This window comes from Grampus griseus, assembly GCF_964374135.1.
Source record: "Grampus griseus genome assembly, chromosome: 17".
Classification (NCBI taxonomy): Eukaryota; Metazoa; Chordata; class Mammalia; order Artiodactyla; family Delphinidae; genus Grampus; species Grampus griseus.
The window spans coordinates 7890732-8033221 of NC_139011.1; the positions used below are offsets into that span (position 1 = coordinate 7890732).

The 142490-nt window shown below is 51.3% G+C and overlaps 1 protein-coding gene across 2 annotated transcripts; it reads left to right on the forward strand.

Moving 5' to 3' along the window:
• The first annotated feature begins 4126 nt into the window (after positions 1-4126).
• On the forward strand, positions 4127-92508 carry ST3GAL1 (ST3 beta-galactoside alpha-2,3-sialyltransferase 1). Of its 2 annotated transcripts, none has more exons than XM_082674583.1 (8): positions 4127-4356; positions 49553-49607; positions 75366-76273; positions 82073-82269; positions 83428-83607; positions 84889-84934; positions 86056-86175; positions 88062-92508. In XM_082674583.1, the coding sequence occupies exons 3-8, from the start codon at positions 75962-75964 to the stop codon at positions 88233-88235; spliced, it is 1029 nt and encodes a 342-aa protein (XP_082530709.1). In that variant the 5' UTR covers positions 4127-4356; positions 49553-49607; positions 75366-75961; the 3' UTR covers positions 88236-92508. The 2 variants fall into 2 exon arrangements, with proteins under 2 accessions (XP_082530709.1, XP_082530710.1); XM_082674584.1 differs by lacking the exon at positions 4127-4356 and adding an exon at positions 4947-5037.
• Positions 92509-142490: the final 49982 nt, after the last annotated feature.

Here is a 142490-nt window from a genome sequence, read left to right on the forward strand (position 1 = left end):
GTCTCCATCCACGTATTTATTATTGACGTGGGTACATGCTGCCTGAGCAGCCTGTTCACAGTTGGATTGTTGACCTATAACGGAATGAGATCTGTCAGTCAGATTCCTCTCCTGGAAAAACTAGAACTTGGAGCGGATGAACAGTTGCCACGATGTAGAGGGGCTGGGGCTACAAGCATACAGGAAACTTTTAGGGCGACCCCAGGACTTAACAGGGAATGCCTATAGGCGAGGAGAGAGCAGAGAGACAAGGAAGGGAGAGAAAGAGAAAGACAGAGAGGGCCACAGAGACAGGCTGTCATTCTCCTTCTGGGTCCCCACTTTTAGTCAGTCTGTATATCCCTACATCACTTTTTTTTTAATCTTTTTTTAAGGAAAGTTGGGCCAGGTCCTCACAGCCTCAAGAACCCAAAGTAAAACACTGCCCAAAACCAAACAACAAGTACCCAGCAGCTCTGAACTCATCTTTGACAAGCAAGGCAGCTCTTTCCTTTTCTGCACCATCACCCAGATGGCATCAGAACCCATTAGGATTGTTCCACTCTGATGAACCAAGAAAGGGGATGGGGAAAGGATGAAATCAATTTCTTTAACCATCATTACTAAGAGCTTTGCTGTTGCTCTGAAGACATTGTGGGGCTGGGTGGGGTGACGGTGAGCATTAAATCAACATCAGGGCTCCCAGGGAACTCACTGTGCAGACACTCCAGTCATGACTGTTACTGGCTGGCCATGTTGGGAGACACAGTGCGGGTGAGAAGCAGGAATGTTCACAGACACACAATCCTGACACATAGCCCCAGATCCGGGCTCCTGGAAACTGGCGAGGGTATCAGAAGTGCTTTCATAACATGTCATAACTCTAGGAAAGAGGCCTTCTGTGCTACCTGGTAAGAAGTACATTGTAAAAATAAAGGAAGTGGGGCTAGAAAAAGCCTCCCAGGTTAACCCACCAGAGACTGGGAAAAGATGTGTCTGATGTACATCTTTTTAGATGGATAAGCTGATGATTTATGCATGTTTCACCAGAGTTGCTTAATAAGAAATTTCCATCTCACTGTACAGTCATCTAGGGGAACTGCCAAGAACGCAGGGGGGAAACCCAGAGCCGACTCTGATTCTGGGCTGCAAAGCAGAAGAGCTGGATGGTCTGGGGCCGCTCACTTGCCCCATCTGACCTCCCTCCTGCTAGGATATAATAGGATAGTCTTAACGACGGAAGCATTTTCTATTTTGCAAAGCGCTTTTCTGTACATTATCCTATTTGATCCTTGCCATAAACAACATTTCTTTACTAATTCATCCAGGAAGTCTTTATTGAGCATCTAGCATGTAACTGGTATGAGATGGGCACTGCAGTCAGCCGGGAGCAAAACCCGACGCATTCCCTCCCCACAGCAAGCTGAATCAGATCAGATCAGAAGGCAAACGCCGCCGATTATACAATCAGGAAAATCCACAGGGCGCCGGAGGCAGTTGTCCCCGTGAAGACAGCAAGAGGACCACGCTTACATTTGGATACTTGGACCTGGTTGATGTTCCGAGCCAGGCCCCCAGGTGCTGAGTCTGAGAGGTCCATGTCCGAAGGTTCCCACGGCTGGAAGACGCTGCCGCTGCAGAGAACAGAAGTTGATGTTCCTGGGAACCCTCTCTGCTCCCCTCGTCCCAAACACTAAAGCATTTTGGGGAATGCCAAGTGCGGTGGATGCCCTGACTCACATCTCAGAAAGAGCAAAGCCCACACGATGCTTCCAGGCAGGCCAGAAGGTTCACCTCCACCCCCCTCTAGAACTGAAACAAAAACCAATACGTTCAGGCAAGAGGTCTCGGGTCACGAAATACCCAAAACTTTTCTCGCAGACTCCCGGAGGGCAGGAAACTTAGACAGGCAGCAGGGCCCGGGTGCAGCTTGGCAGGGTTCCTGCTCCTTGAAGAACTCTTGCAGATCCGCATGCTTTTTGTTTCGGCTTCCCCCCCACCCCACCCCACCTTGCCCTATTCTCTTTATTCCTCTTTTCCTTCCCCTTCTAGTAGGGAATTTTCTCACTCTCTCCTCTGCCCCTTTTAATCGTTATCTCTTCTGCTCTGAATATCTCTTTTTTTCCTTCAACTCCCAGAAGTCTTCTGCATACCACCACCCCATTCTCTAGGGCAGGCCTCCCCCAGCTGTGGGCAGGGAACCTGGTGCCGGAGAAATCCACCATTCACACAACACGCTTTTATTGAGCATTTACTATATGCTAAGTAGAGGTTTTAATGTTGGACATACATGAATTCACTTAATCATCACAGCAACCTTGTGAGATGGACAGTATTAAGCCCATTTACACAAATGAAGAAACTGAGGCACAGAGTTAGTAGGCTTAGGGATTCTGAAACTAGCCTAATTTTGTTGCAGGAAGGGGGACCCCTCGCAGGGCCCGAGAGTAGGCTCTTAGTCTAACACCCGGAAATGAACTGTCCGAGGAGACACACGTGCTGACGAAGCAAGAGACTTTATTGGGAAGGGGAACCCGGGTGGAGAGCAGGAGGGTGAGGGAACCCAGGAGGACGGCTCTGCTACATGGCTCGCAGTCTCAGGTTTTATGGTGATCGGGTTAGCTTCCGGATTGCCTCTGGCCAATCATTCTGATTCAGGGTCCTTTCTGGTGGCACGGGCATAGCTCAGCCAAGATGGATTCCAGCGAGGAGGATTCTGGGAGGTTGGTAGGCCATGTGGACTGGCATCTCCTTTAGACCTTTCCCGGATTCCGGTTGTTGGTGGCTTGTTAGTTCTGTGATCCTTACCAGGACCTCCTGTGATAGAATAACTCATGCAAACTGTTACTGTCTTTGCCTGGCCAGGGCTGGTGCTTTCAGTCAGTGTTTCCCCCAACGATTTCACACATCCAGGGAGTGGCAGGTTTGAACCAAGAAGTCGGGTCCAGCTGGTCCTGGTCTGAAGCACACACTACACATTCCTCTGATGAAGAGCTAAGGAGCTCTCTGACTCCACTGCAGAAGGCTGACCTCTCCGACTGGGGCAAGGGAAGCTGAAAGAATTAACTGACCCCGAGGCCAAGCTATGCCTTTTTCCTCTTAGCATTCCTCAGGAAAACTGTGAAAGAGGACAAACCCCAATAAGGGGATAAGAACTGTAAAACCAGATTTTTTGGTAATGCCTCTTAAATCCTGTGTCCTGCACGTACGTAGCCTTAGGACTGGCATTCTGCCATTGAGCAAGACGCCTCCAGCGCGCACACTTCCCTGTAAAGAAGGAAGGGCAAAAACCGCGCAAACCTGACCCTGAAAGGGGGCCCGGTCCTCGAAGCCCCAGCCCCAGGAAACCTTTGGGGTTGGCTCCTGCCTGGGGTCCGGCTGCCCAGAGCTTGACCTGCTCTGGATCACGCTGCAGCCTCCGCATCTGGGAGGAAAAAAACAGCGGCGGTCAGGAGGGCCAGGGCGGGGGCCGGGCCTAGGTGGCGCCTCCGCGGCTCTTATCTGGGCCCCCGCCCGAGCCTCACCGGCTGCTCCCTAGCCCCACTCCTCCCCTCCCTCTCCCTAAATCCCACCGCGAGTCCCGCGCCCTTAGAGGAAGGGGGTGGCTTTGCCCAGCCGCCAGCAGGGGGGATCGGCCCCTTCTCGCTACCATGCACCCGACTCGGGCTCTTCGGAGCCCGTCCTCTCGCAGGGCGCCGTCACCTCCTCCGCGGGGCTGATCCCCCGGCCCCCCTGGCCTCTCTTCCCCAGCCTTCCCACCCTGAAGGCGGCGGCCCCGGCGCGAAGTGTCGCCGAGACGTCCCCGCAGAGCCCCTCTCGGGGAGGCGATCCGGTCCCCGCGCCCGAGCCGACAGCAGTCCACGTGGCTCGGAGCTCTATATTCGGCTCGCAGGCAGCCCAGAGCGTGTGGAAACCCGACCGCGTCCGGGTGGAGGGAGTGACGCGAGGAGAGCGCCGGGCGGCGAGGGGCGGGCGCTGGGCGGAGGAAGGGGAGGGCCGCGCGCAGGAGAGGCGCCCGCCCGGCTCCGGCGCGCGCCCCGGCTCCTGGCCGCGGCCGGCCCCTCCCCGGCCCGCCCGCCTCCCCCTTCCGTTACACCCGGGGGAAGGTGTTCCCGAGACCGCTCCCATCCTCACCCCGCCTCCCCGCTTCCCCGGCTCCAGCCTCCGCCGGCGGAGCTCCACTATGCCACACAGTTTCGACACTTTGCAAAGACAAAGACCAGAGGAAGGAGAACGAAGAGGAAGAGGAGGAGAGAGAGGAGAAAGGGGCGATGTGAGCTGGGAACGGGGCGAGTGTTCGGGACACCCCCTTTTGATTCTCCTCCGAATCCCCTCATCCCCCGAAGCCCAGGAAACTTTCGCGTGTCTCCGGCCGCGGTGAGTGAGCGCGCGGAGCCGGGGGTGCGCGGGGGGCTGCATCCACCGGAGTTGGGGTCCGGCAGTTTCGCTTGTGTTCTCCGAGTGGAGGGGCGATTGTCCGCACCCGGGGACAGAAGTGGTGGGGAAGGATCCAGGAGGGTGTGACAGGAGGGTGGAAGTGGGTTGAAGACCTCAGGTGCCGGGAGGGAGGAAGGCAAATGTAGGAAGACCCCTTCCTTAGCAGCGGTGTCGCCGGGGTCTTTGGGAGAGGAAGGAGGTCGCAGAAGAGGGTCGGGCTCAGAGGTTTACAGCCGTTTCAAAAGCAGCTGTTGGGTGCTCAACGGGGAGCCTACACCGGGTCTGGGGCAGCGGTCCCCGGGGTGGCCCCAGTGACATTGCACTCGGCGCCGGGCTGGCATCTCCCCGGTGGGGGCCGCCGAAAGGCGGAGTGGCCAACGGGGTCGCCCTCCGGCGCTTTAGAGCGGAACCAGGGGTGCTGGGGCGCGCGGAGGCCGCCCAGTGATCCGGTCGGGCGGCCGAGGGATGGTATCCGGATGGTGCTTCCAAATCCGCTGCGAGCAGGCGCAGATCGAGGAGGTGGCCATCGCCCCCGGGGACACCGCAGGCCCGCATTGCTCCGGATACGGTGGAGAGGTTGGCACCCGGGACAGGACGGCTGGACGTGGCGTGGTGGACAGGGTGGGCGAAGGGGAGCGTGGCGGGGGTGGTGCCCGTGGCGACTTGAAACTCTGGGTCCGCCCCAGTCCCGGTAGGCGCCGCAGCTGCCGCGAAATAATCTGACAAAAGTTAGCAACTTGTCTGCGTCTCGGGTGTGTGACCCGCGCGGCGTAGGGGCCGCTCCTTGGGAGAGCGCAGGAGCGGTGAGCGGTGCCACCGGGGCATAGCGCCCTGATGGGGGTACAACCTGATTCGGAATCGGGACAGGGGCGCAATTTCTAGCTCCTCCTTTCACTAAGCGAGAGTGTGTTTGAACTTGACCTTGCGGGAGGAAGCGCGGCTGAACTTGACGTGGGGATTGAGGCTGCTCCCCAGCTGGGCGCCTTCGCTGTATCCCGAGGCCTGGTCTCCTGGGAAGGGTGTTGGGATTATCTGGGCTCTGCTCTTCCGCCGGAGACCTGAGTCTCTCCTCCCTCCTACGCGAGGGTCCCAAACCGCACCTTCACGCTCGGGGCTTGGTGGGGTCGCTGGGCGAGCGGACACGTGCCCGCTCAGAAGTCTGCGAGTGGTTGGGGGCTGGGCGGGTTCTGCGTGTCCCACAGAGGGAGACAGCCTTGACCCTGAGGGCAGTGACCTCCTCACTGCGTCGTCGCCGCATCAGGCATCCGCCGGGCTTTCACGTGCCCACGTCCGGGGACCTCTCGCCTCTTCCGGCTCATCCCCCTCCCAGGTCCCACGCCACGCGGATTTGTGCAGAGATGGTTCCCCAGGGAGACAGCGAGCACCCGCTCCCGCTCTGCGGCTGTGTGCCTGTGAGCGCGTGTGTGCGTGTGCGTGTGCGTGTGCGTGTGTGTGTGTGTGTTGAGGTGGCGGGGGGCGGTACTCGCCAGCGGGGAAAATGAGGTCGGCGGGGAACGAGGTTGTACAGCCGTCGCGCCTGGCACACAGTAGGTACGTATGAAGGCTGTCTGAAAAGGCCTCTTCGAGGGAAGGCGCTGGCAGAGGCCGGGACGTCCCTTCCCTCTTTCTCCCCACGTTTACTATTCATTTCGCATCTATCTACCCAGCCCAGCGCTTTTGGCTTCTAGACGTACCTTGCGCACCCACTACGTGCTGGGCTCAGAGATGCGCTCTTCTTAGACGCTGGGGCGAAGCCGCCAGGTTTTCTTTCCCGGGAGCTGCGGGAGAGCGTTCCCGACGTTCGGAAAAGGCAAGGTGCACTGCCGCCTGCCGACTACTCTAGACATTGCATCTTGGTTCCGAGGCTGGAAGGGGCGCGGAGGCAGGGTGCCTTGGGTCGCGCCCTGCACCTCCGGTTCCTACCTCCAAACACCATGGCCCGGCCTTTTTCTGAAATCCTGCGGTTAGCTGAAAAGACCGACCCGAGAGTTCAACATAACATGCCCCGATCTGGGTGCGGAGTGGGGGTAAAACGGGGTCATTGCTCTTACCTTACAAATACGTTATGCAAGATAAACATTACGTGTAATTGAGTGTGTGTGTATAAGTAGATATACATACGTATGTTCACATACTACATATGTGTATGTATATATTCACATGCCTCGATTTCAAGTTTGGGGGAAAGGAATTTCATCATAAGAAAAATTTATTTTGCTGAATACGTGACCGAATAAGTAGGGGGTCCTTTCCCGACCTTTGAACTATCCCACAGGCGTGGGAATATGCTGCCCCTGTGTTGTGCTAGGCCTGCATTTGCTGTCCAGGTCTGCGCTGGGGCAAGGCCAGGGCCTGGGCCCCAGCAGAGTCTTACCTTCACTTCCCTCCGCTGACGGGGGGGTTAGCAGCCCCCTGGAGCACTGGGTTTAGAGAAAAAAAACCAGGAAGTGTTGCCAGAAGTGATGGCGGAGGAATTTCTCTAAGGGCTGAAGATTACGCTCCTGCAAGCTCTATCAGCAGCCGGAAGCTGGCTCTTAAGCAGCCCCCTGCTGACCTTAGGACTGTTTCCACTTTGGCGGTACAGGCCGGACACGCCCCGGCTGGGCTCACCAGCACCTGAAGTCCTGAAGTCGGGGACCTGCCTAGTACTGGTCGTCAGAGCCTTCTGGTGCCCCAGCTTTGGTGGGCTGGATCCACCGGTGGGCCGAGTGGCGAGCGTTCCTCGGAGGTCCTGGGGCCTCGCGGGTGCGTGGGACTCTGTGCCAGGTGGGTGTCCCTCTCCTCTCTCCACCACCAGCCCCGGGAACCTCACCTGGAGACAAGCTGTCTGCAGCCCCGTAGGAAGGGGCCCCTTAATCTTCTGGTCAGTTAACTCTGTCTGAATCCGTTGTTGACTCAAAGGCATTATATTTGGACAGGGCTTTTGCCTTGCAGAATCGAAACCTTAACCCTCTCCTAGGTCCCCTCCCATACCACAAAAAGCAGCCAAGAAAGCAAAAAATAAAATCAACCAGTTATCTTGTCCATACACGGCTTCCCTGTGAGTTCTCCGTATGCATCTGAACACACACACCGCGGGCCGGAGGAAGAGCTGGCCTGGTCACAAAGAATTACTCTAGAATAACGCTTCCATACACTTTGGTCAGTTATGGAACCCTGTGGAACCTCCAGCACTGCCAATCCCCTTGCAGAGCGGAGGATCTGGGCGCTCTCTTCTGCTCAGTTTGGTCCCAGGAACCCAGCCTTGGGCCCCAGCAAGACCCTGCGTTCTAGCCCCAGGGCCAGCACTCAATTATGTGACTACTTAAAACCCAGACTGTTTCAGGCTCTGGGTCTGTGTCACTCTGGGCAATGAGCGGTGTGGAGCTCTGCTGACATTACCTCGGGGGCATTAGGGCCTTTCTTTGCGAAAACAGTGCCCCCCTCCCATGTGCTTTTGCCTCCAGCTCCATCCTCAGAATGCTCCAGGCATCCCTGGCATCACAGACAACCTAGCCCACCCCATGCCAACTGTGTACCCCCTTTCACTCCTGGAGCCTTGAGAAGCCCACCCTCACTTGGCAAAGTTACTCTCCAGCGATTCGCAGCATTGGGTATGGAGACAAGGCCCAGAAGCTTCCGGCTCTGGGGTGACATCTGTAAGGACTCTCCAATGATGCATGTTGCAAATAGGGACCACAGGGACCTCTCCAGGACCTAGGTGGTTCCCACGATAAGAGCTGAGATGTTCTTAGAAATCATTTTGTTCAACTAACTCTTTCATTTTATGCAAAAATACTGAGGCCCCGTGGAGAGGTCACGGGGACCTGCAGTGACAGAGCTGATCTAGACTGCTGGCTGGTCTCAAACTTTAAATAGATTAGCTGTCTGGGCTCCCCCTTCCCCAAGCCCACTCATTTCCATACACTTATGTCTCTTTTTCATTGTTGGAGACAAATAAATCCTTGGAGATGAAGCCCAATCCGGCCTCTGTACCCTGACACTGAATTAACTCTCGGAGACAGAGTTTTGGGTGAAGTAGAAAAGAATAGCTTTATTGCTTTGCCAGGCAAAGGGGGCCACAGTGGGCTAATGCCCTCAGAACTATGTGTCCCAACCTGGAGGGGGTAGTGAGAAGTTTTATGGTAATGGTTCAGAGAGGGCGTGATCAGCTGGTGGCCATTCTTCTGACTGGTTGGTGGGGAGGTACGTGGGAGTCGGCATCATCAACCTTCTGGTTCCACCTGGTTGGATTGTTTCGGTTGAACCAACATTTATTAGGAACTTATTGTCTCCCAGGCACCATGCAAGGTGCTAGAACTATAGAGATGGAGGGACATGTGGTCAGTCCTTGTTCCCTCCATCCCCACCCCGCCAGAGGTCACGGTGTCGTGGGGAGGTGCATGGGGACGTGAAGTTACTCTACAGTGGGGGTTTGCACTAGAGCAGAAATACGTACTGGCCGAGGCAGGGTTTCGACAGAGAAGAAAAGGAATTCCTCTACCTGGGGGACCCATGGAAAGATTCATTGAGGAGACAACCCGCGGGTACCTTGGGGAATTCTTCCAGGCACAAGTCAGACTGCAGGAGAGCAAGAGTGTTTTCTTGAATGCATAGAACTGGTATCGAGTCAAAGTGGCATGTGCCCTGTGTGCGCAAGAAAAATAAAGTAAAATGACAATAACAAGAGGTCTTTTATGCATGGTTCAGCAGAGGGGAGGGAACTGGGGATTTTAGGGGTTCGGTGCTTTGGTCCCCGGTTCCCGTGCTGATCTCCGGTTTGCTTCTGTGGGATTCATCCTTGCTACTCAGCCAGGGTGCAGGTCCCTGGACCCTGCAGTCCTCCAAGGGCTCTGGGCTTCAGAGGGATGGTGTGTAAGAATGCCAGTGGCTGCGTTGGCTTAAAAAATACAATTCGATGCTTTCTCTCTAATGCTCGGTTGGAGGAGCTGATTTGGGAGAGTGCAGTGAAATGGCACAGCGGCAGCGTGGGGGCGGAAAGCGCCCAGGTTTTCAGGATCACGCCGCCCAGGTCGAGCTGGGTGAGCTCGGGCAAGCCCTGCACCTCCGTTGGCCAAATCTGAGTTGCAGGTGGGCGATTATCCCCCCAGGAAGTGGGCCACTATGAGGATGAAGCAAGGTCATGCGTGAGAGGATATTGCCTGTGGGGCTGGGCTCCCAGAGCCCCCCGGGACCCAGTTAATAACAGTCTGGTTCCAGAGGGTTCTAAGAGGAAGTGCTGCTGGCTGGAGATACTGCCTCGGGACAGAGCACGTGGGAATAGAAGAGGTGACTGGAGGTGGAACGTTTTGGGAAGCTCATGGAAGAACACTTGAAACCCGAGGCTGGCTTTAATGTTCAGTGGTGGGTAAAAAACCCACCCTGGAAGCAGCGAGGCAGAATAGCTGGGTTGGGGTAGTAGCATTCTTTTCTCATTCCTGCAGGTTGCCTAAGCGTTTAAAGTTTTCTTTTTCCCTTGGGCATGATCTGGAGGGTTCCCGGGAGCGGTGGCACCTGGGTTGGGGGAGAGGGATGCTCTGCGCCCGGAGCCTGTCCTGGCTCAGGTGGCCTGGCTGGTCAGCAGGCCGTGTGGCACGTGTCAAAGTTGAAGGCACCTGGAGTGGACTCTGTAGTGTCAACCCAGGGACAAGCGTTAGAGGGACGGCCCTGCTGTCAGGATATTTCCTCCCGTTAGGGGCACCGCTGGCCCAGGGTTCAGAAGCGCCCCACCCGAGTACCGACCCTATTCTACTTGCTGCCGCCCGTGACCTTGGGGACATCATTTGTCAATGGAAAAAAAGGCACAACCTAGAAGTCGAGGTTGATAATTATGGGTTTTTTTGGTGGACTTTCTGAGGAATTCAAGCCGGGGAGACAGCTTCTCAGATCGCTCTGAGGGACTGCCCCAAGTAGGTCAGGGAGGAACCAGGATGTAGAGGGGTTTTTGCCACAAAGACCAGGTAGTTCGAACATCAAAAGATTACCACTAATGAGAGAAAACCAGACATCTCAAGTGAATGAATTTGGCACTTTTCTGTGTATGGGAAGATGCATGTCTGGGCTCATTGAGATCATTCCTTTGATGTGCATCTCAGCTCTCTAGGGCAAGTATCCTGTCCTTTCCCCTCCTGAGTCCCCTCAGGATGTACCTTTAGGGGTGGCTGCAGGGTCTGAGGGTTTGTTGCCATCCTGAGCTCCCTCAGGGGTGACTGGAGTGTCTTGACGGCTGCAGCATCCTTTATTTGCTGATACGGCAGCAGCATTTTTCATCCACACACTTAAGCTCTGAATCTCCATTTCCTCAAGTAGTAGAGGGTGATATAAATCCCCCAAGACAGGATGAGGCCGATGAACAGGCCTTCTTGATTATAAATGGAGTAACATCTACTTCTTATTAAATGTTCAGTGTGTGCCCAGCGCAGCGGCAAGTCTTCTAAACTTCAGATCGTTTTGTGTCCAGTAGAAAGGATGTGCACTCACACTGAGTGGAGAGTTCTAGTAAAGAGTGTTTCACAGAGCTGGGAGCAGTATTTAGGGAAATCAGTAAGGGGTGTAGCAGTACCTGGGCCCAGTGACCACGCGCCACCATTCCCATCCCCCCCAGAGGAGGCAGAGGGAGGGATGGGGGAGAGGAACCAGGAGAGCACGGCAGTAGGAGCTGATCGAAGCTTGTGGAAGAGCCTCCCCCTTCCCCCTGGCGGGGAGGGGACAGGAGGATGCACTCTGCCACCCGGCTCTGTCCTGCCTGCCCCCACAATCCCTGTGTCACCGAGAGACGAGCCCTCCCAGCAGCCAGAGGCCACGGGCCTCCTTGTTGGAGCTTCTCAAGGACATGACGGGATGAAGACGGGTCACCCCCGCACTCACAGCCGTTGGCATCTGACCCTGTTTGGACCTCTGTTCGTCTCTTCTGTGTGCTCCACTGGGATCAGGGCCCTCCGCATTTTGCAGACGTACCCAAGGTCACATGGTCTTGCCCACACCCGGATCTTCCGTGTGCCTGGAATTACCCTCCTGGGAAGTAGGTGACTCCTGGGGAAGGAATAAGCCCATATTTCCAGCTGCCTTGAAGCCCCATCACACACCTTCCTCCGCTCACCCTTTGGAGCTCCCACCACCCACCCTTCCCACCTTGAACTATACAGGTGAGGAAGTTGAAGGTCAGTCAGGTGAGCAGGTCCGCATGGGCTTAAGATACGGCCTCTGGCCGTGGTGGGGCCGCCTCCCTGCATCCCGGCCCCTCGGGGCCTTGCTGTCTCTACCTCACCCCCTTCTCCCTCCATCCACTTGGCCGAGTCTGAGAACAGGGGCAAAAAATCCCATAAACTAAGTCTCAGCATCTCCACTAGATCCTAGAGTCAACTTAGGGAACCAAAACTTTATCATCGTAACAACGCAATACAACACAGCACAACATAACACAACACAGCAGCACATAACAACCACAGGTGCCAGTTACAGTTCATGCAAAGTAAGTGTGGATGAACCTGACCGGAAACAGACTTGGCCGAGAACTAGCTTTTAGCATTATTAGGAAGCCAGAGAGCGCCGCCCCAGGGGAGGCTTAGAGCATCAAGGTGGGGTTCTGCTGGTGAGACTCAGGTAGGCACATAACAGTGGAACCTCCAGAAGGGAGCTGTCAGCCAATAACTCAGACACTTTGCTAGATAATTTCCCTGCTATTTAATTATTTTGCCTGTCAATGATTTTCTTCCAGGGGAGGGAGTCAGCTAGTACATGGAGTTAAAAGTCATAGAACAACTGCATGAATAGAGTTTAGGAGAAAGCAAAGAGGAGAGGAGAAAACTGCAGGCAGTCTTGGAACAGGGAAGCTTGCCTGTATATTTTTGGGGGTAAAGTGATGAACTGTCAGCAGAGAGGTTACTGTGTGTGTTCTGTCCTTGAGAAGGATTTCAAAGACTACAGTTTCACTTGTTGGATTTTCTAGAAAACCCCGAGAGTTCAACCTTGGAGCCTAGCGATAGGGGGTCTCTGGGTTCCCCTGTGCTCAGGGCCTGCCGTCAGCACTTCTACCTCCACTGAGCTGAGATGTACACGTTCCCTCCTCAGTTAGAGCTGATATTTCTTGAATACTAGATCCCTAGTCTTTATAACAGCCCTGTAAATCACTGTTTTGTACTTTTTTCCTAACCTATTTTACTGATGTGGAAACAGGCTCACAGAAGTGAAGCCACTTGCCCAAGGTCACATAGCTAGAAAGTGGCAGAGCCAGAATTCATGATGGTTCCGTATCTGCCCGAAGCCCAAGATCTCAGGCAGCATATGCTGTGCGATTGCCAGGATCGTCCTGTGTCTCTAGATCAGGGGAACCAGGAAGGGGGGCAGCTGCCCCGGGAGGTGCAGCTATGAAACACATCATACCAGGTATCTGTTCCCAACCGTAGCCCAAGACGTGCGCCATCCCACCCGACAGGCATGACATATGGACCCAGGTTCTGTGACATCCTTTTTGGAATGAGGTTCTAATTTTTCTCCACGTGCTCTTTGCCGAGGCCTGGGGCTCCAGGCCTTTTCCCCGATTCACCCATTTGGGGCTGGTTGGATGGGTTTATTTAGCCCTCGATAGTCTGGCTGGATTCTCAGATCTCCACAGGATCCCTGCGTTGCTGATTGCAAGCACTCATCCTTTGACTTGTCCACATAAGTTGAATTCAGAGAGCCCCACGGTGCCTGGGGATTGAGGAAGGACTGAGCAGGAAGGCTTGGTATAAAGTTTGTCATCAGGGGGTGGAAACCTACCCAGGTCCCTAGACAGGTGTCTCTTGGCAATCTGCTTCAAGCAAAATGAACAGTAAACGTTGCTGTTGCAACACTGAAAACTTGCCTTTGAATAACATCTTCACAGTGGAGAGAAGTGTTTGTTGTTCCGGTTACTTGAAAACGCTGTTAATCCTACCACCTGGTGGAGAGTTTGATGGATAAAAACTGTTGCTTGGGAAACATGTTAGTTGCCACCAACAAGAATGTTTTAGTGGGGGGTATTCCTGGGTGTTTCTGAAGCGTATCCTTAAATTTTAAACTTCAGTCTTTTGGCAAAAAGGAAATTAAAATGAAAAGGAGAGATTAGAAGGTAGCGCGGCTGTGTACCACACTTGAGGGAAATTTCAAATGAAAAACACACCTTTCAGAATGGTCTGAAGAATTGGTTCCAACATAAGAGCCGCTTCTGTTTCTCTGTCTGTAACCTATGGAAGGGAAGAGACTGAGGTAAGTGAAAATCATTTGTGAACTGCAGGATTATAGAAATGAAACTGATGTCTCTACAATGCCAAACATCCAAACAAGGAGAAAAAAATGTACTGGCCCTGGGGACAGTTTGGAATATCAGAATACCCCTGCATCGTTGGGAACCTGCCCCTGGGATGGAGTAAACGGGTTTTCTCTTTTTCTCTGAACATAAGCTGTAACCGTTGTAGGAGAGGTTGGAAGGAAGTTGTGTGTGAGTCAGTTGAATGACAGCAAGTTACAAAGGTTGCACATTTAAAGAGCGTGAAATCAGAAGGAATTGTAAAATCCAAGCATTTGCAAAGATCCTTAGCAGCGCCCTTGTTCAGCCTTCCTCTTCCAGACTTCAGTTATTTATCGGCCGAGTCATTCACTGATTCACTCAGTAGAAGTACTGGCTCTGCCACTTCCTTGCTGTGTGACCTTCAGTGTGTTTCATAACCTCTCTGTGCCTCCATTGCCTCATCTATAAAATATGGATAATAATAGTACCTACATCTTGGTGGGTACTAAATACTTGGAAAGTGTTTAGAACAGGGCCCTGCAGCGTGCCTACTTTAAAGTGCCTGCTGAGTACATGCTATGATCATCATCTTTCGAGTTAGGAAATCCCTTGCTCAGCTTCCCACTGAAGTTTCCTCACTTCAACTCCACTATGTGGTTATCCCTCCTCTGCTTGAATGCTGCCAGTGATAGCCAGATCACTGCCCCACACAGTGGCCCTCTGACCTCTGGACACCTCTGTGGATTAGAAAGCTCTTCCTCATACAGAGCTTCCAACCATGGAGGACTTCCTGGAGGAGGTGGTAGGGTGGGGGTCTCCGGAGCTGTATAAATTTAAGGCTGGGAAAGTTGGCTGGGCTGAAGAAGCTATGGTGTGGCCCCTGGACACTAATGGTAGACGAGGTCCACCTGAGACTTTGGACATGACATTTTAGCCATTCCCTGCCTTGTATTTCGCTGCTAAGACAGGTCAGACGGAGGCCTGACCCGTGTGATTCCTCAGCCCGTTAGCAGGTAGAGCCAGGGTGAGAAGCCAGCCCTTCGTTCAAGGCTGCCACGGCCGACTTTCACCGCTGGCTTTTCCGCCCGACTTGGGCAGCTCAGGGTCGTCCTAGAGCTTCTGGTGCCCATGTGCACGCCAGAGCAGGGGACACGGCAGCAGGCACGGACCCGGGTGCCGGGACTCCTAGATGACCCCACTGGGCGGGCCCCCTCCTCTAGGGACCCCTGTCGTGTCTACACCTCAGCCTCCCAGACCACCCCCTGACCCCCAGTCTCCCTGACCTCCCTCTCAGCAGGTCAGGGTTGGCTTTTGTGAATTCTGCCATCCCTCTGCCCTTGTATCCTTCCTGAGTTTCTGCCCAGGAAATGCTGGACATTCTGGACTCGTGTAACCTTCTAAACAGGGCTTTTCGGTCCTTCTTGTTAACAGTATTTCGACAGTTGAGGACACTGAGGCTCATGGAAGTGGCCCCCCGGGTGGGGACCGGCCCCCTCCAGCCACCCCCGCCCTGCCAGTGTCTGACCTCACGCCACCCATGTTCCTCCCACCCTCCCTTCGCATTGTTCTGAGAATCAGATAAGAGGCTCCTTCACTAAACCCTATTTCGGGGGCTATAAATAGGACACTTAATGGTGGCACTCGGGTCACATCCACCAGGGACAGAATCTGTGTGATGCCAGCATGTCCTCCAGCCCAGGGTTTTCACGGTCAGCACAGGATTCTTCCCTCCCTCCCTGCCTTCCTTCCTTCCCTCCCTCTCACTCTCCCTTCTTTCTTTTTCTTCCTTCCTTCTTTCCCCTCATCCACAAAATCTTGTCCCAAAGTACATAGTTAAGCCTCCTTAATTAGGCCGTGGTTGCCTAGAAGACAAACACATGCGTATTTCACGATTCTTCTCAGTTATGGCAGACACGGAACAGTGCCCATCAGGAGGCCCCGGGGGAGGCTGCCCAGCCTGTCAGCATGTCCTTCCTCTGAAGGCAAAGTCAGTGTAGCCCACAGGAAGGCCACGAGGGCACCGCTCACCTGGAGGCCAAGGGGGCAGAGGGATCAGCAAGGACCAGGGGGAGGTCAGGGCCACTGTTTGTTAGGTCTGGGGCAAGTGCCTTCTGTGTCCAAGCCACGTCAGTTTCCCCACTAGTGCTCTGGGGACACCACCACCCATCTTTCCGGCTGAGAGCTGAGATAACTCAAGCAGGAGAGGGTTGGGGAGAAAGCCCCAGAGAACAGATGGTCTTCAAGCTGGAAGATGGGTGGGAGCTGCTGACAGTAGCAGTGAGGGTGGGAGAGCCATTGGACGGGGGACCCTGGGGAGCAACCCACAGATGGAGTCGGGGCACCTCCCCAGTTGTGTGGTTGATGGAAGGAGGAAGAGAGGAAAACAAGGTGCCCGCCTGGGGGGTCCTAACCGTCCTGCCTTCCTCCAGTCTTGAGGAGCGATCAAGGTGTCTCTTCCTGCATGCAGAAGGAGATTTCGCCAGACGAGGCACACAGTGATGCTAGAACGTTCTTGAAATTCATATCTGTCTAAGTGACGATGAAGAGTCACCCTGACCCGCTGTCAATTCCACCACCCACCACATTTATTTAACCGTGGATCGGGTCCTGTTCCAGACCCTTTCCTTGCCGTTACTGCTCACAAAATCCCACTGGCGGGCTTCCCTGGTGGCGCAGTGGTTGAGAATCTGCCTGCTAATGCAGGGGACACAGGTTCGAGCCCTGGTCTGGGAGGATCCCACATGCCGCGGAGCAGCTAGGCCCGTGAGCCACAACTACTGAGCCTGCGCGTCTGGAGCCTGTGCTCCGCAACAAGAGAGGCCGTGATAGTGAGAGGCCTGCGCACCGCGATGAAGAGTGGGCCCCACTTGCCACAACTAGAGAAAGCCCTTGCACAGAAACGAAGACCCAACACGGCAAAAATAAATAAATTAATTAAAAGCAAAAGTACCAATGCCACCGTGGATGTGAGGATTAAATTAGTCAATGCTTTAAAAAAAAAAAAAAATCCCACTGGCCCAGGTTCAGAGGAGGAAGCAAGATTCTGAAAACCTCATTAACTGGTACAGAGTGTTGCAGCTAGTGAACAGGGCAAGCTTGCAGAGAGTGCCTGTCTGCGGGGTGACATTTGATCAGATGGCCGTGGGAGACAGTCCTGTCCCAGAACAAAAAAAACAGCAAAAGGTAGGGGAGCGTTTGTCCCCACAGACCTGGACCTGGGGTCTCTGGCCCTCCAGCAGCAAGAAAGGCAAAATACGTGTGTGGACGGCTACCTCCTTCACACCCAGGGAGCTGTGCTTACGGTCTGCATCACTGATGGAATCACGTAACGTACAACAGGGTGTGCAGAGATGCATGTGGTGGAAATGTGCATCTGTGTGCGATGCCTGGTGTGTGTGTGTGTTTCTGTAGGGGGTGGCATGTGACCGCTGTCCAGTGCTTGCAGAGACCTTGATCAGGTTGAGGGTGTGATTACGGAACTGGGGAGAGGGCATTTCCTCTCTTGCAGTGGGGTTTTCCCCGGGCGAGGGACTTACGCACAGAGGCGTTAACGTGAACATGTTTGTAGCCCCAGCACCCAGCAGAGCGTATGCAGAATGTGTGGTGGGTAAATGCTAGTGTCATTTGTGCGTCAACAAATATCTCTGAGATCTCTTATGTGCCAGGCACTGTTCTAGGCAGACAAAGACCCAGGGAGTTCACATCCTAGCAAACAGCGGGGAAGGGAAGGGATTGGCCGTGAGCAGGAAAAAATAGCAGGATGGGGGGGCCAGCAGGGGGAGATCACAGTGTAGGTGTGGTGGTCCAGGAAGCTCACTCTGAGGAGATGTTTATGGAACCACGTCCCACTGCTGATAGGAGAGAACAGACGGTGAGGGTGGGGAGAGCAGGGGCTGCCGATCACAGCACAGGCAGAGGACTCATTTACTCTCCTCCAGGGGCTGTGGCCTGCCCCCTGCAGAGCCAGGCCTGTCTTCTCCAGTGCGTCCTTTCCGGCCTGAAGAGTCACATGCGTGGGCTCTCTCCCTCAGAACTCAAGCATTTCCTCCCCCCAAATAAATGTTATCAGCTGGACCACAGACAGACCGCAGGCCAAGGCATTCTGCGTAGATAAGAGCACAGCTTGGCAGTCTTTAGATATGAAAATGGACAGCAGTGGAAAGCCTGGTGGAATTTCTGTTGCTGATAACCTTTAAGAAAAGAGCACTAGTTACAGGAGGGTTGTTTTCCTGAAAGAGAGGAGCCATCTTTGAATATCTGAGAGGCTGTCAGGTGAAAAAGGATTAACCCGTTCTGGGCGATTCTGAGGAGGGAATCCAAGTGGAATGTGTGAAATTAACAGATTTCAGTTCACGGAATCCAAGTGGAATGAGTGAAATTAACAGATTTCAGTTCACCGAGTGTTTTCCTTCTCATCCCCTCATTCATTCATTCATTCACTCAGCAAACACACCTAGGTGCCCGGCACTGTGCCGACACTGGAGGTGTGACAGAATAAGGTAAGGGCTATGTCTTCAAGATGTTAATAATTTAATGGGAGAAACAGACGGATTAACAAATCAGTGGTACGTCGAGATGCAGTTCCGAGTTCTGTGACGCCTGAAGCTAATACAATTTGGGAGTTCTCTTTAAGAAGAAGAATACAAGTTTAGGAATTTAAAATGCAAGCCCTAGATTAATGGGGAGCCACTGAGGGCCCCTGGTGCTTACCTTCCTTGGCCTGGCCCAGGCCTCCTCTGGGAGAGGTGAGAGGGCGCGAGGGTTTGCTTCCTGCGAGGCTGGATGAACGCTTGGCAGAAAGGCTGGCAGTGGGAATTCTGGAGTTCTGGTGGTAGGGCAGCCTCACCTTCTGGGTCCCCCGAACCCTTGTTCTTGGGCTAAAGACACTTTTTCTCTTAGCACTGCTGCGATTTTCAAAGGTGTTTTCCTTGAAGTTCTGCAGGCTGACCTTGTCATCCCACTTCCGGGACGGTGTTCTGTGGAATCGCCTGGCCTTCAGGAGCGTAAGTGCTGGTGGAGTGGCTGTGAGCACTTTACACAGGGCTCACCGGGGCTCATACACTCTCCTGACAGCCCCCAATATTGACACCTTTAACCCTACAGCCACTCTGCATGCCAGCTGCTGACATTCTCCCTGTTTTACTGATGATGGAACCAAGGCACAGAGTGGTCAGGTACCTCACTCACAGATGCACAGCTAATAAGTGGAGGAGCCAGGCTTTCAAGCTACCTAGCCTGCCTCCAGGGCTCCATGCCCTTGCTGCATTGCCTCTCCAGGGTCCTCGCTGTTTAACTCTTTTCTAGCAACATTCTGGAAACATCCGGAGGGGCCAGCGTGGGAGAGTGGCTATTAGTACACCCGTAGAATGGGCTGATAAGTGTTTGATCCGTACAAAGAGTTCTTACCAGCATGCTGAAATGCTTTGATTAGGTGTGAAGGTGGGATACATAAGAAATAACACTGTCAACAGTGTTAGCAGTGCTTGAACGCCCTCTCAGCCTTTGTACCCTCGCCTGGACAGCGGTTATAATGGCTCATTTCGTTCATGCATCCATTCAATAGGTTTTAACTGAGACCCTGTCACGCGCCTGGTACTGGGAATATGGTGGTGACAAACTCAAGCATGGCTTCTGCTCTCCTGGTGATTACTTTTGGTCCAGCTTCTGATTGCACAGTCTGTCTGTGCTTTCTCCCTCTTTGTTGCCCTACGCGTACCTTCCCGAGGCCCTGATTGGCCCCCGGCCCCAGATCCAGCCCCGTCCAACACCTGTTGCCTCATTTGTAAAATGAACCAGGGACCCACAGACCTCCTGGACTTCAGAGTGGCTCTCCACAGTTGTCAGCAGGCATCCCTCACACCATTACCATCTTCTAGAAAAGGTCAGGCTCCTGACAGCTGCAGGGAGTGCCCTCCTCCCTGGACGTTCAAAGATCCAGCCCCGGTGGACAGCCGGGCTGGAAGGGAGGAAGCCAGGGCCCTGGAGTCCAAAGAAGAAGCTTCGGGACAGCTCTGCGATTGCCAGCTCTGCGTCCTTAACCTGCTGATCTTTGTTCTCTTGATAAATGGGGCCAGTCCCACCCACCAGGGGAGATGGACCCCACGGGGACATGCAAGCTGTAGCAAGTTCAAGGCCCTGGAGTGGGATCCCCTGGCAGGCACCGGCGTCTGTCCCTCTCCAGCCTTCGGGCAGGCATTTTGCTACTCTGTGGCTCAGATTCCTGGTCTGTAAGAAAGGAGACAATCACAGTACCCCACCTACGAGGGGCTGTGAGAATTAAATGAGACGATGATTCTAAGAGCTGGGCACGGTGCCTGGCCCATAGCCAATGCTGGATAAGTTACAGCCGTGTTATTATTATTATTACATTAGAGCTGAGCCGCACTGGTGGGACGTGGGTGAGCTGTGAGGGTAGGAGGGAAAGGTGTCCAGCTACAGCAAAGACATCTCTTCCGTGAAAGGATGGACATCCCAGGGGTAGCTGCTGCGAACAGGCCTGGAGGCCTTGACAACACTAGGGTCACAGGAAGAGGGCATCCACCCAATGCATGGAAGTTTACTGCGTCCTTTTAGGAGCCAAACCCATAGACTGAGTCATCCTCAAAAGATTAATTTCTGTTCTAATCAGGCCCAACTGATAAGCATTTGGGCATTTACAATAGCCTTTGTTCCTGAAGGGTATTCAGTTGTGCCCTTCCAGCCTGCAGTGACCATTTCCCTTATGGCCTTGGGACCTAGTCCAAATTCCATAGCAGGACAGACAAGGCCACCACCACCGGAGACCCCGCCCACGTCCCTGGCCTTCTCACTGCTTTCTGGTTCTCGTGGTTCTTACAATTGCAAGATGTACCTCGGCAAAGACCATCAGGGAACTTCGAAAGAAACCCAAGGTTTATTGGCCCGGGCCACGCAGGGAGGTGGAGGTGTGCACAGACCTGGGCTTCTGCCTTTACTGGGGCTAAGGTCGGGGGCCTGGTGTTTTGCAGGGTCACTCTTTACTGGCAGATTTAAAACAGAAGAGCGAGAATTAAAGCGTGGGAAGGGAGAAGCAAGGCCACTCAAAAGGTCAGTTATCTAGGCTACGCAGGGCTTTCTAGAAAGAGGGTCTTCACGGGTAGGGCCACCTGGCCATTTATTTAGTTGTGTAGCTGTGGCAGTACGTTTATTCGAGATGGGCGCCTTTCGAATATTAGATCCTTGGCAACTAAAGCTTAACGTCAGGCACTTACATTACCGTCAAAAAAGCTAGCTTCCAGACATTTACACTACAGATGCATAGGTGTGGCTGCAGATACGGCCTTAGATACAGACGCATCCTGTGTTCTCATCACCCGAAGTAACGTTCGCGCTTAACGAAGTAGCTTTCCTGTCTCCAGGACTTGGACTATGCGGTCTGCCTCTGCTCTGCTCCTCCACTAAGAACACCCTTCTTTTACTTTCCTGCTTCAATCTTCTCTCCTTCAAAACTCAGTTCCAGCATTGTCTCTTCCAGGAGTCCTTCCCCGCTCTGCCCTCTACGTGTGTGTGTGTGTGTGTGTGTGTGTGTGTGTGTGTGTGTGTGTGTGTGAGTGTGTGGCTAGCTTTCATCCCACTGACCCCACTGCTTGTGGTGCATGGCCTGTGTGCGTGTCTGTTTTCCCTGTTGGCCGGGGAGCTCCATGGGGAACAGGAATGTGTGATTCATCCTTCGTGGGGACTTACTGAGAAGCCACCTGGGCCGGGTGCATCTCTGCATCTTGAGGGCCAAGAATGGGCATTTGAAAGCGGGCATGGTTTGTCCACTTGTCTCAGCCACAGAGAGCCAGGCCCGGCTGTTGGTTTGGTCAACATGATGTCCAGCGAGCTGACCTCTCTGCTGAGCTGGACACAGGCCTGCGCCTCCTTGGGGATCATTTCTCTCTCCTTGGGCCCCCCTCGGGCCTCACTCAGCCTGCCACACTTCCTCTGCCTCCAGCTTTTGGAGAACTGGAGATGGGGGATCCCATGTCTGGAGGCTCATGGCTCTTTAACGTTGGGACTGGCCAGCATCTCTGTGTTGCTCACAGCTCGGCCTGCCTGCTTGCAGAACACCTGCTATTTATAGATCTGCCTGCCTCCGCCTAAGTTAAGCAAGCATGTCCTGCCAGGATAGCCCACTGCCCTTTTGGACCTGGACCAGGAGAAAGAGGAGGAAGGACATGGGAGGGACCCAAAGCCAGCCAGTCTGAAATCCATTTGGCCAGCATGTCCTGTACACTGTGCAGGGAAGAGACACGTCACCATGTGGCTCAGTGGCCTTCATGTAAACACTTTGTCACAGGCGCTAAAAATATCCTCATTGCTGGGGGATTGGCCATCAGAAAAAGAGAAGGATGGACGGGAAGGCCTTTGGGGGCAGGGGAGATGGATTTCTTCCTTCTAGTCGTTGGATGTATGGAATTGGCTCCCTGTACCAACCACAGGGAGCCACAGCATGTGGACAGTCGCTTAACTGGGATCTCCTTGAGGGCAGGGGCCATCTCCTTCCCCACTGAGTCTCCGGTACCCCAGCCCAGGAGGTGGCACTCAGCGAGTGTTTCTGGAGTTGTCCTGAACAACTGTCATACTGTGTGGCTGTGTAGTGACCCATCAAGTAGCAGTACCACATGACTTACCTGCTTCTGTGACTGCATGTTTCTGTGTGATGTGTCAGCGTAGATCATCATCATCATCATTATTGTAAACAACGCTGCACTGAACATCTTCCTGCTTTTAGCATTTTCCTTCATTTGGACTATGTCCTTGGGATGAATTCCCAGGAAAGAGGTCCTTGCCACCTATTACCTATTGTGACTTTGTCATGAAACAAAGAGGGGAAGTCAGACGGGGGACAGGAACTGGAAGAGACTTTCTGCTGGGACTGGGAGAAGAACCAGTGCAAAGGCCAGAGGCAGCAGCAGTGGGATCTTGTGAGGGCAAGCGCATGTGCTCTCAGCTGGGTCCAGTGTCCACCCACCTCCCCAATACACACACACACAGACACTCACATGCACTCACACACACAGGGAGAGGCATGTTGGCTGTCACAGCACCTGTGGAGTCTTCTGGCGTTAGGTAGATAGCAGTCAGGGATGCTATACATCTTGCAACATGGCCAGTCCTTCCCTGGGCAGGAAGAATAGTCTTCTCCAAATTGCCAAGATGCCCTCTTCAAGAACCCCAAGGGAGGACTTCCCTGGCGGTCCAGTGGTTAGGGCTCTGCGCTTCCACTGCAGGGGGCGCAGGTTCAATCCCTGATTGGGGAACTAGGATCATGCCTGTGCGGCACAGCCAAAAACAAAAAAACAAAAAAACAAACCCAAAAAACCCAAGGGAGATTTGGTATCGAGTAGCGTAGCAGCAGTTCTTAAACTTTTTTATTTTCAAGGCCTCTTTACACTCTTAAACATTACTGATGGTCCCAAATAGCTTTTGTGTCTTATATCTTTTAACGTGTATTGTGTTATTAAAATTGAGAAATTCTTTACATATTTATTACTTTAAAAATAACGATAGGGACTTCCCTGCTGGTGCGGTGGTTAATAATCTGCCTGCCAGTGCAGGGGACACGAGTTCGAGCCCTGGTCCGGGAAGATCCCACATGCCGCGGAGCAACTAAGCCCGTGCACCACAACTACTGAGCCTGCGCTCTAGAGCCCGCGAGCCACAACTACTGAGCCTGTGTGCCACAACTACTGAAGCCCGCGCGCCTAGAGCCTGTGCTCTGCAACAAGAGAGTCCACCGCAATGAGAAACCCGCGGACCGCAATGGAGAGTAGCCCCTGCTCGCCGCAACTAGAGAAAGCCTGCACACAGCAACAAAGACCCAATGCAGCCCCCCCACAAAAAAAACACAATAGAGAGGGTCAATGAAAAAGGTTCAAATTATCCAGAAGTTGTAATAAATCTAAATACATATAAAAAAACAACAAAAAAAAAGATAATAAGTCCATCACACGGTAACATAAGTGTGATGAAAACCAGCTACTTTCCCAAACAAAAAAGAAAATTAGTGAGAAAAGTAGTGTTGTCTTACAGATCTCCTCCATGTCTGTCTTAAAGGAAGTCAGTTGGGTCCTCAGTCGGCTGTTGCCTCGGCCTTCGGTGAAATCCCACGCCACTTGCCTCTGGGAAACCCCTGAGACTGAAAAAGCAAATGATGTCTTATTATCACTATGAAAATCGATTTGATATCATGGACTCCCTGGAAGGGCTTATTGACCCCCTGGGGTCCCTGGAACATAATTTACAATGCACAAGTACAAGAATATGGCTTTGCAAGCAGGCTGCTGTGGGAGGAGGGGAGGTCATGTCTCAGGCAGAGCCGTATCCCTATCCCAGGAATAGAGTCACGTGTATTCACCCACATCCTGCTAAATAAGCTTGGCGGTTCTCATACAATGAGTTAATGCAAAATTCCACAAACAATGTGAATATTCATTTATTGGACAGTGGTACCAACATCATTTTAAGATGTCAGTATTGTCCAGTACTGTTACCAAGGCAACAGCTCTAAGCCTTCTAATTTCTCCATATTTTGGGGAAAAACCCACAAAAAGAAGGCAGGTAAACTCAATAATTAACTAGTTTCTAAACAAAATGTTTGCCATTCCAGTGTCAGCAATCTTGTGCCCTGTTCCAATTTAATCATTAATCTCTACCACAGTTTTTCACCCTTTTATTGGTTCGGTGCCCTTGAGCAAAAGCCCAAGAGAGTGAGACTGAAAAAGCTAATGATGTCTTATTATCACTATGAAAATGGTTTTGCTGCCATGGACTCCCTGGAAGGGCTTATTGACCCCCTGGGGTTCCTGGTACATAATTTACAAAGCACAAGTACAAGGTTAAAAGTATGGCTTTGCAAGCAGGCTGCTGTGGGGTGAGGAGAGGTCACATCTCAGGCTCATCTGCATCCAGTTGGGTGACCTTAGGCAAGATACGTAGCTTTTCTGTGCTTCACTTCCATCCCCTATAAAATGGGATAATAGTACCTATTTCTCAGGGTTATTATGAGAATTAAATGAGCTGCTAGGTATGATGCTCTTAGAGAACAGTGACTGGTACTTATTAAATGCTATGTATCCATACATACATATGCACATACATGCTATATGAGTATGCATATGTGTGTACATATGTCCTATACGTACGCTATACGTATGTATATGTATACACGTCATCCTATATATACACTATATATGCGCATATGTGTATGTATACATATCATACTCTATACATATACTATATATATACTGAAGCCAATAAGAAACAATTTTAAGTCACTACAGCAGAAGTTACCCATTTCACTTCATTGCTAAGAATCTGAATCTTAAACAGAGACACATCTTTTTTTTTTTTTTTTTTTTTTTGCGGTACGCGGGCCGCTCACTGTTGTGGCCTCTCCCCTTGTGGAGCACAGGCTCCGGACGTGCAGGCTCAGTGGCCACGGCTCACGGGCCCAGCCGCTCCGCGGCATGTGGGATCTTCCCGGACCGGGGCACGAACCCGCGTCCCCTGCATCGGCAGGCGGACTCTCAACCACTGCGCCACCGTGAGGGAAGCCCGAGCCACATCTTAAGGCGGCATTTCTGTCCCCTCACGCCGGTGGGCTCACTGAGGGACAGTCACATGGTGCCTCGTAGAGCATGACCATCACGGCGGGACCCCAACGAGAGCTCAGCTGTGGGGTGCAGGGGCCGCGTGTCTGTCCCAGCTCGTGCTCCCTGGAGCCCCGATGAAGGGCTTGGTGACAGCTCCCAACTGCCCTCCTCATTTTCCCTCCCTTTGCTGGTGAAGTGACTGTCTTCGTTTAGCCCCTGATTGAGGACATCTTGCCGCTGGGGCAGGAATCAAAGCAGGAGCCCCCGGTGCCTGGCCCCAGGGATTCCCCGGAAACCCCAGGCTGCTCCTGACGGCTCACGGGATGCTCTGTCGGTGGCGTGGTGGCTCACACTGGGAGTGTTTTCCTGAAATGCTTTTTGTCTGGAAGCTCTCAGTGTGAGCTTTACAGAGGCATATGCATTCCCTTAGGCTTTGAAAATACACATCGGTTCAAAAAGAAAAAAACGATAAAAGGTCGGTGTGGATTATCCAGCCACAGCTTTTGAGCGTGTGAAGAAGGAATCGGCAGGGCGGGGGGAGGGGGGTCTCTTAATAAAGTGCTGGGTCCTTCTCTTGTGCCCGCTTTATTCATTGATTCTACTAACAAATATCGATTGGATGCCCCCTTGTTCCAGGCAGGGTGCAGAAAGCTGAGGCTGCCTCAGTCAACTGACTGAAATGTACGTCTCGGTGGGGATGACTTCTGATAAATGACCAAGTGAGCAGGTGGATCCAGGGATCTGTAGGAAGATGGGAAGTGCTGTGAGAGAGAGCGAGAAGCTAGGACAGGACTTGGGAGTGCTGCCGGTGGAGGTGTTGGGCTGGCCACACTGAGAGCAGAAAGGTGAGCAGAGACCTAGAGGCAGTGAGGACCTGATCCAGGTGGGCAGCTGGGGGGACAGCCATGGCCAAGCCCCAGACTGGGAGGAGTGCGCCTGGCGAATCCGACCGGCCCTGCAGAGTGAGTGAGGTGCCGGTAGGTGGTCAGGGGGGAAAGGGGAGGGCCGATTGTAGGGGCCGCCTTGACCTTTGGGTGATACTTGTCTCCAAGGGTGACCCTGTGTGTCCTGATGGACTTCAGTGATTTCCTGTGGCTAATTCCCTATGCTCCTCCAATTATTCAGCCTCCCCCCTCCTCTGGGAAACCAGCCCCGAACCCCTGCCTGGGCCTGGAGCCCCTCCGCCGGGCTCCCGTGACAGCCCACGTTGGCCCCTAGCCTCGCGTCCTCAACCTCAGACGGAAATTAATCCGCCTGCCAGATTAAGACCCATTAGCTGGGTCTTTCAATATTCTATCTGCCAGGTGGGCTGCAGCTGGGCCTGGGTTTCATGACCTCTAACCCTTGTTCAGAAGCACCACTCCCAGCCTGTAAGAGACCCTAGGGCCTTTCTCAAATTCCAACTCTCCTGTAGGACCCTTTTCATCTTGTCCCCAAACGGACTGACCTCTGTCCTTCATCAGAACCTGCTCAAATTCTCTCATGCCTCTCCCAGGCACTCAGCACATTCTGCGTGGCATTTGCCGGTCACATTCCCCCACTAGATGCTAAATTCCACAAGGCAAGGAATGGCATGTGTGTCATCTTTGCTGTGGCTGGAGAGAGCTGGGGATGAGTACCCACCGCTACAAGGTTTGCCCCCGAAGCCTTCAACGCCAGGCTGTGCGGTGCTTCTGCGCACCCTCACCCTGCATGCGCCCATCTACTCGCTCAATACCTACAGTGACCATGTGTCCTTGCAAGGCTATCCCTCTGCCAGGAGTGTGCTTGCCCTATTTCTCCACCCAGCAGGTCACCTGCCGGCCATTACTACCTCAACGAAAGGGCCACCTCCTCAGGAAACTGTCCCTGTTGACCCCTCCCCTTTAGCGCCAGCCCTTCCCCATCTTGGTGGCTGTTTTCATCTCCCTACAATGGACGAAGAGGCTCTGATGTGCCAGAAGGATTCACGTGGCCCTGCCGTCGGAGCCCTTGCGGTCTAGAACGGGGTAGTGAACTCTTTCTGTAAACGGCCGGAGATAGTAAATATTTGCGTTTTTGTGGGCCAGATCGTCTGTGTTGTGTCTGCTCTGATCTCCCATGGCAGCGCAAAAGCAGCCACAGGCAATACATAAATGAACAGGCGTCATTGTGTCCCAAGAAAACTGCATTTGCCCGAACAGGCGGCCGGCCAGATTGGGCCCACGGGTGGTCATTCGCTGAATCCTGGTCTTAGCCTTGGCTGTAGAGGAAAACAGCTTGACTAGCACATGTATGCATTGTTTGCTAATGCCTTGCGTTCCCCTCGCTGGACAGGGGCTCTCCCTGAGCAGAGAGTGTCTGCACTCAGCACCGCACCCTCAGGGACTGGCACGTGCCTGACACAGGGCTGGCCGCTGGCACGTGGGACCAGTCAGTGGGGACCAGTCAGTGAGTGACGGAATGACGTTCCTGCAGGTCCTGAGCCTAGCAATCTGGGCTGGACCCTGCCTCTTCCCTGCCAGCACCAATGCTGAGGAGGGGCTGGGCGTGGGCTCTGGGGCCCCTGGGCAGGAAAGCAAATCCCCTCCTCCAGGTGCACCGTTCCTGCACTGATTTTAATGCGGTGAGGATGGGTGCTATCTGCTCGAGGTGGCCCTGGAAGGATTCCGCTCAGCCCTCCAGACTCCCGACATCCTAGGAATGCCTCCTTCCTGGCCGTAGCCCACAGACTTCTAAGCCACCCGACCTTAACCACAGAGCTGAGAGCGGGCTGGGGGCACCTGGAACTTCCTGTCTGCTGTTAGTCCCTGGAAAGGAGGCATTGAGGTGCGAGACCCATCTGGAGGCAAGCTGTCCCCTTCCTGCACGGGGACGGTCCCGGGCTCTGCGTGGCCTTGGCTTGAGTCCCGACATGCACTTAGGCAGCGCCTTGTATGCTCCAAGTACGACTCACTCATGTTATTTAATTGTCATAACTGCCTATGCTGGGGATGTTATGATCCTGATGTGTCACAGGGGTTACACCACATGGGGGCGAAGCTGGGATTTGAACCCAGCAATCTGCCACAGAACCTTAGCTCATAACCTCCATGCCAAGCTGACAGGCAGTAGAAAGGACAGAGAGCTTGAGGGAGCCAGAGTGGATCAGACTCACCCACCACCCCAACGCCCTTTCTCCAGCTGGGACACCGTTGCACAGAGAGCTGAAGTAGTCTGCCCCCAAGATCACAGAGCATTGGTAGTGGAGGCAAGACTTGAAGCAGGGTTTCGGTTTCCAGTCCAATGTGTTTTATCCACAAGCCCAAACCCCTCCTTTGGCCTGGGACCTGCAGAAAAACAGAGGCGAGCTCTCTCCTCCCACCCAGAGTAATCTAGCCTCTCACCTTGCCCTTTGTTAAAAAGCAGCCCCTTCTCCAGGAGGTGGCAATACAGATGCACACCTTCGTTAACATGGATGGGTTTCTGGGCCCGGAATTAGCCAGATCTGGGCTCAAGAATCAGTACTCTGATGGGCTGGGGCAAATCTCTGACCCTCTGGTTTCTCATCTGGCAACTGGGGCTACAGGCCCCACTTGGCTGAGTTGTTCTGAGAACCAAGTACACTGATGTATCTGGGTGTCCAGCCATCACAGAGCCCACAGCCTTCAGCAAGCATGGCCTCCGGTCCCCCCTTCCTCATTCACTGCCTGCAGTTCCCCCACCCCCTCTGCACCAGGGAACTGCGGGCACCCCTCCCACTGCGCTCAGCTGCAGAACTTCGTGCCATGATTCCTCTTGGACGCTCTGACCTCATCTTGGGCAGTATTGCAAATCAGGAAACCACGCTGGGCTATTTCTACCCCAGGAGCCGGGGCAGCTCACTTTTTTGTTTTTGCCCCGTAATTGCAAGGTTTTACAGTGGTTTCTGTGTTGCCCGAAAGTCCCAGTATTCGCTCTGTTTCTCTCTGACACGTAATTGTATCTCAGGAACCCACAGCAATTAGGCCCCTGGCCCCTCGGTGGATGCCTTTTTTTCTGTGGAGACAGATGTCTGGATGAAAAGAAAGATATTAGCTGGTTGAAGCAAACGGTGATTAGACAACCCTTTACTGAAGCCTCTGCATGGATTTGCTGGCTCTGAATGTTTGGGGAGCCTTGAAGTCTTCATCAGCTCTTTCTAGCTTCCTTCCTCTTGATCTAGAACAATCTGTAGGAACCCAGACCCTGGATACTGGCTGGGGAATGAGTGATGGAAGAGGGAACGGCAGAAGGTGAGGGTCTCTGACGCCCAGGGCTGGGGAGTTGTCAGGTCTGCAAAGGTGGGAGAATCTTCAGCTTAGGAGTTTGTCAAAATGTAGGCTGCCTAGGGTCCAGGCCTGCCTTCCAGTGCAAGGCTACCTTTGGGAGAACTAAAGGAAGTGCCAGGGTCCACTTACCTGCAAAACGGTGATGTCAGCTGGAGGTGGCAGTGTTGCCTGGTGGTTAAAGCTCTGTCCTGGGAACACTGCCTGGGTTTGTGTCCTGGTTCTACCACTTACAGGCTGGGTGACCTTGGACAAGTTCTTAACCTCTCTGCGTTTCAGATTTTCATTTGAAAATTTAGGGTGATAATAACTTGCTCAACCTTCATTAAAAACATATATATATATATTTTACCAGTCATAAATATTACCCTGGAAGAGCACTGACCCCAGTGCAGACCTTAGGGAATTCCTGGGAATCCCATGAGAGTTGACTGTGCATTTGACACAGAGCGGGAAACATGGCTGGTCTCCGTCGATGGCATGACTCTTCTCAGTCTTTACATAAACTCCCGATCCATCCTTGCAGGGCCCCGTTGAGGTAGGTGCTAGTTTTAACATCACAATCTCTGCTTTACAGAGAAAGGAGAAAAAGGCACAGAGAGGTTAAGAGACTTGCCCAGGGGTGCCCAGCAAAGATTTGGCAGAGCCAGATTCAGACTCAGGCCACGTGGCCCCAGAGTCTATGTGCTTAACCACTAGGCTTTCCTGCCTCTCAGCGTGGAGGGAGCAACAGCTGCGCACAGGCGGCGTGGTTGTTGCCCTGTGACACGTGCTGTGACAGAGGCGCGCCCAGGGGCAGGGCGGGCCTGTCTGTCCTTTGGCTTATGTGGGCCTGGACCTCTCAGTCTCCGCCTCTGTGGTGTTCGGAGGACTGAGCAACACCCCCAGGAAGGGCTGTGCCCCACCCTCCTCAGGAGGCCGGGCAGCACCCCTCTGGTCTGGTCCGAAGGCGGGAGGCCCGTGGAGGAGGTGGGGAGAGACTGAGCAGGGTGAGGGCGGGGCACAGACCCATCTGTTTGGAATTAGACACGAATTGAGCACAGTTGGCCAGAAAGCAGCCACGTGAAGCCAAAAAGCAGAGTTTGGAAATGCTCCGCAAATGTCTCAGCAGAGCTGACCCTCCTCTCGTGATTCTGTCCTGGTCTCGGTCTCTTTACTCCATTGCTCGTTTGCCCAGCACGTTCTCCACGCTGGTCTGGGGATGGAGCTGGGAAGGCCCTTTCCTCGGCCTGGGAGGGTGGAAGGAGGGGGGCAGTGCGCTGGGGCACACCAGGAGGCCAGAGAGGGACCTAACTCCAGGGAGGACAAAAGTGACAAACAACAACAATAATAGTATTGATTATGTGCTTACAGGGTACCAGCGGCTTAGCATTTGACCCCTAGGGTCAGTATTAGGTTTGTTTCCCGTTCATGGATGGAACCTGGGCTCCTAGGGGTTAGCTAGCAAGACTCCCACAGAGGCTGAGCGACTCTGCTGGGATTTGAACCCAGGCTTCCAGATGCCATTGCTGGGCTCCTGGGCCAGCTGTGGTGTGGGGTAAAGTCCTCCGGGGGTCAGAGCAGAAGCCTGAGTCCCATGCCTTGCTTTGTCTCTTACCAGCTGTGTGGCCTCGGGCAAGTCGGTTGACCTCTCTGAGCCTCAGACCTTCTGCTGTGGCGTATAATACATGACCCTGTAATACATTTCCACAAGGATAGTGCAAGGAGCTTCGCCCATATTGAGCCAGGGACGGTGCTTTGAAAGGCGAGGAAGGACCTCTCTGCGCTCCAGGGTGAAAGTGAGGCAGTCCCTACAGGCTTTTAGCTGGGGTTGGAGAGGGGAATGGGGGCTGGGCGGGGCCCTAGGGAGCCTCTGAATCCAGGGACAGTGTTCCCAAGCCCTCTTTCCTGGGAGCCAGGTCCACCCTGGCTGGCTCTGCATTCTGACACACCCTTGCTGACATCCTATATTGCTTTCTATTTTTCCTTCTCTTCTTTGCGTCTGAGCTTCTGGAAATGAAATCCCAAATCCTAGGAGGCTTTCTCATTAAATACAGCCTTGGGAGATTGCTAGGTAAAGGTCCTGGTGCGCGTCCGGTGGCTAGAGAACGTTTTGAAGGTACCACCATTTTTTAGGGTTGGGGAGTGTTGGTAGTTTTATTTCACGATCATAAAAGTAGCCATGATCACTGAAGAAAATGCTGAAAAGAGAGAAGAGTGTGAAGATAAAAAATCCTACAGAACCACTTCTCCCAGAAAGTGCCTATCTTAGTATTTTAGAGAATTTCCTTTCACTGTATGTTTTTCGGTTCCTCTATTGTTAAAACTGTCATTCTGATTCTGATATTGTTTCCTTTGTCTTTTAACAATTTAACGGTATAGCAGATGTTTTCTCCTGTTCAAATTCTGCATGAGCATTATTAAAGATGCAGACTTTTCCATGGTGTAACAGATGCTCGCTCGTACCATGATGCACTTAGTAATCTCCTTACGGTGGAGCGTGTTGGAGCTCTGTGGCATTTTGCTATTAAAAATAACATGATGGGGCTTCCCTGGTGGTGCGGTGGTTGGGAGTCCGCCTGCCGATGCAGGGGACACGGGTTCGTGCCCCGGTCCGGGAAGATCCCACATGCCGCGGAGCGGCTAGACCTGTGAGCCATGGCCTCTGGGCCTGCGCGTCCGGAGCCTGTGCTCCGCAACGGGAGAGGCCACAACAGTGAGAGGCCTGCGTACCGCAAAAAAATAAATAAATAAAATAACATGATAAAGATAAAGAAGATGTGGGGTGTGTGTGTGTATATATATATATATATATATATATATATATATATAATGACGTGATATTTTATTTATATAAGTAAATAAATAAAAATTAATAAATATATATATAAATATCTATATATAAATAACATGATAAAGATAAAGAAGATGTGGTATATATATATATATATATAAATATATATACACACACAATGGGATATTACTCAGCCATAAAAAAAGAATGAAATCTTGCCATTTACAATAATACTTAGAGGGTATTATTTAAATGAAATGAGTCAGACAGAGAAAGACAAATACTGTATGGTTTCACATATATGTGGAATCTAGAAAACAAAACAAACAAACAAATATAGCAAAACAGAAACAGAGTTATAGATACAGAGAACGAACAGGTGGCTGCCACAGGAGAAGGAGGGGAAGAGAGGAAAGAAATAGGTGAGGGAGAGTAAGAGGTAGAAACTTCCAGCTGCAAAATGAATGAGTCACAGGTATGAAATATTCAGTGTGGGGAATACAGTCAGTAACGATAGAATATCTTTGCATGGTGACATATCATAACTAGACTTACTGTGGTGATCATTTGAAATATATGGAAAAAAATCACTAGGTTGTGCATCGGGAACTAACATAGTGCCGTAGGTCAATTACACTTCAAAAATAGTCAAACATACAAACAAACCCATAAAAAAGAGATGAGATTTGTGGTTACCAGAGGGGAAGGTGAGGGAGGGAGAATTGGATATAGGTGGTCAAAAGGTACAAACTTCCGGTTATAAGATGAATAAGTACTAGGGATGGAACGTACAACACGGTTAATATAATTAACTGCTGTATGTTATATATAAAAATTGTTAAGAGACTAAATCCTGAGTTCTCATCACAAAATGTTTTCTGTTTCTTTAATTTTTTATCTGCGTGAGAGGATGGATGTTCACGAAACTTATAATCATTTCATGATGTATGCAAGTCAAACCATGATGCTGTACACCTTAAACTTATACAGTGCTCTATGTCAATTCCATCTCAATAAGACTGGAAGAAAAAAAAAATAACACGATGATAAACCTCTTTGGGCACAAAACTCTGTCCACACATTGAGCCATTTCCGGGAATAGATCCCTAGAAGGGGACTCCAGGGCGGAAGCTGAGTACTTGTTTAGGCTTTTGATGCCGAACATGAATGTCCTCTTGTTGGAGACTGTGGTGAGCAGAGCTGTCAGGGACGGTGCCTCTGCTGCAGGGGGCTCATGCTTCTGCTGAAAAAGGATCTGAAACCATGTGTTCCTGACTCAGAGGAAAGGTACCAGATGGACCAGACTCAGTGTCTCTTCTCGATGACTTCGAAGCAGCTCAAGTCCTCAGGAGCTAAATGAAGTTTCACCTGAAGCTGGTACGACTAGGAGCCCTAGGAGAGCAGACGTGGCAGGACACAGAAGCTTTGGTGCTGCTGGCGTAGGAGGCTGCCTTTAGCGAGACGGGGTTCCCTGCAGAGTACACAGAACCGTCCACTGCGTGTGCACACTCCCACTCTCTGCACTCTCTGCCCACGCCCCGTCCTCTATTCTCCATCACTGGTCTCTGGACATCTGACGTGTTACGCATCTACTTCTTTGTTGATTCTCTCTTGCGCCTAAAACTTAAGCTCCCTTCATCCATTTTGTTCCCTCTTGACACATTACCTGACATTTAACAGGTGTTTAGTAAATAAATATTGAACGAATGAATGGATGAATGAATGAATGGGGGAAAATGTAAAGATCAGATCAAAGCTCCCCAGAACATGACTGTCAGAGGTAACAGGACCTGAGCACATTGATTTATTGAATTAAATATGCCTGGCATGTGATCCCGGACACTTCCCGGGTTACCCTACAAGGTGGCTCTGTTCTCAGCTCATGTATTTCCCGCCTCCTGCCTCCTTGGCCTTACAACAGAAACATTTCCCCATGTCTTTAAAAATTCTTTGTGAACCAGAATTTATCTTCCTTTAACATACATAAGAACATTCCAAAATTTGCTTGATAGCTTCCTTAACACTTCGGATAGGTGGGAGTGGAATTGCTGGGGCATAGAGGTTGCCTATGTGTAACTTGCCCCGGTACTGCCAGGTGGTGTCCTAGGACGGCTGCCGAGTCCACCTTCCTATCAGCAGGGCGTGAGTTCTCACGTCTGCAGCCACCCGCCGACAGTTGGCATCGCAGTGCCTGATGATTTTTGCCAAGCTAATAGGTGTCAAGTGATGTCTCATCCTGTTTTTATTGGCATTTCTCTGATTACTAATGAGGCCCCAGACCTCTGCACCGGCCCAGCCCTCAGCCTGGCCCTTCGTCCACCTCGGGCTTACTCTGTCTTCTGCGTGTCCTTCAGGATTCAGGACAGACTTTTGTCCCCTCAGCAGGCGCTGCTCCCCAGTCTCTCCTCTCTGCTCCCCAGGCTGCCCTTCAGAATAGCAGACTGAGGTTGTGTTTACAAACCCAGTTCTGGAGTCTCAGATCGCTGGGATCAAAGCCTGCTCCAACACCTATAGGCTGTGCAACCTTGACCAAGGGCCTTAACCTCTCTGAGCCTCAGAGTCCTCACCTGCAAACGAGAGGTTAAGGATAGCACCTCCTGAATAAGTACTTGAAATTCATCACTTTGTTATTGCTTTAGTACATATGAGTAATATCTATGCTACTGGGTTACTTAGGTCTGTTTTACCGTCTGTGTAAGCGCTATATAAGGTTGTCTACTGTATATCTCTGCCCAATTCCCTGTAGCTTGAAATCGGCTGTAATGGGAATATTTTCATATGGAAACTGACAAACCTATGCGAATCATAGTTTGATTTTTGTTTTGTTGATTGTCTAGGCTTAAGAACGTGATGGAGAAAATGTCAGTGTGTGGTGCGTGTTGTAGTTATATCGTGAGTAAAACAAAAAGTTGAGGAAATAAAAAAAGAATAGCACCTCCTGGGAGAGTTTTCTTGAGAAGTAGCTGAGATTATTTATGCAGAGTGTTTGACAAATAGTATGGCCGAGTTCCCGGTAGCTGCTGGGTGTGAAAGCCCGTGCCATCCTGCGTCCTCATTGTCCGTTTGCCAGACTGGCCTCCACAGCCTGGGAGGACTCGCAGTTGAGGCTGCATTTGCTGCTTTTTTTATATTTTCAGCTCCTGACAGTGCCGGGCAAATAGTAAGACCCGGAATGAATCTTGTCAGCCTCTCTGGAGGAGATTTAAGCATCAGATGGTGGGTCTAGATGCTTTTTTAAAGTCGCTTGCAACCCTGAAATTCTGTGATCAGGAACTTATCCAGGAAACAGTTCTCCTTGTGGGGTCCTTTCTCAGGTTCCTAAATGGGGCTTTATTACACACTGCAGGTAATTATAGGAGGCTGCAGTGGCCGCAGGGAGCTCCACATGGCCTGATTGATGGCTGGTAGGTGCGTCCCAGAGGCTATCATCTTTCCGCTGACCCGGGTGTCGGAATCCTAGCAGAGGCAGGGCCTCTCCCTTCAGCCAGGCAGTGGGAGGAAGCCCTGGAGGTCTCAGCCTCCAGCTGGGCAGCCCTCCACTCCCTACCCCAGGGTATGGCAGGAGCAGGAGCAGCGGAGACCTTTAGGACCTCCAGTCTAGGAGTCACAGTCCCCTAGGTTCATAGGGACCAGGTGGGTGATATGAACAGATAAAGAGACCTAGGAAGACAATAGGGAATAGTGGGGCCTGCAACAAACTAGAAAACCGACCAGGTTCTGACCAAAGGGGATGGCTGCTGCTCCGCCGTGGGGATTGGGGAATGGGAGCCCCGGGTTCCTGGCTTTCCCCCTTCTTTAGCAAAAGAAGCTTGAGGTCCAGATTTTTATGTAAAGCTTTCTGATTTTTGACAATTATAGCTAATTCAGAGTTTTGTGAATGGCTGTATGGCACAGACAGAATCGGTTTGTAAAACAGCTGTTGCCGTATCTTCTGATTTAGTACAACGTTTGACTGATTGGGAAACTGAGGTTCAGAGTTTGGGAACTTGCCAAAGGTTCCTGGGGAGGTAGTGACCCCGAGGGACGTAAAGCGAGGTCCAACATCCCAGTGGTCTCCTAACCCCACCTTTTGCCAAGGCAGGAACCAAAGCCCAGGGAAGGAAAGGGACCAGCTCCAAGTCACACAGCTGGTAATGGCAGAGTCTGGGGTAGGGCCGGGCTTCTGGGCCCTCCTCCATGGGATTGTCCAGCGACTGTGTTGCCAAAAACAACCCTGGAATGGTTTCGGTGAAAGCCTGACCAAGAGTGTGGCACAGGGCAAATTCTGACTTGTCATTCGGCAGGAAACGGTTGGCACGCAGTGGGGCACGAATGCCAGGGCGCCCCCTGCTGGCAGGAGAGCTGTTTGTGCATTTGCTGAACTAACACTTTCAGCTGTGAGGGTGCAGAGATCAGCTCTGGCCTCTTTGTAAAGGGTCTTTTCGACTGAATGCCTGGAGTCTGACTGCCCTTGAACTGGCATCCTTAGAGTCTGCCTGTGAAGTCTCAGGTGGAGTGGGGATGTCTTCTCTCGTTTCTGGTCAGACACATGGCTTAGGGAAATGAACCCGAGCTTGGAGGTGAGAGTGAATAGCAGTCCAGTTCACGATGACCCAGCTCTGACACTGGGCTGCCTGTGTTCATCACTGTGGCCCTGCCGCTGTCACAGAGCTGTTATGAGAGTGTAATCAAGTGGATGGATCTAAATTGCCAATGAAAAGGCTAGAGAAACGTGAACTACTTTTTCCCTTCTATTCCTTCTCCCCAAAGGGTGGCATTTGAGCTGGGAAAGGAAGGAGGAGAAGGAGTCAGTACAGTCAGCAAGTGCAAAGGCCCGGAGGCAGAATGAACTTGGAGAGTTCAAGCACAGATATTGGGTTAGCAGGATGGGAACAGAGAGGGCAGGGGTGAACACGTGAGGGTGAAGCAGAGAGAGGTGGCCGAGGACTCCAGGAGTGGGTGTGGGTCTCTGGAGGGAGGGCGAGCTGCCTGCCCTTTCATGACGGGTGTTCTCCCCCAAGGTGGTGGCAAGGAGCTCACTCTCTGAGACAGGCCCTGCTAGTGAGGCCAGGACTGTGGGTGGGGGAACGAGAGGTCCAGAAAATGAAGAGGACTGTGGGGAGGAAGAGGCTGGATCACCCCGAAAAACGTTAAGGAAGGGAGGGTAGGTCATCTGGGCTGTGAGGCGTGAGTAGGGTTGGCTGCATAGTGAGAGGGAGATGGATTTTGCCAGTAGGGCTTTGGATTGGCGGAGGGGCCCGTGTGGAAATGAGCAGCGTGGCCTCCCTCTCTCTATGAAACTGTGGGCGAGCCGCAGGATTGAAGAGAAGGCCCTGAGCCCTGGACTAGAAAGGCAGGGTCTTAGCAGGCAAACCCACGTGAGGTCTGGACCCCATGTCTCCACCTAGTGCCCCAGGAATTCAGAACCTTGCCCCCGCATTCCTTCCAGCCTCGCTCACGTGCTCAGAGGTCAGGGCCCCAGGAGCGAATCTCACTGCCCGAGAATGCAGAAGCCTGAGGAGTCTCCAGGGACCCCTGTACTCATGTCGTGGTGTTGACCATCCCATGGAGGGCTCGCGGAGGAGAGGGACTCACCAGAAGGAGACTGGGCAGCAGCTGGAAGGGAGGAAAGCGACCAGGTGGCTCTTACACCTCCTGATGCTGCCCCTTCATTCCTCTCCCACAGCTCGGAGGGCGCCTCTACTCTGTGCATCGTGCTCCCAGGGTGAGGCTGAGCTAGTGCAGGCAGCGCTGGTCCACGCTGAGCGTGTGTGTGAGTCAACTGTGGGTTGCCTGGGAGTGTGCTGTGCAGGGCAGGAGGGGTCATGCAAAGAGGGAACTAGGGGTCAGGGGTCGGCATCCTTGAGATTCTGATATGTAAGAAATGGCATCTCTTTGCTGATTGAATGACTTCGGTTAGTAGTGAAGTTGAAATGTTCTGATAGTTGATGGGTCACCTGCCTTCCTTTTGTGCTGATTTGCCTTTTATGTCCTTTCCCCTTTAAAAAAAAAAAAAAATTAGTTCAAGGCATTTGGTCCCATAGGTCAGGGACCAAAAAAAAAAAAAAAAAAAGCCATCTTTTTATATAAAGGGACAGGTAGTAAACATTTTAGGCTTTGAGAGCCATACAGTCTCTGTTACAACTACTCAACTCTCTGCCCTTGGAGCACAAAAGCAGCCATCGACGATACAGAAATGAATGTGCACAATGGTGTTCCAATAAAACTTTATTTATAAAAGCAGGTGGCCAGCCTGCAGGCTGTAGTTTACCAACCCTTGCCTTAGAGAAGTTTACATTTCTTGTGTGTTCAGCCTTTTCCTTGATGTAAATATGGAGTTTTACACTAAGCATGGACCTTCTCCATTCCAAGATAAAATGCAAAAACAAACCAAAAAAAGAAGAAAAAAGTACTCAAAAGTGGTATAAACGGGTGGTTCTGGATGAGGCATCCTGGACGTGCTGGCATCGACCTGCATCTTGGTCAGTCTTAGGTCCCCAGCAGGAGAGGTGGGCGGGGCACTGATGCAGGCAGAGGCAAAGCCAGAGCCTGGGGGCCTGGTGGGACCTCCGAGCAGGGGTGACTGACGTGGGGACAGCGCTGTCCTCATTCTGTGCTTCTCCCTGACCTTGAAAACTGTGTTCTCAGGGGTTACTGGGCCCGTCATGTCCTGAGAGACCTGTCCAGTCCACCAGCCAGTCCTTGGCAATAGGACCCCAAGTGAGGACCCCCTACTTCACAGAAGCCACCAGTCCCTTCCCCACAGTCTGGACCCTTCCATGGACTGGGTTGTCAGCCTGATCTTAAAGAATCACGTGCGACTTTTATACTAAGCGAAAGGAGAGTCCTCCAGCCTTTTCTTCTGGTCCTGTTTAAGATGTCCTCATACCCAGTGCTGTGCCTAAGATAGAGATTTCCTGTTAAGAATCTTAATTATTCACTTGAAAACCCAAACTGGTTTGGCAAAGGGCAAATAGGGAGATGCATTTGGTTCTCTGAATTTGAAGAGGCCAAATGGCTTTGTCTTCCTTTCCTCCCAGCTCACTTCCCACCCACCCCTGACTTGGTTAGCCTCGGGACACACTGCAGAAATGAGGCTTGGGACCTGGACTGTCCCTGAGTTGACTCATATCTGGCCTGTGACCTGGGAAAAGCCCTTCTCCTTCTGCAACTTGATGGACTTCCCTTAAGAATGGAAATGATGATATGTCACTGTCAAGGTCTGCAGCTAAGAGGAGGGGAGACACCTTAGGACAGTTTGTCACTGTTGGCGTCAGCTCCGGAGCCCGGCAATCTGGATTCTGGTACCGACTCTACCATCTACTCGCTGTGTGACCTTTGCATGAGTGACTTCACCTCTCTGTGCTAGCCTAAACATGGGGTGACAATAAGGTACCTAATACTAGGCTGTTCGGAAGATTGAATGGCTTTATCCACATAAACTGTTTGAAACAGTGCACATCGAAGTAGTTAGTGAATGTTCTGTTGTCTGTAAAGTGCCGGGCAGATAGTAGGTGCTCATTAAAGACAGTCACGCTTCTGTGTTATTAGACGCTCCAGAACAATTCCATATGTTAATCTTGCACAGGGACTGCAGATTTCATGCGTATCTACGTCTCCATACACTCTTAACGAACGTTCTAAGCCCAGATAACCTTGCTTTTCCGTCCTTAGCAAGCTTCGGCTTGATGAGAATTTTCACAATGTGTTTGTCGATCTTTTAAAACCCCTGAGATGAGTATTTACTGCCAAAATGTACAAGTATATCAGAGGGATTTAATTCAGGCGTTGGATAATAAGGCTGGAGACTTAAAGAGGGAAATGACAAGGATTTCCTTTCTTTGCCCTCTATCTGCTGTGGCAACAAGCACTTCCGTTTATCCCTTAAAGTCTTGTTTGAAAAGGTCAGCGGTTATTTGCGTGAATCACGCGGTGTGAGGACTCAGGAAGGATGCACTGGAGACAGGCGTCCTCAGATTTCTACTCCATGCCCTGTCCTTCCCCCATGATGGACATTTCCCCGTGTCCCCGTGCTGCTCCCAGCTGGGGTGGGCGCCCTGGGCAGAGGAGGACCTGAGTGCAGTCACGTGACTGTCAGTGCTGAAGACCGGTCACCTGTCCTCAGCGTGTGCCCAGCACGTGAGCCGCCTTCAGTCCACTCTGTCACGGTTCTCAGCACTCTTATTTTCCAGAGGAGGACACGGAAGCGCCGGATGCTTTCAGCACTGGCTGCAGGTTGCCCAGCAAGCGAGCAGCAGGAAGGACATGCAGCTGCCCCCACTCCAAAAGCCCATCCATGCTCTGCCCTGACTCATCTCTCCAGCAGGTCCTCCCCACGCCTTCCGCCGCCCCTTCATTTGATGTGAGAGGAAATGAAGGACGATGAAATATTTATCAGTCTCGTGTCTGCTGGGCGCCTTCACATGAAAGCCCAGAGAAACACTTTGGAAAGTGGAGGTGATGTTCCAAAGGCCGCTAATTGGCTTACTCACGAGTCTTAATCTCTGGTTTTGAAATATTCGACGTGAAAGACGGGCTCGGCCTGGGGAACCCCAGTGGGACTGGTATGCCGCCGGTTTCCAAGGACAGAGCTCACCCAGAGGGGGTGACTAGGAAGGGGGTCGTGAAGAGTGTCTTGCCTTTGCTAATTTGCTGGGTGACAGGCCACTGCCCTCCCGGGGCCACATGATCAGGCCCTGCTTCCCTCTCTGACCCCATCCTGTAAAATTATCCCTTAGCCAGTGTGCTTGCACCACGCTGGCCTTTGGGCTGGATATGCATAGCTCGTTTCTGCTGTACCACCTTACACGGACTCTCCCCTCCGCCTGAACTCTGGTCTCCTCGCCCCTGCCTTTGCACGGCCGACTCGTTCAGGAGCTCAGCTTGGAGTTTACCCCAGTGGCACCTTCCTTGTCATCCACTGTCACGCCACCCCCTCGACTTTGCTGCTGAAGTGTTTCCCGTGATCTGCTCTGTTGGATTTGATGCCTAACCTTCCAGAGGAGAAGGCTGTTTCCTTGTTCACCGTGGTGTCACCAGCACCCAGAACAGAGCCCAGCACATTCTGGGCCCCAGTCAGTCTTTGCTAAGTGACCGATGGCTTCTGCTGCTTGGTATAAAGCCAAGAGTCTGGACCAGACGGTGGTCGGGGAGCCTCCGTACTCTGGAAAAAGCTCTCTGAACTGGAGAGCGAGTGCTTCACTTTGAGGCTTTCTCTTCCTGACGGTCACTGCTCAGACCAGCCTCATGCAGGGGGCCCAGTTCCCTCCCCGCAGAGCCCGAGGCAGGGGTTTGGTGCCTGTGGCTTCCAGAAGGTGGTGAGAGAGGCTGGACAGGGCAGGGGGAGGAGAGAGGCTGGGTAAGGAGGTATCTCAGCTGGAGTCAGCCTGACCCCACGGGACCCTGGAGTGTACAGGGCACCCACCACAGGGCTGGTTCCATGTGGAGGCAAAGGGGGTCAGCTTCGTGCAGCCCCGATTCCCTCCGTCATAGTCTGGGGGCAGCCCAGGGTGGCGGGGGCCAGAGGGGGTCACCTCTTGGGCGAGGCAGCTCCTGTCTGGCCAGGGCAGTCCTCTGGAGGAAGGGGCAGCTGCTAGCAGCCAAGAGACACAACAGCTGAGGGGTGTTAGCGGCTCAGAAAAGGCTCTCTGCACTGGGCGCCAAGAGCGGCCACTCTCCAGGGACCTGGCGGCCCCTTCCACGTAGCCTGACCCCAGCTGAGGGAATTCAAACCTGCGACCTGCCTTTCCAGGTGAGGTGTCTCTGAGGGTCACTGCGAGTAATCTGCTACCCGAGGAAAGGCCAGCAGCTCCTGGTTACCACCCCCTGCCCCTCCAGGCCACTCAGGTTTCCTGCCTGTCCTCTCGGCCAGCCCAGAGAAGAAAGCAATGGATTTTCCTTTCTTAGTGTGCCTGCTATGCGCCAGGATCTTTCTAGAAGCTTTAAGTGTATTATCTCATTTACCTCTCCCACCAACCCCACGAGGTGGGGCTTACAGTGCCAGCGTCTGCAAGGTGAAAGCCACGCCTCTTGAGATAAAATACCTGCCCAGGGCCTCCCAGCTCGAGAGGGACAGTGTCAGAATCCCAGCCATGTCTTCTAGACCAAAGCCTGTGGCCTTTCCCCTCCCACACTGCCTCCATGAGCTTGGGTGGGCAGAGACGAGGCCTCCCTCTGCCTACAATCTTCTGAGGCTCCCACTTGCCCTCAGGCTAAACCTTTGGACTTGACTTCCTAGGCCTGTCTATGTTTGTCACCTTGCTTCCTGTTCATTCGCACCACTCAGTGTTGCCTGCCACTGTAGTGTGAAGGGGAAGTGGCATTTGCTCAATATCTAAATTATTAGTTCCTGTTTAGGGACCCCCTCAGCAGGCTGGACTGCACCCTTTTTATGTGCTGTCTTGCGGAATCCTCATAAGAACCCTTAGGTCAGCCCTGTTTTTCTTGCCTTACAGACAAGGAAAGGGAACTCAGCTGAAATAACTTGCTGAAAGTCTCAGAGCCAGAAATTGCAGAAGCAAGGATTGAACCCAAGCTGGTCCGGCCCCATACCCTGTGCCCTTATGTCTTAGATCAGTGCTCTTCATAGAGCTTTCCCAGTGATGGGAATGGCCCCCATCTGTCCTGTCCGGTCCCTGCTAACCATACGAGGCTATTAAGTGCTTGAAATATGGTTGTCGCAACTGAAGAACTGTATTTTACATTTTATTTCATTTTAATTAAAAATAGCCACGTGTGGCCAGTGGCTGTGAAGAACTGAAAATCTTGAGATGTTATTCTAGTTGTAAGCTAACAAATCAGCCTGTTGGGAGATGCTGGCAGAAGACGTGCGCTTCCTGGATCAGACACGAAGGACTGTATTACTCATAGCACACACAGAAGGCAGTCTGAGCTTTAGTTTGTATCATTTACTTGCTTCCCAAGTCCCATGGCTTTGCTTTGTAGATGAGATCCATGATCTTTCATAATGGTCTGCAAGCAAACCTACCCAACTTTATTACTAATAAAAAATAGTCTTTATTATGATACTGGATGGTAAGCAGACCTGGGCTCTGCTCCAGAGGGACACACTACCTCTATCTTCCATCCCCTCTGCATCCTTGAAAAGATAGTCCAGAACAGAAGCTGTCATTGCTTCTGCCCCAAAGACACATAGACGTGCAGAAGACCCATGAAGAATTGCCTTTCAACAGTGACTGCTGTGCTGGGCAGTGTAACTTTAGACCACTTGCAGGGCCTCCTCTGGGATGTCCCACGTGGGTTTCATCCTTCTCTACCCTCCAGAAGCCTATACAGTTGGCTGCAGTTTCCCCATTTTGCAGATGGATAAACTGAGGCACGCTCCAGTGATGCTCCCTGAATGTTCAGATCATGGATTCTACCGATTACTCATTATCAGCTCTGCCCCCGGCCCTGTGAAGAAAAACAAAAACACAAAAGTGGGATGTTTGTCCTCCTTGCTCTCTTTCAAAACTTTACCCCACAAGACTCTGGAATTCTTTTTCTCCTCTACCTTGTCTTATTCTCCCCGTCTTTCTAGAACCAGTGCCAGGCTCACCTCTTCCCTGAAGCCCTCCCTGTCTAGCACAGCCTGTGCTCACCTTTCCTGTCTCTTCTCTAACGTACAGCATCCTGTCTCACGTACTCTGGACCAGCAGCTCTGAAGAGCGGATTCTGTACCTTCCCGCACCCACTCTCCCCCTACTGCCAATCGCAAGGCTTGGGGGAAAGCAGACCAACAAACAAAGACCCCAAACCAGATCCAGTGCCCACCAACTCCTCCTTTATGCCCTGCGTTGAGTTCACAGTTGACCACCCCACTTCCCATTCCAGGATCCATGGAGCATGTGAATGAGATCGACTCTCCCTGAAAGACAAGGGAGATGTTTTGAAGTGACTCAGAGAAAAGCTTGTTGAGTTATGTTGAGTTTTGGTAAATCCACCCACAGAGATAGAGAAACTTGACATTTGCCTTCCGAGCCAGCGGAAGGAATGAGCCACGTTTCCTCGTAGAAGAGCAGGAGGCGGAGGAGTGACGCTCATCTCAGGAGACCAAGGTTCTATTCCAAGTTCCGAAGCTAAGTGGCTGTGTGACCCTGGGGAAGACACTCCCCCTTCCCAGGTTCAGTTTCTCATCTGTGAAGTGGGACTGGAGGGGGGAGAAGAGGAGCCAGACCCTCAAAGTGCTTTCCCAGCCTTCCTTCCTGTCCAGGCTTTCTTGACTCTGGGCTGGGGAGAGCCCAGCTTTGCCTTTGCGAGAACCAAGTGCCTCCCGGTTCCTCGCGCAGCCTGCTTCCTGCTGCCTTCTTGAGTGGGACCGGCCCCGCCCCCTCCTGTAGAATGCAGACTTCCACCCGATCGACATGGAGGGAGGCCTTGCTGTAAGGATGTGCTGAAAAGAGGACCACTTGATTCGAATCCAGTCCCGTCCACCTTCCGACTTAATACATCACACCACCATCCCGCTTACCAACCGTACGAGCACCTACTATGTCAGACGCTGTGCTGAGAACTTTCTATCATCTCTCACTGAGTCCCTGCAACAACCCCAGGATCGGGGTCGGGGTGGGGGGGGGGTGCTGTTATTATGCCCATTATGCAGATGAGAAAACAGAGGCTCGGAGAAGTGAAGTGGCTTATCCAAAGCCACAAAGCTGGTGAATGGCAGAGCCTGGGTTGGAAGTCTCCAGACCACCTACTCAGTCCTTCCGAACGGAATGTTTGTTGGAAGGAGTCTGGATAATTGCAAAAGGAACCGTGTATGGTGCTGCCTAACAAAGAGTCCCCGAATCTCAGTGCCGTACAACACATGCTTATTTCCTGTTCACATCACAGGCAGACTGTGCTCAACGGCAGGGTGACTGCGGCTCAGCCGTGTTCCTTGAGTTCTCTCGGTCAGAGGCCTGGGCTGAAGGTGGTCACCGTCTAGGACACGCTGTGCTCACGCCAGAACGGAGCGAGCCACACAATCAAATTTAAACCTTCTGCTTAGAGGTGGCACACAGAGCACGTCTGCTCACACTCTATTGGCCAAAGCAAGGGACATGGCCAAACCCAGCATCGGTGGAGCAGGGAGTTAGAGTCCCCCACGGTGAGGGGTTGGGGGCAAAGAGAGGGGAACGATGTTTGCATAATACAATTGGCCGTCAACCATTGGGCTCTGCAGCCAGATGCGTGGGTCTGACTCTACCTCTTAGTAGTTGTGTGGCCTTCAGTGTGGTCCGTCACCTCCTTGTGCCTCAACTTCCTCATCTGCAAAATGGGGATGACAGTTATAGCCCTGGATTAGCCTCCAAGGGCTGCCGTGACAGAGTATCACAAACCGGGTGGCTTAGAGGAAAGAAATGTATTTTTTTGCACAGTTTTGGAGGCTCAGAGTCCAAGATCAAGGTGCTGCCAGGGTTGGTTTCTGGCGAGGCCTCTCTTTCTGGCCACCTTCTCATGGTGTTCTCACACAGCCTTCCTTCTGTGTGTGCACGTCTTATAAGGACACCAGTCCTGTCAGCTTAGGGTCCCACCTTTATGACCTCACTTAACCTTAATTCCCTCTCTAAAGGCCCTGTCTCTAAATTCAGTCACATTGGAGGTTAGGGCTTTAGCATATGTGTTTGGTGGGGAGATACCACTCAGTGCCTTATTCTGTAGGGCTGTTGTGAATGTGATGGGCCAGGCACTTAGGGTGTCTGGCTTGGGAGCACTGAATAGGTGCAAGGCTGCTGGGACTACTTGGTGGTAGTTTGTCCCACGTTTTGGGTATTCCCCTGTGTAGGTATCTCTCATTCCATTTATCTTTAAATCCTTGGCCTCTGTTCCAATTCCTGGCACACACGAGGTGCTCAGAAAATATATTTTGGGGATCCTACCGTGAAGCCTGAGGCAGCTGACAGGAGCCACCCAGGGTTAGGAGGCCCTGGGCTGTGCTCCTGGCTGTACTGTGAGCCTGCTGTGTGGACAAGTGATGGTCTCAGGCCAACCAGGATCCCTCACATTAGACAGAGTGGGTTTGTCAGCAAAATCTCAGCAGATTTCTCGTGGCCTTTGTGCTTATACCAAGGTAGTTAGGCAATGTTCAGAGCCAGGGTAGACTCAGAGAGATCCTTTTCTACGACGATGTTGTTATAAACTCCAAGGTGGCCATAATTCTCTAAACTCCCTCCCACAGATACTGCCCCCACCAGCAAAGCACCATAATGTGACAGGGCTGGGCATGGGTGGGCATCAGGAGAACTTATTCTCACTGCTTTGGGTCCGGGGAAGTTTCTGACACAGAACCACGAGCTTGGAATGACCTCTTGGGGTTCCATGGCAACACTCAAAACCCCCGTGTTCATTTCTCTTCCCTCATTCATGTTACCTTGCCCACTTCTGGCCTTGCTGAGGAAGGACCGTGTCCGAGGATGTTTATTTAGCAGATGGCGCTGTTGCCTGGGGATGAAAAGGTTAAAGGACATGGGGACAGCCGGCCTTTCCAAGCCTTCTGCCTGATGTGCTCAGGCCAGCAGTGTCATGGAGAAGAGAGTACCATGTGAAAGTTCTGGGCCTCCTCCCAGCTCATTGCTAATTAATTATTGGCATGATGAATAATTCAGTGTGTGCTATCTTATCTCAGGCTCAGTTTCCTCATCTGGGAGATGGGAGCAGTGACACTTCTCATGTGATGTGCAGCATCTGGCCAAGAGCAGACGATGATGATGATGAGATGATGATGATGATGAGATGATGATGATGATGGTGATGATGATGATATGATGATGATGATGATGATGATGAGATGATGATGGTGACGATGATGATGATGGTGATGATGAGATGATGATAAGTGATGATGATGATATGTGATGATGATGATGATGATGGTGATGATGATGGTGATGATGATGATGATGATGATGATGATGGTGGTGATGATGATGATGATGATGGTGATGATGATGGTGATGATGATGATGATGGTGATGGTGATGATGATGATGATGGTGATGATGATGATGATGATGATGGTGATGATGATGATGGTGATGATGATGATGATGATGATGATGGTGATGATGGTGATGATGATGGTGATGTTGGTGATGGTGATGTTGATGGTGATGATGACATGATGATGATGAGATGATAAGTGATGATGATGATATGTGATGATGATGATGGTGATGATGATGATGACAGTAATGATGATGATATAATTATGATGATGATATGGTGATGATGACATCATGGTGATGATGATGGTAGTTTGGTCCTTAGAGAGCACTTTCTCCTTGTCACTGTATATACATTGACCTTCTTAATCTTCTCAGCAACCCTAGGAGGTAGGCAGTCTCAATGTTCCTAGTTTACAGATGAGGAAACTGAGGGTAGGTGACTCACTGAAGGAGGCACAGCCAGCAGTGACAGGGCTGGCAGTCTGGCTTCACAGCCCGTGCCCCTTGCCACTGCATGTATGGCCTTGAGGCTCACCTGACGTTAATTATGGACTGTGTCTCCCGTAGCTCCCTGCATGTGGTGGGAGAAGGGAACAAGCAATACGTGCTGCTTGTTCTGGAAAGTAATTACTTTTAATTAAACTATTTGATGATTTTTAAAAATTCCTCCTTTCTGGATGAATATCCAGAGAAAATTGTAATATTTGAAAAAATACATGCACCCCAAAGTTCATAGCAGCCCTATTGACAATACAAGACACGGAAGCAACCTAAATGTCCATCGACAGGTGAATGGATAAAGAAGATGTTATTTTTACATGTTATTTTCTCACACACACACACACACACACACACACACACACACACAGTGGAGTATTACTCAGCCATGAAAAAGAATAAAATAATGCCATTTGCAGCAACATGGATGGACTTAGAGATTATCATCACACTAAGTGAAGTAAGTCAGAAAGAGAAAGACAAATACCATATGATATCGCTTACATGCGGAATCTAGAAAAAAAAGATACAAATGAACTTATTTGCAAAACAGAAATAGACCCACAGACCTAGAAAGCAAATTTATGGTTACCAAAAGGGAAAGGAGGAGGGATAAATTAGGAGTTTGGGATTAACATATATGCACTAATATATATAAAATAGATATCCAACAAGGACCTAGTGTATAGCACAGGGGACTATACTCAGTATTTTGTAATAATCTATAAGGGAAAAGAAGCTGAAAAAGAATATGTATATATCACTGAATCACTGTGCTGTACACCTGAAACTAACACAACACTGTAAATCAGATATACTTCAATAAAAAACCAAAAAAAAATCCTCCTTTCCTGTTGTTTCCATGGAGAGTCAGAGGCAGGTTGGGCACATCCTGGGCAGCGGCTCCCTCCTGCTGGCCGGGGCGGGTGCTATGTGATACTGATGTCCACAGGTCATCCATTATTGACGGGCAGAGGTCAGCCAGCTCAGGTCCACGGTCGCGGGTGTGCTCAGATGAGGGGGAGAGAAAGAGGACCCGGAGGTCTTGACCATTCAGAAAGTCGTTTTCATCGCCACCCCCAGGGGCAGGAGCATTTTGCACACCTTGCAGGGGACAAGAGCTAAGACAGCATGTGGCTGAAGCAGCTGCAAGCCCGCAGGCTTATTAATAATAATAATACCATAGCATGTCGTCCTTATTGTTTACGGAGGGCCCTTCCCCTACTCCACGTTTAGGGAAAAGTGCTAAAATAGCAATGACACCTCCTAATTCTCAGATTCAAGTTCTCTCTCCCTTCGCAGATGCAAAACGCACAGCTGTTGGCTACCAGTTAGAATATTTCTGAGTCAGACCCCCTCCCACCCCACATGTGATCTGGGACTTGCCACGAATTCAGTTGCAGGTGCCACCTGCTCCTGTCTGCCCTCTGTCCTCTGGGTAGAGAAGGGCTTCAACCCGACAGACAGGTTTCCAGCCCCTCTCGGACCCCACTGGGCTCCACCTGATGGGCCCCAGTTTCCTCCTCTGTCCTGTCAGAGGCTGGGAGGTTAAACCACGTGTGAAGAATCTTAGCTCAGTGTGGGGCACACAGCGGTCTCAGGATCGGAATACGCCCTCCTCTGTCTTCTGTTTAGAGCAGGAAGCGGTCATGGTGATCAGGCGGCACGGAGATTTCATTTACAGTTTGGAGCAGAGAGCCTGCACATTCAGGTCCCCTGACTCCCCGCAGGGCTCTGTAGGTGACCGCTGTTCCCTCCCCACACCGCGGCATGCCTCTTCTCATCAGCAGTCGATATTTACTCTGTGTCTGAGCTGAGTAGAAGGCAGGCGCTCTCGTTAGATCTTCACTCCCTCTCCTTAAGACTGAGTATTTTCTTCTATTTTTCAGATGCAGAAACTGAGGCTCAGAGAGGTTAAGGAACTCCCCAGAGGTCACACAGCCGGTAAGTTGCAGAGCTGGGATTTGAACCCTGCTCTCTTTGACGCCAGAATCTGTACTCTTAATCGCCTTGTTTTCTGTGCCTTAAACCATGCTGAAATGACCGTCCTCCTCCACCCAAGCGTGGGAGGCCTGTGACTTGGTTATTGTCATATTTCTTCCGATGCCTTCTACAGCATCCAGAGCACAATAGGCTCTCCGTACCTACAGGGTGATTAGAAGGCAGTCCTTTCTAATCTCACGCGGTCGTGCAATGTTCAGGGATAGGGATGTGTGTCTAATCATAGAAAAGTTTTGGTTAACTAAGCGTTTCCCCTTTTTGCCACATTCAAATGCATCAGCAAGGAGCCAACACGTGCAAATAAGAAATGCGTTATAACCCCGTTATAAAGAGCAGATACTCTATGCACAGACTGTATCTATAGACTATTTTGGAGATGAATGGGTCTTTCTTTGTGATTCCAAAAGCAGGACCCTTGACTTGGTGGTGGGAAGGAAGGCAGGGCAGGCGTGGAGGTGGGTCCAGCCTGGAGGCCCCCAGCACCTCCACCCCACATGCAGATAGGCACCCACTGAGTGCTAATGCTCTCCACCAGCGTCTCTCCTGCATCCTCACTGTGGCTCCGACCATAACCACTTTCTCCTCGTCCTGCTGCTTCTCACATCCCCTTTCTTCCATCTCCTCTTTCTCATCCTTGAAACCTTCTCTCTTCCTTTTCAGAAGATTTCCTAGAACTCAGTTTTGAAAAACCTTTGAGAATGAACAAGCCCCATTTAGTAACATGACCGCAAATAAACTACCTGATTTGGTCTCCAAAGTCCTCCAAGAAAACCCTGGAGTCGGGGTGGAAGTGAGCGTGTCATTCACAGGCTACTAGAGTGGACAGTGGGTGTGGTCTGTGAAGGGCTCTGGTTTTAAAACCCCCTTAGGGGTGGGGAGGCGGCCCAGCCGCTGGGCCAGGAGTCCCCACCCTTGGATCAACCGGAAAACTGAGTTTCAGTAGCTACTTGTTGCCTGGGTGAGATTCAGTTTAAAGAAGATATGAAAAACACAATCTAACGGCCATTGTCCTTGTCCAGGAGTCCGGAAAGCTGGTTCTAGGTCTGGTTCTGCCACATCACACTGTGTGGACTTTGCCAAGGCCCTCCTCTTCACGGGGCCTCAGTTTGCCCATCTGTACAGTGGGTTATGGACCAAGTGCAGCCAAGGCTGACCCTTGGCCGTGGTTTCCCAGCTGGGGCATCAGTGAGCCTTTGATGATGCTCATGCAGATTCCTTGTTGACGGGGAAGAGCCATGGGGGCAGAGGACTGAGAAGGGGGTGGCATTTGATAAAAACCACCCTATCCTCCATGCATACCCTGGTCAGGACAAACCCAGAGCCAGATGCACACGTGGGTTCAGGAATGAGCCTCCCGTGGCCGACAGAGGCCATCCTACTGTTCCAGGGAGGTCAGACGGAGGCTCCAGGATCTTGGGAACCAGACCCGTGGACCCCACAGCGGGGCCAGGCGCCTGCTCATGAGCTATGTGCTCTGCGTTCTGTTCCTGCCACAGAGGAGCCCAGCAGGCAGGACTCACACCTGCTGGCCACGGCTCTGAGCCCTGTACAGATACACAGTGTGGTTTTGTAGTATTTTTGGTTTTGCTGTTTTTGCAGAAGCCAAAGGAAATCTGTAGGCTGGGCCCTGACTTCCTCTCCCTGAGGATGGCTGATCTGCTCGGGCGGGGACAAGCAGAGCTCAGCTAGGAGAGGAAACCTCGAGACACAAGGTCCAGAGTTCAGAGGGCACCTGCTCTGAGCAGGGTACTGTGGCCGGCCGTTCATGGGCCAGGCTGGTTGAGGTTGTCATTGGAATCATCCCATTCACCATATGAGAACACTGAGGCCCGGAAATGACCAAGTTCCCTCATTTTCACTGTGCCCACACCAGAATGAACCTCTGCTCCCTGAGCTTGGAGCACTTTTCACTCTGCCGTCAGTCCACACATATTTGTTGAGATCCTAACGCTGTTCTCAGCAGGGGGGAACACAGCAGTGAGGGACACAGGTGAAGTTCCTGCCCTCCTGGTGGGGAGGAGACAGACAAAGAAGGAATTCAGTATACAATGGAGTGTCATTTTTCTGATTAAGGCTGTGAAGGAAAATGCAGCCGAGCAAAGGGATAGTGACAGCGAGACTGTCTTGGGGTGATCAGGGAAGGCCTCTCCTAGGAGGGCAGCTGGGCAGAAGAATGAATGCAGTGAAGGAGCAAGCCCTGTGGGTTCCACCTTGAGAACATGTTCTAGGTAGAGGGAGAGGCACGTGCAAAGGCCCTGGGGCAGGGCATGTGCTTATTGTACCTTTGCACCCTTGGATTCTGATTCTCTATGTGCTTGCCTCCCCACCTTCCAGCAACACAGTTCCTAATCGTCTCCATTGTTCCCTCCATCTGTCACCTCCAAGTGTCTAGGGGTGTGGCAGGGAGTAGCAGTTGTGTAGCAAGAAAAATCAAACAGAATTGAATGGGGCAGAGAGAAGGTATATCTCTAACAGGAAACCGCTTGTCTCATTTCTTCATCCTCTTTGCACAGTTCACTGCTGGGTGACATTTGAAATGGTTTCACATTCTTGCTTTGCATTTATTCTCAAAATGTGTGTTTAAACCAAGACTGTGGGTTTTCCGTGCACTGTAATGTACCATTTCAGACCCATGCTTCCAAGCAGGGCAGGAATCTGTGGCAGGAATCTGTATTCCAAAATCACAGAAACAGAGCAGGAAAGTAGGTTGGAGCTGCACTGCTGACCTCAAGCTGAGCGCAGGAGAAGGGGCTCCAGCCCACAGAGCCTGGGGTGGGGACGGGGGTGTGGCCGTTAGCAGGCTGTGATCTCGGGCGGGCCCGTCCCATCTGGGGCTCCGTCTGCTCTGTATCTATGTTGGTGCTGATGTAGTCCAGCTCTTGCTGGAGAAGCTCATAGGCCAGGTGGGCCAGAAGGGACATACTTTGGGGGTGAGGGACCCCAGCTTCGAATCTTGCTGCCACCACGTTCTCATTTACAACTTTGGACAAGTCACATCCTCTCCCCCCCACCCCGGAGCCTTAGTTTCTGCACCTGGAAAAAAAAAAAAAAAAGCAGAAATGTGTGATGCTTCCCATGACCCTCTGCGATCCTGAAATGCCACGAGCCTTTGCCTCAAAGCAGGCAGTAGTCAGGCCCAGGGATGGAGAGTTTCGGCAGCTTCCCTTCGATTCTGTAGACATGGGGCTCTTGGCAGGGAGGGGCCGAATGAAGGGGGCACGGCCTTGGCCGTCCTGCCTCAGGCATTCATGTAAAGGGCTTCAAATAGTCCTCACCTCTCTCTGATCTGAGACCTGGGTCTGCAGAGCCAGAAACTCATTTCCGGTAGCAAAGGAATATGTATCTTTCCTCAGGGCCCAAAAGGACTTATTAAGTCTTCTGTGAACTTAATCTCATTCAACTGGAAAAATAATAATCAGAAAGCAGTTCTGCCTGGTTACCATGAGTTCCTTGAAAGTTTCCCATGAGAAAGGGGCAAAAAGCTCATGTACCGTGAGGCTCAACCCTCCCTGCTTCCTCCCCAAGGAGCAGGGAGCAGGTGGTCGACCAGCAAGCCCATCAGCATCATTGGGCTATCCACCTGTCCATCTGCCCATTAACAGAACCCCCCATGAGGGCCCAGGGCCAAGGGCCCAGCACCAGAGACACAGAACTAAATAAGACACAGTCTGTGCTCTCAAGGGCAGTTCAGGCTCAACCTGACCGTTTTCTACATTTGGTCAAACTCTAGAGACTCCATGACTGAGCTCGCTCTCAAGGTCACAAAAATATAAATGTTCAGAAAACTTTCACTTCTCTACGTTTTCTGTTTTCCACAACGTCTGCCCCAAATTCATTGGCGAAACACGTTCTATGTTTACTAACTAAAGCTAATGTCTCTCTTTGCTTTAATCAAATCAAATTTTCTTCTGGTCTGTTCCATCCAATACATCCCAGTCTCATATGAATTCTGGGGAAAAGGGGAAGAGAGGGAACCAGGGAAATTCGGGGGAAGATGATGCTGGAGACATGAAATTCACCTGCTGGGAGGCGACAGGAGACAGAAAGCCACTCACTCCATCACCAAGGACGTTTGGTTGATAACAGGATACTTTAAGATATGGAAAGTAGAAAAGCATGGGTGTAAGGTCTGGGGTTTGATTTTATTCCACTAACAAGCTAATAAGCTAGCTTGTTAGTGTTTCAGGGATGCTGGCAGAAGACCGGCGAGTCCTGGGTCAGAGAAGAGAGACTGGTATGAGGTGGGAGAGACCCCACTCCTTTCATGCCTGGAGCCTGAGCTCAGGGTGAATTCTTCTAAATTTTAGGGACGATTTTAGCTCAGTCAGTGCTTTCAGAGGCTGAGCTCAGGAAACAGAAGGGAGTGAACGTTCTTGGGACAAATTGCAGGTCATGGCTTGTCAGAAGGCACTTATTCTCTAACCTGCTTATCTACCGATAAAATAGGAAGGAAATTGGCATCTGGGCATATTGTAGAGGCCTCGTGAATATAAGTTGAATCTGAAGACCATGTACTTATTATTTGCATTAATATGAGGATGCAAACTCATTCTAATAGTTCAGTCTTCTAGGTTTTAGATGATTCCTTTTTTTAACTGAGATTGAAACTATTTGACGTGCAGCTCTAGTTCACAGCACACACGCAGACACCCATGTAGAATTCACCTGCCAGTATCTTCCTTGATAAAGATGTTGGTCATTCACTGGGAGAGGGAAGGATGTGAAGGTGAAAAGGGTCAGGTTCCCAGAGGGCAAAAGAATAGAGCCAGAGAAAAGAGCTGGGGCAGCCCCTCTTCAGATCATGTTCTTATGGATGAAAAAAACGAATCAATAGTCCATCTAAGAAAGAAATGGAAAATCTTATTCGAGCTAACCTGACGATTATAACCCAGGAGACAGTCTTTTAGAAAGCTCTGAGGACTGTTCCTCCCGTTAAAGATCAGAGCACAGGTATACAAGTTTTTGAGACAAAGGGTTGGACATCAAATGACGTATTATGGGCAGTTTACACAATCCAGGTCTACACGTCCAGAGCAAGTAACGGGTCATGGGTCATCGTGACCCCTTACCAGATTAAGAGGAAAGGTTATCTCCTAAGGAATTGTGGCCCTTTATGAGATTAAGGAGGAATGTTATCTTCCAAGGAGGTCTGGATGCACATGCACAGCACACACTAAAGGGAAGGAGGAGGTCCAAATGGGCAAAGAGAACTTTTGTGTTTAAATTTTTCTTGAGTTGCCATAAAATATGAATTTGATTTCATCGTCCCTCACTCCCACCCTGTGCTGTACATCTGGAGAGAGCTGTAGTTACCCCCATGTCCCTCCCTCAAACTCCAGCAGTCCCTGTGTCAACCCGGGATGCCGCCCCGTGGCTGGGCGAGGTCACCTAGCTGGCAAGATAGAAGCTCTGGGACTCTCAGGTGGAGACCCTGACTGGTGTCAGGTGCTCCGCCAGACCCTGAGACATGCCTGGACTTGCCACCCTGGCCAGCCTCTGAGACCCCAGGAGAGCAGCCAGCCTCTTCAAAGCCCGCCTCTCACCACAGGCATTTTAGGAGAAGATGAAAGGACGCCTGTGTGTTTTAAAGCAAATTAGGCAGAACGAGAGATTTTGAAAGTGCTGTGTTCCCCAAGTTGGAGGCCCTTTGATGGGCAGCAGGGGACAAACCCTGAAGTCTCCTGCCCGCAGCCCTCGGGAGCTGGGGCAGAACAGCTCCGTCCCTGGGGCACACCTGACCACAAGGGGGGCATTCGCCATCTGGGGGTCAGCGTAGCTCGCTCATTCCCTCTCTCCTGCTTGACTTGCCTCTTCCATTGCATAGAGGATAAGTAGTGGCTGTGAGTACTTTGCGGGGAGAGGCGGGGGTGGGAATAGTCCTGAGTGGGGTCTAGCTGGCAGGGATGCGCCCGCAGGGGAGATGATGGGTTCCAGCCAGGACTCCAGCTGTGGAAGCAGGTCAGGCTGCAGGGCACTTTGGTGCAGAGCTCAGGCACTTGGGTCCAGATGGCTTGGCTCACCTTTTAGTGTCATTCTACAAAATGTACAGCCCTGGGCCAAATGGCTTAACCTCCCTGAGCCTCCATTTTTTCATCTGTAAAATAGGTGTATTAATAGATTCAACAAGTTCGCAGGAATAAAGCTCTTAGACCAGCTCTAAGAGCTGCACTCAGCCCAAAGTCAGGGCACAGGATACGTCTGCTCTTAATCGGATTAATACAGAGGACGGATCAGATAGGCTACTGGCCTGTATGGAGGCCAAAGCTTGTCCTTGTCTCATTCCTTTCCTTCAGGACTCCTAAGGCATGGTCTTTACTGTTTCAGTTTTGCACACAAGGGCTGGGTACGGCTCAGTGTGGTCAGGTGGCTCGTCCAAGGTCACACAGCTAATCAGGCTTTGGAACTGCAGCCCCCGTCCTCTTTCCACTTCCCCCACAGGAAACGGATGCTGTCCTGAGTTGTGTCTCCATCCACTGCTTGCCCCGATGGGTGACCGTGAGCAGGTCCTTTAACCTGCCTGAGCCCCTTTGGTCAAATAAATGCTTAAATGATGAGCACTTATGAGCACTTACTAGATAATATTCGTTAGTTACAGATGTGAGAAGGGAGACCGAGGGGCCGGAGCTCCAGCAGCGGGAGAGGGTCATCTGGGTATTGCCCAGAGTCCCTAACATCTCCCAACTGGGAATAAGATACACATACCTGCAGGTCAGGGCCTCCCAGTAGGCACAGTGGCTGCAGTGCAGCTTTGACTCTGGGTTGAATCTCACGCCCATCCCTGGCCATGTGCCCTTGCACAAGTGCCCTCAGCGTTGGCTGTGACAGAGGCAGCATCACCCCCTTATGCCCTGGGAGAAGCGCCCAGCTCTGTGCCCGGCGCACAGTTGTCGATGTTAGGGACAGGTCCCCGACACACAGTAGCACAGATTTCTTCAAGACTCTCCAGCTGTGGGTGCAAACGGAGAGATAGCAACCCGGGCATCTCCCTTTCTTCTGTGGCTCCGAGACCTCCTGCCCCCCTTAGCTACGCTGGGCTCTGGGGACATCTGCCACATCCTCCCACCGTGTGCCAGGTCATCCCTGGCCTCTGCTCTTACCCTGCTCGCTGGGATCCTGCTGCCCCAGCCTGGCCCGTGTTCTCTCAAACTTCCTGCCCTAGGCTTTCCCGGGCTTCCTGGTCTCAGCTGCCCTGGAAACTCCCTGGCCCCCATGACACCATCCTCGCGCACCTGCTCCAGGCACCTTTATTCTTGGTCCTCCCACTGGACTGCCGCATCATCCCTTGTCAAGGGGGCAAGGTCTCCCTCCTCTGGTCTCCCTCCTTGCCCAAGTTCCGGGCTCGGGAGGGAGCCCCATGCAGGTGGCTTGGGCCCCGAGTGCTGTGGTGTTGAATGGGCTGAGCTGCCCTTCCTTTCCTCCCGAGTGGGGCTTGGCTGGGGGATGGGGAGGGAAGCTGGGCCCGGGCAGTTTTTGGGTTTTTTTAAGTTTTTTTTTTTTGATGTGGACCATTTTTAAAGTCTTTATTGAATTTGTTACAATATTGTTTCTGTTTTATGTGGTTTTTGCCCACGGGGCATGTGGGATCTTAGCTCCCCGACCAGGGATCGAACCCGCACCCCCTGCATTGGAGGCAAAGTCGTAACCACCGGACCGCCAGGGGTGTCCCCTGGGCTAGGGTAGTTTTATCCCAGCGGCCCCAACGGACACTATGATACCCCTCTCACCCTTGTTTTCCGGGGATGGTTTGTGCCAGACACGTGCTTGTCTGGGGTCCCCGCCCATCCCAGAACACGGGGGGCGGGAGGTGCCGGGCTCCTCGCCACTTTGGCTGCTGGGTTTATCAGGCACTCCAAATCCCCGTTCTGGGCATCACCAGAGATCGACCCCCAACCCCTTCAGGAGCCTTCTGGAAGCCCCTTGTTAATCATTAGAGTGCAAATCTCCCCATGAAGTTAGGGGGCCTGGGAGGAAGTTATCTCTTTAAGACCAGTCAGGACTCCAGCCATTCACTTCTGCAAAGCTCTTTGGAGTCAGGGGCCAACCCCGGAGGCGGGGCCTGGGGTGGGGATTCAGAGTTCCCAATTGGCTTTCCTTTGTCATGACTTTTGTGCCACCCAAATCAGGGAAACCCCTCTTTCTTCTGGGGACCAATGTCCTCCCGATGTGCTGCCTATACAGGGCAACTCCTTAAATTCCTGACCACGTTACACGCTTTGGATGTTGTGCGGATGTCTTTGGACTCCGAATTGAGCACCCTTCAGTCTACACACATAAGAAGATTTGTGGATTTAAATTCCTTTTGTGCAGCTCACAATAGGAAAATTTATCCAGCTCCTTCTCATATGACCCTAATCCTGGTTAATCATGTTTCTCGGGAGCGCTTCTCCAAAGCACCTGCTCTGAAGCACTGCTTGTGCTTCCGGGAACCTCTGCTTTTTCCTCCAGCGCTCCTCAGCAAAGCAGCAGGCAAGAGGTACTAGGGTGAGGGGAGGAGGATTTGCAAGCCCTGGGGAGGGTTCTCCCAGCCTGCCGCACTTCTTGGGTGTGGGGGAAATGGGCAAATTGTCAAGTTAGTGCAGGAGTGGGGAGACAGCCCTCCCAAACAGGCTTCCCAAGGCGCCGAGACGGAGGCAGGGCTGCTCTCCAGACTCTAGGGGGCGCTGTGTGCACCCTCTCCAGTCCAGACTCCATATGCTAATTGTGTCACTACTGTCTGCTGCTCACAAAGCATCATTGGCTCCCCATTTCCTTCATCCCAAAGTCCATATTTCTTAAGACTTCCATGACCAGGCCCCTGCCCACCAAAGTCACCCCTAAGAGCACCCTGTTTTCCATAACTGTGCCAATTGCCCCCATCACCGCTGCCTCCACCGTGCACTTTTTGGGAGCTGCCTGGTTTACCCCACCCTCTCCGTTCTCCTCCATCAGTGCTAGAGGCCCCCTGTGTTCAAAGCTGGGCTCCATGGCCACCTCCTCCACAGAGGTTGTCTCCCTTCTCCCTTCGGTTATCACCAACACGCCACTCCCGCATCCCTGGGGCCCTTGGCGTTCCCTCCTTGGAAACGCTGGTCCCTCACGAGCAGAAAGTTATATGTACGAGCTGCCGTGCACATGATCCTGGAGCGGCCCAGGCTGGCTTTACCATCTAGCGGTGAGGAGAGGCGTGGCCAGTGTGCTCAGTGAGGTGTTACGGGGTCCTCGCGTGCCCAGGTGAGAAGCCAGGCAGGCTGGCACTGAAGAGCAGGCCTGGGAATCCACCCCAGCCCTCGGTAGTTGTGTGACCCCAGCTCCCTCTCTGTAAGATAACAGTACCTTCCCCACACGACCTGCAACTGTCTCGTTCCCATCCTGGCTGGTCCCTAGGAAGCTACATAGCCTTGAAGGGTACCTTCCCTGGAGATCCTCTGGGTGCCTTGCCAGATGTCCGGCACATAAAGAGTCAGATGCTGACACTGCCAGATGGACGGATTGCATGGATAAATGGGGAGACGGTGGCAGCTGCCTCATCAATCCAGAGACAGGATGAAGGAGACACTACCAGTGGCCACCAGACCTGGTTAGAGATGTTCTAGGGGCCTTAGTCTGCAGGAAAAACAATGAGGATTCTCTCTGATATCTGGATATTTAACTCCAGCAGAAGTCAGAGAGTTGACAAGTGGGAGAGAGCAGGTGAAACGGTCACAGAGCGGGGCTCAGGAGTGGGTGGGGTTCAAGCTCCAGTCACTGCCCAGAGCGGCCAAGGGCTAAAGGGGCCTTGCCCTGTGATTCCCCTGCGATCCAGTGGGAGGCAGTGTTGGGAGGTGGCTGGTGGGTGTCCCCAGGGAGCCTGGAGGCGGGGCTTGTTAGCACGCCCCCTAGTGGGAACTGGAATGTGGTGAGCCTGGAACTTGAGCGGTGCCCACAGGGAGCCTCCCTGCCCCCAGTTCTCTCCCTGCCCCAGACTCCATGGCATGAGGAGGACAAGCAGGCCTCCCGATGGGTGAGTCCCAGGCAGTGTTGGGAGCAGCATGGTTGGGAGGATTCCAGAAAGTGCAGGAGGAGGGAGGGGAGCCGGGGCACAGGGGGATCCAGCTGGCCTGCGCCAGCTCTTCCTGCACATCCTCTGAGCTGCCAGGGCTGTTCTCAGAGCAGCTTATTTCTCTGGGGAGAGGAGTGGTGGGGAGGCAGGGCTCCCTGTGGGCCAAACCTCCAGGTGGTACTGCTTGCAGGATGCAGATGAGGAACTCAGAGTGGGCCACCGAGGGCAGGTTAATGCCAGGGTGATTCTCAAGGGCGTGGTCTGGGATAGGGAAACACCAGGACAGTGTGGTCCCTGGGAGTGAAAACATTGGGGTGTTTCTAACCTTGGGGCTGAAGAGGCAAGAGGACAAGGACAGAGACCCCCAAACAGAGCCATTGCGTGGAGAGGGCCGCTTGACAGGAGCCAGCGGCCACCAGGTCCTGGCTGCCCCCCAGGGAGGGGGCCAGGGCCCTAAGCACCTGCCCTCAGCCCCCTTTCTCCCTCCAGTCTCCTTTCTGCGTCCCCATGGCCCAAAGCCCCCAGGGAGCCCGCCAGCGTGGGAACCCGTGCGTGCAGCCCTTGGGCACAGAGCAGGGTGCGAGAGGCGGAGAGACCATCTGGAAGAGAAGTCAGGGTGCCCGGCTCACCTCCCGAGACCCCGGAAGGCCTGGCTGCACACATTCGGCCCTCCCTGGCAGGCAGGGCAGGGACAAGGGGTGGCACTGCAGGAGGTGCTGTGCTGTCACTCCTGGTTTTCCTCCAACTGGTGTGACTTAGGCAAGTCTCGACCTCCCTGAGCCTGATCAGGAGACCCCACGGCTTCAAACCCTGCAGGGGCTTCCCATGGTGCCTGGGATGTGGCTGCAGCCCTTAGGGGGCCGCCAGACCTCGCCTGCCCGCCCCCAGCCCCATCCTGCATCTTCCTCTCTGGGTTTCCGCTTGACTTGACCTCTCTTTCAGTTCCTTCGGCCTCACCTGCTCTCCTGACAGGCCTTTGCACCTGCAGGTTCCTTTGCCTGGGGACCCTTGCTCTCTGCCTAGTTACCGGCCCATCCTGCAGTCCTCCGGCCACTACCGCTTTCTCGGGATGCCCGCTGGCTCATCCCACGCTCTATCCCCCATCGCCCTGAAGGAGGCCGTGTCATTTGGTTCTCCATGGGAACATGTAGGACAATAGCTGTATGTGTATACGCAGAGATGAATTTTTAGGAATCGGCTCACGCTTTGCTGGTGGGGCTCGCAAAGTCAAGATCTGGATGGCAGACCTGCAGGCCGGAGCCTAGGCAAGAGCTGATGTCTTGGCCTTAAGTGTGTGAGATCTGTAGGGCAAGCCGGGGGGCTGGAAAGTGGGGCGGGATTTCTGTGTTACTTTGTGTCACGGCCCGTTTGCCTCTGCCTGGCTGGGGCCATCTCTCAGGCCTCACCACACCAGGCCGGGCTTCTGTTGGATGACGTTTTCTGGAGGGACCTGGGTCTGACTGCAGCCAAGGCTGGTCCTTCCTGAGCGGGGCCAGGAGACGGCACAGGAGCTGGCCCAGGACGGGCCAGGGGTGAGGGGGGGCCTGGCTGCCAATTTCGTGTGTGACTCAGAGGGTGGGGATGGGCTGGAGGAGCTGACCAGGGAGAAAACAAAACCGGGAAGGGAGGGTTCACATCCGCTGCCTGCCAGGCCCTGAACTGGCCGCACGCAAACCCTGTTCAGTGCTCGGGCTGCCACCATGGAGTGCAGATGGTCACTGGCCCTCTCTCTCAGCTCAGACGTCTCAGGGCTCAGGGCTGGGCCACCACCCGCTGGGCTTTCCCTTGCCCAGAATCCCGGCTCCTTGGGCAAGTCGACTGACAGCTGTGGGCCTCTGTTCCCACCTCTGAAAGAATGGAGCTGGTACCAGTGCCGTGTGACTGTCCAGTACCGTGGTTAAAACAGGGTCTGCAAGGAGAGACCCTCCATGAATGGAAGGTGGCCCCTGATAATAGATTAATTCGTGCCCCGTGCGGCCCCCTCAGAGGCAGGGATGGTTCTTAACCCCATTTTCTACATTAGGCACTCGAAGCTCAGGCAGCGCCTGTAATGCCCCTGGGTTACACCGCAAAGGGCTCGGTGCTTTTAGGATTTCCCGGCAGCGTCCCACCCCTGGCTGCAGCAGCTAGACTAACTCCTGACCTCTGACCTCTCCACCTCAACCCCTGATGGCTCCATCTGGGCCCATGACGCCCTCTGAGCTCCTGCCCTGGGAGGTGTAGAAACAGCCACGCTAGGGCAGCTGCGTGAATACAGCCGGTTCCTTATAAGGGGCCACGCCCGTCTTGGAGTTGGGAGCCTGGTTCCCCTCTGAGCTCTGGACTTTGCTGTGTGTCATTGGATGAGTCACTTGCCCTTTCTGAGCTGAGCCTCCACAGCTGTTAAATGAAGTGGGGCAGAAGTGAGAGGGGGCAGGTGGGAGTGTCAGCTGGCGTTCCCCGCAGGAAACCGCAGGAGGAACGCCAGTAATCAAACCTAACGTTCAGGGAGCAGTCGCTGTGTGCCATGCACAGACCTATGAGCTTTCCCTGCACTGACTCGAGTCTTTCTCGGCCCCACCCTGTGAGCTGGACACTACCTTATCCCCATGTGATGGATGACGCTTCACTGAGGCAGAGGCTTCATGCAAAAGGATTTGGTTCAGGGGATCTGGTGCTTATAAAGTTGTGGGAAAGGTGATGGGGGGCATATTGGTCCTGATGCTGCAGGCTGGGGCCCAGAGGCCAGGAAGCCAGCACAGAATCGGAGGCTGCCCTGCAGACTCGGGGGTAGAGGGAGGCAGAGGGCCTGGGTCCAACGCTCAGGCCACACAGCAGCCTCCGCCCCTGCGGGAGGGAGGACAACCTGCAGTGTTTATCCTTCTCTTATTGGCCGATTCTCAACTGCATCCAGAGCCCTCTGGTCACGGAAGCTGGGAAATAGAGTTTTTAGACATCCAGCCCCTGCGGCACAGGGCCGAGAGCACAGAGGGAGGAAAGAATCCCCAGTCCCATAGACACTAACCAGCAGGGGGACCCTGCAAACAGAAGGAATCAGGATGCCCCAAAAGCCCTCACAGGCACACGGGTTGATGCGCTGAGAATTAACCCTCTGAAGAGAGAATCTGGGCCATGTGAATTACAGATACCCCTTATGCCTCTAGCCCATTGACTGCTTTGGGACCCCCTTCACTGCAGGTTCTCAGAGGTAGAGCAGAGAGCAATGAAGTACTGGTTGTCCCGTCCCTTGAGGAATGGAAGCAACTAATGAAGCGAGTCGGAATCATAATTTTCGTAATTCCCCCGGTTGGTTCTTTCATGCCTGATTTTGTTTGGTCTTTTATGTAACCCTGTCAGTAGGGCAAGCCAGGGACTCTGTTGGACTTTTTACAAATGAGGAACCTGAAACTTAGGGAGGGAAGAGAACTGACATTTATAATGTATCCTCTCTGTGTCCCGAAACAAGGCTGGTCACTTTTGTGCAAATAATTTTTATCCTACAGCAACCCTCCATTTGGGCATTATTCGTCCCACCTTGTGGATTCAGAAACCGAGTATTAGAGAGAGGCAGTGCTTTGCCCATGAGAACAAAACTGGGAATGGGAAGAGTTGGGATTCGAACCCAGGTATGTCTGGGCCATCTTTTATTCCAACAACCATTGGCCATGACCCACTGGCACAGAACCAGAACAGATGGATTCCTAGTGTCCAGTGACCAGGGGCTGCAGAACAGTGCAGGAAAGATTGTTCTTCTTTTTTTAGTTTATGTTTTATTGGTCATTTGGAGCTCTTTGGAGGTTTTTTCTTCCAGTTTTATTGAGATATAATTGACATACAGCACTGTTTAAGGTGTACAGCATAATGATTAGACTTAACATACATCGTGAAATGATGAGCACAGTAGGTTTAGTGAACATCCAACATCTCGTATAGGTACAAAATAAAAGTAGGAAAAAATGTTTCTTGTGGTGAAAACGCTTAGGGTTTGCTCTCTTCACAACTTTCCTATGTAACACACAACAGTGTTCATTGTCTTTACTGTGTAGTACATCACATCCCTAGCACGTCTTTATCTTATAACCGGAAGTTTGTACCTTTTGACCTCCTACATCCTGTTCGCGCTCCTCTGACCAGAGAGGGTGGGAGGAGCGGGAACTGGTAACCACAACTCTGATCTCTTTTTTTTTTTTTGCGGTACGCGGGCCTCTCACCGTTGTGGCCTCTCCCATTGTGGAGCACAGGCTCCGGACGCGCAGGCTCAGCGGCCATGGCTCACGGGCCCAGCCGCTCCGTGGCATGTGGAATCTTCCCGGACCGGGGCACGAACCCGTGTCCCCTGCATCGGCAGGCGGACTCTCAACCACTGCGCCACCAGGGAAGCCCACAAATCTGATCTCTTTTTCTGTGAGTTTGTTCGTTTTGAACTATAATTGACCTACAGCACTATGTTAGTTCCTGTTACACAACATAGTGATTCCATATTTCTATACATTTCAAAGGGATCAGCATAATAATTCTAGTTGTGATATGTCACCGTACAAAGATATTACAAAGTTATTGACTGTATTCCCCACACTGTATATTCCCCACACTGTATGTTTTCTCTCCCCTGACTCATTTATTTTGCAACTGGAAGTTTATACCTCTTAATCTGCTTTCCGTATTTCTTCTTTCTTTTCTTCCCTCACTCCCCTACCCTCTGGCAACCACCTGTTTGCTCTCTGTGTCTGTGACTATTTCTGTTTTATGTTTGTTCATTTGTTGTTTTTTAGATTCCACATGGAATCGATACCATACAGTGTTTGTCTTTCTCTTTCTAACTTCACGAAGCATGATACCCTCCATGTCCATCCATGCTACTGCAAATCTGCTTTATGGCAGAGTTATTTATGCACATCTTCCTTATCCACTCGTCTGTTGATGGGCACTCAGATTGCTTCTGTATCTTGGCTGTTGTAAATTATGCTGCAGTGAACATAGGGCTGCGTATATATTTTGTAATTAATTTTTTGTTTTCTTTGGATAAATACCCAGAAGTGGAATTGCTGGATCGTACAGTAGTTCTATTTTAAATTTTTTTAGGAATCTCCATATTATTTTCGATCGTGACTGCACCAATTTACATTCTCACTGGCAGTGCACAGTGGTTCCCTTTTCTCCACATCCTCACCCACACTTGTTATTTGTGATACTTTTTTTAAAAATGTATTTACTTTAGTTATTTATTTTTGGCTGCGTTGGGTCTTCGTTCCTGCGTGGGCTTTCTCTAGTTGCGGTGAGAGGGGCTACTCATTTGTTGCGGTGCGTGGGCTTCTTACTGCAGTGGCTTGTCTTGTTGCGGAGCACGGGCTCTAGGTGCACAGGCTTCAGTAGTTGTGGCGTGTGGGCTCAGTAGTTGTGGTGCACGGGCTCTAGAGCGCAGGCTCATTAGTTGTGGCGCATGGGCTTGGTTGCTCCGCGGCATGTGGGGTCCTCCCGCACCAGGGCTCGAACCCGTGTCCCCTGCATTGGCAACTGGATTCCCAACCACTGTGCCCCCAAGGAAGCCCTGTGGTACTTTTTTGATAATAGCTTTTCTGACAAGCATGAGGTGATATCATTGTGGTTTTGATTTGCATTTGCCTGATGACTAGTGATGTTAAGCATCTTTTCATGTGCCTGTCAGCCATCTGTATGTCGTTGTTGGAAGAACATATATTCAGGTCTTCTGCCCATTTTTTAATTGGGTTATATGTTTTTGATGTTGAGTTTTATGAGTTCTTTGTATGTTTTGGATATTAATCCCTTATCAGCTATATCATTTGTAAATATCTTCTCTCATTCAGTAGGCAGCCTTTTTGTTTCATTGATAATTTCAATTATAGGTCTTTTACCTCCTTAGTTAGATTTATACGTAGGTATTTTATTCTTTTTGAAGTAATTGTAAGTGAGATTGTTTTCTTAATTTCTATTTCTGATAGTTTGCTGTTAGTGTATGGATATGAAACAGATTTCTGTATATTAATTTTGTATCCTGCAACTTTACTGAGTTCATTATGAATTGATTTAGGTTTCTGGAGGTGTCTTTAGAATTTTCTATGTATAGTATCATGTCCTCTGCAAACAGTGAGTTTTACTTCTTCCTTCCTAATAAAGGAATTTTTATTCCTTTTATTATTTTTTTTTCTTTTTCTTGTCTGAGTGCTGTGGCTAAGACCTCCAGCACTATGTTGAATAAAGCTGGTGAGAGTGGGCATCCTTGTATTTTTCCTGATCTTAGAGGAAATGCTTTTATCTTTTCACCATTGAGTATGGCGTTAGCTGTGGGTTTGTCATATATGGTGTTTATTATGTTGAGATATGTTCTCTCTGTACCCACGTTGTGGAGAGTTTTTGTCATAAATGGATGTTGAATTTTGTCAAAAGCTTTTTCTGCATCTATTGAGATGATCATGTGATTTGTACTCTTCAGTTTGCTATTGATTGCTTTGTGGATATTGAACTATCCTTCCATTTTTGGGAGAAATCCCGCTTGATCATGGTATATGTTCTTTTAATGTATTGTTGAATTGTTTACTAATATTTTGTTGAGGATTTTAAAATTAATTTGTTTATTTATTTTCGGCTTTGTTGGGTCTTTGTTGCTGTGTGCGGGCTTTCTCTAGTTGCAGTGAACGGGGGCTCCTCTTCGTTGCGGAGTGCAGGCTCCTCATTGCAGTGGCTTCTCTTGTTGCAGAGCTTGGGCTCTAGGTGCGTGGGCTTCAGTAGTTGTGGCGCGTGGGCTTCGTAGTTGTGGCGCGTGGGCTTCAGTAGTTGTGGCGCGTGGGCTTCGTAGTTGTGGCGCATGGGCTTCAGTAGTTGTGGCGCGTGGGCTTCAGTAGTTGTGGCGCGTGGGCTTCAGTAGTTGTGGCTCATGGGCTCTAGAGCGCAGGCTCGGTAGTCGTGGCACACGGGCTTAGTTGCTTCGCAGCATGTGGGATCTTCCCAGACCAAGGCTTGAACCCGTGTCCCCTGCATTGGCAGGCGGATTCTTAACCACTGGGCCACCAGGGAAGTCCCGAGGATTTTTACATCTATGTTCATCAGTGATATTTGGCCTGTAATATTTTTGTGTGTGATATCTTTGTCTGGTTTTGGTATCATGCTGGCCTCATGGAATGGGCTCAGAAGTGTTCCTTCCTCTGCAATATTTTGGTATAGTTTGAGAAGGAAGGGTGTTAACTCTTTTCAGAATGTTTGGTAGAGTTTATCTGTGAAGCAATCTGATCCTAGACTTTTGATTGTTGGGAGGTTTTTGTTTGTTTGTTTGTTTTCTTACTGATTCAATTTCATTACTGGTCATTGTTCTCTTCATATTTTATATTTATTCCTGATTTAGTCTTGGGAGATGGAACATTTCTAAGAATTTATCCATTTCTTCTAGGTTGTCTATTTTATTGGTGTATAATTATTCATAGTAATCTCTTACGATCCTTTGTATTTTTGTTGTGTTGGTTGTAACTTCTCCTTTTTCATTTCTGATTTTATTGATTAGATTTCTATTACTATTACAATTTCTTCCTTTACTTTTGTTAAGATTTGTTTTGTGTATTTAGGTGTGCCTATGTGGGTGCATATATATTTACAATTGATATATTTTCTTCTTGGATTGAGTCATTGATCATTATGTAATGTCCTTCTTTGTCTCTTGTTACATTCTTTATTTTAAAGATTAGTTTGTCTGATATAAGTATTGCAAACCTGGCTTTCTTTTCATTTCCACTTGCATGGAGTACCTTCTTTCATCCCCTCACTTTCAGTGTGTGTGCCTTTAGATCTGAAGTGAGTCTCTTGTAGGCAGCATATATATTTGTTATTATTCCTGTTCAGCTTCAGTGATTTCCACAACTCCATCTTCCAGCGCGCTGATCCTTTCCTCTGTATAATCTAATCTGCAGTTGATTCCTTCTAGTGTTTTTTTTTTTTTAATCACTTATTGTATCTTCATCTCTGTTTGGTTCTTCTTTATATTTTCTATCTCTTTGTTAAAAAACTTCTAAAGGCTCACTTTGTACATCCAATCTTCTCTCAAGTTCTTTGACCATCTTTATGATCATTACCCAGAACTTTTTATCAGGTAGATTGTTTATCTCTGCTTCACTTAGTTCTTCTTCTGGGGTTTTGTCTTGTTCCTTTGTTTGGAATATATTCCTCTGCTGCCTCATTTTGCCTAATGTGCTCATTTTATTTCTATCTATTTGGTAGGTTGGTTGTTCTTCCTGACCTTGGAAAAGGGGCCATATGTAGGAGACATCCGATGGGTCCTAGCAGCACACTCCCCTCTCATCACCAGAGCTGTATGTTCTAGGAGTGCCCCCTATGTGGGCTGTGTGGGACTCTCTGTTGTGGCAGGCTGACTACTATGGGTGGCCTGGTAGGTGTGGCTGGCCCCCAGTCTGGGGGATTGCCAGGCCCTGCACTGTATGGAGTGTGCCAGCCACTGGTGGGAGTGGTTGGGTAATGAGGCCCCTAGCCATGGGTCCCTAGGGGACCCCAGGGCTAGTGCTGGCCCACTGGTAGATGGAGCTGGGTTCCAGGGTGAGTGGTTGCAGGTCCGAGGTTCCTGGATCTAGTGTTATCCTGCTGTGGCCAGGGTCAGATCCTGACATGGCTAGCTGCAGGGTCCAGGGTGTCCCAAAGCTGGTGTCAGCCAGCTGGTAAGTGGGGCTGGATCCCAGGGTAGCTAGCTGAGGTGTCTAACGTGTCTTGGAGCTGGTGTTAGCCTGCCTACTGGTGAGTAGGGCTGGGGCTCGGTAGTGGGTGGGAGGAAGGTTCCTGGGTCTGGTGTTGGCCTGCTGGTGGGCTGGGCTGGGGCCCAAGGCCCCCTGGGGCTAGTGTCAGTCTGCTGATGTGCAGAGCTGAGTTCCAGGGTCTCTGGCTGCAGGGCCCTGGGGGTCTCAGAGTTAGTGTGTTGGCCTGCTGGTGGGTGGGGCTGTGACCTTGCCCCGTTAGTTGTTTGGCCGGAGGCATCCCAGTGCTGGTGCCCAAAGACTGTTGAGCAGGGCTGGGTCCTGGTGCTAATAAGCTATAGAGAGGATTCCAAAATGGTGCTGCCAGCACCAGCATCCTCGTGGTAGGACGAGCTTCCCAAAAAGGCTGTCTCTAGTGTCTGTGCCCCCAGGGTGAGCTCCAGTTGCCTCCTGCCTCTCTGGGAGCCTCTCCGAGATCAGCATTAGGGTCTGACCCAGGCTCCTTTCAAGTCACTGCTTCCGCCCTGGGTCCCGGAGGGTATGAGGTTTTGTATGTGCCCTTCAAGAGCGGAGGCTCTATTTTCTACAGTCCTCTGACTCTCCCCAAAGCAAGCCCTGCTGGCCTTCGAAGCCAGACGTTTTGAGGGCTCGTCTTCCTGTTTCAGGACCCCCAGGCTGGGGAGGCCAGTGTGGTCTCAGACCTCTCACTCCTTGGGGAGGATCTCTGCAGCTGTAATAACCCTCCCATTTGTGGGTTGCCTACCTGAGGTCCTGAATATAACGTAAGTCTGCCCCACCTATCCATCTCATTGTGGTTCCTTCTTTATGTCTTTAGTTGTAGAAGATCTTTTCTGCTAGATTCTGGTCTTTCTCATCAATAGTTATTCTGTTGTAATTTTATTCGGCCCATGGGAGGAGGTGGACTTAAGGGCTTCCTACTCCACCATCTTGGCCACTCCCCCAGAGCTGTTCTTCTCTGATGGAAGGTTTGGGGGCCCTTCACCAGTCAGTTCTGATTTCACGCCACCCTGTGCCTTCACGTAAAGCCAGCCAGGACCCCAAAGGCTGGGACGTGGTGGGATCCAGTTTTCCGTGATCAGCAGCTTCACAGATGCTAATTCCCCACCACTGCTCCTCACGTTCTCAGGATGGTTGAGCCAGCCAGTCACCTCGCTGTGTGTCCCAAAGCTGCTGTGTGAGGAAGCAGAGTGAAAGCAGATGGGGCTGGGCCCCTTCCAGGACAGGGAAGTGGTGGCAGATGAGAGGCTGCAGCTGCAGCCCTCTGCTTGTTGGTTTTCCTTCCCTCCCACGGTCCGCTCACTCAGCTGGTGCAAGGAGCTTTGCCCTGGCACCTCTGGGGACTCTCTGCCCCTCCCCCTTCTCCGGTTCACCGAGCCCTCATCATGTGCAGGGCGCCACGCCAGGCACACAGAGTGGCAGAGAAAAGATTCCATGCCTTCCACGTCTGGCTGTGGCTGAAGCTTGTGTCAGACCACTTATCCCACCAAGGACTGTAAGAGCTGGGTAAGATAGAAATTCAGCTCTTCGAAGGTTTTAGAGAACAACCAGGCAGCCAGGACTTGAGGAACGAAGACCCCTGGAAGGAGAGAAAGGGGCGGGGGTGAGCCTGATGCTTCCTGCCGCCTGCCTGCCCAAGGGATGCACTGGCTCGTGGGAGGCTCCAGAGGACAGACGGAGAGAAGCAGCTCAGTGTCGAGCAGTCCCACGAGGCTGGACATAAAAAATAACAGTAAAGAAATGAAATAAAAGTGTAGTGCGGGACTACCAAGTCAGCTAAAATTAAGGGGCCAAGAACCTAGGGCAACAGAAACCACAGGCAGAGAGTCATTATTCCTCACCTCTTTTTCCTTTCGAGGCATTTGCCGGAATTTCAGTGACGTGGGACCAGAGCCTAAGGAAACAGGCTGGAAGCTGAGAGGTTGAGAAGCTAGACTGAGCCTTTGACAATCTCACAGTGTAGGGGAGGCAGGAATTGGGAGTGAGAATGTGCAAGGAAGAGGTCTCTTGGTAGACCTCCTAGCTTTCCTTTAAGAAGGGCTATGCCCTGTAAGTAAGGGCAAGCCAGAAATAACTAGTCATCAGGAAGACAAAGTGCGGCCCCAATCATCCTGGTCACCAATTGGAACAAGGTAATGTGCCCGTGCTCTACCTAGCTCCAGGAGCAAACAAATTCCTCCCTGAATAAGGACAGCCTTATCCTCAACTGCTACACTTCCAGCGCATGCGGTATCCACCGTCGCCAGGCATGCCAGGAGACAGCCAAATGACCAAAGAGAGATAAGGAGAGAATATCGACAGCAGAAATAGACCCACATCTCCTCCAAACGTCATGAGGGTGAGACGGTCTTTAAATAACTGAATAACTCTGATGGATCATTGGAGGAAGATAGATGACAAGGTGCAGATTTTCACCTGAAAACTAGAACTTATTTTTAAAAATTACTCAGATGGAAATTCTAGAACTGAAAAATACAACTGAAATGAATATAGTATATAATTTAAACAGATTAGACACAGCAGAAGAGAGGATGGACAAGGTAGTATCCATCTCAGGAAGCTGAAAAGATGACAGGTTACAAACCCAAAGAAATGACAAGAAAGGAAATGAAAATGAGAGCAAGTCCTGATGAAGTAGAACAATTAGCTGTGTCTACAGAGGACAGCCCAGGAGGAGGCAGGAGCCTGGAGCAAAGTGCTGGCTTTGCCACCATCTCGCTGTGTGACCTTGGACAAGTCTCTTGCCTTCTCTGAACCTCAGTTTCTCCTCTCAGGGAAATAAGCATGATGGCTCACTTCACCCAGATGACGTAAGGACCCCGTGGAGGACGGTCATGGCAGCTCTATATTAGAAGTGCTGATATTACCGTTCACTCGGTCATTTCACCAACAGTCATAGGGCAGGAGGCTAGGCAGAGAGCTAGGAGGGCATCCCAGCCTTGTTAGAACTACTGTGCAGTTCAGCAGGCATTAAATAAACATTCACAAACCCATACTGTCCGTTCATTTGGTTTTCCAAGTATTGGAAGCAACTCTTCTCTCAGTGGCTGGTAATTGCTGCTCTCTCCTTGTTGATGGGGTGGGGGGGGGTATATCTTCATTAGGGACCCTCCTTCGGGGAATCCTCACTTTCTGAGTTCTTAAAAGGGCACCAACTTGCGTCAGCTTTTTGCAGTGACCCCGTTAGCCCGTCACATCCATGTCCGCTGTGCCTCTCCCAGAACTCCCGTGTGTGGCCGTGAGACGACTGTCTCTCTGCAGACAGGACAGGGAGCTGTGTCCTCCTCCCCCTCCCTCTCCTCGTCCTCTTTGTTTTGGGAGGCTTGGCCAGCCTCCGTCCCTGGCCGCACTCTTGGCATGCGGAGATCTGTGGCCCATGGTGTATTGGCCTCAGTTCCACCTCCGGGTGCCAGGGCTGGCGCTCCCCGTGTGTAGCAGGCTGCCTCACATCACACAGTGCAGAAAGTCACGCATTCCTCCTTTCTTCCCTGGGGCTGGGGGGAAGGGGAAGGTGGAGGGCTGTTCTTGCTTTTCCACTGCAGTTTTCCAGGGCTTTCAAAAGTGCTAATTGATACCAGCCTGGAAGTGTCTGCTGGTAGGTGGGTTCAGAACAAGCACCCTGGCCTCAGAGATGCAGCTACCAAGACGTCCCAGCTGGGTGGGAGGAGGATATCACAATCTGTACCTCGGCAGCTCGGCCTTGCCCTCTGTCCCAACTCTCACCACACCTTCCCCCGGCCTCCGCCAGCGCTAGTGTAGAACATTAATATCTCTCGTGGAGCTGGGACGTTGTAGGGAACCTAACCTCTCATTCAGAATTTTATTCGATCAACATGGTTCAGTAATCATCTATTTCAGTGAACTTGTCTCTGCCCTTGGCATCAGGATACAGAGTCAATAAGAGCATCATGGGCCCTGCTCATGACAAAGACAGATGTAATGAGACCATGTGAGCCCTCTGCTTAGACCCTCCAGTGGGTCTCCATGTCCCTCAGAGATATCATGGCTTCTGAGTCCCGCACACCCTCGAACCCACCCACATACATGCCACATACATGCTCCTCTCTGATCCAAGGACACCAGCCTCCTTTCTCCCAAAGGCACTGGAGCCTTGCAGATGCCTGGGAAGCTCCCACCTTAGAATCTTTCATGATGGGTCCCCCACCACCCAGCCCAGAGCCTGGCACAGCTCAGGGCCCCAGCAGATATGCAGCGAGTGAATCACGTGAATGGATAGATCTTGCTTGGTTAATAGCCTCGAGAAGCGGGCAGAATCTGTGTTGTCAGCCCCATGTTCCTGTTGAAGGGATGGTTCAGAGAGGTTAGGTAACTTGTTCACAGTCACACAGCAAATGGGTCGTGCAACCTGATGAGAATCAGAATCTTCCGACTCTTAGTCTGTGCTTTCTTGCTCAGGTCTCCACTCTGAGTTGGTGGCTGTTTCCCTTCATTCACCTCTGCATTCCTTCATGCCATGTGTGTTCCCGGTTTCCGGGCCACAACAGTGAGTGGGACTGAGTTTCTATCCTCCTGGAGCTCCCAGCTCAGGGAGGAGACAGATTAAGTACACAGCACAGGCAGAGTGGAGCCAGGATGCTGTGGAGGCCAGGAGAGGCCCCTATTCAGGCCGGCAGTGGGCAGGCCTCCCTCCAGGATCAGTGCCAGCTGAGCCCTGAAGAATGAATCAGAGCCAGGTGGGGTGGGGTGGATTTTCCGGACGGCGGGGACAGTCTGGGTAGGTGCCCAGAGGCAGGAGCAACTGTGACCTGTGGGTCAGTCATGTTGCTTCAAGTTAGGGGATTTATTCTCTCAGGCCCCTGAAAAGTCAAGGCATAGGGTGGGCTGCAGGGCTGGATCGACGGGATTCAACACTGTTCGCCTCTTCCAGTGAACTAGCAAAATGTCCAGTACGACCCTGACCTCGCATCCAAACAGCAGACTGGCTAGAGCAAAAGAATGTTTCTTTGCCCCCCACTGCAAAGAGTCAGGAGTTTCACTCCAGATGAATTAGGCTACACGTCCATCCCTGGAGCAAAGACTGCGGAAAGAGGGGTGGGAACCCTCTGCCTGCCAAGTTAGACCAGAGCCCGCCCTTGAGGACAAGCAGGCTAATCTAACTCAGATGACAGAGCTGGTGCTTGATGGAGAAGCAGGGGACAGCTGGAAGGGACAGCTCTGGACACCATTAGGTTCTACATACAAATCCCATGGTCACGACAAGTAGAAGGTGGAGCAGTAGGCAAATGGAGAGACGTTGCCACCCGGGCTGAGGTGTTGAGGGAGCAGTGGAGGCAACACATCTTGAGCCCTGGCTGCCTCCAGGAAGGCACTGTGGATTTAATCTGATTTTTGAGCTGCCCCTCTTTCTACCAAAAAGGTAAATCAGTCTCCCTTCCACTGTTGCTTTCCTGGAAAAAATATATCCTGCTTGTTGATAGTCTATACCTTGAGGATGGGGAAGGAATTGATCAGACAGATAGAGATAGGGGCACGTTCCAGGCAAGTACCAAAGGGAATCATGTTCAAGTGCAGAGGTGTGACCACAGCTGCACTCTGCAGAAGCCCGGAAAGTCAGTGACGTGTGGGAACTTGTGTTACAAGCGTTTGAGGAGTCCTGGTTTGCTTTCTTTGATTAAATAACTCCCAGCTTTCTCTGTATCCCTCCAACTATGGTCATCTGGAGCCCAGTTAACAGACAGGGTGTCCCGTCCAGGGCAGAACTCCTGCTCGTGTTTCTGGTACCCTGGCCCCTCCAGGTGCATGGAGTCAGAGGGGTGTGGGTCTGGATTCAGATCCTGCTTCTTACTTTCCCCATGACCTTGGGAAAGTCATTTAATCTCTTTGAATCTCCGTTTCTTCTTAGGACAACCTGGGAAACCCCTATCTAGCTGATGGTATACTTTGTCAATCATCTGAGGAAATAGATATGTGTGACTGTACCATCCTGTTTGGCTGTTAGTGGCTCATCCAAGAACACTCATTCGTACATTGAAAACGGAAAATGAAAGTTTAGCAGTTACTTAATGAACACCAGAAACTCAGCATTTTTTAAAATTAATTAATTTATTTATTGTTGGCCGCATTGGGTCTTTGTTGCTGCACGCGGGCTTTCTCTAGTTGCGGCTAGTGGGGGCTACTCTTCGTTGTGGTGCACGTGCTTCTCATTGCGGTGGCTTCTCTTGCTGTGGAGCACGGGCTCTAGGCGTGTGAGCTTCAGTAGTTGTAGCACGTGGGCTCAGTAGTTGTGGCACGTGGGCTCTAGAGCACAGGCTCAGTAGTTGTGGCACACAGGCTTAGTTGCTCCGCGGCACGTGGGATCTTCCTGGACCAGGGCTTGAACCTGTGTCCCCTGCATTGGCAGGCAGATTCTCATCCGCTGCGCTGCCAGGGAAGTCCCAGCATATAGCATTTTGTCTTATCTTCATAACCATTCTATAAGTGGAGCTATTACTATCCCATTTTACAGAAGGGAAAATTGAGGGTCAGGAAGGCTGAATAACTTTCCCAAAGCCATACAACTGGTAAACCAGTACTTGAACCTGGGCCAGGTGGAAGCCTGGGCCACCCCCTAAGCATACCATTTTGATTGTGGTTGAACTTTAGAATCTGAGAGACAGAGAGTGAAGGAGAGAGAAAGTAGCATGTCCTTGGCAGTCTCTGTGTACCTGGCACTGTACGTGCATTATTAACTCATTTCACAAACTTAGGTCTGATTCTTAAAGGTACTAGGTTCTGGTTGCAGGAAAGATGGGTGGGCCACCTTCCGTGTCTCTTAGCAACCCTGAAGGATAGGCGTTAACATCCCACTGTACACATGCACACACTGAGGCTCAAAAGGGTAAAATATCGTCTGTAGCCACTTGCCACATGGGCTTGACAACAGAACGGAAGACGATGGGAGGAAGTGGAGAGAGAGAAATGGTTTTTATAAAAAAGTAATAGAAGTTCATCCTGTTTTCTTCCTCCTTTTCTGTGCAGATGACAGACAACCCCCAGTGCCTTTGTCAAGTCGGCTGCTTCACCGCCACGTCTCTGGTGACAGCATGGGCAAGACCAAGTTCTAATTAAGGATTGCCACACACCGTCTTCTCTGGAGGGCGGTAACAAAGACAGCTTGACCCTGTCCTGTACCGCGACCCTTCCTTCGAGGCCCTCACCTCCGAGGGACCCTGGCCTGTCACAAGGATTAATTACCCCTCAACCCCCTTGGATGGGAAAGGAAATCACTGTTGTCAAGTTTCGATTAAAGCTTCATCAGGAGACATTATCGGCTGTTTAAGGATTGCTGAGGAAGCAGGCCGCTTCATTTCCTGAAAAGACAAATTATACGCCAGCAGAGGCACCCCGCCACAAGTGGTCCGCTTAGCCTTTGAGTGTCGCGGGTGATGTCGGGCACAGCCGGGTGGCCGTTGCCCAGCAGCAGTGGCCATAGGAGGCTTTGAGGCTCCCTGGGGCTCCCCGCCTTGCCTTGCAGTCGATCCTCTGTCTCTGGGATCTTTCGTGGAAGTTCCTCCTCAATTAGGCGCGATTTCCTGCAGCCCATCCCTGGGAGGCCCCGCGTCAGGAGAGCAGAAATGGCGACCGCGAGGAAAAGAATTCTCAAAGTGCTCACTTTCCTCACCCTCTTCATCTTCCTCACCTCCTTCTTCCTGAACTACTCCCACACCATGGTGGCCACCGCGTGGTTCCCCAGGCAGATGGTCCTCGAGCTCTCGGACAACTTCAGGAGGCTCGTGAATTACCCCCACAGGCCCTGCACCTGCGCCCGCTGCATCGGAGAGCGCAAGGTGTCCTCCTGGTTCGACGAGAGATTCAACCGGTCCCTGCAGCCGCTGCTGACGGCCAAGAATGCGCTCCTGGAGGAAGACACCTACAGCTGGTGGCTGGTGAGAGCCGGGGCTGAGTGTGGGTCTGGGGGTGAGATGTGGGCGGCCCCTGCCTGCCAGACGCTCACACCCAAGTGTGCACCAGGGGCCCTGCCAGGCGCTTGGCGGGATTCAGAATGCTGGTCATCCGTACGTTCGTTGGTTCACGCATTCAGCCTCTGTTATTGAGGCTCTCCTGTATATATTATAAATCAGAGCAGAGGGCTCTGTAACAGTTCCCTGTGTCTGCCGTAACAGGTGACCGCACGCTTGTGGCTTACGGCAACAGAAACGCATTCTCTCGCGACTCCGGAGGCAGAAGCCTGAGCTCAAGGTGCAGGTTCCAGGGGTTAGGACTTGGGCATATCTGTTTAGAGGCCACTACTTAACCCACTCTGGGTATGGAGAAGCCAGAAAAAAGAACCAGATCGTTATTCTCATGGAATTATATTCCGGCAGAGAGAGACAGATAAGAAACAAATAAACAAGATAGACTCAGATAGAAGTGCTTGGAGGAGGATAAAAGGGGTTTGGGAGAAACTTGGGGCAGGGGCCTCTGTAAATGGTCTCGTCGGGAAGGTCTCTGAGTAGCCGGGAATTGAGCTGAGGCCCAAAGGCGGAGAGGGCGCCGGCTGCGGGAGGATCTGGGGAAAGTGCCGCTGGTCACGGGGACAGCGAGTGCGAGAGCACTGGGGCAGCATCCGCTTGGTGTGTTGGAGGAGCTGGAGCTGTGTGTGGCCGTGAGCGCGGGCGTCTGGGAGTGGTCAGGACCCACAGCCAGGAGCCTGGGGTTTGTTCTAAGTGCAACAGGAAACCACTGTAGAATTTTAACTAGGGGAGGTCCATGATCTGATCTAGTTGTTGAGCGCAAAGTGGATTGAAGGGGAGTGAGAAATATCCATTCATTGAAGACTTATTGAGCATCTATTAGATGCCAAGATACTGAGATGGAAAGAAACAGCCTTGCCTTTTTAGCTTGCAGGGATGGTTGGAGGAGAAGGGAAAGCAGACCAGCACAAGGCAGGGTGATAGGTGATAGGCACCCAGGGTCCCTGGGTTTTGCTCCTGACTTTCTATATTTTATCAAGGGTGATGTTGAGGAAGCTCTTCATCTCAGATTCTCAGACTGAGGTAGTAATAGTCGCCTCACCAGGTTTCTCTATAGCACCGCAAACATTAGGTTTTAACATTTTTATTTATTTTTGCTGTTTTAACGGGCAAAGGAAAATGAATTTGCATTCTTTCAGCACTTAGGAAGGCTGAATGTTTTCCCATGTGGCTCTTACCGTTTCATCAAATTGTCCTCCCATGTCCCCACCCCAGCCCTTATGTGCAGTCCTTCTTTGCTGGAGTTTAGCCTCTTGGAAGGGATTTTGCAGGGTAGGAAGGAAGGGGAGAAGGTTCCTCATGAATAGAAATCAACAGAAAGGAGCAGGGCTTTAGAGCTTCTGGGTTCCTTGACAACACACAGACCACATGTTTTGAGTAAAGAATCAGGACACCACATCTGACAAGCGCTCCTGTCCCTCCAGACGGAGACTTAGAATATTGAAATAAAAACCACCCTGGGGGCTTCCCTGGTGTCGCAGTGGTTGGGGGTCCGCCTGCCGATGCAGGGGATGCGGGTTCGTGCCCCGGTCCGGGAAGATCCCACATGCCGCGGAGCGCCTGGGCCCGTGAGCCGTGGCCGCTGGGCCTGTGCGTCCAGAGCCTGTGCTCCGCAACGGGAGAGGCCACGACAGTGAGAGGCCCGCGTACCGCAAAAAAAACAAAAACAAACAAACAAAACACCCTGGGAGTTCCAGCAGGCACCGTAGCTCTGCATAAAGGCCCCCAGACAGCCAGGACAATGTCTGACAGATCCAGATTTAGGACCCCAAACACAGAGCCCTGCTTCTAAAGTATGACGTGCCTGGTGGGAAACGCCCTGGAGGATGCTTGGCTGGCCGGGAGCCCGCAGAAGGTGATCGATGCCCGGTGTCAGAGGGGCTGGCCCTAGACATGCTGTTCCCCAGACCTATTCGGGGCCTGGTTTGGAGCAGACCCCTCGTGTCTGCTCCCTCTTCTACTTTGTCTCCGGGATGAGGGGAAGGACTTGACTGAGGTCACTCAGCCATCCATAGAGAGCCAGGCCTGGGACCCGGCCGCCCGCCCCAAGGCACCCTTGCTTTCCCGTCCTCTTGCCCACCGCTGCTTCTCCAGACCCACATGGGAGGGAGGGCAGGCGTGGGGGAATCAGGAAGAAGCCTTCAGGAGCTGGGGGCTGACAGCTCAGGTGCCTTGGGTATCACGAAGTCCCCCATGTCCTGCGGCAGTGGGGTGATGCTGGCTGTCTCAGCCTCTGCCTCCAGGCTCTGCCTTAAGACTTGGTGCTTCCTCGGGGAGCCTCTGACAACAGCAGCAGCCACTGCCTGAGCGCTGATTGTAGACCGAGAAATACACTGCTTGGAAACTAGGCAGGAAGAGTGAGAGGGGAGAAGGGCGTCTTGGAACTTCTGCCCTTTCTCTCCTGCGTGCATGTCAGCAGCCCTCTGGAACTTCCGTTGTCATTTACAAAAGGCAGAGAAGTCAGAGAGTTCCTTCCCAAGGAAGACGGGGACATAGCGGTACTGACCTGCCTCATCTACCCCAGCTGGTGAGTGGATGCTTTAGGGCTCTAATCCCCAGAAACACAGCTCGATTCCAGCCCGCTGTCCCCGAGTTCTACTCAGCTCTGTACTCACCCCGTGGCCTAGATCTTTCCCTCTCTGGGCCTCAATCTCCGTTCCTGCCAATGAGTGTCTGAAACAGAGCCAGGGTTCCTGAAGTGTGAGCCGGTGGGGCAGCGTGATTCCTGGTGATACAGGGGCAGGGCCTTTAAGAGCATCGCATCACGCTCAGGGCGAGGATGTCATTCGGCTTTAATTCTCTTTCCATCTTTGAAGTTGCGAGGATTAAATGTCGCTCCTTGTTTCATGATGTGCCTCTAACACCTGCCCATCTTGGTTCTAGCAAAGGAGGGCGGCTTGCCTGGGCAAGCAACGGGATGGAGCTGGAATCAAATAAAGTGGTTTTGTTTTCATCGTACTGGACACTTTCCTTTTTTTTTTGGACAGATTTTTTTACTTCTGCCAAGTAATTCTTGCTTTCCGCTTGTGGCAGAGATATGAGATTTCCTTTAAAAATAAACTTACTTTTTAAAGTGAATCGTTAAAGAGGGGTAAGTCAGTAGTAGGTGGACGGGACAACGTGATGCTGCACTCCCAGCATGGGTACCCTGCCGGCTGTGAGCCTTCAAACCCCGGGGCCCCCGAGGCAAAGCAGGCACATGTGTCACGTAGTAGGTGCTCAGTAAATATTGCTGAGCGCTGGATTGAAGAACGCCGTGTTGCTCCCTTAACCCAGCATACAGTGTCATGCTCCCCGAGGCGATGACATGCATGGAGGACACTCTCTGGTTCTGAGCGCATCTTCACATTGTCAGGGCTCTTCCTGGGTGGGGGCCCTCGTGGAGGTCCCTGCCGGGCAGCTTGGCTGTGGTCCTCGATCCCAGGGGTTCTCAGAGTGTGGTCCCTGCACCAGTAGCAGCATCACCTGGGAGCCTGTGAGACATGGCTCTGTTGCCCAGATGTCACACATCAACCCAGGTGATTCAGGAGCCTGGAGCTGCCCCAGGAGATCCTATCGGAGCAGGTGTTTAATCTGGATATAATTTTTGTCCTATTGTCGTAAAATATGCATAACATAATATTTATCGCTGTTTTCTAAGTGTGCAATTCCATGGCATTAAATGCATTCACGATGCTGGGTTACCATCACCACTACCCGCACCTGGCGCTTCCGTCACGTCCAACAAAAGCCCCTTGTATCCATTAATAACCACCCCCCTCGGCACCCCTCTCATCCCTCAGGCAGCCGCCATTCTACATGCTAGAATTTGGCGATTCTAGTATCTCCTGTAAGTGGAATCGTACAATATGTGTCCTTCTGTGTCCGGCAAATAAGCCGGTGAAATAACACTTAGCATAAGTGTTTTCAAGATTCATCCATTGGGAGCATATATCAGAATGCCCCTTTTTTTATAACTGAATGATATTCCAGTGTCTGCACGTTCCACATTTTGTTTATTCATTCATCCATCGATGGACACTTGGGTTGTTTCCACCTTTTGCCTATTGTGAGTAATGCTGCAATGAACACGAGTGAACAAGTTTGTGCTCATGACCCTGGTTTCAGTTCTTTTTTTTGTTTGTTTTTGTTTTTGTTTTGGCCTCATCTTGCGGTTTGTGGGACCTTAGTTCCCCGACCAGGGATTAAACCTGGGCCCTCAGCGTGGAGTCCAAACCGCTGGACTGCCAGGGAATTCCCTGATTTCCGTTCCTTTTAACACTTAGGAATGGAATTGCCAAGAAGTCACCCAACAGTTTTCCACAGTGGCCGCGCGAGTTTACATTCCCACCAGCGAGGCACGAGTGTTCCAGTGTCCTCACCTACGCTTGCTATTTCCCCTTTTTCTTTTATTGTAACCAGTGATGTTTCTAAGTAGAAGTGTGTCTGCGGTCCTGATGTTGTTGCCTGCGGCTCCCGCAGCATGTGAGTGTCTTAGGCTGGAGGAGATGCTGGGTGGTTTTATCTATTGGACCATCCAGGCCTCCTGGTGTGCCTCTCCTTGGGGATGCTAGTTCCTCCAATGCCAGGTGGGGACCAGATGCCTGGGGATCTCCCTACGCCATCCCCCCGTCACTGACCTCCTAGACAGTGGCCCAAGCAGCTGCTAGCCTCCCCTTTCTCTCCCAGCTCCTCTCCTGTCCCTGGGGCTGCGAGTAACTGGTGGGACTCACCCCACAGCCACCTACCCCTCCCCAAGCTCAGGGACTGGCCTTTCCAAAGGTCAAGGTTCCAGGGCTCTGAGGCAGGGGTGATGTTGTGGGAGAGACTTCAAGGTGGGTTTATAGAAGCCTGGCTTCAAATCCTGCTTTGGATTCGGGACACGTGCTCAACCGACCTGGGCCCCAGAGCATCCTTTCTCGTCTGCCTTTGAAGTGACACAGCCCTGCGGCTTGGTGACACAGGCAGATGCGATGCTTCTTAGGAAATCTCTCTAGGTTTCACTCTGAGGGGGGGAGTAATGTGCATCAGCGAGTGGTCACGGTGCAGCGTGGCCCTGAGGCAGTGGACGGACGTGGGTGTACAGAGAGAGGGCTCAATAGGGAGACCCACGCATCCCACTTTTAGCACTGAGAGTCCTGCTTCTAGGGAAACCCCTGGGCCAACCAGGGGGCTGGTCACCCTCAGGATAAACCCAGTGTTTGTCTCCGCCTGTGGGTCAGAGAGGTCCCAGGGCAGCTGACCTTGGGTGTGGGTGTGAAAACAATTTGTTAAGCAGACATTGGACTCCTTGATGCATCCGGCAAAGGGCTGATTCCTGAGTCTGGCTGGAGCCCGGTGGTCCTGGAGCTGCAGGAGCTGAGAGGCGGGAGGGTGAGGGGAACAGAGGGGAGGGGAGGCGAGCGTGAAGGGTCACCCGACCCTTCTCCCATGTGCTTTACTCATACCAGCCAGTCTCATTGCGTCGAGGCCAGAGCTGTACCTCGCACATAGGTGCTCAATAAACCTTTGTAGAATGAGTGAATGATCTCTTGCCTTCCCATCTCCCTGAGTGGCCCTTGGGCTCCTGGCAGGGAAGGTGGCTGTCTAAGCCGCCTGCATCTCCAGGTGCCCAGCGGAGAGAAGGGGACTCGGGAGGGGCTGGGTCACCAACCACAGGGGGCTCAGGGCCCAGCAGCGGGGGCCAGAGGTAACACATCCAGACTGACTGTGTCCTGCGTCCTCCGCCCACAGAGGCTCCAGCGGGAGAAACAGCCCAGTAACTTGAACGACACCATCAAGGAGCTGTTCCAGGTGGTGCCCGGGAACGTGGACCCCCTGCTGGAGAAGAGTTTGGTGGGCTGCCGGCGCTGTGCCGTCGTGGGCAACTCTGGCAACCTGAGAGAGTCCTGGTACGGGCCTCAGATAGACAGTCACGACTTCGTGCTCAGGTGGGTGCCAGCCCCTCGCCCCCCAGGCCACCCCGCTGCCCCCCAGGCCACCCCGCTGCCCCCCAGGCCCCTGGAGCTGCAGGGGCTTCATGGCTCAGCGTCAGGAGGTCAAGACCCCAGTCCGGGTGTGCCCAGCCTTACCTGGGGACCCCGGGCCCCTCACTGCCCCCTCTGGGCCTCAGTTTCCCCATCTGCATTGCAGATGGACCAACAGGACCTCTCTGGATGGAGAGAGGAAACCATACACAGAGGTACCCAGGAGGCTGGGAGCTTGGCCTTGAGAGGCCTGGCCAGAGGGCAAGACTAACTTGAGGACTCTTGTTTAATCTTTAAAATCCATCCCTGTCTGGGAGTTCCCTGGCGGTCCAGTGGTTAGGACTCAGCACTCTCACTGCCAGGGGCCGGGATTCCATCCCTGGTCTGGGAACTAAGATCCTACAAGCTGCGCTGCCAAAAAAATAAATAAAATAAAAGCCGTCTCTGTTTTGCCATCTAGGCCATAACGTAACTATATACTTTTAATGTAAAACATGTTTCCCTGACACCAAGTAAAATGGGTGTTCCAGGAAGATGCCCCACGTCTCTCCCCCGTTTCTTGTCATCCCCACACCAGTCACCCGACCCAGGGGCACCAGTGACTCAGATGAGAAGCGCAGGCACCTTCTAGAACCATCCCCTGTTTCTGTGGTCTCTGACTTTGTCTTTAGACCACTCACCTGGCCTCAGGGAGCCTCAGTGTACCTGGTGTCCAGTGGGCACGTCCATGGTGAGGGGGAAAGAGTCAGGTTCAGGGTCAGACAGGCCCTGAGTTCAAGGCTGCCTCTGGGTTACTCTGTGTCCTGGGATAAATTCTTTGCATTCAGATTTCTTTGGCCATAAAAATAGGACCATAAAGTACGTACTGGACACTGTCATCATTAAGGGTCAATGATGTGCGTCACTGGACCAGGACAGAGTAGGCCATCGATGGTGGCGATGGTCAGGCTCACTCGAGATCATAAATGAGAAAAAAGTAGCAAAAGCCTCTGAGCTGTGCCGCAGTTGCCCCCATTTTACAGATGCGGAAGTTGGGGCCCAGCACAGCCTCGCGGAGCTGAAGCCGACCCTCAGAATCGGTGCCCCAGTGTGATGCCGGTCCTCTCTCCCTCCCCCTCCCAGGATGAACAAGGCCCCCACGGCAGGGTTTGAGGCCGACGTGGGCAGCAAGACCACCCACCACCTCGTGTACCCCGAGAGCTTCCGGGAGCTGGCGGAGAACGTCAGCATGGTCCTGGTGCCCTTCAAGACCACCGACCTGCAGTGGGTAATCAGCGCCACCACCACAGGCACCATCTCCCAGTAAGTCCCCTCGGGGCGCCTGGAGGAGGGGCACTGCTTGTCCCGCTGCTGCTCCTTGCTGTGTGAGGGCCTCTGAGCCCCCCGCCACGCTCTTCCTCCCCCGGAACACCCCCGCCTCCCCAGGCCTCCTCCTGGAGTGCAGAGCCCCAGTCCCCCGGCCGCCTCCAGACCCTCCGGCTCTTCTTGGCACCCCTCCTCCCATCACCCCGATGCACCCGGAGCTCCGGCCTTCCTCTTCCTCGTGACTTCCCGCCCCTCCGAATAGACCTCCCAGCTTTGCTTCCCCAGACACCCTGGAAACCCCTCGGGAGAGGGAGCCCCGCTGGAAAGGACACAGCACGTGTTAGTTCTGACCCCGTGCTCGTCTCTGGGGTGCTCCCCGTTGATGACAGCCTCCGCCCGCCCCCGCTTCTCAAACCGTCAGAATGGCCCCGGCCGGGCTGGGGGGCGGGCGGGGAGACTGGGCGTGGAGCACGTCGGCTCCGGCTGCCTTGAGCACCGAGGAGCTCACGTCTTCTGATTTGTTCCGGGCACTTGGCACGGGTCTCAGTGAATTCCCACTAGTCCTTCTCATGACCTCCAGCCTCCAGGGAGACCCGGAGGCTTGGCCCCTTCGCAGAGCCAGGCTCGCACCTGCCTGAAGAGAAGTGGCTTAGTGCCCAGATGGCCAAAAGCCTCCTTGTCTGAGGCCTGGTTAGGAAGCCCGAGGGATTTGGGTGCGGGAAGCCGGGGGGCGGGGGGGGGGGGGCTGTGCTCGGGGAGGAGGGCAGTGAGGGAAGCGGGCGCAGCCAGGGGAGGAGCTGGACCAGCCAGGGCTCCGCTGCCGGCCCCTCCCTCCTGGTCCCACAAGCTGGAACGTGACTTGTCCCCGAGGTAGATGCAACGTGAGGCCAGGTGGCCAGGCATGTATACCGTCATCTTGGGGGCACGGGAAATCTTGCAGATGAAAAGGGGCCATTGTGGGCCTATCAGCCAGCGTCCCAGCAGCGGGGGATGGGTGTTGTGGGCCCCTCTCCGTGCTGCTTGTGCTGTGTGCACGGCTTGGAGCAATCCCGCTTCTTAAACTTTCTGAGAGAAGGCGGCATAATGCAGCAGCAGGTCCTCGAATGGGCCACGATCGCCCTCTGGTGTCCATAATGGGCCACTGCGAGGAGGTGGGGTCCCTTGGGGAATGAGTGTGCTTTCCCGCTTGCCCCACCGGCGTCTCCAGCTGCCCGTACCAGCTGATGCCCAGGCCGCCAGCCCCCTCCCACCTTAACCACCTGCCTTGTCCTCCCGCAGCACCTACGTTCCTGTCCCCACGAAGATCAAGGTGAAAAAGAATAAGGTGAGTGAAGGCTCAGGTGCCTTGTCCTCTGAGCTCAGCCTCGCTTTCAAGGCTCTGCGTGAGGACGGAGATCACCGTCTCCCTGCTCTGCCAGCATCGGGTGGCGGAGAGCCCCTGGGCCCCCGGGCTGCTGGGGCTGGTGGCCCCCCGCTTAGAGAGTGAAGAGACGAACCCTGGAGAGGTTCCCTAAGCCTGGACCCTGGACCTGCAGCACCACCCAGGAGCTTGTCACCAATGCGGATCCTCAGGCCACCCCAGATCTGCTGAACCAGAAACGCTGGAGTTTTACAAGCCCCCCAAGGATGCTGGTGCTGTTCGAGAACCACTGCCCTACAGCATGAGCATCTCCAAAGCCAGACCTCGTCACCTGTCTCCATATCTGCATCTTCCCCAGTGGGCCCTGGAATGGGGTTGGCTAAGACGTGGGCAAAGGGCAGAGGGATGAAGGAAATGAAGTGTCCGCCACACCAGACGTTTGCTTACACTGTCATGTGTAGATGGAGAGATCAGGTTCAGAGAGGTCAGGTAACTTGCCCAGAGACACACAGCTAGTCACTGTATGGCTGGAGCTGATGTCTTCCCGATGGTGGCTGCATGACATTGAGCATGTCACTTAGCCTCTCTGAGCCTCGGTTTCCTCATCTGTAACATGAGGAGAGGGAGAGCTGGCATGCGGGGTCATTTTAGGGACTGGAGATCATTCAGGCCCACGTGAGGCAGAACGGGTGGCTCGGTGCCTTCCTGCAGTGTGACAGGAGTGTCCCTGCTCCCAGCTCATGCTCTTCCCTGGAACCTTCTCCTGCAGCCTCATGTCCCACTCCTTGGCCGCATTTGATTGTAATTCAGATGTCACCTTGTCTGCAAGCCTTCCCACCCCAGTGCCTTATCTCCTTTCCCTGCTTTGTCTCTGTAGTCTCATCATTCTTTTCTAGCATCCTCTGTGTCTCAGTGATTTAGGTCACGATCCATCTTCTCCACTAGAACGTTAACCCCCCCCACCCCGAGTGCAGGGTTATGAGTTCCAGTCCCAACAGGGTCCCCCGAGGTTACAGCAGTGTGTGGCACCTAACACAGGCTTGGTATCCTTCTCCAGACCCCTCACCGTGTCCTCCCTCCCGCAGATCCTGATTTACCACCCAGCCTTCATCAAGTACGTCTTCGACAGCTGGCTGCAGGGCCACGGGCGGTACCCATCCACCGGCATCCTCTCGGTCATCTTCTCACTGCACATCTGTGATGAGGTAGGACCCCCTCCCCCATGCCTGCCTGCCCCCCCCAGGGGGTCAGGGACCGAGGGCTCCTCATTCTGTGTTCTCAAGAGGGGCGGCGAGAGCGCCTGCAGTCAGGCAGACCTCCATCCCCCTCCCGGCCCCGGCATAGCCTGTCTCTTCTAGAAGCTCTGATCCTGTCTCTACAGTGAGGCTTGCACTGTCTCCCGCACGGGAAGTTTAGGTCCCAAGGCAGAGCCTGGCCCAGCAGGTGGAAGCTCAGATCTGATCTGGGGGCAATATAAGCATATCTCGCCCCCAGGAGTATATTATAATCGGGGGAGCTGTCTGGGGTTGTGGTTTCGATCTCAGTTGCTCATCAGAAGCATCTGTGGAGCTAAATTCCGGCCCCCAGGCCACAGCCCAGCCCACTTCCACCAGAATTCCTGAGGTTGGAAACCCGGCCGCCAGGGGTTCCACTGTTCACGGAGGTTGAGAATCAGTGATTTTGCCAACCGTGTGTTTCCGATCATGGATTCGCCTCGCCGTACGCCAGCCTGGGCCTGGGTTTCCATCAGTGATCTGGGGTGCTGGCTGCCCGTGGACAGTGAAGCAGGATGGGGACCACAGTGCCCCCTGCTTCTTCCCTGGCCTTGGGTTCAGGCAGGGCACTCCGCTGTCCCTTCTTGTCACGTACAGCCCATCCCCGCCCTCGCCCCATCAGGCTCATCAGTGGACATCGCAGGGAGAAGGGGTCGAGGGGGTAGCAAGGCCCGCCCACCGTCTCTGCCTCAGTTGTTCTGCCACCATCTTTGCCTGCCCTTCACCCCAGAAACCATACTTGCCTCTCATCTCCCCACCAAGCCCCTACCTCCAGCTGGCTGGTCAAAGAGCCCGTGGGCTTCTGCCTCAGAAATGCCCCTCCCGTCCCTTAGCGCGTGCTCTGGGGCGGGCCCGTGTCCCTGCTGGCATTTTCAGAAAAGGCTGCACTTGCCACAGAGCTGTCTCCTGCCCCTGGTGGGTCCCCACCCCTGAAAGCTGTCTGCCATGCTGCGGCCCACATAGCTTTCTCTCTCCCCGGAAGCCCCTCCTCCCGTCCCTTCCTGGTCACCTTCTGCTCATTTTCCAAGACCCAGTTCAAGTGTCACTTGCTCGAAAGAGCTCTCTCTGCTCTCGTCGGCCTCCTGCCCCTCCGTCCTTGGTGCTGAGGGAGCCCCGGCGTTAGCCCCTGCCCCCCACGGGGGCCCGGTTGGTGTTTGTTATAATTTAGGAGCGCCAGGGGCCGAGACCTGACTCCTGCATCCCTGATCACGCCAGCATCCGCCTGAACTCTGACGGATTTAATGCAGCACCTGGTACAAAATAAGTGCTCAGTAAAAGTTTGTCATGCATGAGAAGCACGCCCCCTGCCCCGCCCACCAGACAGTGAGGACCCCCGGACCAGATGGGTATTCGCCCAAGGGAAGGCAGGGATCAGAGCTGCCGCCCACCTCACTGTGGTCATCGCTCTTGGCCCCATTTTCCATATGAGGAAAGTGAGGCTCAGAGAAGTGATTTGGGACTTGCAGGATGTATCAGCAAGAGGTAGAGCTGGGATCTGAGGCAGGCTGCTGGGCCTCGAAGCCCTGCTCCTCAAGCCTTGGAGAAGAGGTTGTGCCTCCCCAGAGGTGGACCCAGCACCCGCAGGGCCACCCACAAGCAGTAGCCTCCCACTGTGCGCTCTGGCATTGGACTTGACTTTTTACTCAACTTGCCTTTGCTTCCCCAAGCCTCTGGGAGTTCCAGGCTCCTGGAGAGGGGTTTCTGTGAATCCTTGGAAGTGGTGTTTACAGATGCTGGGGGTGCCTGCAGGCTCTCTTTGTCAGAGGGTCCGCCTGCAGCCCTGCTGTCCGGCTCTCACCTGTGCTTTGCCCCGGCAGGTGGACTTGTACGGCTTCGGGGCGGACAGCAAAGGGAACTGGCACCACTATTGGGAGAACAACCCGTCGGCGGGGGCTTTTCGAAAGACTGGGGTGCACGATGGGGACTTTGAGTCCAATGTGACGGCCACCTTGGCATCCATCAACAAAATCCGGATCTTCAAGGGAAGATGACGCTGTGAAGGGCTAAGGACAGATGCACCAGAGCGCACCTCTCCACATCCAGCCCCAGCTTCTCGCCGGAGCCACTGTGCTCTGGGAACTTGGAGGGCCGGCCTCAGGGGTGCACCCAGGTGCCCCTCGCAGCCTCTTGCACCCCAACATTTGGTAGCATCTACTCAGCAAGGTTGCCGAGCCCTGCCAGGGCTGCAGGGCAAGTCTCAGAACCATTCTGGGGTGGGGAGACCCCTCTCGCTGCTGTTCCGGGCTGGGGAAGGTGGGGAGACTGTGGGGGAGGTCCAATCCGAAGATTTCCACATTCTAAAGAAGAGGATGGTCTCCTGGGGAGGATGCACAGAGACTCTGCTCTGCTGAGGGGTCCGGGGCCAGTGCTCTGATTCTCGCTGTGAAGTTCCTGGGTGAGGATGACCCCCAGGACAGCCATGTGGGGCCTCCCTCACATGGTAGGACCACCACGCCTCCCCTTTCTGCCCAAAGCTCATTTATGGTGGCCAGGAGGGCTCCTCACCCACAGATCTTCAGAGACTCTAAGTATCCAGATGTCTCCTTCCCCAGCTGCCGTTCCCTTGAGTAATCAATCTTTGTGTTTATCATGATGGCTGAGAGCAGATCTGACGCCTTCTGTGTGCCTTTGTATTGGGGAGAGAGATGCATGCATTTGGCTGAAATGAGGCAAGAGCCCCGACTTGGGAAAGGGGACCGCAGCAGTGCACTCCCCTTACTCTGTAGCCGGGGACAGTTTTCTAGTTCCCTGAGCCAGCGTCTGAGTTGGAACAAAGCTCGGATGATACGCGGCTCCATCCAGAGGCCCGTCAGCCATGGGGACTTATTTTCACAGACTACTGGATTTGGTGCCCGTAACCTTCCAGAGCTGTGCAGGAGGCCGCCACCAGCCAGCAGTTTCCCCCAGGGGTCTACGCTCTGGGCCAGATCCCTCCTGGTCACCTGTGTGGTGTCCTGGAGGTTGCAGGGTCATCCTAGGAACGTGACCATCAGAGGGGAGAAGTCATACCTCATCCTTCACGTCCCAGCTGCTCGCTCTTCCTTGTCAGCCTTCCTGATTATTTATTGTTTTGTTTTTAAAATTCAGCTGACATCATCTGCACTTTGTGACTCAATTGCTCTCGTTTCAGCTGGTAGCTGGGGTGTGGACGCTCAAAGCCAGTTTTGTAGGAATCCTGAGACTTGGGGTACCGTGGTGTCTAGGGTTGAGGGCTTGCTGGTGGGCAGATCGTGGGGTGTCAGGTCGGTAGGTTTGGGGGATGCTCTGTACCTCCTTCTCTCCCAGTCCTACCTTTCTTCTTTCTCATTACCGGCTTTAGACTGAGTCTCAGGCTAGGAATCGCCAAACCCAGCGGCACTGTCTTGGGGCCGGGTGGGGAGTAGAGTCGCAGGCGTGAAAGGACAGTGATTTTTGGCTCCAGTTGCTGACATTTAATCAAAACAAAACAAACAAACAAAAAAAACAGCCCATTTTTTTCTGTCAAGAGCATTTCCTAAAAGGCCACTGATACTTTGAGGAATTGTGACCGTGTCCTGGTCTGGGAAGCCAGGAGGCCGCCTCCGCTGCTCCCTGCAGCCCTCTGGGTAAGCCCTGCCCTCCCCAGCCTCACTTTCTCCCTCTGCAAATGGGGAGAGAGGAATTACAAAGATCACGGACCACAGATGGCAACGGGCATTCACAAGCATCCCTAGAAGTCACACACCGCGTTTGTTTTTCCCCCGAGTCCCTGTATATGAGTATTTTCCTGGGGAGAGGTTCCAGTTTTTATTCGATTCTCAAAGATTCAGGATCCAGAAAGTGGCTTTTAAAAGCTAACAAACAAAAACCTGTTCCAGCTTTAAAATTCTGCAAAATTGAAGACCCTCTTGACTGATAAAAGGCTTGTAAATTGCTGTGAGGTCATTTATTCCGAGCATAAATCCTCAGAGGCTAGAGCTCATGGGAGTCCTTGACGTGAAGAATTCAGCAAACGTGCTGGTCGGCTGATTAATCCCAGGGACAAACCTTGCAGAAATGGACACTGGTGCAGGGAGCGGTGTGGGCTGACCCCTGAGCTCGCTCTCCCCTTCTCCTGAAAGCCAAGTCTGTTCAGGATGATGGGGTCAGAGAGAGCACTCGGCTTTCCTGGATGTGCTGAGTCAGGTCCCCAGAGCAGACAGGTGTCCACGGCTGAGCTGCGCGCCACCTGGGTCGGCCGCCTGGTCCCCACTCCACCTCTCCTTCCCACCAGGCTGTTCACTGTGAGATGCCTTTCAGCCCTTGGATCCCATTTTACAGATGAGAAAAGCAACGCCAGAGAAGGCAAGTGTTTGCAAAAGTGAACCAGTTGTGAAACAGATTTTGCGCCAAATAGGGTGTTCTTGGCTCCAGAGGTGGGCTTTCCCAGCCAGGCTCACCCAGCCCCTCAAAGAAGTGTAGTCGGTGTAGGTTTCGGACTACAAGCCTCTCACCGCCGGGCTTCGTTCTCAGGCTGCCCACGGTGGCCCGAGGCAAGGTATAACCTCGGCCTTCTCACACCGTCCTTCCAGTGGAGGAGGCAGCATCATGCTTTCCCAGAGCTGGGGCAGACATCATCTGTGGCTTAACAACGGCCGCCTACCCGAATCCAGCCAGCCGCTGTGGCCGGGATTAACGCACCATTGCCTTAAACCAGCGGGGCCCATACCGGGGTAAAGGTGGCTGAGAACTGGACAAGAGTGTTTCCCACGGGGATCTGGCTGGAGGACGAGAAGCACCCACACGAGGAAGTTCTTGCATGAACAGTATACGCAGTTGGGCTCCCCGGGGCTCTGGGATCCCAGCCCAGGGCTCTGTCCACTCCGCGGGCAGAGAGCTCCTTGGAGACCAGCCCCGGGCACGAAGCCTGCAGTAACCAGTGCTGAGCCTGAAGCCGAAAGGCGGAACTGATGAGGGAGAAAGATGTTACCAACATCCCAGACATCTGACTCCCCCAGGGAGTGAAGAGGCTGCTTTCTCAGCTGGAGCAAAGCAATGTCTGCAGCCACATGACCCCTGGAGCCCCTGCTCTCACCCACCTGTAGGGGAAGAAAGGAGGGTCGGTTTGTAGTGATCTGGGGAAGAGAAGCAAGTTCTTGAATTGATGCCTTTTGAAACCCTGGCTTCATCAGGCATCGTCCAGCAAACCACGAGGGCTGGGCTTAGTGGGAGAAGGCAGACCCAAGGAAATAGGACCTAAAAGAGAGAAGCCAGGTTAGAATGGGGGCAGGCGATTTTTGTCGCGGGGATTGGGGGTGGGTTTGGGGACTTGATGGCATCCCAGGCTCTGCCGTGGCCAGAAGGGCCAGCGAGAGGCCGGTCCTACCTCGACGCAGTCTGGGCCTCTGGATCAAAGGTGGGATAGAATCACAGAGAATATTGAGAACTGTGATGTTTGCTTTAACTGTTCTCTTCAAGGCAGCTTGAACCCAAAGGAAAAATGGAAAACTGAAAAGAGCTCACTCTCCCTCTCATGGTTGTGGTCGGAAATGCTTTCTCCAGGGAAGCCAAAGATGGCTGGACTCCAGCCACGTGCCATCAGGGACTGGCAACTGTCCTCGCTCCCCCAGAGTTCGGGGATGTCACTGTGTCCATCGTGGACATCTGGTTTGCAGCAGACATGGCCTCAGGCCACTGGCTGGTCATCCTCTCCTGGGGTCTGGGCTAACAAGTTTTGAGCCCTCCTGGGGGGCAGTCCACGACACCTCTGCAAAAAAAAGAAGAGGGTGTAGGAGGAACAGCAGGCCAGGCAAAGCAGCATCACATAGTCTGTCCTTACCCAAAGCACTGCATTTCCTACAAGCAGCCAGCCTCTGGCCTCCTGTCTCCCTCCCAGACCATCAGAGGTCCGTACTCGTGTTGAACTTGACCCCGTTGCTCAGCTTCTGAACTGCCATTGTCGCCCTCCTGCCCAACGTCCTGGTCCAGACATCAGCTTTAACCTGGGAGCCCTCACTGGGCCCCGGTAGGATGGACATGGGTGCACCGTCACGTTAGCACTTAACTGAATTCATGTCAAAGCCAAAGTTTCCTGAGCACTTTTTCCTCTTTGCAATCTTGTTGGGTTGGTTGGTGGTGTTTTAAAATCTGCGTTCTTTGCCCCCGCCCCTTGCTTCACTCCCAGGTTTTGCAGCTAAGTGTTTGTTCATCTGAATGAACTTGGCAAGAGTCTGCCTTCCTCAGCCTCTGCTCTGTTTTTTATTTTTAATTTATTGTTGAACATTTCCAATGATCCGAATCAAAGTGAATAAAAAAAGAGCTATTTTATTGTTTGGGTGTGTCTGTCGTTTTTCTGTGAGGGCTGTACCTTGGTGCTATCTCTTGAGGTTTCCGCTCAGGAGATGTTTCCAGTCCTAAAAAGACGCCTCCTGTGTTAGTGTCTGCCCTGAACCAAGTGCCCAGATGTTCAGGACATGGAGAGAGAGCCTCTCCTCAGATGCAACCGTGCCTTCTCCCTGCTGTGTGACTGTGGTAAAGTCGCCCAACCTCTCTGAACCTCAGCTGCCTCATCTGTCCAACGGGGACCACTCTGCGGGCCAGCAGAGGGAGTGTGAAATCAAGAATAGATGCATCGTAGGAGGCTGGTGGAGACACAAGTCCGCCGCTCCAAGCGTTTGCTGAATGAAATAGGCCAATGTGGGCAGATTAGTGTCCATCCTTCCCAAAGAAGACTCGTCCATGAATGGATGCAAGTCTGATCCAGAGCTGGCCCAAACTGCCCAATTTTTAAAATAGATCCGACAGTCCACTACCAGGACTCTGTAAAGCTGGTGTAAATAATACTACTTCCCGATTTGCGTGGCACTTTACAGTTTGCACAACGCCTCCCTGGGCACGATCTTGAACTCTCTCAGGAGCCCTGCAGAGCTGGTGAATGGGGGCAGGCAGTTGAGGGCAGAGGTGAGGTTCAAGCCAAGCCTTCCCTCTCCAGATCTGGGGCTCCCTGTTCTCTGTGGTGACACCTCCCGAGTCACTTGAGAAGTTTGTCTGTGGTGACTTTCTGAAGGCAGCCCCCCCGGAGATAGGACGGTGCAGAGATTAACACAGGTGCCCAGGAGTCAGGCTGCCTGGGCTCCTACTTACTAGCTGTGTGAGTGTGAGCGAGTTATTTAACCTCTCTGTGCATATTTCCTTATGGATAAAGTTGGGGTGGTGAAGTACCTCCCATATAAGCAGGCGTTGAGGGTTAAATGAGTTATACCATACCTGGGACCTTCTCTCATCAATGGTTAACAGGCTTCCTGACCCTCCACTCCATCAGAGACCCATCTTACCCCAGATTTATTTCTAGTTGGTATCACATTAGAGCTGCAACGTGGACAAGTGGCCACGAGGTGCCGACACATGGACCCCAGCCCCACTGGATGAGCTAGGCCAGGCGGGAACTCTTCACTCCACGGAGACCCCAGCAGGGAAAGGAATCAGCCAGGGCCCTCCACAGGGAGCCCCGAGCATCTAAAGGCATTTCTTTGCGACCCTTCAGGCACCCGCCAGAGACAAGCCAAAGCCAGCCTGCTCTGCACCACCCGACCCTTCCCACAAATGCAGGTCCCCCAGGATTTGGTTTTGGGAACCCTGGGGAAATCCACCCAGCAACACTCCTCAGGCTGCTCCAAACACGCACTTGATTGTTCAACAAAGAGCTAATGGGATAAAAAAAAAAAAAAGAACGAAATTTTGTCATTTACTATAACATGGATGGATTTGGAGGGCCTGAGTCTAAGTGAAGTAAGTCAGACAGAAAAACAAATACTGCATGATATCACTTATATGTGGAATCTAAAATATACAAAAACTAGTAATAACAAAAAAGAAACAGACTCACAGATATAGAGAACAAACCAGTGGTTACGGGCTGGGATGGGGGGCAGCATGGTGGAGGGCACGGGGTGGGAGGAAGGAGGTACAAACTACTGGGTATAAGATAGACTCAAGGGTGTATTGTATCACACGGGGAATATAGACAATATTTTGTAATAACTGTAAGTGGAAAGTAACCTTTAAAACTTGTATAAAAATTGTTTTAAAATTTAAAAAATAATTTAGTTAAATTTTTAAAAATAGATAAAAAACCAACCAAAAAATATTTCTAATTTCTTTTTACTTTCTACCGTAAGGATCTTTACACATACACAAAGATTGAAAGGAGAGAGTATATGATCCCAGGTGTTAGATTCAACGATCCTCAGTGTTTTCCACATACGCCCCCTCATTTTTTCTTCTCCTTTCTTTTTCATCATCATTTTTCATGTTCAGCTGGGTTTAGGGATCTGCCTCAGATGTCACTTGGCTCCTGTGCGTGAGTGAGTAGGTCTCTCAGAGCGTGCCTGTCCCATCCGCCTGAGTGTCACCCACCAAGTGGAGGTGTCCCCAGGCCCTCTGGCGCCCCATCCTCCAAATGCCTTTGGAAGGTGGTTTAGTTACACCAGGATTCACAAAAGTCATGTCACCAAAGGTCTGTCCCTTCCTAAGCAAGGAGGTCATGTGAGGTCCAGGATGCTGTGCTTCTAAGGGTCTGAGAAGAAACACCGCCGCTGATCCGTGGGTCCCTCTGTACCCACTGGGGAAGGGCCAGCTTCTCCTTCGCTTCTGCTTCGTTCACTGAGTCAGCGCCCACCAAACACCTCTGGGGCTCAGGTACTAACCAGCCCTACTTCATCAATATCCATCTGTGGGACGATGATGATGCATTTCTCCCCTCTCCCCCCCACCCTGCACCCAAAGCCCACCACTGGGTCTGTCCAAACTCTGGAGCCCTGAAGAGCAAGACGATGCCCCTTCCACATGTCAGAGTCACAGCTCTTTGGTCATCTTCAGCTGAAGCATCAGATCTTCATGGAATCAGCAAATTCCAGGTAACCTGCTTCTCAGAGATGCTAGGCACCTCGCCACACCTTTTATCTGTGGTCATGTGGGAGGATTCAGAGACTGGTTGCGCTCAACTCCAGTCCCACTGCTACAGACTGAATTGTGTCCCCAAAATCCATATGTTGAAGCCTTCACCCCCAGTGTGATGGTATTTAGAAATGAGGCCTTTGGGAGATGATCAGGTTTAGATGAGGCCCCATAATGGGATTAGTGCCCTTATAAGAAGATACATAGTGAAAAAAAAAGAAGATACATAGTGAGAAGGCAGCTCAGCAAAACCAGATCCCAGCTGGGCTCTGGGAAGCACGTCCCTCCCCCAATCTCTCCCCCATCTCCGGATCTCCACGTGGCTCTCTGCTCAGGCTGTCCTGGCTGCTGCAATCAGCGATAGAAAAGTCCGTTCAATTGGATGAGATAAGCAAAAGGGAATTGAATATTTTGCTCCAGTTCTAATTCAATTCAAAATTAAATTAGCATTTAATTTTGACTGGTTCCTGAAGCAATCTCGCCATGACCCCAGAGCTCAGGACAGTAAGGTGGGCTTGAGGCCCTAAGGCCCCAGCCATTTGGGATCAGAGACCTGGGCCTTGTCAGGCTATGGACCTTGGAGGCCGTGGATCTGGCTGGAAGCCTGCAGGCCAAGGGCACAAGCTGGTAGAAACTCACAGCCCCAATTTGCAGTCTGCCGCGAATGAGGGAAAGCAGGCAGCAAGACGGTGGGTGCCCCTGATAGGGAAAAGCGAGTGTTGCACCCAGATGGTACACGCTGCAAAGGAAGGTTTGGGGAGTGGGCGTGTGTGATGTCCAGAAACGTCAGTGTGGCCAAGGGAGACACGGTCCTCACCTGGACACTGCTGCTGAGAGCTGGACGTGAGTGGCCAGGAGCTGGGGTGGCAGTCGTGTCCGCAGGACCCTCCAGGCACGTCTCACAAGACAGGGCAATGAGCTACCACCCTCTTTTCGGGGCCAGGGATCCCCTGGGTGCCACCTGCCCAGCACACTTCCTGGCTTGTGGAAGGCCTCAGCAAAGGGTCCTGAGTGCTATCAATTCAGAACATCCTTTCTCCAGCCCTGGGGAAGGGGTGCTTACCTATAACCTGTTACTGTGGTAAGTTGCGTGCCCTGAGGGCACCTTCAGATCCACGTATGTCCAAGCTCAGCTTCCTATGGGGACCGACCAGTTCTGAGAACTCCTTCCCATCCATATTTTAAAACATTTGGACTGGCTTTCCTGAAACTTTATCCAAAACAGGGAGCTAGAGGTGGTGTAGATTTGTGGATCGCTGGAAGATTCCTTTCCTTTGTAAGTCCCCCGAGAAGGAGGCTTGGCTGGATCACAGGCACACACAGGTCCGGGGAGTCAAAGACCTGGATTCAGACATGGGCCTTTTCTGTAAGGTAGGAACGATGATTCCTGATCTGCCCGTCTCATGCGAGTGTATGAGAAACTAACGTACGCTATGTACACATACACTTCATTTGCTAAATATGTACCGAGAGCCACTGGGGGCTGGGCAAGACAGGCTCTGCCATCAGAAGGTCACAGCCTTATGGGGGGACAACCGTCACACCAGGAAACGTGGGAGATTATTAATGATGATGATAGTTCCCTTTCACACGCTGAGTACTTTGCCTACGTTAATCTCATTTAATCCTGCAGCAATCCTGCCGAGCGGCACTGTTCCTTCTAGAGGAGAATTGAACAAGGAAACTGAGATTCCAGGAGACGAAGTAACTTGCCAGGGTGGGAGGGGTAGAGCCAGGGCTTCCACCGCAAGATGCTGCGTTCCCCACAAGAGTGGGAGGACAGGGGACTGTCTGCTTTGCTCCAAACTGAAGCACTTGGGAGATGAGCCCTCACAGAGTGGTTGCCCTGCCCTGGGAGCTGCCAAACCTTCACTGTGATCTCGGCCAAGAGCCTGACCGGAACACCTACAGACAGCGGCCACCAGAGGGTGCAATGGAATCGCCTTCAGCCGGAGTTTCAACACAGAAAGGGTATGAAAACACACACACACCCAGGTCAGAACTTAAAAAGGCTTGGCTATTATCGAGTCCACCGCTTCCAGATGAGGAGATTGAGATCTCTGTCTCTCAGCCAAGAGAACTGTGTCAAGAGGCAAAGTCTGGACGCAGTTGGAAAAGGTCAAAACCGCAAGCAAACGAGGACTGGCTAAAAAGCGTTACGTGGTGTCGCGTTGTCACACAGCGTAGCGGAGCCCAGGCCCCTGCTGTACCTCCAGACCTCAGAATTTTACTAGCTTCAAACCCCACCCTTTCTCTATGACTCATTAGCTTTCTAATCTATGGGGTAAACCTGATTTCTTGGACTTGGTTTCTTAATCTGTAGAATGAGTAGTAAATGAAAAAGTATATGGAAAGCAAAGATGGCAGCATCACATTTTCTGAGTTCTTTCTCTGTACCAGGCATTCATCATGCATTTTCTCATTCAGTTCTCACAAGAGCCCCTTGGATGCGATAGTGCTACCACCTTCACGGAAGATCTGAGGCTCAGAGACTGTTAGCTACTTGCCTGTGGCCACACACTCCATGAGGGATCAGAGGATTCAAGATCAGACCTGCCTCCATCAGTCAGGATACAACAGCCTAGCGCCGCAGCAACAAATAAGCCCGAGAATCCCAGTGACTTCGAACAGACGACAGACGTGTATTTCCTGCTGTGTCAGAGTCTGATGGGTTTGGCAATTTCCCTACATGGGCCGTCCAGGTGGTGACTTGCGCTCCCCTGTTATTTTCATCTTGTGACGGTACCAGGTTCAACTTCAATTGGCCTTCAAGGCCAATGGCAAGGGGACAAGGGGATGGAAATGACTCACTAAATCTTAACTTGGAGTCCGCACCCACCACTTCCACGCAAGGTCTAGTGGCCAGAACTACTACCCACGTGGTCCAAACAAAGCTGCAAGGGAGGCTGGGAATGCGGGGGAGTGTCTGGGATAGTAGAGGAGCAGTATCTCTGCCCACGTCTTTCCTTGACGTCACAGACATCAGAGAGCTGCTGGTGAGAAGCCCCCTGGCTCTGCCCTGTGAGTCCTGAGTGTACCTGGGCAGAGCACTCCATTCTGCAGGCTCAGCAAAATGCAGACAGGCCAGCCCACACCCTAGGGAAGGACCCCAGAGACAGGGGTAGTGGAATCAAGGCTGTTCAGCCTCATCTTCGTCAATGCCTTCTATTACCCGAAGGGCTGTTGTTTAGATGAGAAGCTTGGTGTGTCCAGGCGGCTGTTAGCGTTACCTTTGTCCGCTTCTTCTGCGCAAGATGGTTCTTCCCAATGTAGACCCCCCAGCGATGGCATGAGCTGCTGTCTCAGGAAGGAAGTGAGCTCTCTTTGGGTAGCTGTCTGAGCCAAGGCCAGAGAACAACTTTTGGTAGATGCTAAGAGCAATTTGGACGTCAGGAAAGATACACTGGGAAGAGAGGGTGGAGTTTGCCAATGACTCAAAGCCATTCCCATTCTTGCAGACAGCATGGCAGCTGGACCACACACTGGCTCTGGGGTCTCCATTTCCAGATCTGTACGTCGGAGGATCTGGACAAAATCTATGTGTTTCAAGCCTTTATACCGAAGGACATCTAATCTCCTACTTGCCCAAAGTCACAAATAGAAGTTCCCTGAGGCTAGGAAGAGTGTCAGTTTCTTCCCTTCTGAATTCCCTGCTCCTAGCACAGTAGCAGACATGTAGTAGGCACTCGAAAATTGTGTTGCTTGACTAAGCGAGCCTTTGGGAATTTATTCAATTTAAATTGAATGCTAACATTTATTAAATATCTCCCATGTTCCAGTCTGTTTGTAGTGTTTGCAGGATGTAACTTACCTGCTGCACAATTCCAGGGGCAAGTATTCTTCCTGGCTGCACATTTTACAGATAAAAAAGAAAGGGCAACACAAACACAGCACTGAAGATGGTCATCAAACCACAAGAGAGGAAGGGAAGAAAAAAGACCTGCAAAAACAAACCCCAAACAGCCTCTGTGGAGAACAGTATGGAGGTTCCTTAAAAAACTAAAAATAAAGCTACCATATGATCCTGCAATCCTACTCCTGGGCATATATCCAGAGAAAAACATGGTCCGAAAGGACACATGCACCCCAGTGTTCATTGCAGCGCTATTTACAATAGCCAAGACATGGAAGCAACCTAAATGTCCATTGACAGAGGAATGGATAAAGAAGATGTGGTACATGTATACCGTGGAATATTACTCAGCCATTAAAAAGAATGAAATAATGCCATTTGCAGCAACATACATGGACCTAGAGATTGTCATAGTGATTGAAGTAAGTCAGACAAAGAAAGACAAATATCACATGATTTACCTTATATGCAGAATCTTAAAAAAATGATACAGATGAACTTATTTACAAGACAGAAACACTCTCAGAGAACTTGTTGCCGGGGGAAAGGGTGGGGGGGAGGGATAGTTAGAGAGTTTGGGATTGACATGTGCACACTGCTATATTTAAAGTGAATAACTAAGAAGGACCTACTGTATAGCACAGAGAACTCTGCTCAATATTATGTAACAACCTAAATGGGAAAAGAATTTGAAAAAGAGTAGATACGTGTGTATGTATAACTGAATCACTTTGCTGTACACCTGAAACTAACACAACATTGTTATTCAACTATACTCTGATATAAAATTAAAAATTAAAAAAACTCGCCGAAACTCTGAGAGGTAGACCACCTTGCCCAGTGGCACACAGCCCATCAGCAGTGGACCCTGAATGTAAACCAGGCGGTCAGGCTCTGAGCCTGCACTCGGAACCCCTAAGCCCCTTGCAGTGTCTCCCAAAACAGCTGGCAGACACATTTGAGGCACCCAAGGCCATGGGACAGATAGAGGACAAGCTCCTGGAGATGAATGATGCTAGGAATGAAATGAGTCATGACTAGGGATTATGTGAGCTCCATCTGCCACCAAGGCCATGGGGACAGGGAACTCAGCTTTGCTCTAAACCGAGGCACTTTGGAGGTGAGCCCCGTGGGCTGATTCATCACAGAAGAGCCAGCCCAGTCTGGGGAATGCCCAGGGATGCCAGAAGGTTAATTTTCACCTTGGCCAAGAATGTTGACCAGACTGGAGTGGAGGGTGCAGCCGTACTGGTGCAGCTCCAAAAAAGAGAAGATGGTCACACTCAGCTGGGTGCTGAGGGTAAAGTAGGAGTTTACCAAAAAGGGAAAATCAGGGAAAGGGCCTCCCCAGCTGAAGGGCCAGCTTCTGTGGCACGTCTCCTTCCTGTTTGATTCCTTCTTGGCCCTTTGCACGTTCCCCATCTCCCACTTCATCTTCATATATCGGGCTTCCTAAGACGCCATCTTTGGTCCTCTTCTTACAAACTACAGTCACACTGCCCCTCACTGCTGGTGCCATGACTCTCTATTTTTTCCCTTTCTCCTCCCTTAGACCCACATATCCATGTGTCTTCTGCATATCCTCCTTTCTATGTCCCAAAGCCCTGCACCTTCCACAAATCCAAACCAAATCCATCATCTTCCTCCCTTGCTCTTGCTCCTGGCATCTCCACTGGCCTCCCTGGTCTGCAAAACAGGTGTGCAAGGTAGCATCCCTGGGGCTCCCTCTCTCTCACCCACCACAGCTATCCCACCCCCAAGCCCTGTCCATTCTGCTTCTATAACATGTATTGCTCACATCTAATCTTCTCCCCAGCTCCATTCCAACCCCCATTAAGCCTTCCTTATTACCTTGCAATTAGATAATATCAAGGACCTACTAACTCTAAAGTCCTCTCTCTGCTACTCATCTTGTCACTCTCCAATTCATTATCCACATGCATGTAATCTACTAAAACCCAAACTCGATTGTATCAGTCAGCTATTGTCATACTAATGTTTGTAGCAGTGCTATTCAAATAGCCCAAAGGTAGAAACAACCCAAGTGTCTATCAACAGAAGAGTGGGTAGATTGTGATGTACACACACAATGGAATATTATTCAGACATAAAAAGGAATGAAGTACTGATACATGCTGCAATGTGGATAAACCCCGAAAATATTATGCTAAGCAAATAAAGCCAGACACAAAAGGTCACATAGGATATGATTCCATTCTTGTGAGCTATCCATACTTCATCAATCCAGAGACAGGAAGGGCTGGAGGTGGGGTCAGGGGGAGGGCTGGGAGTAACTGCTCAGCGGGTACAGAGGTATGTTCTGGGTTGATGCAAATGTCATGGAACTAGATAGAAGCAGTAATTGCACACCACTGTGAAAGTACCACATGCCACCAGATAGTATACTTTAAAATGCTTACTTATATATTATCTAGATTTCGCATAAGTTAAAAGATTAAAATAGTAATCAGTAATTGTTTTCCTATATTCTCTCATTTGATGAGCCCTGTGAGGGGGGCAGAATGTGGATTAATAATCCCTTTTTATGGACGTGGAAACCAGGGCCCAGCGTGTTAAAGTCTTGCTCAGAGTCTAACAGGGTCTTAGCAGCAGGAGAAAGATTGGACCAGATTCCCTGACTGTCCAGCTTTGGGGAAGAATCTAGGGGCCGGTGTTTGCATCACTGGGCCCATGGCCAGAGGTTAGGGAGACAGGAGCCCCCTCTGGGCAGAGTCTCTGGGCAGCTGTCCAGCCTTGTGTCCAATAGGTAGGGGATTCTTTTCGAAGCCCCGAAGGAAGGTGTCCAGGTTACACATTCCCCACAGCCGGGTCTCTGCGAAGGGAGAGGAGGGACGGGGAGAAGGCAGGGAGGGCGAGTCAGGACCAGAGACAACGAGAGAGAAAATCTGGCCTTGCAGGATTTCATTTAAGTTTTCTAAAGGAATTGGAGCCCGAGAATTGTTCCAGAAATAGAGCTGTGACTGCAGGCACGTCCTGGAAATCCGACTTCCTGTTACAAACACGTGGCTTCCCTTTACCAGCTGAACTTTCCAAATCAAGGTAGAAAATGAACCGCTCAGCCTCTCCAGGTCATAGCTGCATAAACAGTGCGAGTTTCTCTGTCCTGACGCACGTAGGCACGGCTGAGAGTGGAAGGTTAGAAAGAGCAGAGCTGATCAGGTGATGCCTCCGGTCAGATTCTTCCCCAGGGGCTCTGAATCCCTGGGAAACCAGGTCCCAGCCCAGGTGACCAAAGGCTTGTCCCAGCCCCGTCCCCGACCTCCAGCTCTGCCAGCCATCTCCTTGCTTGCCTGCCGTGGACCACCTCCCTTCCTGCTTCGGTGCTAACTGGCCGGATGGGGACAGGAGCAGCCTCCTGGGCCACGGGAAAGTCATTCACTGGCCTCTCAGCTTTGTCTGGAGGATGGATCACCCCTTCCCTCCTGGCACCTACACCTCACGTCTCATCATGCCTCCAGAGTTCCCAGGACAGCCGTCCATCCTCAGAAGAACGTGCTTATTCCGCACCAAAATTGTTTCTTTGCGGACTTCCCTGGTGGTCCAGGGGTTAAGACTCCACGCTTCCACTGCAGGGGACACGGATTCCATCCCTGGTCAGGAAGGTCCCACATACCAAAAAATAAAAATAAAAAATAAATAAAATGGTTAATTTTTTTAAAAGAAACTTAGCAGCTCTTAGTCAGGGTTGGGGGAGTCCTCCTTGTGTTCTCACAGTGGCTGGCAGCTGGCAGGTGCTCAGGTAGTGCTGGCTGAATGGGAAGAGGCATCACTTGAAAAATGCTGGCTGGATAGGTGGACAGGTAAATGGAAGAGATGAAGCTGACGTGAAGGATGCGGGCCGAGAAGTGTGAAGATCGGAGAGTCCTCCCTGAGTCATTCCAGACCCCCTGGAAAGCCATAGGATTGCCCTGTGCCTTCTCTGACCCTGGTTCTCTTGGCCATAACGTAAGGGCGTTGGGCGACCCGATCCCAGAAGGCCTCTCCTAATCTGATCCTCTATGAGGCTCGGAGCCTGGGGCCTTAGGTGGCATGGAGGGACTTTTCCCAAGGCCGAAGTCTCAGGTCAGCAGTTTTGGACCAAGATCTACCTGGGGTGGGGACGGGGGGTGGACAGGTCGGGGGGTACTTTGTGCTAGGAGTCAGGGGTCCCCGGGAATATCACGCAGTATTCCAAATTCTGACTTTCCCCTTATACGTTCGTGTCCACAGCCATATTCGCTGCTTGCACCCGTGCACACAGCCGGGAGCAGAGGCCACCAGCTCCACGTTTAGGGAGGAGCGGTGGCTTATCCAAGACCTCACAACACATAGCACTGCTGCCATCCTTCATCAGGCTTTGAAGGTCTCTGCAAAACTGACCCAAGAGAAAACGCTCAATAAGTCCGGATGCCCGGGACCCTTTGTGTAAATTACTTGGCAGGCCAGCCTCAGTGCAACAAAGTGATGGCCGATCGGTGCTGACGGGGCGAGGAAAACAGTGACAGGCTTGACACCAAGCATGCTCCTTCCTGCCCTCCTGTTGAGATGTTTCAACTTCTCAACTTGAAAAGCTTCCCTGTCACTGCAGACAGCCAGTTCCTCGTGAGGGCCCTGCCTCTCGCCCACCTCTCCAACCTTCTGCATCTGACACGCCCCTCCTCCCCTCCTTCCCTCGGACACCTGCCCATCACGCCCCACCTCCGTGCCTACACCCTGTCTACTCCCGCCTCTGATGCCCTTTTCTATAAGACCAACTCCTTCCCGGTCCTGCTGTTTATTTCCAGCCAGAACTGGTCCCTTCTTTCCTCTGTCCCCCTGGGCTAACGACAGTGCCCGAATTAGCACGCAGTACAACTTGCTAAAACGGTGTGGTTCCCCGCCCCCCTCTCCCCTCCCCCATCACACGGTTCACGGGGGCTTTTAGCTTTGTACTCTCAGTGCTTCCCATATTGCCCCGCACTTAGTCAATTCTTTAGTATATATATAATAACAGCCGACATTTATCGGGTGCAGGTTATGGACAAGGCGCTGTACTGGTTCCCCCCATAGATGAATCCATTGAAGGTGCACAGCTATGGGCAGGGTTGCTCCTGGCCTGTTGCTTGTAGACGCAGCCTTGAGCAGCAACCCATTTGCAGCCTGCAGCAGTGACTGTGCATGGTGACCCTGCCTGTAATGTAGACACCATCATTATCATTGTCACCATCGTCATCGTCATCATCTGCCCCATTTCATAAATTAAGAGTGAGAGGCACAGAGAGCTTCAGGAATTTGCCCAAAGTCACAGAGCTAGTAAATGACAGAGCCAGGATTTGAACCAGCCCTTTGACTCCATAGTTCAAGCTCTTATCTATTATACGCTGCTGTTTTCTACCACACCGGGCTGCCAACAGGTGAGTCTGGGGTGTTGGAATGGAAGAACTAATGGATTGAATGCCTTTAGGAAGACCAAGAATTAGAAGGCATTTCAGGGACTTTGTTAGCCAAAGCCTATGGACACAGATCAAGATGGTGTCCCTTCCAGACCCAACAGTCTATGATGAATTGATGTTGCTGTGGTTCTCTGACTCCCATCCTTTCCCCAACCTGCCCACAGGGCTGAAGTACCTCCTGCTGGCATAGCAAAGACCTGACCCTGCCACGTACTTTATGTGGGATTTGGGGCAAATTTCTTAATCTCACTGAGCCTCAATGTTTTCCTCTGTAAAATGTGCCAAATTGTGTCTTCCTTTGTAGTTTGGTTAAGGATTGAAGGACGTGATGCTTATGAATTGCTTAATATGATGCCACAAACATTGTGAGGGCTCAAGAAATGGTTAAAGAAGTCATATATATATATACTTTTTTTTTTTTTCAGGCAAGGTTTTATTGGGCCCCTGCTGTAGCAGCAGGGAGTGAGAACAAACAACAGGTTCCCTTGCTTGCTGGCTCCTGGGTTGGGGGGTGAGATTGTTCCTTATGTGAGGTGAGGGTAGGGGTGTGTCCAGGGGTCGGGCTGGAGGGGTGGCTTAGGTGCTTTGCCCACCACTTAGGTGGTGTCGACTGCAGGGGGCATGCTCGGTACCCTGCTTTTGCTCCCAACGCCCTGTTTTTGCTCCCAGCTCTTCAGAAGTGGCAGGGTTTTTTTTGTCTTTTGTACCTTTTGTCCAGAATTTGCCCCAACTGTGCATGCATGCAGTTATTTTTAGTCCCTTATAGTTTCTTTGTATTTTGTTGCTGGAGGAGAGGTTTGTCCAGGTGTGAGCACTGCAGCACTGCGGCAAAGGGTCCCAGGTCCCAGCCGGTCTCATCTGCCCCTGAGAGACTCTACACTGTTATTCTAAGGGGTAAGGGGCCAGAGGTCTCTTCTTCTGAAAATTCTTCCTCCTGGACAGGGACTGCAGACCCTAGCCTCCCCAGAGGTGTAGAAGTCCCTTGCTGACTGTTCCAAGGACCTGTAGGGACCTGGGCCACCCTCCGCTGGAATGGGTTGAATTCTTGAGTCATCATGAAACTTACTTCAAACTGTTGGAGCCTAGAAGACACAAACTCAATCAAAAGGTTAAATAAACAAGGGCCAAAAAGGAGAAGAACAACAGTAGCCGTTAAAGGGCCTGGAAAGGGAAGGAACCAGCTTAACTTTGGGAGGGCTTCCTTAACCGTTGACCAGACAGGGGAGGTGATGTCACCCCTGCCAAGAAGCCATTCTGCTTGGGTATATATTTTTGTTAATCTCAGGGTTAAAGTTTAATGTGTTTCTCTATTTTTAGAATGGAAGGTCTGGACCCGTTGGTCCCAGGTCTCCTTCTTGGACAGAAAAGTCTTAGTCACAGGTTTACAACAGTAGGGAAGACAACGGAGTACTAGATGAAACAGCACAAGTCAGTATGACTGAAAAGAAAAGGTTATAAGAAAATAAAAGCCTCCTGCCAGAAAGTTTATTTTTTTAATTTATTTTAATTTTATTTTTGGCTGCATTGGGTCTTTGTTGCTGCGCACGGGCTTTATCTAGTTGCGGTGAGCGGGGGCCACTCTTCGTTGCGGTGCGCGGGCTTCTCATTGCCGTGGCTTCTCTTGTTGCGGAGCATGGGCTCTAGGCACGCGGGCTTCAGTAGTTGTGGCTCATGGGCTCTAGAGCGCAGGTTTAGTGGTCGTGACACAGGCCTTAGTTGCTCCACGGCATGAGGGATCTTCCCGGACCAGGGCTCGAACTCGTTTTCCCTGCATTGGCAGGCGGATTCTTAACCATTGCGCCACCAGGGAAGTCTCCAGAAAGTTTTTTATACCTCGTGGGATCCAAGAGAACAAACTAGAGAAGCAGTTTTCAATTTCCTCACGATATCAAATAGCAAGGATTGGTGGGTAATTGTCTGCCGAAGCCAAGTGGCTTGTCAAATTTTCTCAGTGTCGGTTTCTATCTGGTGTGGCCATCAGGGCTGCTTTCTTTGCTTCCCGATCTGCCCCGTTGTTCCCTTGGGTAACTTGAGAGTTTCCTTTTGGTACCCGCGGCAGTGAACGGCTGCTAGTAGTTTGGTTTTTGAGCAGCTTCTATAAGATATAAACTCTCAGGCCCGTCATTTACAGGGGAATTTTTTGCATTTAAAAGTCCCCTTTCCTTCCAGATAGCTGCATGGGCATATAACACAAGGAAGGCATATCTTGAGTCTGTATTTATTTATTTATTTATTTATTTATTGTGGTACGCGGGCCTCTCACTGTTGTGGCCTCTCCCGTTGCGGAGCACAGGCTCCAGACGCACAGGCTCAGCGGCCATGGCTCACGGGCCCAGCCGCTCCGCGGCATGTGGGATCTTCCCGGACCGGGGCACGAACCCGCGTCCCCTACATCGGCAGGCGGACTCTCAACCACTGCACCACCAGGGAAGCCCTGGATATATATTTATAATTTACTTCCCCTAAGGTTAAGGCTCCAGTTAGGGCTATTAGCTCAGCCCTCTGGGCTGAAGTGTTAGGTGGCAAAGGTTTTGCTTCTATACAACACTGTAAGCGCTCACAGTAGCGCACCCTGCCGTCCTGACTCCATCTTTAACGAAACTACTGCCATCAGTAAACCATTCTTCCTCAAGGTTTTCTATGGCCTGATCTGTTAGATCAGGTCTACAGGTATAAACCTGGTCAAGGGTCTCAGGGCAGGAATGTGTTAGTTCTGGGCCTCAGCAGGCATTAGTGTAGCCGGGTTGAGGGTGCGTCAAGTTTTAAGGGTTAGTTCTGGGGAGTCAAGGAGTAAAGCCTGGCACTTAGTAAGGCAGCCTCCAGTTAGGCAATGGTGGCCTTTAATTTCCAGAATCCCTTGTACTTGATGAGGGGTCTGGACTTCCAGCGGCTGTCTGAAGGTAAGCTTGTTAGCTTCTTCCACTAATAAAGCCGTGGCAGCTACTGCCCAGAAGCAGCCAGGCCAACCTCGGGCCACAGAATCTAGTTGTTCGGGAAGATAGCCTAGAGGCTGAGGAACTTCTCCCAGCTTTGGGCCCCAGCCCCAGCGAGGCATTCCCTGTCACGGTACCAGCTCCAAGGAGCAGCCTCAGCCCCTGGACCCCGGTAATAGCCCCTCATTTTTTGTTCCCCAGCCCCAGGAAGAGATGTTTCCTGCTATTGCTAAACTCTAGGCTGCCTCAGCATTTCCCATGAGTAGAGTTTACCAGAATTAAGAAATAAAAATACAGGAAGCCCAGTTAAATTTGCATTTCAGATAAACAGCACATCGTTTTTTAGTATAAGTAAGTATTCCCAAATATTACATGGGACCTACTTACGTGAAAAACAAAATTCTTGCTTACCTGAAATGCAAATTTAACCGGGCTTCCTGTATTTTATCTGGCGACCCTACACGTAAGGTCTCTCAATTCTTCCTACACCACTGTGCCTAACCTTCTGTATTAAATGTTCTCTATTAAACTTCCTGGTAAAGGCTCTTTCGTTGCTGGATTCTGCTTGATATAAATGCCGAGTCCAGCAGGATCCGGTGGCTTATTTCTGGAATTCTAAAGTTGCTCCCTTACCCCAGCCTTCTATTCATCTTCCAGCTCCCCAGGAGTTCAAAGAAGAAGACGGAATTCAAAACTAACATTAATTCAGCATCTCTAGATGCCAAGCACTCAAAAAACTGGCAGAAATAAAACACTTTGCTATCTTAATTGCTGGCATCAGGACATCCCAGAGAGAAGTTTTGTTTAGGAAAATACCTTAATAAGCTACTTGGGATGGAATCTGAGACCCTGAGGGCAGAGACTGGGACAACAAAAGAAGTGGCTAATGGGATGCTTAAGAAAATGAGGAAAATCTTTTTTTTGCCTCTGGGAGAGCTGGGAAGAGATGTTTCAATTGCTCTATTACTGGAGAGCAAAGCACCCCCAAACCTGCTGTTGGAAGACCACAATGTTATTACGCTCATGAATTCTGTGGGTTGGAAATTGGGGTGGAGCGCAGACAGGTGGCTCGGCTGGGAAGACTCAGCCGGATGGGGCGACTCAACAGCAGGGAGCATCAAAAGTCTGGTGGCGGGTGCAGCCTCAGCTGGGGCTAGTGACCACAGCCAGCATCACGGCGTCTCCATGTGGTCTGGGCTTCTTTACACTAGGGTGGCCTCAGGGGAGCTGGACCTCTTACATGTCAGCCAAGGTTACCGAAAGCAAGCGTCCCAGTGGACGAGGCAGAAGCCGCATTGCCTGTCATGACCTGGGCTCAGAAATCACGTGATGTGACCTCCCCCTCGTTGTATCGGGGTGAAGCAGTCACAGACTCCACCTCTTGACGGGAGGGTGGAGAGGTCCCATAGCTGAAGAGCGTGCAAGATGGGAGAAGGTGTTACAATCTTGGCACGATCTGCCATGAGGAGAGAGAGGAGAGAAGGAGGAAAAAGAGAACCAGAAAAGGGCCAAGCGGTGAGAACAGCATGGAGAGGGAAATGGCTGGGCAGAGTGCCTGGGCGGAGCAGTGGGTGGCCCCAGAAAGTAAAAATGTGTTGTTGACTTCATTTGAACGTTGCGTGCAATGTCACCCTCTTCCCTCCACTAACTTTAGTCCACCTTGGGCTGCTGTGTGCGTGTGCACGGTTCTGTGTGAGCGTGCGCACACAGAAAGAGATGGGTTTCCACGCTCGACTTATCAAGCTGTGAATACGATGAAATGAAGACGCTTAGACTTAAATAATCCAGCGGAAAGGGGAGCAAAACGCCAGAACTCTGAACCCTTGAGCCCAAGTCCATGGGAATTTGCAAAAACGTGGGGTGGGCTTCGGATTTCTATAGAACATAGAAAGGGGAGTCAGGCCAACTTTATTTATTCACTCATGTATTTATTAATTCAAAAAGCTTAGGTTGTGCACCTACCTTGTGTCAGAGACACTGTGCTCGGAGCTGAGACAACAACAGGGACCAAGACATCCAGTGCCCCTGCACTCCTGGAGTTGGCATTTTAGTGAGATAGACAATAAACAAGGAAGCAGATACAAACAAAAATGTCAGGGTTAGCCAACAACCCCAAAATGTCAGCCGCTTAAAACAATAAAACTTTATTTCTTATGGAGAAATCCAATATAGGTGTTTATCAGGTCTTCTCGGATTTACTCGAATGTGACCCCCTCCCCATCTGCTAATCCTCAAGTACAGACCCTCTGTACTTGGCCTTGCAGATGGGAGCAGAGAGAGCAGGGAGGACCATGCAGGGAGGTCTGTATAACAGATTGATGTAACAGTGGGCACCCCTCCTGCCCACGTGCCACTGGCGGCGAGGGCACAGTCACGTGACCACATCTCACTGCAAGGAAGGCGGGAGGTATGGTCCAGCTGGATGTCCAGGAGGAGGAGGAAAGTGACACGTGTGATGAAGGAGAGAGACACGGTGTGCAGATGGGGAGTAAGTGGAGGAACCAACTCAGACTGAATGCTCCTAAGAGACGGGATTTGAGCTAAGAGCCGAAGGGCGAGGGAGAGACTGGTTCACACAGCTGGGCGAGAGTGTTCTGGACAGAAAGGGAAGGACAAATCCCAGAAGTGGGTTTGATGTATTTAAGGAGAGGAAGTGGGCCAGTGGGGATGATTTGGGGTGAGAGGAGAGAGGTGGGCAGGGGCCTGGCTCTGCTGTTCCAGGGAAGCCTCGGGAGGGAGCCTGATGTTAACCCAAGCGCTACCGGAAGCCGCTGAAGCATCCCAGGCGGGGAGTGCAAGAATCCGAGCTGTGTTTTTCAGAGATCTTGTCCTTTTTGCAAAGGGCAAAGGGACCTTTATGGGTGTCTGAGTTATCTGAATTACAGTTTGCCATTTCCAGTCCTCACAATAGCTTTGGGGGGGAGATGGCATTGGCGCTTTTGTGTGCTTGAGGAAATGGAGGGTCAGAGGCGGGAGTAATCTGTACAATGTTACTCATGACCTTGACATGGCCAAGTCTGGTTCTGAAGCCAAGGCTGAGAGAGGAGCCCTGGTGGAGAACAGAAGCTAGAGCTCCATCAGGATCCAAGGGTGAGGATGTGCCCAGAGGGGCTGATTCCTGGCAGCATGAGTGCCACCCCCGCCGAGCACAGCTGCACCTTGTCAGCCTCAGGGAAGGCTCCTCCCGGCCCTGGGGAGCAGGCCATCAGGAAGGAAATTTGGGGATGCCTGTGTCTAGGGGTCAGTGGGAAGCTTGGTGACCTTAGGACAACAGGGCTGTCAGTGCTCACTGCAGAGAGAGCGCAAACCCACTGTGCCCCCCTGAATAATGGCCCCTCCCCAGAGATGTCCACATCCTGACCCCAGAACCTGGGAACGTGTTACCTTACACGGTAGCAAGAGGGATTTTGCAGATGTGATTAAGTTAAGGGTCTGGAGGTGGAAAGATCGTCCTGCATCACCTGGCTGGGCTTCATGTAGTCACGAGGGTCCTTATAAGGAGGAGGCGGGAGAGGCAGAGTCCCAGAGGGAGATGTGACGGCAGAATGATGCAGGGCCCTGAGCCGAGGAGCGGTGGGCAGCCTCTGGAAGCCGGAAAGACCAAGCAAATGATTCTCCCATCAAGCCTCCAGAAGGAACACAGTCTCATTTTGGACTCCTGACGCCCAGCACTATAAGATAACCAGTAAGATAACCAATTCCTTTGGCTTTAAGCCCCCAAGCTGGTTGCAATTTGTTACAGCAACCATAGGAAGCTCACACCCCCATCAGCTAAGACAGCGCCGTGGGGACTTTGAAAGATCCCAGCACTTCTTTGAGGTTGTTGTTTGCTTCTCTCGGTGGTCATTTTTCTTCCCCTTTTTCTGTCCCTCTACAAATATTTTTCATGAAACTCTGAAGCCAACAACAACTGTGGGCTCATGTTGGGAGTGCCAGAGAATGCTTGCCAGGGTCCCCAACCTGGAGCCAGCGTGAGAGCCAGGACAGAGGTGGCAGCTGAGGCCCTGGGTCCAGAGGGAAGGGGGACCGCCGAGTCCCCAAGCTGCCTGGGGCCAGGGTGGGGGACAGCCAGCTTCCCTCCAGTGGGCCTCGTGGCGTCAGAGGAGGCAGGACTCAAGGAGCACCTCCCCTGAAAAATACCCCCCCGCAACAGGGCTTTCGGGAAACTCCAGGGGCCCTTTCCACTCCTGGTTTTCAAGGTTCCTGACAGTGGCCCCCAGACAAGCCCAGCCTTTGATCCTTGGCTACCTTGGCGGAGATGGCGGCGTTGGCCTCCCCAGGGCTGCAGAGCAGCTGGCAGGCCTGGAAAGCAGGGCTTGGTTAATCAGTAAGGCTCTTGTTTGTCTGGCTTGGCCTTTTGATGACTTAGCACCCCTTGGCCTATTTATGAGGGTTGGCGATATCAGCATTTAATAAAATGTAATGAGTAACCTACATCCAGAAGCTTCCATACCTGCCTTTTATAAACATCGTTCACTGGGCCCAGTCTCCCTGGGGACTTTGGGCTGGGGGCAAATCCGACATAGTTGAGAACATGCAGCTTCCTGTGGGGATGGGGGCCTGAGCCCTGAGCCAGCTGGTCTTGGGTTCTGGACCCAGCTCTCCTTACCTGCTGTGGGTCACCCCGCCTCTCAAGGCCCCCGTGTCTGCCTCTGCAAGGGACACGCCTTTGTCCTTTTGACAAATGCTTATTAACCATGAACTCTACCGCCTGTGCTCAGGAGTATGTGTTAGGATGGAAGGAAAGTAGATGAAGGAATTTGGGCTGCCTAATAAGTACCCAATACGTGAAGATCCGCTTCCCCTCAGTCCCCGGATATCACCCAAGTTGGTGTGAGTTTGCCCTCAGGGGGGTCCCAGTGACCCAGGGTTTCTAAGAGAGGCATGTCCGGCTGGTGAAGGGCATCATTCAGGTGGACACGGGACAGGGGTGGCCATCCCAGTGGTGTTAGGCTCAGGCTCTGTGCACCAGGCAGCATGCGGCATGAGGCAAAGAGCCAGGTTCAGGCATCCCGGCTGTGTGTCCTCAAGAGTGTCTCAGAGCCTCAGGTCTGAAATGAGAGTGAGTCGTGCGTCCCCAGATTAGAAGGACTCAGTAAGGTGACTGACAGAACGCTGTGCCCTGCGTGGCTGGTGCAGTAGAGGTGGGCTCCTTTCTCTCCTATCAGCTCCACAGCCCTCAAACCCACCCTTGGAGACCCCCAACAATGGAAGACCTCATTCCGTACGGTAGGGAGCTCCCCACGGCTGGAAGCTTTTGAGGAGAGATTGGACTTCCACACGTGGGGTATTAAGAAAAGTTTGAGGGAATTCCCTGGCAGTCCAATGGGTAGGACCCTGCGCTTTCACTGCTATGGCCTGGGTTTAACCCCTGCTCGGAGAACTAAGATCCCACAAGGCACTCAGCATAGCGCAAAAAATAAAAATAAATTTTAAAATAAATTTAAAAATTAAAATGTATTAAAAAAGAAAAGATTGACGTATGTGGGCCTCCTCAGTGGCCTAAGATTCTGTGGAGTCACGTGTTGCTGGCAGGGGACTCCAGAGATGCTGACCACCGGGGAGATGCGAAGAAATTCTGGGGGAGAACAGCAGAGGTGATGGCGTCAAGAGGACACCTCCATTCGTCAGACCTGCCTTCTACCAGGACCCGGGGGCCAGGCTGCGTGTGCCTGCCAGAGGCTATTTGATGGCCGTGTTTAAGGCACAGCTTGTTCTTTTGGCCATGCCGCACACGGCATGCGGGAGCTCAGTTCCCCGGCCAGGGATTGAACCCGTGCCCCCTGCAGTGGAAGCACGGACCCCCTAACCACCGGACCTCCAGGGAATTCCCCGGCACAGCTTGTTCTTGAGGCCCAGAGAGTTTGAAGGACATTTCAGAGAGTGTCAACTGATACGAACGTTAACACGTTAGAACTTGAAGGAGGCGCAGACACGGTTGGGTCCAAACCCTCATTCTATAGATTAGGAAGCTGAAACGCCAAAGCATGGGGATTTGCCCAAGGTGACAGTCAGGTAACTGGCTAGGTCTTCCTAACCAGGGCTATGCCCTGGGTAGACCTGTGACCTTACACAGGCCAGTTCTACCCTTGCACTCTTCCTCCCAGCAGCCTCAGGCTCCCAGGCCATCCCTGTTGGAGAGAAGACCCAACGCTCTCGGCTGGGCAGTAAGAGCCAGAACATTCCAGAGCGTGGATATGAGAATGCACAGATGCCTCTGTTCAGCCACAAGAACCATGGGCGATAGAAGATGCTGACCCCTCCAGGAAGCTAAGGCAGGGCCACCATGGGGGTCTCCACAGAGGGTCATGGTAGCGGGAGGAAAGTCAGAGGAAACTGTGACCGGAAGTGACGTACCATTTGGCCTCAAAGAACAAAGAAAGGGAACATTAGATATCATATATTGAGTTATTGAATAGTTTCTATATAATGGACAACTGTGCTACATCCTTTAAAAATATTGTTTTGTTTAATTCTTCAATATATTTTCCTCCGAGAGGCTACCTACTGAAAAGACTTTCTCCTTCTTACTCTGTATCTCAGCATTTAACTCAGCGTTCGGTCATTTTGGTTTTTTATTGAAGACATTTATGCATTCGTTCAACATGTTATTAGGTGTTATTAGGCACCTTCCTATCTGCCAGGACTAAAAACACAGCAAGGGACTTCCCTGGCAGTCCAGCGGTTAAGACTCTGTGCTTTCACTGCAGGGGGTGCAGGTTCGATCCCTGGTCGGGGAGCTAAGGTCCGTGCCGTGGGGCACCCCCCTCCCCCCAAAAAATAAAGATAACATGACAAGAAAAAGTTTTTTAAAAATAAAAATAGTCTTTGCCGTCACAGAGCCTAGAGGTGGGACAGATCTATATTAAATTACCATACAGAGAGTTCTTGATTTTCTCCCATGAAACCGCGAGCCCATGGAGATCAGGATTAAGTGTGTCCTCGTGGGACAGGCTGAGTGCAGAAGCTCATGAGATCCTGGTTGTTAAAGATGCAGGAACCTTGCCAACCAGTTAAACTGTTGGTAGCTTGAAATGGATGATAGTGGGTGTGTTTACACCACAGCATCTGGCGAAGGCCACACACCAGGGCTTTTTTCTTCTTTTGCAGAGTGTGGTTTACCAGCACGGCCTCTTGCCCTCCGTACCAGGGGGCCCACACACAGTGAGAACTTAGTAATTGATGAACACTCACATATCCATTTCTTTGAAAGAGGAAGTATTTTTCAGATGAGGAAACTGAGCTTGAAGAGGTTTAGGAATTTGCTCAAGGTTATGCAGCTTGTAAGTGGCGAAGCTGGACTTCAGACTCAGGCCTCTGGCTCCCTCTCTGCTCTCAGCTTCCCGTCTGCACGGCCAGGTCTTCTGGGGAAAGAGCACCGTCTACACAGCAGGAAGGAGCCTGGACACCCGGGGCTGCCCGATGAGGGGAAGAAGGAGTCTGAGACACCACCTTGTGAGATCAGAGCTGGGTTTCTGAAAGTGGAGGCAAAGAATGCTTTTGCCTGTTGTTGATCAGTTTTGTTTCCAAAAATATAAATGTCCACCTGAGGGGCCTGGAATCCTTCCCAGAAAGGCACATGTGAAGCCAGGGTGAGGTCAGCTGACGCACCCCGGGGCCGATTGTTTCAATGTGCAGCTGACGGTGGAGCTCACAGACAGACCTGCCTCTTTTTTTATAAGAAGAGGTAGCTCAGGAGGGTTCGGTGTCCCTGGGCTGGCCGCAGATCTTGCTGCCTCCGTGAACTTGAGGGCTCCTTGCAGGCTTGCCTGCCGTGGCCTGAGCATCTCAGTAACGCCTGGGTTTATTAGTACTGACAGCAGCGTCAGCACTTGGTAAACATGATGCGTGAAGGAGACAGAGTATCTCTGATGTGGGTTAAACAAATAACACCTATGTTTATTCTGACTTAAAAGTAACCAAGGTACTTCCCTGGTGGTGCAGTGGATAAGACTCCGCGCTCCCTACGCAGGGGGTTTGATCCCTGATCAGGGAACTGCATCCCATGTGCATGCCGCAACTAAGAGTTCTCATGCCGCAACTAAGGAGCTGGCGAGCCGCGACTAAGGAGCCCACCTGCAGCAACCAAAAAAAAAAAAAAGTAACCAAAACTTAATATAATGTCATTTGGGATAACACAAAGAATTATAAGAAAGAAAATAAAAGCTATACCTAGTAGTCACCAAGATAACCACGCTTAGCATTCTGGTGTATTCTTTTAAAAATGTGTGTGTGTGTGTGTGTGTGTGTGTGTGTGTGTGTCCGCATCCTTATTGAATCACACAGTATGTATAGGTTTGTATTTTCTCATTTTCACATAATCCTTTAACAGAAAAAGTTTCTCATGCTATTGAAGTCCTATAAAATATTCATTTTATAGTCTATGTAGCCTACCATCATACAGAATTACCCCTAATTTGACTTTTGTATTGTTCCTTTTTTTATTCTTATACCTAACATGGCATTGATGATGTTTCTACATAAGTCATTGCTCAGATGTCTGCTTTGTCTTCTTTCCCTTTTGAATATGAGTCCTGAGGAGTGGAATTAGTGGGTCAGAGAGTATGAAGTTTTCCAAATAATACATAAGCCTAAATTGATTTCTAGCACATTTATTTCAAGACCTTTGAGAGGGTGAGTATTAGTATTTTTAACTTCACGAATGTGACAGGTAACTGGTGTACGTTTCTTTGATTGCTGGCAAGGGGACCTGTGTCTTCCTCCTATTCGCCGTCCACATTTCCTCTTGCTCTTCTCTGTGCTCACAGGAGCCGTGGGTTTAGACCTCTAGCAGAGCTCTGGATTTTTTTTTTCCTGCGGTACACGGGCCTCTCACTGTTGTGACCTCTCCCGTTGCGGAGCACAGGCTCCGGACGCGCAGGCTCAGCGGTCATGGCTCACGGGCCCAGCCGCTCCGCGGCATGTGGGATCTTCCCGGACCGGAGCACGAACCTGTGTTCCCTGCATCGGCGGCAGACTCTCAACCACTGCGCCACCAGGGAAGCCCTAGCAGAGCTCTGGAGAAGGACCTGGAAGCCTGTCCCGCCCCAAGGTCCCAGCTGGTGCCCACTCCCGTGCAGGCCGGCCAGAGCAGCAGAACCAGAGCTCCGCCTGGCACAGCGAGCAGCGTGGATTCCGGGAGACGTTTGGCACAGAGTGACGATTTCTGGGAAAAGCCACAGCCCACCTGGCCAGCGCCCGAGACCGCCTTGGCACCCTAAAGCCTCTGCTCCCCAGTGGGAAGCCAGGCGTGGAAGCCACAGGGCAGAGGCAGGGGTACAGCCTGGCTGGCTCCCCGACCTGCCTCTCCGCTCACTTGGCTCCCAGCGAGGACAAACCTCTGCTCCAGCTGTTTTCCTGCCGGCTTCCTCCTCAGGGAAGGAGGGAGAAAGAAGGTAAAAAGGAAAGGGAAAGAAGAAAGAGAGGTTCCTACCGCTGGGGTCTGGATTAGGAAGGAACTAAGATCCTTTTAGATTCTTCCTCAGAATCAACACTAACACAGTCAACTACAACTACAGTGTCTTGAGATCACAGAGGTGAAGATGCCCAAACCCTTTAATTCAGAGGAGCAGCTGAGAGCTGGGGCTCTGGAGCCAGAGTTCCAATCCCCACCTGCCACTTAGTATGCATGTGACAGTCACGTCACTTCTCAGCCTAAATGACACAACAAATGCAGCAGGCTGAGCACAGGGGAAGGTACAGGGAGCCTTCCACACATATTAGCTATTCCTTTTGCGATACTTTCCTACTGCTGCTGTAACAAGTAGTCAGTGTCTTAAAACAACACAAACTTAGGATCTTACAGTTCTGGGGGTCGGAAGTCCTAAGTGGGGCTCCATGAGCTAAAATCGAGGTGTCAGCAGGGCCGTGTTCCTTCTGGAGGCCCTGGGGAAATTTTGTTTCTTTGTCTCTTCCAGCTTCTAGAGTCAGCCTGCATTCATTGGCTTATGGCCCCTCCCATCATTTTCTCTTTTTTTAATTTAATTTAATTTTTATTTTATATTGAGGTAGAGTTGATTTACAATGTTGTGTTAGTTTCAGGTGTACAGCACAGTGATTCAGTTATACAATACATATATCCATTCTTTTTATTTTTTAATTTTTAAAATGTTTTGGCCGTGCCACACAGCATGCGGGGTCTTCCCTGACCAGTGATTGAACCCATGCCCCCTGCATTGGGAGCATGGAGTCTTAACCACTGGACCACCAGGGAACTCTCCATATATCCATTCTTTTTCAGATTCTTTTCCCATATAGGTCATTAGAGAGTATTGAGGAGAGTCCCCTGTGCCCTACAGCAGGTCCTTGTTGATTATCTATCTTATCTACAGCAGTGTGTGTATCTGTTAATCCCAAACTCCTAATTCACCTCTCCCCTCACCTCCTCCCTCCACTTTTTTTTTCCCGGTACGCGGGCCTCTGACTGTTGTGGCCTCTCCCGTTGCGGAGCACAGGCTCCGGACGCGCAGGCTCAGCGGCCATGGCTCACGGGCCCAGCTGCTCTGCGGCATGTGGGATCCTCCCGGACCGGGGCACGAACCCGCGTCCCCTGCATCGGCAGGCGGACTCTCAACCACTGCGCCACCAGGGAAGCCCCACTTTTATTCACCTCTCCCCCCACCTCCTCCCTCCACTTTCAAAGTCAGCAGTCACTTCACTGGGACAGCTGCTTCTATCATATCTCCTTTTCTGACTCTTGCGCCCTCCTCTTCCATCTCTGAAGGCCCTTTGTGGTTACTTTGGTCCCACCCACATCATCCAGGACAATCTCCGTGTCTAAAACTTCTTAACTTTATCACATTTGCAACGTTCCTTGTGCCACGTAAAGTGAGATATTCACAGGTTCTGGGAATTAGGACGTGGACATTTTTAGGGGCCATTAGTCCGCCTATCACACAATTATATTTTCACACATATTTACTGAGTACCTATTCTTTGCCAGGTGTAGTATCTTATTCTAAAGTGAACAATATTTAGGGCTGTTTTCTCAAGGAATTCACAGGCTAGTACAGATGACAAACAAGTAAACAAATAAGCAAATTAGAGAGTTTCGGTTGTAAAGATGTCATTCTATACAGGGAGTGTCAGGACCACCAAGGAGAAAAAGAAGCCTGAGAAATTCCAAGAGGAGGGAGGAGGAAAAGCAAAAGCATAAAGGGGAGAAGAGGCCAGTTAGAGGTCGTGTCGAGGAGCTGACTGTCCTTCCAGATTAGAGCGTGGGCTGCTTATATGTAACAAGTGTTGGCTGAGTCGAGGGCTGACGTGGCTTTGAGGCAGGAGCCTGGAGAGGAGAGAAGAAACCAGATCACAGAGGACATCATACGTCACAGTAAAGAGCCTGGACTTTATTAAGTGGCCAGTGGGATGAAGGAGAAAGATTGAGAGCACTGTGTGACATGCTTAGGTTTCTAGGTTATGACAATAAGATGAAGTGTGGATTACAGAGGGTGATGCTGCACGAGGAGAGACCAGCTCATCCGCTACCTTCTTTCCATCCGTCCTTCCATCCACTCACCCATCCACCCATGCATGCATTCAACTATCTATCCATTCTTTAATCCATCATCCATCCAACTGTCCATCCACCCATTCTTTAATTCATTCATAAATACATACATGTATACCTACATTCAACTAATCTATCTATCCATTCTTTAATTTTTCATCCATCCATACAGCTATTCATCCATCCATCTATCCATTAAACTATTTATCTATCCATTCTTTCATTCATCATCCGTTCACTGACCTATTCATCCATCCATCCATCCATCCATCCATCCATCCATCCATCCTCCCATCCATCCATCCATCCATCCATCCATCCATCCATCCATCCATCCATCCATCCTCCCATCCATCCTCCCATCCTCCCATCCATCCAGCCTCAGTTCATCTACTTATCTATCTGTTTAATAAACATTTACAGTATTTAGTACTTATTTCTCTGCTTGGCACTGTGCTCAGAATACAAAGACACAAAAGACATAATCTATGTCTTGAATAGTTCAGCTTCTAAAAGAATTGACAGATGGATAAAAGCCACTTACAATAAGTATGATAAATATCAAGATAGCAAAAGCTCTCAGGGTTAAGGAGAGGAGATGTGGCTGAAGAAGTCACATTTGAAGGATACCTAAAACAGCCAGAGTGTGAGATCAGGGAAGGCTTCCTGGAAGAGGTAATGCCTAAACTGAGTATTTAAAGTTGAGTGGGAGTTAACAAAGCAAAACAGACGAAGGGTGGGAAAAGCGTTCCAGGCAAAAAGGACACTTAAAAAGCATGGACAAGCATGGTGGGTTCTGAAACTCTTCAAGGGATTCATAACAAGGCCCCAGACAAAACAAGTAGCAGGAATAATTGTCTTAGTGCCCAGTAGAATGTCAGCTCCATGAGAGCAGGGACTTTTCCTTGTTCTGACACACAGTAAGTGCTCAACTAATATTTGTTGAATGAATGAATGATGACGAAAAGGAAATCTACGTCCTTATGCATGTTTCTAACATTCCTCCATTTCTACCACCCGGTTATGACACTTTTCTGAATATAGAGGTTTTCAATATTAAATTTGATACAACTTGTATTCTATTTCAGAACCATAATTCTTGCATTTGTTTTGAATCACTTGGGCATTTAAATGGGCTAGATGTTCATCATTAGTCTGTGGAGCTTCTCCAACTCAGGGTCCTGTGTTTGGTTTATCGCTGGGGTGACAGGAATTCATATCAACTGGTTTTTCTCTTACTTTCTTCTTTCTTCCTCCAAGAAAAGCTCATGGACACTCTGGTCCTTCTCTTAGCATTAAAGTTCAATAACTATATCTTGGCATTCGTTATTTTGCAGGCTTTTTTCCCCTGGGACTTTGCCTATTTAATCTGTGTATTTATTTCAGGAAAGTTTCGCTCTAATACATATGTGTATAATTTCTCTCCCATTTTTCGTTTTCTTTCTCAGAAACCCTACTTAAGAATAAGTTGAATATTTTCTGGTTTGTCTTCCTTGTTTATCTCTCCTCTCTTTGTATCTTATATTTCACATTACTGGGGCAAGAAAAGGAGAGGAGGAAAAGATAAGATCAGAAAAGAAGGAAAGGAGAGCTGATTACATATGACCTTGTGGCCACTGTGAAGTTTTTGGCTTTTTCTGTGCATGGGAGATGGGAAGTCATTTGAAGGTCAAGAAATAACTGTTATTATTATTGTTGCCTTTGTTGTTGCTGTTAGCAAGATGGCTGCTGTGTCACGGACCACTCCAAGCTGATAGTTGGCCATCAATTGGGCCAGTAGGAATCCATCCAACGGTGTGATTTCTGTGAATGTATCATGAGACATATTGCTCCACCCACAAGGCCAGGCTGAGCTGCCTCTCTGGGCCACCCTCCTGGTCCCAGGCCCCAAATAAGGAGCAGAACTCAATCCAAGGTGCACTAGGACACCTCTGATGTATAGCCAGCAGGGGGGGCCAACCGAGCACCTGGTGGGTGCTGGCACTGTTCTTGTCTACTCCACCCTCGAGCTCATTGAATGATTCCAGCAAACTCCTTGGGAGTTTCCATTTTATCATCTGGCTTAAAGGAAGAGCGGATTGCATGGGGGCAGATGAGAGGTAGAAGACAGCAACTGACAGTCTCTTATGCAGAGTGATAAATGCCTGAGGAATCAGGGAAATGGCTGGAGAAGAGAACCCGAACATAATGGCGGCCAACTGTGCAAAACCAGAAAAGAAAGCACAGATGGGTCTTTACGCAAAGGTTAGGGCATAGGGAGCTAGAGAAAGGAGGGCAGGGCACACCAGACATCTGGGGACGGGAGTGAGTGCCTGGGACAAGACAGTTGCCTCTCATGTGTCCCTAGGGGTAAGATCAATGAGGAGTAAAGAATGTTCCAAATGCCAGAGGAGGCAGAGCCAGCAGGAGCTGCCAAGTCTCAGGCTGAGTCTCCCAAGCATCAGACTCTAACACGAGGATTTGCGTGTCGGTAGCTTTTTGGGGAAATGTTCTCAGGAAGCAGCAGGGGTGGGAGACTGAAGCAGGGAAGGGACGGACACCAGTGCCGGATGCATCCATGAGCAGGTCGTGGCTGTGGAACCCTGGGGCTCGCTCCTACGGGGGTTGTCTGGGAGACGGCAGAGAACCTGGCTCAGCGCTGTCTCACCGAAGGGCGAGAGGGCTGGACTTGCAGCCACCAACTCCCACCTGCCATTGGTCACAGTGGCTCCTGGGACCCCCGAGCCCCTCTGAGCACAGGCTGAGGCCGCTTCTGCTCAGGTTGGGGGTGATTCCGTCCTGGGGAAAGAAGCAGTGAGCCTCAGAAAGAGCCAGGGTGGGCGTCCAGAGCATCAGCCACAGGCAGGGGTACAGAGGTTTTCCTGGGATGCTGCTGCCTTTGGGTGAGACCACGTGTGTCCCAGTGGATGGCGTAGGGCGTAGGATCCTGCCCCAACCCCAGACCAACCTGTCCACTTCTGACCACCTCTGGGGCTGCAGGAAGAGAAACTCTGGTCTAATGAGCTCAGAGCCCTTCCCTCTCCACCCTTTGAGGGTTTTCTGGAAGGAATGTTCATTTTCAACTCCACTGAGGGAACCATAAACCCAGATGCCACTCCCACCACGTCCCACCCATGCAATCCAAACTGGGTGAACCTGTTTCCTGCCATTGCATGAGGTTATATGCATTTCTTTTCCCCCATGACTCTAGAAACAATACTTTCACATTAAAGTCTAAAAAATACAAAAATGTGAAAGGAAAGGAATAAATTACACCTGAAATCCCATCACACAGAGATAAGCATTGGGAATATTTTTGTAATTTATCTTTCAGATTATTTTTATTACACACATTTTTTGGTGATTGAAGTTATAGTTTTATGTATTTACAGTTGTCTATTCTGCTTTTTAACCTAGCATATCCTGAGTTTTTATTTTCTTGTTAAACAGATATTTGCAAACCTGCCTTTTGTGACTGCCTATCATCCTACACTGGGGTTTATCTTTGCCTTATCTGCTCAGTACATAAGAGCTGGGCATCAATATGGTATCAAACGTCTGCATTATACCAAACACTCTGATGACTAACATTGGACTCGGCATTATTTTTGCATCTCAGATTATTTCCTTAGGATTCTACCCCTCATATTGACTTTCAAGATATGAGACTATTATGATAGAGTACCAATGAACCTGAAAGACGGCAGAGAGGGAAGGAAGCCCAAAATGCATGGCAAGGTTTATCAGAAAACTCCTCAAGAAGAAGGGGACATCACACTGGTCCATTTTAGTTTAGTTTATTTTTTTTTAATTAATTAATACTGTTAGGAACAAGGCAAGCTGAGGGAAAGGAGAAATGTTTGTGCTTATTGACAATTTCCTTCACATATTCTGTTATGAATAATGGAAAAGTAGGTTAGAGGTGACTGCTAACTGCTAAATCCATCCTTTTGGTAACAGAACCCCAATTTTTTAAGGACACTTTTAAATGAAAGGATTGAAAAAGATGTTGCATCTAAATGGTAACCAGAATAGAGTGGGCTTGGTTAGACTGATAACAGGAGAAACGGACTTTAAGTCAAAACTGTCGTAAGAGTCAAAGGAGGATGTTATCACTAATCATTAGAGAAATGCAAATCAAAACTACAGTGAGGTATCACCTCACACCAGTCAGAATGGCCATCATCAAAAAATCTACAAACAATAAATGCTGGAGAGGGTGTGGAGAAAAGGGAACCCTCTTGCACTGTTGGTGGGAATGTAAGTTGATACAGCCACTATGGAGAACAGTAGGGAGGTTCCTCAAAAAACTAAAAATAAAACTACCATACGACCCAGCAATCCCACTACTGGGCATATACCCTGAGAAAACCATAATTCAAAAAGAGTCATGTACCACAATGTTCATTGCAGCTCTATTTACAATAGCCAGGACATGGAAGCAACCTAAGTGTCCATCGACAGATGAATGGATAAAGAAGATGTGGCACATAGATACCATGGAATATTACTCAGCCTTAAAAAGAAATGAAATTGAACTATTTGTAGTGAGGTGGATGGACCTAGAGTCTGTCATACAGAGTGAAGTAAGTCAGAAAGAGAAAAACAAATACCGTATGCTAACACATATATATGGAATCTAAAAAAAAAAACCAAAACGGTTCTGAAGAACCTAAGGGCAGGACAGGAATAAAGACGTAGACATAGAGAATGGACTTGAGTACACGGGGAGGGGGAAGGGCAAGCTGGGACGAAGTGAGAGAGTGGCGTGGACATATATACACTACCAAATGTGAAATAGATAGCTAGTGGGAAGCAGCCGCATAGCACAGGGAGATCAGCTCGGTGCTTTGTGACCACCTAGAGGGGTGGGATAGGGAGGGTGGGAGGGAGACGCAAGAGGGAGGAGATATGGGGATATATGTATATGTAGAGCTGATCCACTTTGTTATAAAGCAGAAACTAACACACTATTGTAAAGCAGTTATACTCCAATAAAGACGTTAAAAAAAAAAAGGAGGATGTTATATAATGATAAATGGGTCAATTCTCCAGGAAGATATAATAACTATAAATGTTTATGCACCAAACATCAGAGCTACCAAACACATGAAGCAAACACTGCCAGAATTGAAGGGAGAAAGAGACAGCAACGCAGAAATAATAAGAGATTTCAAAGACGGCTCCATGGAAGAGCTAACGTTTGAGCTGAGACTCAAAATACCAAAAAAGATCCTCTAAGCTAAAGCAAGGAACAGTGATCATATCATATCACAGGTAAACCGAGCACTAAGTTCTACCAGCAAAAATTCATGAAATCATCCGCTGTGCTTCAGAAGGAAGTATATGATTTTCCGCTCAGACCAATGAGGAAACAGAGGCCCAGAGAGGTTAAGTCATGTGCTCAAGGCCACACTGCAAGGAGGTGGGAGAACTGGGATTATGGCCCCGTAGAGCTCACCCCATAACCACTGCTCTCGATCCCCTGTATGAGCTTGGCATGACAGGCAGAGGGAAGGGATGGAGAAAGGGCACAGAGGCCTAACCACCCCCAGGTGGGTGGGCAGCTAGAAGCATTCCATGTGGCTGTAGGGAGAGGTGCAAAGCGGCCCATGGAGGGAGAGGGCGAGACCAGAGCAGGGAGGGCCTTGCCAGCCATGCTTAAGAGCTGGGCCTTTAGACTGAGGTCAAGGGGGAGCCTTCAAGGTATAAAGCAAGTGGAGATCAGTGCTCAGTCTTGCCTTTTGGACAGATCACTCCTGCTTCAGAAGGGAGGAGACACTGGAGGCCAAGGGAAAAGGATGAAGGTTAAGAAAGGCAGACGGTGGGGAAAGAGAGGGAACTTGACTTCTAGACATAGCCCCCCAAGTTCAAGCAACCGACACTTACCGAGCTCACTCTGTGCAGGCCCTGTGCTGGGCGCTGTGAGGTGCATCTGCTGAGAGCTGCTCCTGTCCACCCATGAGGGTGTTATTACCCCCAGTCCACGGCTGAAGAGTGGGAGAGGTTTCCCAAAGGCCAAGGCGTGGGTGGCATTGGAACTTGAACTCAGACACACGTTCTTCCCTCTGGACCTTCCTAAAAGGTTTTGGTAAATGTAAAGTGTTGGAGATGTAAAAGGATTGCCATTGCCCAGTTCGGGAGAGGAGGCCAGAGAAGCGAAAGCTTGATTCTGCATGTGTCCGCGGGGCACTCGCTGTGCGCACCAGGCCCTTGGCACCTGTCAGGTGCGACAAAGGGGAATCTGCCCTTGACCTCCAGGAGCTTGACAACGTCTAATGAGAGGCATACGGAATTCAAAAGGTAACTGGAGACTCTGAGAGGCTCAGCCCATTAGCACCAGAAAAACCTTCCTGGAAATGGGAGCGGTGAGCCCAGAGCTGGATGGAGTGTCTTTCGCCTGGCTTCTGTGTATCCCACATGCCTGCAAGCACTGCTTTTCTCTCTCCAAACCTCAAAGTCACATCTGCCAGCTACCAGAGCTCAGACAATTGGAGTCAACTCTCCCAGGCTGCAGGGGGATTCTAGACTCGAATTGTCTTGTGTTTTTCCTCCAACATTTTCTGAAGGGCAGCTCAACTAACTTGAAAACTCTCTTTTGTTACATCCAGCATCATATTTTTCCTTTCAGTACAGGCGACAAGTCCAAACCATCATCTGCATGTGTTTTGTCAGCTGCTATGAGTCACAACTGTCAACCCAAATGTGAAAGAAATAAATGGCTAGAGGAGCATCCACAGGGGTGTAAACGGCACCACGCGTGGCAAAGAACACACCCAGCTGGGGGAGCCCAGGAGCGCCGAGCTGGGTGCTGGGAGCCTGTGCCACGCAGAATGCCAGGGAGCTCACAGAACTGGAGAGAAGGCTGGAGGCACAGAACCAGGAAAGTGCAGAAACCGAGAGCACCAGGGTCTCAGCATCCTCGTCTCTTGAAGGTTTGTATTAGTTTTCTGTGGCTGCCGTAACAAATTACCACAAACTCAGTATCTTAAGGCGACACAGATTTATGGCCCTACAGTGCTGCAGGTCCAAATTCTAAAATCAAGGTGCCGGAAGGGCTGTGTTCCTTCTGGAGGCTCCAGGGAAAAATCCGACCCTGGCCTTTTCCAGCTTCTAGGAGCCGCCCACATTCCTTGGCTCCTGGCCAGCTCCACATCACCTTTTTCCCTCTGCTTCCATGGTCACATCCCCTCCTTCTGTCTCTGACTCTGATTCTCCTGCCTCCCTCTCATAAGGACCCTTGTGATTATATTGGTCCATTTCAGGATCCTTAGCTTAATCACATCTGCAAAGTCCCTCTTGCCATATAAAATAACATATTCTGGGGCCTCCCTGGTGGCGCGGTGGTTGAGCGTCCGCCTGCCGATGCAGGGGACGCGGGTTCGTGCCCTGGTCCGGGAAGATCCCACGTGCCGTGAAGCGGCTGGGCCCGTGAGCCATGGCTGCTGAGCCTGCGCGTCTGGAGCCTGTGCTCCGCAATGGGAGAGGCCACAGCAGTGAGAGGCCCGCGTACCGCAAAAAAAAAAAAAACAAACAAAAAAAACAAAACCATATTCTGGGCAGTAGGAATATGGACATGTGTGGGAGGGGCTGGTGAGTCTGAGTGTGGGGAAGCGCTAGCCCAGAGAAACACTAGCCATCTCGGTCCCACTAAGATCGTGGCTCCAGGCCAAGAACTGTGGGGCATACTTTCCAGGGAATGATTGCTCATCCTTCAACACACGGCACGATCTTTGTTACTATGCCCATTTTACACCCAGGAAGCAAGCAAACTGAGGCTGAGAGGGCTTGAAACGTGTTGCCTAAAAACATCCATTTAGGGCTTCCCTGGTGGCGCAGTGGTTGGGAATCCGCCTGCCAATGCAGGGGACACGGATTCGAGCCCTGGTCCGGGAAGATCCCACATGCTGCGGAACAACTAAGCCGGTGCACCACATCTACTGAGCCTGCAATCTAGAGCCCGCGAGCCACAACTATTGAAGCCCGCAAGCCGCAACTACTGAAGCCCGTGTGCCTAGAGCCCGTGCTCCGCAGCAAGAGAAGCCACCGCAATGAGAAGCTCGCGCACCACAACGAAGAGTAGCCCTGGGTCACCGCAACTAGAGAAAGCCCGTAGGCAGCAACGAAGACCCAACACAGCCAAAAATAATAAATAAATAAAATAAGTAAATTTATTAAAAAAGCAAAACAAAACAAAAACATCCATTTAGTGGATGGTCAAGTACAGAAACTCAGCTTTAAAAGACTTCAAACTCCATGCGATAACTGACTCAAGTGTTAGACTGCTTTGGGTTTTTTCTTCTCTGTTTTGTTTTCCATGAAATTCAAGGCTGGGTGGGTAAAGAAAGGAATCTGATAAACTTGCTCAGGTCTGGAACTTTTCCCAGAGCACAGGGGGCAGAGAACCAAACTGCACAAACACACCCTCTCGGCCAGAAAGTTCTTTTCAACAGCCTTCCCAGCCGGCTCAGTTCCTGTTTGTACCACTGGGAAGGGACTGCCTCCAGGTCTGAGTGGAAGGAGGAACAGGCTCTCATGGACTTCACCTCTGGGCAGCCCTGAGCGGGGCATGTGGGAGACGCGGAGCAGAGAGAGGTCAACCAACCTGCCTGAGGTCACACAGCAGGGAAGAGGGGGTTCCAGGATACAGAGTCTGTTCTGCCAGACACAGACGCCCTCTGACCAGCCCCCTGAAGTGACTCTCAGAACAGAAGCAACCTTGGAATCAAGGGTCATGAGCCAAAGGCTATTCCTCAGAGGTTTTAGGAAGACGCCCTCATTTTATCCCAGACCCAGAGAAGGTTTCTCCTTCTCTCTGGTTTCTGGTGGCCTGAAGTTTCACACAGAAACTTCATGCACAGAATCACCAACTCTGGGGTGCCCAGCAAACTGCCCCAGGAGACCTCAGCTTGTGAGCAAAACAAGAGTCTATATAACACGTTGTTTTATTCTTTTGTTCCCAAACCAACAAAGAAACTCTCAGCGGGCAGCCCCGGCTTGCTCATCTGTAAGATGAGAGCTTTGGAACTAGGAGAATTCCATGCAGAGACTGAGCACTTGCTCACACAGCCTGAGCACCTGGAGATACCCCCAGGCTCGGGGCTCAGCTCTGCTGCTAATTTGCTGTGTGACTTTGGCAAGTCGAGTCCCCTCTCTGAATCCAGCTGCCCTGTCTGTTGGAGAGAGGGTTCCTACAGGTGACATCCTCTCAGAGTCCTGGTCCAAAGAAGGCTGTGCTTCTGAAAAGGTTAACCTGACTGTCCTAGCACTCTTTGGCCTTAGCAGGAAGAGGTTCATTGCATCTCCTTCCAAAGCAGACTCTGATCTGGGAAGGTGGCTGGGGTCTGCTGTCTGAGGGACAGATCACGTGTGGGCAGCCCGTCCTGGAGTGGGACCTCCTTTGACCATCTTCCCATGGGTACAGCGGCGCCTCTGCATCAGGGCCCTGCCTGCATGTCGACCTCACTCAGTGCCTACTTCACCTCGGCCACGCTGATCTCCTTTCCATTTCTCAAACCAGACAAATCCTTTCTCACCTCTGCTACCTCTCCCAGGTGATACAAGACCCAGAGCCCAAGCCCTGGCCTGGCTCTCAGCTTGGTCAGTGACTCCCCTGGGCCCTGGCCCACCACTGGCGGGTCTCAGTTCCCCCCTCTGTCCCCAGGGGCCTGGGGCAGCCGCAGCTAAAACCCCTCTATTCTCAAGTCGGAAGACCCCCTTACTCAAGGGGAGGAGACAAGAGAGAACACCGTGGCCTCTGCTGAGCTCACGAGGGCAGCCATCCCTGCTGCTTGACACCTGCCTGGGCCCTGCGAGCCAGCACCGTCGTGCTCACGGCACAGAGGAGACCCAAAGTCACAACGCTTATCCTCAAAGAACCCCTTCTGGGAGTCTGGGGAATCTCAGGGACCCTGTCGTGGGCTGAATGGTGTCTCCACCCCCGAAAAGATATGTTCACTGGAAACTGTGAATTCAATCTTGTTTGGAAAAGGGTCTTTGCAGATGTAATTGAGCATCTCTAGTTAAGATCACGCTGCGTATAGGATGAGCCCTAAATCCAATGTCAGGGGTCCTTATAAGAGAAGGAAAGAGAGATTGGTGACACAGACACAGAGGAGAGGCCATATGAAAACATAGGAAGGGACTGCAGTGACGCGTGTACAAGCCACGGAAAATCAAAGACTACTGACGGCCACCGGATGCTGGGAGGGGGACAAGGGATGGACCCTCCCTCAGAGTCTCCAGGAGGAACCGACCCTGCCGACACCTTCATGTAAGACTTCTGCCTCCAGAACCGTGAGAGAATGCATTTTTGTTGCTTTAAGCCACCGCGTTTGTGGTCACCTGTTACAGCAGACACAGGAAACTAATACTGACCCTCTTTCGCAATATGTTCTTAGAAACATACAATCAAATAACTTGGATGATAAAGGAAACCAAATGCAAGGAACTGCCCGCTCCCTCTGCACTCCACCCCTGCAGGCCCTCTGAGCATCCCCACTCTTCCTTCCCTGCTGGGCATGGACGCTGCATCACCTCACTCTCAGCCTTGTGGGGCGGACACCACCGTGGTTCCCAGAGGTCTGGCCTGGCCTGGGTTCTCTTCCAAGGACTCCTGCGTCCCTCCAGCCAGCCCCAGGCCTGCATTTGCTGCCCTGCCCAAAGCTCGGCGGTGGGTGTGTGCAGCTGCAGGCGGGTGTCCTGGCCACTTCCTGCCTCCACCCTACCCTCTGGGCCACCAGGGCTGGGTCAGGGGTGCAAGGTGGAGCCTGGTGACTAGCCCCACCTGGCTCAGGGCCTCAGCCATGCAGGAAGAGAGGAGCGTGTGTTGTGTTGTGTTAAAAATACTGTGGGAATGCACACTTCCCTATTGTGGGGTGGCCGAGGCCTGGCTTGAGCTCCGGGTCTCCAGAGCTTATGCCGAGAGACGGGGGGGCTTGTGACAGCCTCCCGTACCTCCAGCCTAGTAGGAGATAAGCAGCTTCCCAAAGGGCTCAGTGTCCCGCCAGACACTGGGGGAGGGGGGCTCCCAGGTGCCTCCGATAAAGCCCAACTCCTCCCACCGGCTCTGAGGCCCTATGGGCCTGGGTCCCGTCTCCATCCTCGCCCGGCTGCCTTTCACTTCCTCCAGTGATCCAGGCCCTCTCCCACCTCGGGTCTCACGGGCTGACCCCTTGCCTGGAATGCTTTGCTGCCTTGACTGTCTTCCTTTCACCCTCCAAGTCTTGGCTTAAATGTCTCCTTTGCACAGAAACTCTCCTTTAATCAGCTTGACTAAGTCGGTCCCCCTCTCCCCCAACCCCTGTGATTTTCTCATTCTCTCTCTAGTCCTATTCTTTCCTTCAGAGCATGTATCACAATTACATAATGCATTTGTTTATTTGTTCACTTGTTTATTGTATTTTGCCTTCACAAGACTTTAAGCTCACCCAGGGCAAGGGTTCTGTCTTTCCTATTCACCAATTTATACCCAGTGGGAAGTTTCTGGTCCATAAATACTTATTAAGTGAATGAGGGAGAGAAAAACAGCTTCTTTCCCTCTCTTGTCTCCTCTACCAAGCCCCGGCTGGGCTTCCAGGAACTGGGAATCCTAATTTAAAATGTAAAGACGCCCATGAGCTGGTGGAGAAATTTAGGTTCACTCCTTGGCCTCCAAGGCAGAGCTACTCGGGTGGCCCTGGGCAGCTCTCACGTCCTCCTGTTCAGATTCCAAACTCACTCCAAGATGAGCCAAGAAGGACACTGCAGCCTGGAAGGCAGGTCCCAGGAGGGCTGCTTCTCCTCATGCAGAGAAAAGGGGATTTTCTTCCATCGATGGGCACTTAAATTTTTTCCACGTCTTGGTTATTGTAAATAATGTTGCGGTGAACATGGGGGTATAGGTACCTTTTTGAATTAGTGTTTTCATTCCCTTGGGATAAATGCCCAGAAGTGCAGTTGCTGGATCATATGGTAGTCCTATTATTAATTTTTTGAAGCACCTTCCTACTGTTCTTTCCATGTGCCTGCACAAGTTTACATTCCACCAACAGTGCACGAGGGTCCCCTTTTCTCCACATCCTCGCCAACTCTTATCTTTATTTTCTTTTTTTTTTTTGTGGTACGTGGGCCTCTCACTGTTGTGGCCTCTCCTGTTGCGGAGAACAGGCTCCAGACGCACAGGCTCAGCGGCCATGGCTCACGGGCCCAGCCGCTCCGCGGCATGTGGGATCCTCCCGGACCAGGGCACGAACCCGCGTCCCTTGCATCGGCAGGCGGACCCCCAACCACTGCGCCACCAGGGAAGCCCTTGGTTAGGTTTTTTATGTCTCGAAGGCTTGCGTTGTGCGACTTCTCCTTCTGTTTTCCAGATGATCCCCCTTCTCAGTTACGTCGTTTGCAAATCATTGTTTTCTCTCGTTCGCTCTGCTGTGGACGCTTTGCCTATGCTGTTGAAAATCCTTTTCAGACACCTGGAGCCCCAGCTGGCTTTATTGTGCTTCTGTTTCCCTTGTCTGAGAAGACTGATCCACAGACCTGCTCCCAAGACTGGGGTCCGAGAACGTACTGCCCATGGGTTTCTTCTAGGCCTAGCCTGGCTTCAGGTTTGACATTGCGGTAGTCGATTTGGTGTGAGGTTCTTGTTGTATGTGGCACGAGAAAGGAATCCAGTGTGCTGCTTGTGCATGGAGCAGTGTAGTTTCCCCAGCGCCACTCATTGCGTAGGCTATCTTGTTCCCATGGGACCTTCTCACCTCCTTTGTCAGAGATGAGTTGACCGCACAAGCATGGCTTTCCTTCTGGGCTCTCCGTTCTCTTCCTTGGATCTGTGTGGATGTCTTCTGTGCCAATACCATGCTGTCTTGATGATGGCAGGTTTGCAGTCTAGTTGGAAATCAGGCAGCATGGGACGTCCGAAATCTGCACTTCTTTCTGAAGCGCGTATCGACACGCTCTAGGTTCTTTTGTGTTTCCAGACACATTTCGGAATTCTTAGTTGTACTTGTCTGAGAAAATCCGTGGGTATTTTGAGAGGAATGGCATCGACTCTCTGGGTTGCCTCGGGGGCGTGGAATCATTTGCACCAGATGGACTCTTCCGATCCATGAGCACCACCTACCTTTCTGTGTTGGGTGTGTGTCGCCTTCATTTTCTTTCATCAGTATGACTCTCGTCCCATTTTGTGAGTTACGGGTCTTGTAGGTCATGGGTTAGATGGACTCCTAGGTATTTTCTTTGTGTTGTTACCGTCATTGCCCAAGGGGTTGTCTTCCTCCTTTCTCTTTCGGATAGTTTGTTGTGAGTGTACAGAAAGGCAACCGATTTCTGTAGCGTCGATGTAGTTTGTACCCTGCAATCGAGCTGAGTTTCCTGAGTTTTGTTTTGTTTCCTTTCGGGGAGAGGGAGGGTCACCTTCAGCATTTTCTGTGCAGAGAATCGGGTAAACTGGAGTCTTCCCTCTGCCGTCAGAACGTCTTCTTACTTCTTTCCGTGCCGTTACTATAGCGAGGCCTTCCTCCGTCTAGGTGGGCTCTGGGCCCTCCAGCTGACTTGGGGCGGTGGCGGGAAGCTTGGCACAGTGCTCGAAGTCAGAGCCGGCTGTGCTGAGCTCTTTTTGGAGCCCAGGATTGGGCCCCATGGATCTCTGGGCCCTGGTTCTGGAGACCCCTCCATAGCCACACTCACCAGGAGCCTGTGCTGGCCCTCGTGGGCAGTGAGGGCGGGAGGCGGGGTGGGTCGCCCCAGCCCCTCACTCGGGGAGATGCACTGGCTGTCCCCAGCTGACAACTTTCTTGTTTATATAGTTGAATAAGACAAAGTCCTTGGGCTTCCCTGCTGGCGCAGTGGTTGAGAGTCCACCTGCCGATGCAGGGGACGCGGGTTCACGCCCCGGTCCGGCAAGATCCCACGTGCCGCGGAGTGGCTGGGCCCGTGAGCCATGGCCGCTGAGCCTGCGCGTCCAGAGCCTGTGTTCCGCAACGGGAGAGGCCGCGACAGTGAGAGACCCGCATACCGCAAAAAACCAACCAACCAACCAACCAAACAAACAAACAAAAAACTCCTTGATTCATAGTCCAGTGGGAAGAAATCAATAGATACACTAATAACCATTTATCAGAAAAGAGGTGCTAGGTACGTTGGAGAGGTTCAAAGTTGGACAGAAGAGCAGGGAAGGGAAGGTGAATTCAGAGGGTGGGGTTTTGGAGGTTCCTGGAAGGGAGGTTTAACCCCAGCTGGACTTGGGCAGGGCATGGAGCCAGATGCGGGGGCAGGGTGGGGTGATGGGAAGCATGTCTGCCTGGGAGAGGAGAAGAAAATCAGGAAGTGGCAATATTACTTAATACTTGCTGACTGCTTACTAAGCATCTGGTGCTTTCCGTGTGCTGTCCGCCTCCCCACCCAGTCCTTTGAGTTGTGTGTTACTATTATTTTATAGCTGGGGACGATTCATTTCAGCAAGCAAGAATAACTAACTTGCTGTGGTAGTTTTATAATATGTCCACAAATTGTTTGACTCTCCTTCCTTCAAAGGGTGGAGACTAACTGCCCTGTTTGAGTGTGGGCTGTTCTTAGTGACTCTGACAGTAGAATGTGGTAGAAGTGATGGTTTCGACTCACAAGAGTAGGTCCTCAGAGGCACTGTGACCTCCTGTAGGTTCTCTCTGTTGGATCACTCATTTTGGGGAAAGTCAGCTGCCGTGTCACAAAGACACTCAAGCAGCCCTATGGGGAGATGCATGCGGCAAGGAACTGAGGTCTCCAATATCCATTCTTCCCTTCTATTAGAGGTATAAACTCTTTACCTGGGCAGGATACCCAGCTAAAATATCCATTTCCCAGAGTCCTTTGCAATTAGGCCATGTGACTTAGTTCTGGTTCAAAGGATAGGAGAGGAAAGGTTATGTGTAACTTCTTTCTTTCTGCTCATTAGATGGAATAACGTGGTCGGTGGAACTGGGCCCACCATCTTGGAACATGAGATGTAAGCTTGACATTGAGAATGACAGAACAATGAGGTAGAAGAAGGCTAAGTTCTGATTGCTGTTGCTGTACAAGCCCTGGACCGTCCACCCAAACTTTTATGGGGAAGATAATTCAATCTAAATTTCTGTGTTAAATTATTATTGCTTTGGGGCTATGTGTTACAGGGGCAAACTGGAACATTAACTAATGCAGTCATTATGTTCTGCTGTCCCATCCTCACCACTACGTCATTTTACGAAGTGTTTCATATCCTTTTCCTAGAGGCAAGGAGGGCTTTTGAACCCCCATTCTACACTGCAGGAACTTGATGCTCAGAGAGGTTGACTGACTTGCCCCAGGTCACACAGCTGGTTAGTGGCAGAACCAGGACAAGACTTCAGGCCCCTTTCCCCTATACTGACTGCATTTATCCTATCACCTCTTGGCTTACGACGAGTGCAATCAGCCAGATGCTGGACAGGAGAACCAAACCTGTGGTCCAAACCCATTGGCTCAGTAACTTCATGGGGCAGTTATGCATCACCGGATTCGAACAAAGGCTCAAGAGACCCCTGATGCTGTGCAGTCTCGTGCTTTCTCTGATCCACTTTCTTCACACCTGAACTTCTGAGGACTATTGTACGTCCTCAGCCACCCAGCTAGAACAGGAAGGATGTTTCATGCCCCATGAAAATACAAAAGGAGGAGTTCGTAGACACCGATCACTGTCAGTTGGCCAAGCGCCTTACAGAGGTCACGTATTGATTGCATTTCATTTACACTCTCGCAGACTTTCTTTGCGTAGGTTCCATTCTATCCTCTGTCTACAACAAGGAAATGAAATTATAAGAAGTGGTATGGCAGCCCCCCCAACCATGAGTGACAGGTAGGGTTCCAGCATAAGACCTGTTGGCTTTAGACCTTATGTTCTTTCTACTCCAAAGTTTTGCCTGCCCCCTTTTACTGCCTAAAGTTTAATCCCTATAGATTTCAACCATTAGTTTTACCTTTTACTTTGCCACTGAATTATACTGTATTTTATAAGAGTGAGATTTATTTGCTGTGATTCCACTTTGAGATGACCAAGTGAGTCAGGCTTCCTTGGAAGGTCAGGAGGAGAGAATCTTCTAAAGGGTGTGTTCTTTCGGCCTGTTTTTCTAAACATTGTCTCTACCAGAGAGAGAGAGAAAGAGAAAGAAAGAGGAGGAGAGAGCAAGCTAGAGGCGCTCATGGGAATGTGACTGCTTAAGAGAAAGAAACTTTTCCAGGAAAAACAAATCAACGTTTACAGAGGAAGTGATTTCTTCTGTTTGTTGAGGACGGGCTGCCCACTTGGCCAGTTACTTCTCCCAGACAAGTCTTCAACCCCACCCAAATGCTCTCCTCTCCGAACTCCTAACATTCCTAACTGTGCCCCTGTGACCGGAACTATGAGTTTTCATGTCACCCCAAAGGCAGGTTCGTCAGAGGAGGAACCACATTGCTGTGAGACATCCCACCCATCCCCGGAGAGTAAATGTCTTCAGGTCAAGGTCAGGTCTGTTCCTCTTCGCATCCTCATGCTCATTGCCTGACCAACTGTTTATGCTCCATACGTGAGAAATATCTGAGTGTCAGGAGCCCCAGGTAGATAACTTTGGATTCCTTTCTTAAGCCTGCCTTGGTGAGTCTCATCTGTCCTTTGAGGAAGTAGACCAGTTCTCCGGGAGTCAAAACTGAGACCAGTAAGCAGAAGTTTTATGAAATCAGATTATAACACCATGTAAGAAAGAACATTCAATACTCTCCAAAGATGAAAAGAAATGTAGTGAGGTCCCTGCCACTGGATAAGTTCAAGAAGAGGCTGGTAGAACACTACTTCTGTAAAGATTATTTAGATATTCCTTCAATAAATATCACTGCTACCAAACACTGGATGAATAGGAGTGTGGGATTTGGATTATAACGGGGAGGATTCTGGATGCAGGGTTGCCCCGTCTCCCTCTGTTATATTTGGCATTTTATCTTTCAAGACTTCTCTTGCCTCATCTATAAAAAGAAGAAGGTGGTGAGGTTTAAAAAGGACAGGAACTAGTCATCCCGCTGTGGCAGTCTGCTGAAATATAAAAGCATAGTGGTGAGGGTATTTATACCGGATATCTATTGCAGCAAGGTTTATATTAGTTGAAAAGCAAGTAGAAACCTCCTCAGTATATCACTAGAAAAATTGTTAAATAAATTATGGTATATTCATACTATAATTTAATAGCCTAATGTGAAAAAAATTCTGTTGGAGTTCTGTGTGCCCTGGCCTGAGAACTTGACCTTGATATATATACAGTTAAGCAATTACTAAGTATGGCATGCAGGATGATATCATTTTCTAGGCATGCATTCATAAATATATCTTTGCTGTGAGCATAAACTTATAAAAGATGTGATTGTTAATACCAGTCATGTCAAGAAGTGGAAGGGGAGGAGAAGTTATTAGTTATAATTAGATCTAGGTCCATACAATGGCAAACTCAAAAAAACAGTGGCTTAAGTAAATCGGAGGTTTAGTTGCTTTTACGAAAAGAAGATCAGAAAAAGATGGTCCAGAACTAATGTGGCAGTAGCTCGATGGTAAGCAGCTCAAGCACTATCTTTTCGCTTCATCATCCTTGACTAATGGCCTCTAGCCCCAAAGGCCATCTGTGGTCCAAGATGGCGGCTGGTGCGTCAGCCATCACACCTGGGCAGGAACACAGAAGAAGTTGTTTTATGCCTCTTTTAGAAATCTATCTCAAAAGTCCCACCAACCATACCTAATTGCAAGGGAGGCTGAGACATAGAGTTTTTTAGCTGGCTATAATAATTGTATTATATTTTATTTTATTATAGTAGGCCTTGGTAATGTAAAGCTTTTATTACTAAGAAAGAAATCGAGAATGGACATTGGGTAAGCAAGCCATGATCCCTATCACAAGAAGATTATTCACTTTTTTTTCTGAAATAGACTTTCATATGCTCTGGCTGAATACAATGAGAATCCATTGCTTTACAATTAAAAAAATCCAATTAGGAAAGGTTTTCTAAAGAGAAAAGACTAAATAACTTTCCTTAGCACACACCATGAGCCCACCAGGGCATTTCGAATTATCTCATTTCATCATCACAGTAATCTCGCGGGGGACAGGATGAGCTCCCCCTCCCCCTTTGCAAGAGGAGGGGTCCAGGATGCAGAGGGATGACACAAATTTCCAAAGGTGTCATTGTCATGAGTGGCAGAGCCAGGACTGGAATCCAGGAGTGCACGATTACCAATTCTGTGCTGCAATGTCTAAGACCATTTTCAGGAGGGGAAGAAAACCCACAAAACACAACTCATGTATGATTCTAGAATGCTAGATTTGAAAGGGGCTGTATTCCCTAACCAGATCATTAAGATGAGAACAAGACAGTGAATTCTGATCCTCCCTTAACTTCCAGATCTCTGACGGGTGTTCTCCAACGGGCAAGGCTTAGGACACCAGCCTCTAAGATGTATCGATTCCTGACAACATAAATCTTTCTTTTCTTCTTTCTTGTTCTTTTTGTTAATTTTCATGCAAACATCCAGGCAAAGACCAGGAGGTAAAAAATAAAGAACATATTTTCATTTCTTTTCCCCTCTGTTTCCCAAGTCTAATTTCATAAGAGTGAGAAGGACAAGACCAGAGCCTTATGTAAACACTGGGTTCCTCTCAGATTTTTACTGACATGAATTTATGAGGGAATCATGGAGGAGAACCTACAGGATAACATTATTCCAGCCAAGATGCTGTCTGCTTAGTGCTGGGTGGGAACACATGAGCACCGGGGGTATTTTCCTTGAAGCACTTTCAATTCTAGACAGGACAGAATCAAGCACAAAAAGAAGATATTGTATTCCTCCATCCTGTGCTAACTTGGGGTTCAAACCTTGGTCTCTTTATCCTACCAGAGACAGAGTTTTGTCCCTGAAATGAAAGCTTTTCTCAGAGAAATCTGAACTTCCCTCAATGGAAGGTCTTTTTCATAGTGGGTTCTAGTTTGTTCCCTATAAATTCCAATAAGGGACTAGCCCCGCCCGCTGGAAGCCCAGAGCGGGAGCTTTCTCGCCTGGAAGGCCCGTTGAGTATTGGTACATGCCTGGCGTTTCTGCCAAAGGGCGTCTACGCTTGCCTGGGAGTGTGGCAGGGAGTGGGCCTTACCTGGGGAGGAATCCCAGCTTCACTCCTCACCCGCGGTGGGAACTAGGGCTGATCCCTCAACTCTTCTGGCTCGATTTCCTCATCTGTAAAATCGCGATTCGCTTTTCCTCTCCCTGTCCTTCAAGAGTCAGGGAAGGTATCTTAACTCATTTCTGGGCCAATCTAAGGTTGTTGGAATAATTCAGAAAAAAAATCAAACAAAGATTCTTCTATTAGTACCGTGTAAGACTATATCCTTAGCCACTGAAAAATTGGCTAGAGGCTGGCTCAGAGCCCGAGAGGCAGCAGGTGAGAACGCATTATTATAAAACACTCCGAAACCCCAAAGCCCAGGTTCAAATCCCAGCTCCATCACCTGCCTGTTATGTGACCTTTGGCAAATGACCTGACCTCTCTGTGCTGTAGTTTCCTCACCTATAAATGGGAATAATGATAGTGATGATCTCATCTATGAGTTAATTCATGCAAAGTGCTTAGAACAGCCCTAATAATACAGACTCCATAGACATTGGCAGTTGGCTGTTATTATTATTTTTCCCACAGCTGCTCAGGGGAGGTTAGGGCCCCGCCCTCATCATATTCCCTCCAGGCAATAGCCACGTCCAGAAAACACGGCTGCTTCTGTGGCCAGCGCCCAGAGGGGCGGGGCAACCACTCCTGCTGCCCCCATAGAGTTCTAAGACTCACGCTCTTCCATGCTCCTCCCCGCGTGCAGCCCACAAGACAGAGTTCTAATGAACCAATGGTGAATTGGAAAACAACTCTTTCGAAACCAGTGAGTGCTGCCAGGATCCAGCCTCCACCTCCCAGCTGTGCTTATGGTGCTACCCTAGGCTCAGACAAAACATCAATGACGTGAGGCGACCAACCACTTGCTCCGCAGGAAAGATGTTGTTGGACTGGATCTGCGATCCCTTCAGCGCTAACTCAGGACACCTGAACTTGGTAAATTTCTAGAGCATCCAGCAGTTCTGGGCTAGACACAGCTTTCATTCAAGCAGATCTGGTTTACCGAGCTCCTCCCGTACACCAGGTCTTATGTTAGCTTCTTTACATATTTAGTTCTCTCGACAGCCTGGGCTGAGTGTTCCAGAAGCAGCTATTGGGCACACGTGGCCCTCATGTAGAATGGTGGTTAGGCTGGTAGGTTCTGGAATCGGTCTGCTTGGCTGAACTGTGGCTCCACCGCTAACTGCTCAATGACCAGGTCCCACCGACTTCCCCTCTTAAGCCTCAGCTTTCTCATTGGTGAAATGGAGGTCATAACGGTGTCGAGTGTGAAATAGGAAAATCCACGTGGAATGCTTGGCATACGCAGGGAATTCCATAACGTCAATAAATACCAGCTCCCAGATGCCAGGGTGGCCCGAGCCCTGGGGATAGAGGTGACAGAGGCGAAGTGCCCAGCTCTGAGACGAGTGTGGTCTCGGGGAAAGATGAGGAAGTGAGCCTAGACCATTGGACGTCTTGGCCTCCCTTCACAGAGGAGGCCATTGCGGCCCAACAAGGCTCAGTGACTTGCCCAAGACCCCTCTGCTGCAACACCAAGGGGAGATCCGAGGACCCCTCTTGTTTTGCTTTAGGTTGACCTGGTCTTGTCCCCGCATCACACATATTCTCCACCTGCTAAGGCCCTCCCTTACCCTAGAGCGGGTATCACACTTGCAGAATCCCACTGGGGAGACCCTGCCTGGTTGAAGGAGGTATGCTTCCCCCTCCACCATCTTTGAGTCTGGGTGAGACCTCAGGGTGTGCTCACGGACAGGCGCAGCCTTGGCCTTGGTGGATCTGTCTTTGTCTGCAGGCCTTTTGTTTTGCGCCCTCTAGTGGGGTGGGAGCCAAGAACTCCATTGTTGGGGTGGAGCTGGGGAGGCACCATGGGGAGGAAGCTGATGGGAGTCAGGGAGGCCGGCCCTGTGTGGAAGCTTGAGGGATGTAGGGGGAGAGTCTCTAGTGTGTGCTGCTGCCTGGGCCATAGCAACCCCACTGCAGCCACCTTCACAAGGACCTGTGGCCCCTGAGTTACTCAGGGATGCTTGGTTTTAGAAGGGATACCCAGAAAGTGAAACCGAGCAGGACCCTGTGGGGCTCCTGGGCACAGATGCCTTTCTGTCCCCCGTTTCTTGTCTGTAAGGAATAGACTCCAGCCTCCATGACCTTCCCTGCATTCCAAAGGACAGATTAGGACAGTTGCTCGTTAGGGAAGGGAGAGGATGCAGAGACAAGGGAGGAAAGAAACAATAGTGCAGGGTCCTGGTTCTCCCTCAATGGATGTACATAACAATATATTTGAGCTCTTTATACAGCTAAAACCCCCAACAGATAAAAGAGGTCAGCATTCTTCATTCCAGATTAAAGGAACCAGGGAAGCTCTTCAAGAAGACCACCAGAAGCCAGATTAAAGGAGCCAGAGAAACTCATCAAGAGATCTCCCTTGACCAGATTAAGGGAGTGCAGGCCCTGCACACACCCTAATCTTATCAGCAACCCCACCCTTGAACTATTGCTATAGAACTCCTCTCCATATGCTCCTGGGTTCGGACACAGTTTTTCAGGGCAGGAGCCCGCTGTCGCCCCCTTTGTCTGGAAAAGCAATAAAGCTGTTCTTTCCTACATCGCCCAAAACTCTGTCTCTGAGATTCGTCTTGGCACCAGTGCACAGAGGCCGAGTTTTCAGCATCAAAAGGTGGGGACAGGGGCTGACATCGGGACTCCTGCAAACTCCTTCAGAGTTTACCAACCAGTGAGTACATCAACTCTTCCTTGCAAATGCGCTCGCGTCCAGCCTCCCTCTGCCCCCCTGGTTCTCTGCAGGTCAGGATGTTTGGGGGACTGGCCCCTCCTTCCCCTCCCTGCACTACCTCCATGCAGGCTGAACCCTGGGGTGGAGCATTTGCCAGAAGGAGCTAATTCCGACACCAGCTCTAATTTCTAGGAGTGCAGAGCCTTGGGCTGGTTTCCTAATTGCTCTGTTTCAGTGACCCCATCGATAAAATAGGAATAAGAAGAGCATCCCCGAGACATGCTTCTGAAGGTGAAGAAACAGAAACAGCTGGAATCTATTGCCAAGCAGTGACCTAAGGGCTTCTGCGGAAGGAAATCATTTCATCCTGACCACACTCTCCGAGGTCCATAGCAATGGTTGCCACCTTTTACAGAAGCAAGTCCCGGGGAGCTTAGGAGAATTTCAGTGGCCGTGGAGTGGGAGTGAGTAAAAGGGTGAGGTAGCTGGGAGCTGAACGGGAAGGAGCAGGTGCTGAGTCTGGGTCCTAACTTGAGGCAGGACGGAGGAGGGCAGGCAGGTCTGCGTTTAAATTCAACCACTGCAGCTAGAAGGGCACTGAGACCTTGATGCTGAAAACTCGGCCTCTGTGCTTTGGTGCTGAATCAAATCTCAGAGACAGAGTTTTGGGTGAAGTAGAAGAAAATAGCTTTACTGTTTTGCCAGGCAAAGGGGGACACAGCGGGCTCCTGCCCTGAAAAACTGTGTCCCGACCCGGGAGGATTTGGTGAGGAGTTTTATAGCGATAGTTCAAGGGTGGGTTTGCTGATAAGATTAGGGTGTGTGTAGGGCCTGCACTCCTTTAATCTGGTCTCAGGTAACCTCTTTTTAAAATTTATTTATTTATCTTATTTATTTATTTTTGGCTGCGTTGGGTCTTCGTCATGGTACGCATGCTTCTCATTGCGGTGGCTTCTCTTGTTGCGGAGCACAGGCTCTAGGTGCGTGGGCTTTAGTAGTTGTGGCACACGGGCTCAGTAGTTGTGGCTCGCGAGCTCTAGAGTGCGGGCTCAGTAGTTGTGGCGCACGGGCTTAGTTGCTCTGCAGCATGTGGGGTCTTCCCGGACCGGGGACTGAAGCCGTGTACCTGGCATTGGCAGGCGGATTCTTAATCACTGCAGCACCAGGGAAGTCCCTCGCTTAATCTCTTGATGAGTTTCTCTGTTTCCTTTAATCTGGCCTCAGGTGGTCTTCTCTGGAATGGAGAAAGCTGACATCTTCCATTTGTTGGGTTTTAGTTCTGTAAAGAGCTTAAAGATATTGTCATGTGTATCCTTGAGGGGGAACCAGGACCTGTCCCAAGGCTGCGCTACTGTTCCTTGGCCACTCCTCCCTTGCCTCTGCATCCCCTCCCTTCCCTGATTAGCATCTGTTTGAACCTGCCCTTTGGAACTCAGGGAAGCTCTTGGAGGCTGAACAGAAAGGTTCCTGGGCACGGGAGCCGCTCAGTTTCAATCTCTGTATCCCAAGCTCCCCATTCTGGCCAGCAAAATGGAGCCTTGAAGGGTTTCAAGCAAGGTGATGACTTAATCCATCAAATGTGGCTAACGGTGCCCCACTGAGGAGGCTGGCGTGAGAATTCATGCCAAAGCCCCTGCATGGCTCCTGGGCCTTGGTAAGCACTTCTTAGAGGTCAGGCTCCCTCCACGGACATATTTGTCTTCCCAAGTCCGTTTGCAAAGGGGAAAGACCTCCCTTCCTTTTAGACCCCCAGGTGTTCCCGGGCCGGGGGA

Coding starts and splice junctions, on each gene's coding strand:
- ST3GAL1 (XM_082674583.1), top strand. CDS start 75,962: ATGGCGACCGCGAGGAAAAGAATTCTCAAAGTGCTCACTTTCCTCACC. Junction 82,270..83,427: donor AGTCACGACTTCGTGCTCAG/GTGGGTGCCAGC, acceptor TCCCCCTCCCAG/GATGAACAAGGCCCCCACGG. Junction 86,176..88,061: donor CACTGCACATCTGTGATGAG/GTAGGACCCCCT, acceptor TTGCCCCGGCAG/GTGGACTTGTACGGCTTCGG.